Here is a 143,009-nt window from a genome sequence, read left to right as displayed (position 1 = left end):
CTTTCCAAATATACACATTTCAGTGACCATCACACTTATTATTATTATTATTAATTGAGATGGAGTCTCGCTCTGTCGCCCAGGCAGGAGTGCAGTGGCACGATCTTGGCTCACTGCAAGCTCCTCCTCCCGGGTTCACACCATTCTCCTACCTCAGCCTCCCGAGTAGCTGGGACTACAGCACCCACCACCACACCTGGCTAATTTTTTTTTTTTTTTTTGTATTTTTAGTACAGATGGGGTTTCACCGTGTTAGCCAGGATGGTCTCGATCTCCTGACCTCGTGATCCACCTGCCTCGGCCTCCCAAAGTGCCGGGATTACAGGCGTGAGCCACCGTGCCCGGCCACACTTATTATTATTAATGACTGCATATCATCTTGTTGTATCGGTATATCATTGTTTACACAATTATTTTATTGTGAGAGCTTTTGGGGTTGTCTTTGAATTATTTGAAACATCATAAGTAATATTATGAATGCATCATTGTGCAAAATATTCTTTTTCCTTTTGAATTCTTTGAGTCCCATTGATGCTGGCTTTTATTATTATACACTTTGCTCGCGTGTAATAATAAAAGGCAGATAACAGAACCGCTAAGCTGTTTGTGTTTGTCTAATTTCTATGAATGGTTTAGGTTATGGCTTCTATTTTCCTGTGTATAAAATTGTCTATTCTTATTCTTTTACACTCTGGCTATTTGCCAAGTAGAAGAAGCTAAGGATTAACCGTATACATTTTTATTAAATCTAGATTTTTTAAAGAATTTAAGCTGTTTTTTTTTTTTTTTTTGAGATGGAGTCTTGTTCTGTGGCCCAGGCTGGAGTGCAGTTGCATGATCTCCGCTCACTGCAACCTCCACCTCCAGGGTTCAAGCATTCTCTGCCTCAGCCTCCGGAGTAGCTGGGATTACATGTACTCACCATCATGTCCGCCTAATTTTTTTTGTATTTTTTTGTAGAGATGGGGTTTCACCGTCTTGGCCAGGCAGGCCTTGAACTCCTGACCTCGTGATCCACCCGCCTTGGACTTCCAAAGTGCTGGGATTACAGGCGTGAGCCACCGTACCTAGCCTGTGCCCTTCTCTTTAAACTTGGTTCCATTGCATTATTTTGTATGATGTAGCTTTAGATGTTATAAAGGGAGTGTAACAGGACTCACTCATGGACTCTTTTCCAAGAATTTCTGCAGCCCTTGGAAACTCCCACATCACCAATGCAAAAACCTAGTACCTGAACCCTCTGGTCTCAGCAAAAGAAAATAGCCTTGGCTTATGGTTGAAATGGGGCCTGGGATATCCTAGGAAATGGCCTCCTTTGTGGGAGTGTGGCGAGAGCTGAGTTGTCAGTCTCCAGGGACACTGCTATCAGTATCCTTTTCCACTTTATTCTTTGTTCCAAAATAATAATTGTAATATCTCAGAATTAAATCTCTGGCTGTCCTTTCAACAGTGTGGTTAGGGCCAGACTGATTATTCCCAGAGCTGCCCATGGGTCATGGCGAAGGCAAGGACCGCGTGTTTCCTTGACTTAAACATGTTTGCTCTGGGCCACTGTGATCACACGGTTGTCTTTCTTCCATTATCCTGGGCCTGAATGCATCACACGTTTTCCTGGCTTGAGGCAAGAGGTGCAAGATAACTGAAGGTTATCTTCATGGTCATCTCGAGTATGAGCATTTGGGGCAGGGGTTGTTTGTGCACGTGCACGTCTGTGCATGTGTGCACGCTGCTTGTCTCTCTAGGTATCTGTTGGGCTACACTTGCTATGCTTGTGCAGCAGCCCCTCTTCTACAGTCCTGGCTGGAGGATGGAGGCGAGATGGCTGGATGATCAACATGGCTGCTGAGCTACGTTCGCAGGCTCAGGCCATTCTGCTCAGCTGTGCACAGTTGGAATACAGTAGGCTATTGTTACTGGAACTGAGCTCCCTGTTCTAAATTCCACCAAAGTGTAAGTAACATGACCCAGGATGAGAAGTCATCATGATTTGGCCAGGCGCGGTGGCTCACACCTGTAATCCCAGCACTTTGGGAGGCCAAGGCCAGAGGATCACTTGAGGCCAGGAATTCAAGACCAGTCTGACCAACATGGTGAAACACTGTCTCCACTAAAAATACAAAAATTAGTCAGGTGTGGTGGTGCATGCCTGTAATCCCAGCTACTTGGGAGGCTGAGGCAGGAGAATTGCTTGAACCTGGAAGGCAAAGGTTGCAGTGAGCCAAGATTACGCTACTGCACTCCAGCCTGGACAACAGAGTGAGACTCTGTCTCAAAAAAGAAAAGAAAGAAAAGAAAATGCCACTAGGATCTCTGAAACTCCTATTACACAGAAGACTGCAAAAGCCAGTATTGAGGAGATGGTGAGAGAAAGCTGTTCATGTGTAGGCAGAGTGAGAAAATTCAAAAACGAGACAAAGAAGGAAAAGAGTGCAGCAAACATGGTGTAAAGAAAGGGCTGAAGAGGAGAGGGTAAAAGGAAGGAGAGGGTCTGTTGTTACCAGCAGGGCTAATCCCAGGCAGTGCTGTGTGCCCGGCAATCTTCTAGCCCAGCTTCCTACTGGTAAGTCTCTAAGTACAATGCCACCAGTATATAATGTGCTAAATATTTTTAATCAACTTTCTTTTCAAAACAAGTATCTAATTAATCTTAAATAATACCATGTGGGAAACAATAAGTTTGATATCTAGTTATATGTTTTCCAATACATGTTAGGATAAACACACAATTAGTAACAGTATCTGTCCATCTATCCACATATGAAGCGCCAAAAACAATCCCAGTTGCTGCGCAGTGGTGTGCACACAATCCCATGGAAAGTCCATTCCCTCCTCACCCCATAACCCATCCCTTAGCCATCATCATCTCTTACTGGAATTATCCAAACAGCCGTCTCATAGATGTCCCAGCCTTCAGTATTGGCCCCACTCCAATCCTGACTGTGACCACAAACTAAAGCCAGGGTGATAAATTCTTAGGTGAAAATTATATTATAATTAAAGATGGTTGATGAAATGCATATATTGAGCACTGTTCTCTTCTAATACTGTTAAAACCACAATAAAGAATTTTATTGAGGTGTGAAGTTGCAAGAACAAAGAGAACAGGGGAAGCTACCAGAACCCACTTGGAAGAAGCCAGCAATCAGATGCCGAAGTGGTCCTAGAGAACGTGGGCCTCAGAAATAAGAAGTACACCAAGATGGGAAGAAGATGTGGGACTCAGGAAACAAGAATCCAACCCATGAGACAGCATGATGGGCAAGGGAGATGCCAAGATCACAGCTGCCGGTCCAGACTGGAGCAGGTGAGCAGGTTCAGGAGAGATTCCAACACAACAGGAAACTGAGAGAATCCCTGAGGTGTCTGAAGACATTGAGAGACCTGGAAGTGGTGGTTCACACCTGTAATCCCAACACTTTGGGAGGCCAAAGTGGGAGGAGTTCAAGACCAACTTGGGCAATATAGTGAGATCCCATCTCTACAAAACATTTTATTTTATTTTATTTTATTTTATTTTTTATTTTTTATTTTTATTTTTGAGATGGAGTCTCGCTCTGTCACCCAGGCTGGAGTGCAGTGGCCGGATCTCAGCTCACTGCAAGCTCCGCCTCCCGGGTTCACGCCATTCTCCGGCCTCAGCCTCCCGAGTAGCTGGGACTACAGGCGCCCGCCACCTCGCCCGGCTAGTTTTTTGTATTTCTTAATAGAGACGGGGTTTCACCGTGTTAGCCAGGATGGTTTCGATCTCCTGACCTCGTGATCCGCCCGTCTCGGCCTCCCAAAGTGCTGGGATTACAGGCTTGAGCCACCGCGCCCGGCCTATTTTATTTTATTTTATTTTATGAGACAGAGCCTCTCTTTGTCACCTAGCCTGGAGTGCAGTGGTGCGATCTCCACTCACTGCAGCCTCTGCCTCCTGGTTTCAAGTGATTCTCCTGCCTCAGCCTCCTGAGCAGCTGGAACTATGGGTTCGCGCCACCATGCCCGGCTAATTTTTTTGTATTTTTAATAGAGACGGGGTTTCACCATGTTGGCCAGGCTGGTCTCAAACTCCTGACCTCAAGTGATTACCCTGCCTTGGCCTCCCAAAGTGCTGGAATTACAGGCATGAGCCACCATACCCGGCCTCTACTAAACATTTAAAAAAAATTAGCCAGGCATGGGCGTGCATACCTGTGGTCCCAGCTACTCAGGAGGCTAAGGTAGGAGGACCACTTGAACCCAGGAGGTCGAGGCTCCAGTAAGCTGTGATCGCACCACCGCACTCTAGCCTGGGCGACAGAGTGAGACCTTGTCTCAAAACAAACCGAACACACATTGAGAGGAGCTTTACACAACTAGAGGGGACTCAAATTTGTGATAACACACAGAAAAGTGGACAACCAATAAAACAACAGTCATTAACTCTAGACAGAATGCTGTATAGGAAACGTGATTCCAATGCATGACACGGCTCCACTGTGAATAGGTCCCGGAGGATGTGGGACTGACTGTAGTTCTATAGACCAGCATGTGAAGAGAAGGGGATAGCAAGTGAGAACAGGACAGAGGCAGTAAGGGGCCAGTGCTCATCCTCCATGGCAGGAGTGGATGGATAATGAGGAAACTGGAAAACCACGTTTGAGATACCTGAAACTGAAAAGCTGAAGTATTTGAAAGTGGCTGGCTGTGGGGAGGAAGTAAGGATATGAAACAATTTGCCTCTTTTTTTTTTTTTTTTTTTTAAATGAGATGGAGTCTTACTCTGTCACCCAGGCTGGAGTGCAGTGGTGCAATCTCAGCTCACTACAACCTTTGCCTCCCAGGTTCAAGTGATTCTCCTGCATCAACCCACAGCCCACCCACACACCCCCCACCCATCTCCAACACTCACCCCCGGCCCCCACCTCCAGTAGAGGCTAATTTTTGTATTTTTAGTGGAGATGGGATTTCACCATGTTGGCCAGGCTGGACTCAAACTCACTGACTCAAGTGATCTGCCCGCCTTAGCCTCCCAGAGTGCTGGGATTATAGGCAGGAGCCACTGGCCACAATTTGTCCCTTGAAACTGTAAACAGTGCATAAATTTGAATTTAAAACACCATATCATGTTACCTCCCTGCTTAAAACCTTGTAAGCAATCCTTGACTTACAATGGTTGGACTTAGGACTTTTCAACTTTACGATGGTGCAAAAGTGATATACACTCCATTGTATTACACATTCCGGAAATTCCTCTACACATTCAGTAGAAACCGTTCTTTGAATTTTGATCTTTTCCTCCTGGCAAAATGTGGTATGATGAGATTCTGGGAAGAATGGTGAGCGATTCTGGTTTTTACTTTCAGTGCAATATTTGATAAATTACATGAGACATGCAACACTTTATTGTAAAGTCGGCTTTGTGCTAAATGGTTTTGCCTAACTGTAGGCTACTGTAAGGGTTCTGATGTTAGGAGTACTAAATGCATTTTCAACTTAATGATATTCACAACTTACAATGAGTTTATCAGAATGCAACCCTTTCATAAGTCAAGGAACATCTGTAATAGCCTCTGTAAAATTGCTTTCGAGGCCTCTTCTGGGTAAGTCCTTCCTACTGCCAGGGCCTCACCTTTCCCTGGTCCATATTGCACACTTCATGTCAAGATACGCTTTGCCCCTAGAGCCAGCCATATCCTCTCATCTCGCATATCTAGAATTTTGAACATATGCCCCCAGACCCTCCCCCTCCTCTCCATTCCCTTCTCTGGGCAAACTCTGATTTCACTTCAAGTTTCCATTTGGCCTTCACTTTTGAAGGAAATGCACCTCCACCCCCTAAACTCCCACCCTGCTACACTGGGGAAGATTTCCCTCCCATCTGATTCTGTAATTCCCCTTCTTTCCTTATTCACTTCCCAAACTTACTGCTATTGCTTCCTTAATTATTTTCAACCCTCCACTGCAGAACTCTGCCAGGGCAAAGAAAAGAGTCTTTTTCATCATTATATTATCAGGGTCTAGCACTATACCAAGGACATTGTCAAACTCGACATATAGTTGTTGAATGAATGAATCCCACTGTCTAGACTCTGGGGCAATTTTTTATCAAAATCTCTGTTATAAAAATGTTTTCTCAGCTGACTTTTTTTTTTTTTTTTTTTGAGACTGAATCTCAGTCTGTCACCCAGGGTGGAGTGCAGTGGCACGATCTTGGCTCACTGTAACCTCTGCCTCCCAGGTTCAAGCAATTCTCCTGCTTTAGCCTCCCGAGTAGCTGGGATTACAGATGTGTGCCACCATGCCCAGCTAATTTTTGTATTTTTGGTAGAGAGGGCGTTCCACCATGTTGACCAGGCTGGTCTCGAACTCTTAACCTCAGGTAATCTGCCTGCCTCAGCCTCCCAAAGTGCTGGGATTACAGGCGTGAGCCGCCACGCCTGTACTGACTTTCAATTAGAAGAGTATTAGGCATCTAGATATGAATGAACCATATAAAGCCAAATGCATAATTGTCCTGTTTGTATGGTCCAGCTAGCCAGTGAGATATTTCTCTGTAGAGCATCCTTTCAGAGTCCCTCAAATCACACTCAGGTGGTGAAGTCACTGTTTGGCTTCATATTACTCAGACAAGCAATGTTGTGTGGTGGTTGACCAGGTAGTCGGTAGGACTTTCTTATCCCAGCTTTCTTACTTATACCTTAGCAAGTGATTTAGCTTCCCGTGACTCAAGTTCTCTATCTGTAAAATTGGTATAAAATAAATAATGCTTACTTCATAGTTTTTGTTCCTTTTTGTGTTTTTTTGTTTGTTTGTTTGTTTGTTTGAGACAAAGTGTTGATCTGTCGCCCTGGCTGGAGTGCAGCGGTGTGATCTCGGCTCACTGCAATCTCTGCCTCCTGGATTCAAGAGATTCTCCTGCCTCAGCCTCCTGAGTAGCTGGGATTACAGGCACGCGCCACCAAACCCAGCTAATTTTTGTATTTTCAGTAGAGACAGGATTTCTCCCTGTTGGCCAGGCTGGTCTTGAATTCCTGACACCAGTTGATCCGCCCACCTTGGCCTCCCAAAGTGCTGGGATTACAGGTGTGAGCCACCGCACCCGGCCCTTCATAGGTGTTTTTACAGTGTTTTCAGCATGGTGCCTGGCACATAGTGAGCACTCAGTATATTATCGTTATAGCTTCCAGATACCTTTCTCTATATGCACTCCAGTTTGTTAATTTTTTTTTTTTAAGTGTAACTGGTCAAAATTAAACCCAAAACTGTTTTGTCTGACCGGGGCAAAAGGTACAGGGTGCTAGCACTGTCCTAGATCTACACATTTTACTTCTTTTAGTGCAGCCTAAAATTATACTAGCTTTTTTTTTTCTAAGCAGCCATATCATACTGTGGAGTCATATCACCCTTGCATTTAATAAACCTCTCAGACCTTTTAGTGTGAATCTCTCTGTCCAAATAGCACTTACCCTTCCTGTATCTGGGTAATCAATTTTAAAAAATATTTTAATTTTATTTCTTAAGATGGAGTCTCCCTTTGTGGCCCAGGCTGGAGTGCAGTGGTGTGATCTCGGCTCACTGGAACCTCTGCCTCCTGGGTTCAAGTGATTCTCCTGCCTCAGCCTCCCAAGTACCTGGCATTACAGGCACCCACCACCAAGCCCGGCTAATTTTTGTATTTTTAGTAGAGACGGGGTTTTACGATGTTGGCCAGGCTGGTCTTGAACTCCTGACCTCAAATGATCTACCCGCTTCGGCCTCCCAAAGTGCTGGGATTACAGGTGTAAACCACCACACCCGGCCTAACTCATCCATAAAGTTGCTGGACAGGAGGCCAAGGGCAAAATCAGCGTAACTCTAGCAAAGCTCTTCAAGTCAACAGCAGTCAATAGTCCAGCAACATTCTTCACATGCAGTCTTTCAGCCTGCAATTCCTCATCTCCGTCTGTAAGGATGTCATGACGAACGTCCCAAATGACCATTTCTTAAAGATGTCTGCAAAATATGGGCTCTGAGGGTGTTTGTTTATAACAGCAAAAAACAGAAAACAACCTTAATGTCCAACAAGAAGAGATGGATTGCATCCACGTTTGTACCTATTTTCAGTGGACAGCTTTTGCATTACAAAAAATTTAAAATTCTGCGCATTCATGTGGCCTAAACTTATTTTTAACCGTAGATAGTTGTGGCTATTTGGGGTTTAGCTCCTCCCTAGTTTTCTTTCCCTCTTCTGGTAGTATCACTCTGACTTTCTTCGGGTGGAGGGAATTTCCCTTTCCCACTGGGTTCCTTTTAGTGAAACTGTCTAATAAAGCAACTCTTGCTTCCCTAACCAGAGGGAGGATACCTGACCCAAGCTAGGACATTGAACTGGAACTGTCTCTTCAAGGACTTTAGGGACTAAGAAAAATTGGAACTGATGTGTCACAGCAATTGTGCCGTGATCCAACTGGCTATTAATTCCTACTGCCAGAAGCCCAGAGCTGCCCCGGCTCCTGTTCTTTCTGATTCTGATTTTCTATCTCTCTCTTTGATGTGGTGAACTCCCCATAACTCCCAACGAATGGCATTTTGCTTAAATTGTCCAGTGTTAGTTTCTGTTGCTTACGATAACAAACTTTAATTGGTTCTGTCAAGTCCCTTAAAATATTTTAGAACTGTTTTTAAAATCCCAGTATATAAAACAGAGTGCAGGCTGAGTGCAATGGCTCACATCTGGAATCCCCAGCATTTTGGGGGACTGAGACAGGTGGATTGCTTGAGACTGAGGCAGGCGGATTGCCTGGGCAACACAGTGAGACCTCATATCTACCAAAAAAAAAAAAAAATACACACAAACAAAAATTAGCCAGGTGTGATGGCACATGCCTGTAGTCCCAGTTACTCCGGAGAATGAGGTGGGAGAGTCGCTTGAGCCCGGGAGGCAGAGGTTGCACTGAGCCAAGATCATGCCACTGCACTCCAGCCCGGGTGACAGTGAGACCCTGACTCCAAAAACAATCATACAGGCCAGGCGCGGCGGCTCACACCTGTAATCCCAGCCCTTTGGGAGGTCAAAGTGGGCAGATCACGAGGTCAGGAGTTCGAGACCAGCTTGGCCAACACGCTGAAACCCCGTTGCTACTAAAAAGACAAAAATTAGCTGGGTGTGGTGGTGCGCACCTGTAATCCCAGCTACTCAGCAGGCTGAGGCAGAGGAATTGGTTGAACCCGGGAGGCAGAAGTTGCAGTGAGCTGAGACCATGCCACTCTAGCCTGGGTGACAGAGTAAGACTCTGTCTTGAGAAAACAAACAAAACAAAACAAAAACATACAAACAAAAAACCCAAACAGAAAAACAAGAAAAAACCAGAGGGCTCTTGGACGTGGGTGGTCTGTCCATTTGGCTAATTCTTACCTGTACAGTAAACTCCCAGAGCTCTACGAATGCAGTGTAAAGTAGAAGTCATCTTTTGAGAATGGAGTGTCTCCTCTTCTCTCTGTGGTGATATTAAAGGTATTCACTTGTTATTTCCTACAAATCTTAATGTTGGTTTTGTGTGTTGTCCTGTCTTTCATGTTAGAAGCTTTTCCCAAATGTCTGATGATTTTTGGCTGTCAGTTTCTATTTAAAACCAACCCAGTAAAATGATGACCAGAAATGTACAGGGGCAGGGCTTGTACCCAATTCTCCTGTTTTCAACTCCACTCCTTGCTTCTGAGGTCCTCGGTGCTTCGGATTCCTAAGACTTCCTGGTGTTCTGTTGCCCAAATTGTCTTCCTTCGTTGGCGTCTCCTTTTGGAGTCATTTGCTTCCAGCTTTCTCTGTTCTGCCAAGTCAGTTACCACTCATCCATTTATTTTCCACCTTCCAAAAATGCGTTGTCATTGCTGGTCCTGTCGTTTCCTCTCCTAATCTCTTTATCTGTGGATTTTTATCTTTCTTATTCCTTTCATATAATTTTAGTGTTTTTTAGTGAGAAGGAAGTAGAGATAATTTCATTATTGGGTTCATTATTTCAGTAGAAATCTCTACCTTTTCTGAAGTTATCCATTTTATTTTTATACTAAATACAAACAAGAGTATTTTTAACTTTATAAAGACATAGTCCTATAACATTTGTTTGTTGTCTACCAGTAGTCTACAAATCTATTAGTCAAATCAAAAAGGAAATAAAGACAGTTACCATGATTTGTCCTTAATAAATTCATTGTGGCTCCAAGTATTGACTTAATTATTTTCTGAGTGTTCACAACAAGCAACCCTGTTTAACCAGGTGATCCTATTAATTGTCAATATTCAACACCAAGGTGGTGATTAGCAGAACCCACTATTTTCCTACTCAATTGCAATTCCTTTCTAGTTTCTCATGAAATTTTAAAGCTTATTGATACTTTACTTTGCAATCCCTTTCCCAAGTCCCCTTAGCGTGTTATAAATAAATGTGTCTAGACATGAAGTTTTTATTTATTAAAATAATTACTTTAAATAAATTACTTCAACTACCGTAGACTTTAATCCTCTTTTTGCAATGTTTGCCTTAAATCTTTTTAGTTTGAGGGCTGTACTCCATTTTTTCTGGGAGAAGTGGGACTGCCTAGCATCTAAACGCCCTTCTTATCTGGGGGAATCCAAATGTGTGGAGAAAGGGATCCACTGTGAAAACCAAAGGGGTAGAAATTCTCTCTCTTGTCCTCTAGCACGAGAGCATGTGATCTAGACTCAGTGAATCAGGATTTTGAATACTGGGGGAACGATGTAAAGACACAGAAGGTGGGAGTTTTTTCGCTGCAGTGGTAGAGGAGTGAAGAGTAGGCATGTGTGGGAGTGGGCACCCTTTGCCAGTGATGCCTAGAGTGGAAGCACCAAGTAGCCACTGGTGGCAGTTCCAGCCATGGTGGTCCTATTCTGGTGGCAGGACCTCGATAGAATTTGGCTGCCCAACCTCTCTTTGTCTCTGGATGGGTTTTTTTGTTTTGTTTTGTTTTGTTTTTGAGAAAGAGTTTCACTCTGTTGCCTAGGCTGGAGTACAATGGTGCGATCTTGGCTCACTACAACCTCCACCCCCTGGGTTCGAGTGATTCTCCTGCCTCAGCCTCCCAAGTAGGTAGAATTATAGGCCCCCGCCACCACACTCAGCTAATTTTTGTATTTTTAGTAGAGACTGGTTTCACCACGTTGATCAGGCTGGTCTTGAACTCTTGATCTCAGGTGATCTGCCCGCCTTGGCTTCCCAAGTGCTGGGATTACAGGCATGAGCCTCCGCGCCCGGCCTCTGGCTGGGTTTTGATCTTGGTGTTGTGGACTTCCCCTTGATTCTGTGAACTGTCTTACACCATTCCAGCAAATTTCTTCTCTGCAGAAGTTAGCAAGAGTCAGTTTCTGATATCTGGACGAAGAACCTTGACTGGTACAGAGAAATTGCTACAAGGAGATGGTTGCAGATGACAGAACCCTGGAGAAATGGATGAGGGAGGGAATATGAGCTGTCTACCTAGTTACTTAGGACTGAGAGCAGTAAAAATTCCGTTAGTATGTAGGGATAATATGTGCTTAATATTGTATAGTGGCAGAAAAAATTAAAAGATAAATATTTTCCAGATCACTACTTATTAGCAATTATTTGCCCCTGCAAACTATAGGAAAGTCAAAAGAAATTCAAGGACTCGAGAGTGGTGTTCACTTCTTTTCTTGGCTCTAGTCTGCTTCAACAAAAACAGATGACAAGCTCAGCTCCTTAAATTCTCAGATCGTAACACAGATTGACACACAGGCACTTTCTAAGACCGTACTAAAAAGGATCTCATTTATCACAATCATAGGACAGAGGTAACTGAAAGCCAAACTCCAGGAATTACCAAACTACAAAGTCAGTTGAATTTTTAGCCTCACTAGGACCCGTATGTGAAAGAGCATTGATCAGGACCATGTTGCCGCCAAAGAACTGGAATGAGAAAATATGGGGATATCTGAAAAACTCAGGGAACTCTGTACCTCCAAGCCTCACTAAACCTTCATCACCAGCCAAAACAGAGCCTGCGCCTATGTGTAATGAGGCTATTATTGCTTTACATGAAGACGCACCTAAGAGAGTTATCTTGTAAAAGGAAGCCAATTATTTTCCTGTTCTACTCCCCTCACTCCTCATTATCTCCAAACATATAACTAGAACTAGGTACCAGCATGTCCAAGAGGGCCAATTATAAAGTACAACCGGAGAGTTAATGATTAGCAGACACTGGACAAGACGCGCGCGCACACACACACCCACACACACACCCCCCAAGATTTGCTAATTTACAGTAATGTGGAGGAACATACATAAGAATGGATTTTCTGAGGAGGAAAAAAAATTTTTTTGATTCTGGCTGAATTTATCAATGCAGATATACTTTCTAGAAATTCAGATTTAGTAGATTGACTCGAGTAGCTGGAAATGTTTCTAAGTATTTTCTTGGTTGGTTGCCTGAAACCTAGTCACCATGAAGGACAATGCCAAATGAAGTGGAGGCACAAAGTGCTGTCACGTTGAGGAAGGAATTCAGAAACGCTGGAAGACAGAAATACTGGAGGGCATTCATATGTCCTCTTTTTATGTCCCCAAGGTGGCCCAGAAAGCCAGTGAAGAAAATATCTGCATCTTTGAGAATGCTTTAGTGACTGTCTAAGTAGGCCAGGAATGCCTATGGGAGAAGCTGCAGCTGCCGTGGCTTCCCTTATTTTAATGGCAATGGATAGATCCCGGGTCAGCAGAAGCCAAATGGTGGCACTTAACTGCCAGTGGTATGGGGACATGACTTTCATCTTAGGCAGCAAGGCCAGCGTGATGATCAGAAGCTTCAGACCTTCAAAACTCTTTGTTTTTTGTTTTTGGGGTTTTTTTTTTTGGTTGGTTGGTTGGTTTTTGAGACAGGATCTTGCCATGTTGCCCAGGCTAGAGTGCAGTGGCACAGTCATGGCTCACTGCAGCTTCCACCTCTCAGGCTCAAGCAATCCTCTTACCTCAGCCTCCAGAGAGTAGCTGGGACTACAGGCTCAAGCCACCATGCCTGGCTAATTTTCATATTTTTTGGTGGAGACGGGGCTTTGGCCTGTTGCCCAGGCTGTCTCAAGCTCCTGGGCTCAAGCACTCCACCCACCTCAGTCTCCCAAAGTGCTGGGATTACAGGCATGAACCAGCATGCCCAGCCCCTTCAAGGCTTTTTGATCATAGGTCCTCAGTACTAAAACAAGTGATTAGCCGTTAGACATCCTCAGATTCACAGAAATGGCCTCCTGACCTGTGGAATAAGGCCTATATGTAAACAGGGTCATTTGGAAGTACCTGCACTTCCCCTTACCCATCCAAAATCAGTCAAAATCAAAACAACCCTACATCCCCAGGGAAGTCATCACCAGGATCTCGTTAGGCACAAGGTGCAGTTATATTACATTTCCATTAACGATTTAGTTTAGTACAGAAACTGGCTGGATCTTGAAAAATCACATGGGTCCTCAGTGCTCTTGTATCTGCTGTTCCAGATGGGGTCTCCTAATATAGCAGTGGCACCTGGAAGACTGCAATGATCCCTAATGCCTTTGTTCGCTATCCCAGGAATTAGAAAACACCAGGAAAAGGGTTGTTTCCACCTGGAAGAGAAATGCTAGAGCAACACGCCATCTTCCTCCGCATTATCATCTGTCTCTGGACAACAATGAAATTCACAGGACACTGATTGTCTTTTTATCCCATTGGACATCATGCTAGTCTACAATACTGATAACGCCACGATGATAGGATCTGAAGACCTGGAAGCTGCAGGTACCCAAAGTACCTTGATAAAACACATGCCAGAGTATGGGAAGGAGAATGGGAAGGAGAGAGATTCTAAGAAGATGCAAGAGTTGGCCGGGCACTATGGCTCATGCCTATAATCCCAGCACTTTGGGAGGCTGAGGTGGGTGGATCACCTGGGTCAGGAGTTCGAGACCAGCCTGGCCAACATGGTGAAACTCCGTCTCTATTAAAAATACAAAGATTAGCTGGGCGTGGTGGCAGGTGCCTGTAATCCCAGCTACTCAGGAGGCTGAGGCCGGAGAATCACTTGAAACTGGGAGGCGGAGGTTGCAGTGAGCCAAGATCATGCCACTGCACTCCAGCCTGGGCGACAGAGCAAGACTCCATCTCAAAAAAAAAAAAAAAAAAAGACAACGCAGGAGTCTGTCACCTCAGCGACGTTTCTAGAGGTTGGTGGGGGGTCTAATTCCCATCAGAATAGCCCATACAAAATGAAGACTAGGTTGAGCACCTTTTACTCTCATCACTAAGAAAGAGGCACTAGTGGCCAGGTGCAGTGGTTCACGTCCATAATCCTAGCACTTTGGGAGGCCGAGGTGAGTGGATTACCTGGGGTCAGGAGTTTGAGACCAGTCTGACCAACATAGTAAAACCTTGTCTCTACTAGAAATACAAAAAAAATTTAGTCAGGCATGGTGGCACGTGCCTATAACCCCAGCTACTCAGGAGGCTGAGGCAGGGAGAATTGCTTTGACCTGGAAGGCAGAGGTTGTAGCCAAGATCATGCCACTGCACTCCCGCCTGGGCGACAGAGCAAAACTCCATCTCCAAAAAAATAAATTAATTAATTAAATAAAGAGGCACAAGCTTTGCTGCTTTGCTGGCCTTTTTAGACTTTTTTTTTTTTCTTTCCCGAGACAAGGTCTCCCTCTGTCACCCAGTCTGGAGGGCCGTGGTGTGATCTCGGCTCACTGTAGCCTCAACCTCCCAGGCTCAGGCAATTCTCCCACCTCACCTCCCAAATAGCTGGAACCACAGGCATGTGCCACCATGTCTGGCTAATTTTTGTATTTTTTGTAGAGACAGGGTTTCACCATGTTGCCCAGACTGGTCTCGAACTGGGCTCAAGCAATCCTTCTGCCTTGGCCTGCCAAAGAGCTGGGATTACTGGCATGAGTCATGGAGTCCCGCCCTATTTATTTATTTATTTTGGAATTCTCTTGCCCAGACTGGAGTGAAGTGGCACCATCTCGGCTCACTGCAACCCCCACCTCCCAGGCTCAAGCAATTCTCCTGCCTCAGCCTCCCAATTAGCTGGCATTACAGGCACGTGCCACTACTACTCAGCTAATTTTTGTATTTTTAGTAGAGATGGGGTTTCACTTTGTTGACCAGGCTGGTCTCGAACTCCTGACCTGAAATGATCCACTGCCTTGGCCTCCCAAAGTTTTGGGATTGCAGGTGTGAGCCACCGCACCCGGCCCGGCCTTTTAGACTGTCCAGGTAACACATACCACAGTTTGCTGTGCATCTCCAGTCCCTTTACCAAGTGACTTGAAAGGCTTCCCAGTGTTCAGCAGGGGCCAGGTTGCAGCATGTGTGATTTGGCCACTTAACCTTAACAACCCAGTGGATCTAAATGGTGCTTGAATTATCAGTGGCAAACTGGGTTGCAGCATGTAGCTTGTGGCAAGCCTGATTAAGAGAATCACTGTAGAGACCTTTATTGTTCTGCATCAATCCGTGACCTCTTCAGTAAGTGGCTGTTCCCTTTGTAAGAGATACTCTTGGCCTGCTACTGAGCCTTAAAAAAGACAGAATGTTGCCCATGGAACATTGCCCATGGAACAGTGAGATCTTGAGTTATCCATCGTGAATTTGGTAATGTCTGAGCCACAGTGCCATAAAGTTGGGTGTGGTTAGCAGCTTACTAGAAAGTAGTGAGAACAGGTTCAAGTGGGTCCTGGAGGCACAATAAAAGAGAATTTGTTCACACATCTAGTACACCAACTCCTGACACATTGCTGCCCCTTCCTCAGCCCACATCTGTGGTCTCATGTGGAGCACCCTACCAGCCGTATCTACTAACAACCTCTAAAAGGACATGAGAGAAAGGACATCCTCTCAGTAGGCAGAACATATAGCATATCTCACTGTCCATTTTGTCTTGAAGAATTGATAACTTGAGGTAAGAGTTTACAATGAGTGTCTGGCAACGTCTGGTGTTTTGGTTGTATAACAAGGCACTTGGAACAAGATTGCAGAATAGTTTTAGGGAAGAAGTACTTTTAATGACCTGTTGGTCAGAAATGATGTTGTCGTTTCAGAGCAAGACATTTGGGGAAGGAGAAAGTGAAATGAGCCAGGCACAGTGGCTCACACCTGCAATCCTAGCACTTTGGGAGGCCGAGATGGGCAGACGACCTGAGGTTAGGAGATAGAGACCAGCCTGGCCAACATGGTGAAACCCCATTGCTACTAAAAATGCAAAAATTAGCCGGATGTGATGGCTCTCGCCTATAATCCCAGCTACTTGGAGGTTGAGGCAGGAGAATCACTTGAACCTGAGATGTGGAGGTTACAGTGAGCCAAGATCATTCTACTGCACTCCAGCCTGGGCAACAGAGTGACTCTGTCTCCAAAAACAAAAAGAAAAGAAAAGAAAAATGAAATGACCCAGTAGAATGAACCCAGTTAATCAGATGAACAGATGGTTACCTACTCTGCCATTCAACTTCCTTCCCAAACTACCCTAATGTTTGTCCAATGGGATGAAGCAAAATAGAAGCTCTGCATTAACACAACTACAGGGAAATTCCTGCTACTGAGTCCATTTTATCTGTGTTTCCTTTCTTGGTATGCTAAATACTTTTATATTTCTACTTTAAAAAGAAAAGAATTGTAGGCTGGGGGCAGTGGCTCACACCTGTAATCCCAGCACTTTGGGAGGCCAAGGTGGTTGGATCACCTGAGGTCAGGAATTCAAGACCAGCCTGACCAACATGGTGAAACCCTGTCTCTTCTAAAAATACAAAAATTAGCTGGGCGTGGTGGCGTGCACATGTAATCCCAGCTACTTGAGAGGCTGAGGCAGGAGAATCAATTGAATCCGGGGATGGAGGTTGCAATGAGCCGAGATTATGCCACTGCACTCCAGCCTGGGCAACAGAGCAAGACTCCATCTCCAAAAAAAAAAAAAAAAAAAAAAGACTACATTCCTTTGCTTCTTCTACTTTTTGAAGAGTTTACATCATAAGGCAAGTAAGGAATCCCTCATATGATTTGCTTTAAGTTGAATTACACTCATATCTCAAGATCCCTTTTTGAAATTATTGCTTCTCTACAGAGAGAGAAACAGGAAATAGAGGAAATAGAGTTGAATATTTGAAAGGCAGGACATCCTCAGGGGGTAGGCCTCAGTAAAGTCAGCAATGGACAGATGTGACTATGCTCTTGGGGATATATCATGCTAAGCAGATTCATAAGAAATGGATGTTTCCAGAGTGCCCACTTACGGTTAGAAATGTAAGTACATAGAGGACTGAAATGTTCAAATCGGCTGATTTGCCAGCCTCAGAGATAAGCTAAAATATAACCAGAAGATCGTGGTGAACCAGGGAAAAGAACAAAGGGAATCAGCACGGTATTAAGCTTGATCATCGGATGCATCCATCTTCCCTATGGGAATATACCTGCCAATGGACCTGAAATATCTGGGTCTGCTGGTCAGGGATGCCCATCCCCCAGAGAGGCATTTGCTTCAGGTCCACTGCCAAAGTCAGGCTCCCTGAGCACGCCTTTCCCAGGCTTCCGTCTGATCGTCTGCATTATTTTCATACACATCTGCTTTTAGGGTACAGGTCTGGCACAGTGGCTCAAACCTACAATCTTTGCACTTTGGGAGGCCAAGGCAGGAGGATCACTTAAGCCCAGGAGTTCAAGACCAGCATGGGCAACATAGTGAGACCTCATGTCTACAAAATAAAAAATAAAAAAGATTAGCTGGGAGTGGTGGTGTGTGCCTGTAGTCCCAGCTACTCGGGAGGCTGAGGCATAAGAATCACTTGAATCTGGGAGGTGGACGTTGCAGTGAGACAAGATTGTGCCACTGGACTGCAGCCTGGGTGACAGAGCAACACCCTGCCTCAAAAAAACACAACAACAACAACAAAGCAAAAAAGAGGGAGTACAACATAGTAGATGAGGGCAGAGCCTGAGATATGTTAATACTGTCCTCTGAAAGTGTGACAACACCCACACACTCTGTCCCTGGTATTCCCCAATGCCTGGGACTCCCATTGTGAATAGTTACCTCCCCCATTGGCTTCTCTCATTGACAGTTACTGTGTTAATTGAAGTTGTGAATTACTTTGCCCTTACACACACCCACCATTATATTCAGTTGTACTGCTAGTTCCATCTCTTTATTACAAAACCAGCTCCTTTTCTAGAGTTTCATGTTGCACGCATTTCTGTTTCCCCTTAGCGGTGTCCCCTTATCACCACCACTAAAGGAAACTCCACATCTTTATCCTGTGACAGCCTCCTCCTTGCTCTATGATCTGGGGCTCTTACGCTGCCTGCTGTCAACTCCTTGCAGTCACGTCCACCAGTTCCCGCTACCTGTGGAACCCAGGCTTCTTGCATGAGTCTGGAGTGGAGCTCAAGAATCTGCCTTGTAGAAAGCTCCCCAGGGGCTGCTGGTGCAAGCTGAAGGGAAGCCTGCTGTGAATCACCTCCTTCAGTTCCCCAGCGAGCTTCCTAGAAGAGTGACATTGGCCAGACCCATCTGCTACCTCATCTGTTGCCACATCACAAACCTGCGGCTTAGCTACTTGCAATCTGGTGAGAAACAGAAGATAACAGAGCTTGGAGAAAGGCAGACCGAGACTGGAATCCTGCTTGTACCATTTATTCTTTTTGTTGTTGTTGTTGTTGTTGTTGTTGTTGTTGAGATGAAGTCTTGCTCTGTTGCCCAAGCTAGAGTGCAATGGCATGATCTCGGCTCACTGCAACCTCCGCCTCTCGGGTTCAAGTGATTCTCCTGGCTCAGCCTCCCAAGTAGCTGGGATTACAGGCACCTGCCACCACACCCAGCTAATTTTTGTATTTTTTGTAGAGACGGGTTTTCACCATGTTGGCCAGGCTAGTGTCGAACTCCTGACCTCCAGTGATCCACTCGCCTTGGCCTCCCAAATGCTGGGATTACAGGCGTGAGCCACCATGCCTGGCTGCTTCTACCATTCATTGTGTGACTCTGGGAATGGCTCTTTTAAAAATGCGTTTCCTAATTCTAATCTAGTTCCCAGGGTTGTTGTGAGGCTTAGAGGGAGAAAGATGCTTCCTTCAATGAGTATGTGTTGAGCCCCTCCTACGCGCCAGGCATTGGGTACTGAGCTAGGTGTGGTGCCTAACACCGAGCAGGAGCTTGGCAAATACTCATTCCTTGCTTCTTCCGTCTCCTTCTCATTGCCCTGAAACCTGAAGGTCACCACTGGAGTTCTCCCCTCTCTTGGCTGGCCTTGTATCTCGTCCAGCTGCCTCCTGCCACGCTTACATTCCTGAGAGGTGACACAGGGCACATTGCTGATGAATTCCTTGTCTTGATTCCTGATCAAGGCATCTCTGTCTCCAGTCTCTGGATGGGAAACCCAGTATGCCAAGCTAGGCAATGTGGAAACCAGTATAGACCCATTTCCCCCTTACCAATGCAGTTGAGAGCCAGAAGAATCTTCCTCACTGAATAGAGGCCAAAGTCCTTAGGTACTCAAGGCCTTTTGTGACTGTGCCAAAGCCCGCCTTTCTTACTGCATGTCTCCCCGTATCCCTTCAGTTAGCATATGTTCCTCTCAAATGTGCCGTTTGCTTTTCTTTATACATAGCTGTGACTTCCCAACACCTGCCTTTGCTCAAGTTACGTTCTCTCTCCATGTCTGGCTCCTTCCCTAACTCCCTCCCAGTCCACCCAGGTGGAGCCTCTCTCCTAGGCTTCTGCCAGGACTCCATTTTTCTCTCTCTCTGAGACGTCTCTCTATCCTGACTTGTCTTCTCGACTGGACCATGAGTTTTCTGGATGGCAGGGACTTTTTACTCTCTCCCCACCGTGTCTTGCATGTAGTAGGCTCTCAATAAACGCATGTGCCATAATTTAGAACATGAGTGAGTCCTAACCTACCAGACATCAGATACAGACTCAAACTTCAACTCGACTTTGTCTGCCACCTGCATGTTGGCGTGTAGACGTCTGAGCTTCTCTATCACGTTCACTGAGGAGAGTTAATGAACATCCTCTTCCTTGGGCCATCGTCATGAGACTGAAGTCAGCTGTCATCCTTGAGCCAGAAAAGTGGGGGTTGGGCTAGAGATTTGGAAGCTGAGGATTGGGGCTGAGTATCAAAGAGGAGTCCTGTAGCCAAGAAGAGTCCAGAAAAGGGAAAGCGGGCATGGCCAGGGATCCTTAACTGCAGAGCTGCCGAACCCTGAGGGGGCTCGGGTGAACGTAAAAAGCAGCATGCTTTATTGGGAAAGCGGTGATTTCAGGGTCCAAAGCCCATATAAGGCAGTGGCTCTACAAGGCCTGGAGGGCAGGGTTTGGCTTAGGTGGGCGAGGGTGACTTCCCCAGAGAGGTTCCATCTGGCCCTATGGAAGAGCTCGGGCTCTTCCCACACCAGTAACAATTTTCAGGTCTTAGGGGTTCAGCATCTCACATGTTCTTTTTGTATTCTTATCTATTCGCCAGGTTTACAATTTCCTGGAGGCATTTTTCTTTTTACATATTTAGTTTTTTGAGACAGGGTTTTACTCTGTTGCCCAGGTTGAAGTACGGTGGCGCAACCATGAGTCACTGCAGCCTCAACCTCCCAGGCTCAAGTGATTCCCCTAACCTCAGTCTCCCCAATAGCTGGGACTATAGGCATGTGATACCACGCTTGGTTAATCTTTTATTTTTTATTTTTTGCAGAGACAGGGTCTTACTGTGTTTCCAGGGCTGGTCACGAACTCCTGGGCTCACGCAATCCTCCTGTCTCGGTTTCCCAAAGTGCTGGGATTACAGGTGTGAGCCACCACGTCTGGCCCTGGAGGCATTTTTCTCCCTGTCCTTTCATTTTGTTTAAACCATTCTTTGATTGGGCTGGCCAGTTTCTGGGCAAGCCTATTTCTTGGCTGTGGTGAGATGCAGGTTTCCTCAGCTATGGCGAGGAGAGCCACATCTGACTTTTTGAGATCACCGGTGTGACCAGCTATTCATTTCCTATCTCTCCTTTTCTCTCGCGTGTCATGTAGATCAGCAGGAAGAAGAGATGGAAGCAACGCCATGGACTTTCGTGTTCTTCAGAGTGTGGGTGGGCTTGGGCCTTGCAGTGAGAACAAGTATCACCCAGGATGGAGATGGGAGATAATGGGTGGGCGACAGGTGCCTCCTACTGCTGGCAGCAAGGAGAGAGTGAAGAAGCAGAATTTCCCTGGTCTAGACTAGAGTCTGGGTCATGGGCATGGCAGTGCTTGAGCTTTTGACCAGAAGCAAGTGGACATGGATTTGAGCTTCGGGTAAGAAAGGAGACTTCTCTCCAGGGGCCATAGGGGCTGGCAGCTGAAGAAGGTGACTTGGCCCCTGTCTAGAGGGTGAATATAGGGTCAACCCAAGGCCATGAACTAGATGGAGCTGGGAGAGCCTGCTTGGTACTTTCAAATCTCAACATGTCAACCACAAATACCTCAAACACTGCTCACACCGTCATAAAATCTAGTTGCGAAATTTGTCCTGCGGCAGCCTTCTCCATCCCAGGCGCCCAGGCCCCATCTCCTGGCAGCAGGCAGCTCTCCCCATCCCCCGTCATGTCCCTCCTACAGCCCAAGGCAACAAGGCAACTCCCAGCAACCTTGGTGAACGAAGCACATCCTGCTGCCTGGGCTCCTGAGCTGTTTGCCGTGCTGTGGAGATGCAGCCTTCAGCCTTGGATACCCACCCACTCCTCTACTTGGGCGTTGTTTTCACAGGCTGCTCTTCCCTGTAGCTTCAGAGAAGTAGGTCAAGTAGGTTAACTTGCTTTGAGGGAGAAGTGCCAGGGGTTCAAGTCACCTAGCCTGGAGGCAGGAATCCTGGGTTCTATTTCTGACTTCACAGCTAATCCTCCGTGTGACAATCGTTAGGGGCCCATTCTCCCCTCTGGGTCTCCCTGGGCCCTTCTCTAGGTCCCACAATTTTTTTTTTTTTTTTTTTTTCCTGAAACTGTATTCCCTGGACTGTCATCTTCTTCCCTCTTCCCTCCCTCTGGGAGTTGCTCTAAAGCCGTTGGCTGCTCAAGGCTGGCGCCCTGGGCAAGAGGGGCTGCAGTTGTTGTAGTTGATGAGGAGGAGATAAGAGGTTTTTGTGTAGACACAGTTGAGCTGATGGGGCCGTGTGAGGCTGGAGTGTCAGGAAGCCAGACTCCTATAACTACAGGACAGGCCCTGGTGATGTGATCACGAGGATGTGACGGGCATGCTGAAGCCCGGAATGCGAATGAGAGTTCCTGGGTTTTATGCAATGGATGTAGATTCCCTCCCACTTCTAAGCCTCCCTTTCTGTGTCACGCAGGGAAATTCAGTCTCTGGTTCATATGGAAACTTGGGACCTCACTGTGCTGCTTGCTCTTGGCAGAGGATATCATTTGAGCTGTCACAGCAGAGGACCACGTTTACCAGGGTGCACTTTGGCCAAAGAATAATAACCTTTCTAAGGTTTAGTTCCTCTGGCCTGACCAAACCAGTCCCAGGAGGCCCCTGGGTTCCAGTCAAAGTCACGAGGGAGGCCCACCATGGATAAGGCCTGGGGGAGCAGGGTGGAAATTAAGTGTCCAGGTGTGGTATGGATAGCCTGCAGCCCTCTCCAATCCCTACCCTCCAAACCCAGTGATGGGGGACATGAAACAGGTGAGGCAGAGGAGCAAATGCGGGTCAAGGGCGGGAAGGGGCATGAGGCTTTAGACTGCCAGGAACTCCGAACTGTACTTGACTTACAGCGCAGTTGTGATGGGCACATCAGTGTGTGCCACAAGACAGCATGGTGTGCTGGAAAGAAAATGGATTTTGGACGGAGCGTCCTGGGTTTGAATCTCTGCTTGCCCATGTACTAGAGAGTTGTCTAACCTCTCTGGGCTTCACTTTCCCAGATGTAAAATGGGAATGATAGTACTTACCTTGCACAGGTGCTGAGAGAATTCCATGAGACAGACAACCTGTGTAAAGTGCCTGGCATAGACCTACCATATTAGGACACTCAGTAAATGTGATGTCCTTTCTACTTGCCTGCCTGTCATACCCATCACCATGTTTTGGATTTCTGCAGCTAAAGTTAAGACCCTTTTTAAGATAGGAATCCCAATTCTCACTTTGCCTCCTTTTCATAGTTCACCTAAATGGCTGACTTTTGTTCAGTGCCTCTTCATGGGCGCACTACTCTGGAGAGCGGGACCCTAGAGTTTCGCCCTTCGGGTTTTTTTTTTTTGTTTTTTGTTTTTGGTTTGTTTGTTTTTGAGACAGAGTCTCGCTCTGTCACCCAGGCTGGATTGCAATGGTGTGATCATGGTTCACTGCAACCTCCGCCTCCCAGTTTCAAGCGATTCTCCTGCCTCAGCCTCCCGAGTAGCTGGGACTATGGGCGCCCGCCACCACACCCAGCTAATTTTTGTATTTTTAGTAGAGAAGGGGTTTCATCATATTAGCCAAGCTGGTCTTGAACTCCTGACCTTGTGATCCACCCACGTCGGCCTCCCAAAGTGCTGGGATTACAGGCGTGAGCCACCGTGCCTGGCCAGCCCTTCTGTTTTAGACTGTGAGCCCGAAGACTGTGCTCTTTCCCAGGCTCAGTTTCCTCATATACATAAAGCCACCATCGTCAACTTCTACAGCACTATTTCCTGCAAATATTTTGTCTAAACACCTTGACTGCACCTCAGAGAAGCTGGGTATGGGCCGGATTCCTTTGCCACTGAATACGTACAGCCCAGAAAACAATGTTGGCTGCTGAGCCCCGGGGGGAGAACAGAGAATCAGAGCCTCTTTTCATGGTTCTCACAGGCCATATGACACACAGATGGGAGAAGCTGGCATCTGCAGGGCCAAAGGCCTCTGGCCAAGGCACCCATACCAAAGGGGACAGACTGGCCAAAGTGGCCTTATCCCTGTCTCCTTAGGAGCCACATTCTAGTGGGATCTGTTTGGTGGCACAGGTTGGGAGCATGGATGTGGAGGCCTGCTCCAGGCCTGGTTCAGTCATGAGGATCCGGGAGCACCCTCCAATGGCTGCTCCCGGATCCTCCAACTACAGTTGCCAGATAAAACACAGGTGGAATCTGAGTTTCAGAAAACAAACAAAAAATGTTTTCAGTATGTCTCACATACTGCCTGGGGCATACATTAGAAATCAGTCCTTATATATTTGAAATTCAAATTACATTGGGCATCTTGTATTTTTATTTTTTTGAGACAGAGTCTTACACTGTTGCCCCAGCTGGAGTGCAGTGGCGCGATCTTGGCTCACTGCAACCTCTGCCTCCTGGGTTCAAGTGATTCTCCTACCTCAGCCTCCTGAGTAGCTGGGATTACAGGCACCTGCCATCATGCCTGGTTAATTTTGTATTTTTAGTAGAGACGCGGTTTTGCCATGTTGGCTAAGCTCATCCGCCAACCCTAGAGCTGACAGGAAGGCTTTTGGGTTGGGCGGTTTTACAGGGAAAATTTTCTCTAACAGCATTTTTCCTTTACTCTCACATCACAACAATCAACGCAGAAGAGTTGTGACCAAATGTGTGGGGGGTTTCTCCACACACGAAGCAGCTGGGTGTCCTCTAATGCCGTTCTGACACTGAAAGATACTGTCAGATCCCACAGTTGAGGGCTCCGTCCCCAAGACTGTTCCCCCTAACACCAGTTGTAAGTCCACACCTCCAGAACTTCTGACAAACTGGCTTCAAGTTGGGGTTCCCGTGATCCCCTCTTCGGGTTCAATTAATTTGCTGAAGGGGTTCGGAGGGACTGAAATTTGCAAAGGTCAGAGATGGTAGAGGAAAGAGTATGGTAAGTGTGGTGTGCAAGCCCATCTGGTGGGAGCACAGTTGAGGAGGGAACGGGAGGTGGAAGCCAGGTAGGAAAGGAAGTCTGGGGCCCTGTTGGGAGGACCTTGAGTGCTGTGCTGTTATGATAGACAGTTTTCCTCCACGATTCCTGGCTCATAACTCCCATAGACCTTGTTACAGTCTTTTGTTGTAATATTGAGTGTGTTAGGCCACAGGAAACAAAATCTCTCCTTCTCCTGCCCTCCCTTCAACTGCCCCAAGGCAGGACTCTGATCTTTCCTGGACTTTCCAATGGTCGTTCTTAAGATAATTCCCGGCCGGGCGCGGTGGCTCACGTCTGTAATCCCAGCACTTTGGGAGGCCGAGGCGGGCGGATCACAAGGTCAGGAGATCGAGACCACGGTGAAACCCCGTCTCTACTAAAAATACAAAAAATTAGCCGGGCGCGGTGGCGGGCGCCTGTAGTCCCAGCTACTCAGGAGGCTGAGGCGGGAGAATGGCGTAAACCCAGGAGGCGGAGCTTGCAGTGAGCTGAGATCGTGCCACTGCACTCCAGCCTGGGCGACAGAGCGAGACTCCGTCTCAAAAAAAAAAAAAAAAAAAAAAAGATAATTCCCAGAGAGGTTCCCACCCTATACCCTGGGGGAAGGAATGTTGACGTTATGAAGCTTTCATAATAACCCAAGAGGACAGGGTTCAGGGAGCTTTTGGATACCTGAACATATCGAGGTTCCTGGACGGTGGCGCCTGGGGGAGGGCCTGGAAGCCCTGTGCCCCTCCCCCCACACCTGAATGGTTGTTTTTTCTCTTTCCCTTCACGAAACTCTTCCCTGCTCCTTATATGAGCCTCCATAGTCATTATAAGATTTTATGATAATTTTGACATGTCTCCCCGCTCCTAAGTACCTTCTACAGTGTCTAGCACATCATAGGGAGTGATCGGTAAATGACTGATAGAAAGAACAAATTAAACCATCAGCCTTATAAGTCATCTAAACAGAGATCTATACTTCTCATGCAGAATTGACCATGTTTTTTTCTTGCCCAGTTATTTTTCTTTTTTTCTTTTCTTTTTTTTTTTGAGTCGGTGTCTCGCTTTGTCACCCAGGCTGGAGTGCAGAGGCACAATCTCAGCTCACTGAAATCTCTGCCTCCCAGGCTCAAGGGTTTCCCCTGCCTCAGGTTCCCAAGCTGCTGGGACTACAGGCATGCACCACCATGCCCGACTAATTTTTGTATTTTTAGTAGAGATAGGGTTTCACCATGTTGGCCAGGCTGGTCTTGAACTCCTGATCGCAGGTGATCCTGCCTTGACCTCCCAAAGTGCTCAGATTACAGGTGTGAGCCACCACGTCTGGCCTCAAGTAATGTTTTTATCAGTATTCATCTGGAATTCCTTGCTAGACCTTTCATTCTTTGAAGACAGACACTGCATTTCCTTCTGTACTGCAGACACCAATGTTTCATGAGTATATTTTGTGTTGAGCAGAATTGTGGGAAGGGAGTGTCTCTGGGTGATCATATCAAGTTAGAGCCGAGATTATTCTTCCTACTCCGGTTCAAGTCTGACTCTCAGTCAACCTCAAAGCCACCTGGCCTGGTCCTGGAACTGAAGAACAGAGACAGAGCTTATTTGTGAGATGCAGTGAGTGTGTGCCCAGGGGCGGGGGTCTAGACTAAATGTGTGTTCCAGGAACCATCCCAGGGTTTCCCTTGGGGCTGGCATGCTGCTAAGAGAGTCAAAGAGGTCAAGGAACAAGAAGAAAACCTGGAAGCAGCAAGAGAGTGGGGCACGGGCAGGAGGCGGAGGCCCAGACCAGAGAAAAATAGGAAACATAAGTTTTGAGGGCAACAGACTGAGCACTGTTTCAAGAGTCTAGCAACCTGGATTCTTTCTCTGGCTCTGTCCCTGCCTTGAGCCATGAAGGAAGGAAAAAAATATTCATGAGTGCCCACTGTATCATTTCATGTAGATTTTATTCCAGTTTCCCAACAGTCCTGCAGGAAGCTGGGGTTGAGAGAGTAGATCACTGGCCTACAGACACACAGCCCAGCATAACAACATAAATTAACCTCTCAACATTAAAAGAAGTAAAATGAAGTTAAGTTCAGTTCTTAAATATCTTTAAGTTCCTTTCTTCTCTAACTTCTACTAGTATAATATTTCTACCAGTAGAAAAAACAAAACCAAACCCAAACAACTCTCAACCATGGGGCAAGAAGAACTAAGAAATCGATGTTGAAAGGCCAGGAGGGTCAGGAGAAGTGTCTCAGGCCTGTAATCCCAGCACTTTGGGAGGACGAGGCGGGCGGATCACTTGAGGTCAGGAGTTCCAGACCAGCCTGACCAACATGTTGAAATCCCTTCTCTACCAAAAAATACAAAAATTAACTGGGCGTGGTGGCATGCACCTGTAGTCCCAGCTACTCTGGAGGCTGAGGTGGAAGAATCGCTTGAACCCGGGAGGCGGAGGTTGCAGGGAGCCGAGATCGCTCCACTGTACTCCACCCTGGGCGAGAGTGAGACTCTAGGTCGAAAAAAAAAAAAAAAAGACAGGGGAACGTGTTCAATGTAGAGAAGGCCGGATGAGAAGCCCAGGAAAGTCCTGAGCTAGCTTAGGAGAGATCTTCAGGTGTGGGGCGTAAGCATGAGCCCCTGCCTCTCTGTGCCTCTTCCTCACAGGGTCACGGCAGGTGCAGAGCTGGAATTCAAGTCGGCCCTGGGGCTCAGCTAGAGAGGATCCTGGCGGCAAAGCTTGCGAATTACACATATAAATCGGGGAGAGGAAAAGCAAGCGGACTTCCTGCAGCCCTTGGGGGTTGGGAGTGGGGTGCGTTTCCTGCGTCCCTGACCCAGGAAGGACGCTGTTTGGTGGTAGCAAGCACCTAGCCAGAGTGGCTGGGCACCTAGCAAGAGAGTAGCTCGTAGGGCGCAGCTGAGGGCTGGAGGGCTTCATCAGAGAATGGCGCTCAGCTAAGGTAGCCAGGAGAGGGTGGAGGTTATCCCCCAATTCCCATCCTTGCACCCCCGGCTTAGCCCACGCAGCCTGGACAGAACTGGAGGAGGGGTGCACCTGCAGCTCCCAGCGCCCCGGCTGACCTCGAGGACCCCAGGTTAGGGAGAGCTTCCGAGCGCTCCGACAGGAGCAGGGAGTTGGGATGCGTAGCTCCGCAGGTGCACGCCGCAGCCCTTAGGGCGACAGCCTCGGAAAACGCGCATCTCAGGCTGTGGGTTTCTCGGGGGCGGGGCGCAGGGGCGGGGCGGGGCGAGGGGCTCGCAGCGGCAGCGGGTTGGCCGAGCCGGGAGGGAGGGGAATGACATTAGCATAGCCCCCGCCCCCTGCGCGCAGCCGGGCCCAGCAACCCGAGCGGAGGCGGCCGCGGCCAGCCCGGCGCTGAATGGGCTGGCTGTGCCCGGCTCCGTCCCGCCCGCGGCCGGCCCCCGCGTCTGCTCCCTCCCCTCCCGGGCTCCTGTCGGCCGCCGCCAGCCCCCGCCCCGACTGTGAATGAAAGGCGGGCGCCGCAGAGGGCTGGCTGGGAACGCCGCTGCGACGCCGGCCTCCCGGGAGGCGCGCGCCCCGCCGAGATGTACGGTAAGGAGGGCTCCGCGCCCGGGCCCGAGCCCGCGGGGGCGACTCCGCAAACTTCCCGGGCGCGAACCATTGTCCCCCTGCGCGGCCCCGGCGCGGGGCCAGGCCGCCGACCCGGTGCCCGGCGGGGCTGTTGCGGTTGCTCTCTGCGCGCGCGTCTGCGCTGCGAGGACAAAGATGCCTCGGGCCGGGGACCCTGGGGTCTTCTCCAGGCCCGGCGCGTGTTGGTGCTGGGCGGTGGTCCTTCGGGGGGCGGAGGCTCAGGGGAAAGCGGGTCTCCCGAGCCGAGCAGACCGGGAGTGCTGGAGGAGGTGGTCGTGTGGCAGCATTTGCGAAATTAACAAAAGCGGTTTGTGCCTGGTAGTTTTCTGCGGGAAGCCGGTCCAGGGCTGAGGGAGACGCCCGCGGCCGGTCGTCTGCGCGGCTCAGAGAAGGCGGGAGGCGGCGCCGAGGCCCGGGAAGCAGTCAGTGGCCGAGTCTCGTCTCGCCGGCCTGAATGGACTCGGCCTCTGCCTGCCCCTGCCGCCCTGCGGGATCCAGGTTCCCCAACTTCCAGATTTGTCCTCCGCAGTGATGAAGGGAGGAGACGCTGCTGAGAGTGCAGCACAGCCCTGACCTCTCCCCGCCTCCACCGCCATCCCCTCAACTGCCGTGCAACAGTTAGCCAGACCCTCACGATGCACGGCTCTGCTTGATCATTTGCCAGGAATCCTTCTGGTTTTGCAGGCAGTGTGGGTGAAGAAGAGAGAGCGCGTTGGGTCCCACAGTGCAGCTCTGATGAATGGAGCACTGGAGACCTAGACCAGTCTCAGAATGGACTGCATTCCCGAACCTGCAGCCCATCAAGGGCTGTGCGTGTGTGTGTGATCCCAGTAGACGTAAGTCCATGAAAACCCAGGTCTCTGGCAGCTCTTCTAGGGCCAGCAAAAGAATTGAAGCTGTGCTCACCTCCCACCCCCACTGCAAGGTATGGGCTCAGGCTGCACTTGAGGGGTCAGTGTTTGGAGAAGATTGCTTTCCCAATTTAACCCATCATTGAGGCTGCTCGGCTGCTCAGCTGCCTCGCTCCTGGAACAGACTGTGAGTCACAAAGTTTGTTAGAGGCAGAGGAAACTGAGAGCCTGGTGGAAAGGCTCAGCAATTGGTGGGCCCCCCTACTGAGAGAGAGAGAGAGAGAGAGAGAGAGAGAGAGAGAGAGAGAGAGAGAAAGAGACTGACTCAACTTTTTCATCAGTCTCCTTCCCTGCCCAGTTGCTCAAAAATACATTTGCATTTCTGATCCAGGGTGAGACATCAGCAGGTCCCCTCAGCAAGTACCATTTCTCTTGGACCAAGTGGGGGGAGGGGGAGGTTGGCCTGAGAGGCTGTGCTGCTGACCACTGGGGACTCTGGGGAAAGGTAACAAGGCGGTTGTGCTTTATAAGCCAGAGGTTGTGAGCTATATATATATATAGATATAGATATATAGATATATTTTTTTTTACTCTCTCTGTTTTACCCCTATTCTTTTCTGCAGAGGGAGCAGCCTGAAGCTGCAGATCATTTGACAAAAGCATGTGACTGCAGGGGCACCTGCAGTGGGGAAGGAGTTAGGACAGGCTCATCAGAATGGGTCAGAATTAGGAACTGGGTTCTGCTGGACTGCCTCATTGTACTTAGCCCCAGATAATTTGAGATATCTGAAGGTGGGGGTCCCAGGCTGCCTCTGTTGTATGAAGCAAGACAAGGAAGAGCTGGATAGTCAGAAAGGTGAACTGGGGAGCCAATGCATCTGGGTGCTATTTTCAGACACATCACAGATTTTCATTTTTCTTTTATATTTTTATTTCCCCAGATGCAAACAGAGATGGTATTTACCCTGAATGATTCATAGAAAGATTGTAATGGAGGAATCCTCTGGGCAGTTGCCTGCAGCAAAGGAAAGTCACACCAAGCTTGGGTGGGAAATTATTACTGAGTTGCTGGGTGCAGAGTCTGATCTTAGGAGGTGTGGGAGGGAGCCCACTCCCCCGGTGAGGACTCAGCTGCCTGGATTTTAACATATTCCTGACTTTCATGAAAAGAAAGGGTTTGTGTGATATTTAAAGTCATTTTCTCACCAGAAATCAATAGTGATGAAAAAAAGTGAGTAAGGAGGTCGAGGGGGAGCATGGAATTACGGACTTCTTATAATTGCTATTTTCTTCTTGTTTTACAAGTTATTTTTCCAGAGTGACACAGATGGAACAGGGCAGAATGAAAACAGGGGCCTCCTGGCACTGTGCTTCTCCCCCTCCCACCTCCTAGCCTCCCCCATGTGTCCTATAAAGGCTCATTAGAAAACTACCACCAGGGGTTTTATTAACTGATGGGCAGAGAGGCCCCCCGTGGAGCCAAAAGTCACCTAAGAGCTTTAGGTAAAGGTGTCCCTTGTCCACCCACCTTGGTGACTTGTGCCACTATAAATTTGTCTTCCCATCTTTCCAGCTCTGGAGGATCTCCCATCCTTCCTCCTCCTCACCCTGCCTCTGCCCTCCACAGCTCAGCCTTCTTCATTCTGCTTATGGGAGACTGGGAGCCCCATGTCTTTGCTGAAGGACACAGTGCTATCCAGGATAGAAGGAATCCTTGTTCTGGGGTCATCCCATCTTAATCCAGGAGCCCTTTGATGGCTGGGTGACTTTAGGCAAGTGGGATTGTCATTCAGAATTAAATCCCTGTATACAAACGTGAAATGCATGTCTGTCTACCTTCCAGGTCCGTTGTGAGCACCACAAGAGGTTCCGAGCTCCTGAAACTGGTTGCTCAAGAGCCTGTCCCCTTTGGGCCCCCTTGGACCTGTTCCCTCCTCTCTTCTCTGCCAACTCGGGCACAGGCCTGTTTGTATCACCTGCCACCCCCGCTTACACTCGCACATCACCTCGACTGTGCCAGTGCCAGGCCGCTGAGCCACTTCTCTTTCTCAGACTCACCCCAGCTGTCTCCTCACCACTCAGTCATCCCTAAACCCATTGCTTTCTGGAAATGGCTCTCCAAAAGGACACAGTGACTGCCCACAGTTTTGTGTGGGAATCCTATGAAGGCAGATTGACAAGGGACATGAAAAAATGAAAGCATTTTTACTGGGGTGGGAAGATCATTAGCAAATTCTCTGCAAAAATGGATTCCCATGAGTTTTCCTTTTGTTAGTATTATACAGCTAAGGCTGGGCGCAGTGGCTCACGCCCGTTATCCCAGCACTTTGGAAGGCTGAGGTGGGCAGATCACCTGAGGTCAGGAGGTCAAGACCAGTCTGGCCAACATGGCGAAACCACGTCTCTACCAAAAGTACAGAAATTAGCCGGGCATGGTGGCAGGCACCTATAATCCCAGCTACTCAGGAGGCTGAGGCAGGAGAATCCCTTGAACCCGGGAGGCGGAGGTTGCAGTGAGCTGAGATTAGCGCCATTGCACTCCAGCCTGGGAGACAAGAGCGAGACTCTGTCTCAAAAAAAAAAAAAAAAATTATGCAGCTAAGAGTTTCCCTGTTGCTCTCATGTGGGCTGGAGAATCCCATTTCCCCACTGAGGTGAGACAGAGCTCTGAGAAATGCCACCCTCTGAATTAGGGCAGCCAGCTAGGAGGGACATTTGGAAAGGATTTCCCCAACCACAGTCTGCGCACCCCGATCCCACTAACACCAAAGCTGCCCTAATTCTTCCTCACCGCTGAGTGCTGCCTCATCCTCAGCAAATGCCTCTCGTCCCGCTTAGTGGTTGAGAATGCTGACTGTAAGGAAATAGCAACAGCAAACAACTTTTTGAAAATGTGCTTGGGCTGGGCACAGTGGATCAGGCCTGTAATCCCAGCACTTTGGGAGGCCAGGGTGGGTGGATCACCTGAGGTCAGGAATTTGAGACCAGCCTGGCCAACATGGTGAAACCCCATCCCTACTAAAAACACAAAGTTAGTCAGGCATGGTGGCACACACCTGTAATTCCAGCTACTGGGGAGGCTGAGGCAGGAAAATTGCTTGAACCTGGGAGGCGGAGGTTGCAGTGAGCAGAGATAGCATCACTGCCCTCCAGCCTGGTCAACAGAGCAAGACTCCATATCAAAACAAAACAAAACAAAACAAAACAAAAAACCACACCAAAAATGTGCTTGACGGAATCCTGTTTGGTGAGTGAGACTGATGCCAGAAGGGTGGAGAAACTACAGGGCAAGGCAGGCTCCCCCTGAGGGGCAAAGTCTTACCTCTGCAGAAATCTCCATGGATGCCCTGCTCCTCCTCACGGGCGATCCCACAGCACATGTGCGCATGTGCACACACATGCATCAGCCTCCTCCCCCAGATCCTGAGGTTTCTGCAGCCCCAAGATGCCAGGTATGGTCTGTGCATGTGGGAGCTGTGTGCCCTTCCCCCTCCTACCCACCACTCCAACTCTTTTATTCCCCGTGAGAAGGGGGCCAGGTGAGCCTGTTTTCTCTCTTGCTGCTCACAGTTCAGTGAATACAAGTGGTCACAGTTTTTTCTTGTACATAAATAAAAATAAAAAAGGTAATATTATATTACAGAAAATCTGGAAAAGAGTGGAGAAAAAAAATCATCCACAATTTACCCATTTAAAGCAAACTTCTATATATGACATCAATTACCGCTCTGGTTTTGTGTTCACCTCCTCCAGCCCTTTCCTTGCTATTTCTTTTTGATCCTGGCTTCAAGGAGCACCAAGAACCCCACAGCCTAGGTCTGAACCCTAGCTCCGACCCTCGGGTAATCTTGAACTCGAGCATTTCTGAGCCTCTTTCCTGCCTCTGGAAAGATGACAGCAGTGTTTATCTCATGGCAGAGATGAATTAGGATAAGAGAGCTGCCCCCACTTTCCCTGCCCCTTTTCTTAACTCTCCTTTCTCTGTTTCCTAGTTAGTTTTTTTTAAATTTTTTAATTATTTATTTATTTGAGACAGTCTTGCTCTGTTGCCCAGGCTGGAGTGCAGTGGCGTGGTCTTGACTCACTGCAACCTCCACCTCCCAGGTTCAAGCAGTTCTCCTGCCTCAGCCTCCCGAGTAGCTGGGATTACAGGCACATGCCACCACGCCTGGCTAATTTTTGTATTTTTAGTAGAGATGGGGTTTCACCACATTGGCCAGGCTGGTCTCGAACTCCTGACCTCACACTGATACGCTCACCTTGGCCTCCCAAAGTGCTGGGATTACAGGTGTGAGCCACCATGCCTGGCCCTTAATTTTTCTTTTAAAGGCAAAAATAAAACAAATAAGAATTTTTGTTCCATAAGATTAAGAACAGTACTGTGATACCGTTCCTTGTATCAAACAAAGGAAAAATGTAAACAATCATCTAATCCCTCCAGAAAATCTAGAAAATACAGTAAACTATAAACATAACATTTACTCTTCTAGTATCTTTCTTTCCATGCGTTTGTTTAGGTGGTTGGAACCATTCATTATTTTAGAGACAGGATCTTACTCTCCCCCAGGCTGGAGTACAGTGACACTATCATGGCTTACTATAGCCTTAACCTCCTGAGCTTAAGTGATCCTCCTGCTTCAGCCTCCTGAGTAGCTGGGACTACTCAGGAGCATGTTCAACCATGCCCAGCTAATTTTTTGTTTTTTGTAGAGATGGGGTCCCACTATATTGCCCAGGCTGGTCTTGATCTCCTGGCCTTAAGCATTTCTCCCACCTCAGCCTCCCAAAGTGCTGGAATTACAGGCATGAACCACCACACCTGGCCTGAAATCATTCATTTTAAAACGTTTCGTATCCTTTTTTTTTTTTTTCCACTTGGCACTAGAATATAAGCATGCCCCACAAGTTAGTATGCTCGTTGGCTATCATTTTTAATGTCTATGTAATGGTGCACTGAAAGGATGTATAATTTTGTTATTGTACATTTAGGGGTGTTTCTGTATTACTGCCCCTGGAGAAGTACTTGGTACTCAAAGCTTTCTGTGAACTTTGGAATTTTTCCCTAGACTGTAGCCCTTCTAATGGATTGGTCAAGGTATATAAACATTTTAAGACTAGTTACATATTGTCCAATTATTTTCACTTTGTATCCATTATACTTCTCCTAGCAGTTATAAAATCACCTATCTCCCTGTACTCTCAAGAGCATTCAAGATTAAGATTTTTTTTCCCCAGTACTTGCTAATTTGATAGAAAATGTATATCACTTTAACTTGCATTCTTTATTATTAGTGAAACACTTCTTTATCTTCTAACTATTTGCGTGTTAGTGAATTGTCATGGGAGTATGAGTTATTAACTACTTGCCTGTCTTTTGCTGTCTGCTCTGTGTTTGGAAAGGATATAGACTAGGGATATAAGCTATCAAGTATTTATGGAATAGCAGCTATGTATGATACTACAGAGGCCATCATGAGGGATGGAAGAATATGCAAAAGTAGTTTCTGTCAAGAACATTAGAATTTAACTGGGCAAACAAGTTATAAAACATGCAAACAATTAAATGATACAAAGTTCGGTAAAATTGCACTGTTCTGCAAAGCGGAATGGAGTTACTCATCAGGTGTTCAGCCAGCAGTATCTTGAAGTGGAAGAGACCCGTGCTAGGTGGAGTCATCTGGGCAGGCTTCAGAAGCAACAGCCATTTCTCCTCTACCGAGGAGTAGAGGATAAGGGAGGTGGGTGTGGCTGGTGGAGGCACCAATGTGAGGAAGTGTGTGTGGAGGTGGGGATGGAGAAGACCTGTCCAGGGAGAGTCGGGGGGCTCGCTGGGTTTGAGCAGAGTTTAAGGGGAGAATTATGTGATAGATGAAGAGATAGGCCAGTTGCGGTGGGTCACACCTGCAATCCCAGCACTTTGGGAGGCCAAGGCAGACAGATTACCTGAGGCCAGGAGTTCGAGACCAGTCTGACCAACATTGTGAAACCACATCTCTACTAAAAAAAAAAATACAAAATTAGCGGGGTGTGGTGGTGCATGCCTGTAATCCCAGCTACTTGGGAGGCTGAGGTAGGAGAATCACTTCAACCCGGGAGGTGGAGGTTACTGTGAGCCGAGATTGTGCCACTGCATTCCAGCCTGGGCAACAAGAGTGAAACTCTGTCTCAAAAAAAAAAAAAAAAAAAGATAAGGCGATAATGTCAAGATAAGGAGTTTGCACTTATTCCTGTGAGCAGTGGGGGCCATTGATGGTTTGAAACTGTCGAAGGACTGATTTGCTCAAGTGATGTGAAGTGAAATCAAGCTGGGGGCAGCTGTGCAGGGTGGTGGGAGGTGATATGAAAATGAAGAGAAGCAGAGGAGGAGACAGTTATTGCAGCCACAGGTGGTGGCCTAAGGAGCAAGAAAGCTTTGGACCACAAGTTTCTGTGCATATGCAAAGGATGATGTTGGCTCCTTTAAAAAAAAAGCTCTTTGTGGGGGTGCAGGGGTAAGGGTGAGGAAAAGGTGAACTGAAACTTAAAAAAATTTTTTTCCATGGTACCTAAAATGGGGGTTATATAAGCAGTTATTTTTAAAAAGTTGATTTTAAAATAGAAAATAAATTACCTAGAGTTATACATTTATTCTGAAGAAGATTTGGGGCATATGTTTTACACACACATGACAATACATAAAGAGATCAAAGCAAAGAAAATCTTAGACCAAAAAAAAAGCCAGGAATAAAGTCATTTCAGAGAAAAAAATGCATATAAGCAGGCCATGTTGCAAATTCCATTTTGAGCTTACTGTAGGCCAAAATTAAGAGGGGGAAAGTCATTTACAAGATTCATTAGCATTGTAAAATTAATGAGATTGCCTAGGACGAATACAGCTTTTTTGGGATGCTAAGATTTGAGAGGAATTCATCCTAGAAGAGGAGATACTGCCTAAACCTTGGTCTAAATTAGATATTTCTTTTGAAAATATAGTCATCTTAATCTGCTCTTTATCTATTTGCATGGTATTAGGATTGGTCCAAATGCGAGTTTGTGGAGAGGTTGAGTGACTGATTTCCCTCGGTGGAATTGCCACTGACCCTGCTCTCGGCTGCCTCCTGGTTTGCTCACAGAGGCTCCAGCCCCTTTGCAATTGTGGATATGATTTCTCTTTTTTTCCTTCTTTTTTTTTTGAGACCGAGTCTCACTCTGTTGCCCAGGCTGGAGTGCAGTGGCGCGATCTCAGCTCACTGCAACCTCCGCCTCCTGGGTTCAAACGATTCTCATGCCTCAGCCTCCCAAGTAGCTAGGACTACAGGCGTGAGCCGGCATGCCTGGCTGATTTTTTTGTATTTTTAGTAGAGACAGGGTTTCACCTGTTGGTCAGGCTGGTCTTGAACTCCCGACCTTAGGTGATCCACCCACCTCAGCCTCCCAAAGTACTGGGATTACAGGCGTGAGCCACCGTGCCTGGCCTGATTTTTCTTTTGATGGATGATGTGATCTTCTGAGATCTCTCACTGAGAAGCTGTTCTTGCTTTCACCATCTCAGGAGGCCATCTGGTCACACTCCTTTGCATACCATATTTTAATTCACCGTATGGCCATTCATCACTAATATTTCTCTTGTTTGTTTCCCCTAGTAAACTGTAAGCTCCATGAAAGCAGAGAATACATTTCTCTTTTGTGGTTTTTTTTGAGACACAGTCTCGCTGTGTCACCCAGGCTGGAGTGCAGTGGCGCAATCTCAGCTCACTGCAACCTCTGCCGCCCGGGTTCAAGTGATTCTCCTGCCTCAGCCTCCCAAGTAGCTGGGATTACAGGCGCGCACCACCACACCTGGCTAGTTTTTGTATTTTTAGTGGAGACGGAGTTTCACCATGTTGGCCAGGCTGGTCTTGAACTCCTGACCTCAGGTCATCCGCCCACCTCGGCCTCCCAAAGTGCTGGGATTGGCTGGGTTTGGCGGCTCATTCCTGTAATCCCAGCCCTTTGGGAGGCTGAGGTGGGTGGATCACCTGAGGTCAGGAGTTCGGGACCAACCTGGCCAACATGGTGAAACCCTGTCTCCACTAAAAATACAAAAATTAGCTGGGTGCGGTGGCACATATCTGTAATCCCAGCTACTCAGAAGGCTGAGGCAGGAGAATCGCTTGAACCTGGGAGGCAGAGGTTGCAGTGAGCCAAGATCATACCACTGCACTCCAGCCAGGGCAACAAGAGTGAAACTTAGTCTCCAAAAAAAAAAAAGAAAAGAAAAGAAAAGAAAGTGCTGGGATTATAGGCATGAGCCACTGCACCTGGCAGAGAACACATTTCTCTTGTTCTCTACTGCATCTTTAGGGCACAGAACACTGCCTGGTCCTCAAAAACCGTGTTGAATGGTCCTCAAAAACCATGTTGAATGAATGCATTCTGAGCGAGGCATCATCGTTTTCATTTGCTTCTTTGTAACTTCTGACTCACTGTATATATTTCAGCCTCAGGTGGGTTCTGAATAACAGCACAGTTTCTGTTAATGTGGCTTCCATTCATTGGGCACCACTGTGTGCCAGGCAGAGTTCTTTTTTTTTTTTTTTTGAGACGGAGTCTCGCTCTGTCACCCAGGCTGAAGTGCAGTGGTGTGATCTCTGCTCACCACAACCCCTGCCTCCTGGGTTCAAGCGATTCTCCTGCCTCAGCCTCCTGAGTAGCTGGGATTAACAGGTGCACGCCACCCTGCCCGGCTAACGTTTTTGTAGTTTTAGTCGAGACAGGGTTTCACCATGTTGGTCAGGCTAGTCTTGAATTCTTGACCTCATGATCTGCCCGCCTTGGCCTCCCAAAGTGCTGGGATTACAGGCATGAGCCACTTTGCCCGGCCTGTGCCAGGCAGAATTCTAAGCACTTTTTTATGGGGATAAACTTGTCTGTACTAAGCAGTTTTTATGTCTTATATAATCTTCCCCAAACTCTATGATGAAGGATTAGTATTCCCATTTTAGAAATGAGAAAACTGAGGTGTTGAGAGGTTTAATCACTTCTCCATGGCCACCCAGTTATGTGAAAAGTCTGGGATTTGGACCTCAGCATTCCAGCTCCGGAGTGTGGACTCAGCCTCCTGTCACACTGTCCCTAGAACATTCTGAATAGTCCAGAGAACACAGGTCTTTCCTCTGTGGAGCTCACTGTACTTCAGACTCATGCATTATTAATAATTTGGGAAGGGCAAGAGAATGTAAGACGCAGGGCTGAAGGTCCCAGGCCAGTCAACAGCGAGGCTGCGAGCTCTCACTTCTGGATCACTTCTCTCACTTCTCACTCTTGGCACCTTTCCCACCTCCCTTTACTTTGTCAAAGAGAAAGAAGGGCCCCAGGAAGAGCTTTGGGGACCATAGTGAGGATAGGTCCTGAGAGACAGGCCAGAGAGCAGGCTGAGGAGGGCGGAAGACAACGCAAGCACCGACAATGGCCTGGAAAGAAGGCGTGGGCATGCCTTTCAGAGACAGGCAGACTGCAGAATGGGGTGTCACCACCAAGGCTGGGTCACACACACCTGATGGGCAGTGTTCTTAGAGATGGGTTCCATGGTCAGTCAGTGCTTGGCCTGGAGAAGAGCAGAAACCGGGAACCTGGCATTGCAGGAGGAGCTTCTGCTCTTCTGATGGTTTGGGTGTGAATTAAAACTCCTTCCCTGGCCAGGCGCAGTGGCTCACGCCTATAATCCCAGCACTTTGGGAGGCTGAGGTGGGCAGATCATGAGGTCAAGAGATTGAGACCATCCTGGCCAACATGGTGAAACCCCATCTCTACTAAAAATACAAAAATTAGCTGGGCATGGTGGTGTGTGCCTGTAGTCCCAGCTATTCAGGAGGCTAAGGCAGGAGAATCGCTTGAATCCGGGAGACAGAGGTTGCAGTGAGCTGAGATTGCACACTGCACTCTAGCCTGGTGACAGAGCGAGACTCTGTCTCCAAAAAAAAAAAAAAAAAAAAAAAAAGAACCAAAAAACACACAAACGAAAAATTCCTTCCCTTCATCTTCAGGTCCAGGCAGCAACTGGTGCTTCTAAGAGGTGGAGCTGGGACCGGGCTGTGTGGTGCAGGCCCAGTCCTGTGCAGATCCCTTATCCCTAGACAGCAAAGCTGTGCAGTCCATGGGTTAGGCTGGAATTGATGGACACATGGTGGTCCAAGTCCCAGATGACCATCTTCCAGCCAGAGGGCCCTGGACATTTAGTTCGTCTTTGTCTGAGCTCATTCTTCCCCCTGGAGAGGTGGGATAATTAGTCTGCCCCACTCGTGAGGGTGTATGAGGGGGATCAAATGAGATAATGTCTATGTACATGGACTTATATTGCAGGACACCATACCTGTGAAAGGTGACATTATTACCATGCAAGTAATTCTTTTTTTTTTTTTTGGAGATGGAGTCTCCCTCTGTCACTCAGGCTGGAGTACAGTAGTGTGATCTCGCCTCACTGCAACCTCTGCCTCCGAGGTTCAAGCGATTCTCCTGCCCCAGCCTCCCAAGTAGCTGAGATTACAGGTGGCTGCCACCATGCCTGGCTAGTTTTTTGTATTTTTAGTAGAGACGGGGTTTCGCCATGTTGGCCAGGCTGGTCTCAAACACCTGATCTCAGGTGATCCGCCTGCCTCGGCCTCTCAAAGTGTTGGGATTACAGGCATGAGCCACTGCACCTGACCCATGCAGGTAATTTTTATGGATGCTTCTGGAATATAGCCATACCCTTTCCAGAAAGTGACAGTCCCTGCATACAAGGATGAGTGTGTCATATATAGGCTGTATTTGTTAATGAAAATCCTTAGAAGGGTCTGGGGGTAGTAAGAACATAGAAACAGGGCTCCTGAGATACTAAGGAGCCTGCCTCAGTGCTGTCTATCCACCCTGAGAGGGGACAACCATGAACTGATTACCTTGAATACGTCCTCATCCTCTAGAGGGCTGCCCGCAGGTCAGCAGTCCATGACTGTGTCCCTCTCATCTCTGCACTGGAAAGACAAGAAAATCTCTTAAGCCACAAAGAGGACAGAGGTGACATCTTTATCTAAATCCTTATGCAATTCTAAATTCGTATGCATGACTAAAATTTTGCAATGTTTATTCCATGCCATTCTATTCATTATCTCAATTCAGAAGAACTCTCTGGAGGTGGATGTCATCATCATTTCTGTGGTTGGGTGGAGAATGCTGAGATTCAGGAGTTCAATAACTTGCCCAAGGTCATGCAGCTGGTTCAAGTCTGTTCACTCCATTGCCTCCTAAGCAAGCATTCACAGAGCTTCACGTGACATTAAAACACTGCTTTGTGCCTGACGGCAACTGCACATGTCTTATGCCAAACAGCAAATTTTACTATTAGAGAACTCCAAATTGAATATTTTCATAGATTTTACATAGATAACTTATGGCCTTACGTCTAGGACTTGGGTTATACAAGTCCCTCATTGGGGACCCACAGGGCCTTTTAAGCTCGGTGCTCTATAGTACGTCCTTTATCCTGACAGAGTGGTTTGTCTATAATCTGAGAATTAGGGTTCCTAGATTCAAATGCTAACTGTCTTATTACCACGCAGAAGGTCCCAGATAAACTCAAGCATTCAGAAGCCACGAGTCTTGAATCTTAGCTTGGCCGAGCTCCCATCCCACCCTTGTCATAGCTATTCATAAAGACTTCTTTCCATTTCCTCACTTTCTTTTTAGCTGGGTAAAAAGAAATACTGTTTGTGCATTGCATGAAGGATAATCCCTAAATTACGAGAACATTTATGAAGACCTTGCCTGAAGATCTCGTAGAAATGAACGACTTACAGTGAAGGGATGCATCCCTAGCACCGTATAGCTGCTCACAGCGTGTGCAGGAGGGATGCTTCTAGAGCAGAAGCATACAGGGTGGATGCTGGGAAAATCTGGAGCTCTGCAGGCTCCCTCCAGGTCTCCTCTACTGTATCTTAGAGTTTACTATTGTCATTTATTTCTTTACACAACAGATCAGTGAACCTCTTGAGGACACTATCTTAATCAGCTTTGTTTTTCCTAGCATCTGACAGGGAACTTTGGTATGTAGTAGTAAGAGTCCAAATGTTTGCATCTGACTATAAAATAATGATACATATCATCCATTAGTCTACACCTACATAGCAGCCGGTGTTTCCAGGGTATCAATGAACATGGGCTGGGGATTTCTCTAAGGTCAGAGAGAGTCCTGTAGTGACAGCAATCATATTTTGTCATCTCAACATGTCTTTTCATGGATTTTTGTTCCAAATAAATAAAGAATGTATTAGAATACAGCCGTTTGAGTTTTCCTCCATACTTGGAGGTGTTGGTTGCCGACACAGCCCCTCGGCCTTCCTGCTGAAACGGTTAAGGCTGTTAGAAGGACTTCTCATGGATTTCCTCCTTGGTTTGTGGCACTCAGGATAAATGTCACAGTCTTTTCTTCTGAAAGGAAGGTCATTTAATGGTATAATTATGGGTAAGTCTCTATTTTGATTTCCATTCATATTACTTGTGCTTTTTTTTCTTTACAAAACAAGAATGATGAAAAGGCCCTTTGAGGCAGAGGCAGTAAATGTCTGTATCTCGTTGCCTGGAAGCAGCCAGCTGGAGTGTTCCTGATAAACCACTAAGCAGCCTTGTGCACCTTCAGCTTGTGTGCAGTAGCAGGTCTTCAGGTCATATACAGACAAAGCAGAAGAGGGAAAAACAGCAGGGTCTTCCCATTGCTGTCATCCAGCTCCTAAAAGTGCGTGATCCTACAGGCAGGCCTGGGCCCAGCAGCTGGCAAATACAGTAAGCACGTCTGACTGTCCAAAAGCTTTTCCACAGGGCTGCTCAAAACGTCCTCCTCTCCCCCAGACAGCACTCTCAGAGAGTGGGCTGAGCGTTCTGGAGAGGCATGGGTGGCACTGGGAGGCGCCAGCACCGTCATTCTATTTTATCAAGGACATTTCTGGACAAGGGGGAGAGTTGGCCATTAGAGGTGATTGCTGTGTAAATTTGGGCAAGATTCTCAACCTCTTTCAGCTTCAGTTTCATCATCCGTAAACTCAGAGAGCTGGAATGAACGGGCTGGAAGGGTTTTCCAGCTCTTCTGTTCTGCAGCTGAGGCACCCGGGGCTGGTGGTACAGCCAGAGTAGAAGTTTTCAGAAGATCCCAGAGGGAATGTAGGTGCTGCCATCTCAGGTTCTTTATGTAACCTGGCTATGCGTAAATTTCCTCATTGGTAAGACAGGGATAATGCTCCCTTTGTGAATTCAGTGTCTGTCTGTCTAATGGCATGACCCCCACTGGTGTAGCGGTAGGTAGGAGCCGTGTCCCTTCCAAGTGCTGGTGCTACAATTCTTGCTCTGCATGCATTCTGGTTTCACAAAACTTCTGCATGGTGGGTATGCCTTTCCCTGCTTCCTCTGCCATTTTCAGATAAGTTAAATGCCTTGTGCAAGTCACCCAGATCGTTAAGTGGCATGGCTAAGAAAAAAAAAAAAACAGGTCTGTTTTATTCCAACGCTCTTCTCTTATATCCCACATAGATTCTTATTGAAAACACCATTATCAGGCTAGACGTGGTGGCTCACGCCTATAATCCCAGCACTTTGGGAGGCTGAGGCAGGTGGGCCACCTGAGGTCGGGAGTTTGAAACCAGCCTGACCAACATGGAGAAACCCCATCTCTACTAAAAATACAAAAATTAGCTGGGCACGGTGGCACATGCCTGTAATCCCAGCTACTCAGGAGGCTGAGGCAGGAGAATCACTTGAACCCGGGAGGTAGAGGTTGTAGTGAGCCGAGATTGCACCATTGCACTCCAGCCTGAGCAACAAGAGCGAAACTCCGTTTATTTAAAAAAAAAAAAAAAAGAGAGACCATTATCAATTGAGCTACAGTAAAATTAAAAACTTTTGTGCATCAAATGATGCTTTTCAACAGTGAAAGGCAACCTACAGAATGGGAGAAAATATTTACAAATAAATATTTACAAATAATATCCTGGATAATAGGTTAACCTCCAGAATATATAAAGAAAAGAGCACCTAAAGCTCAACAAAAACAAGCAACTTTGATTAAAAATGAGCAAAGGATTTGACTAGGCATTTCTTCATAAAAGATCTATAGCTGGGCATGGTGACATGTGCCTGTAGTCCCAGCTACTCCAGATGCTGAGGCGGGAGGATCACTGGAGCCCAGGAGTTCTGGGCTGTAGTTTACTATACCAGTCTGGTGTCTGCATTAAGTTTGGCATCAATATGGTAACCTCCAGAGAGCAGGGGACCACCAGGTTACCTAAGGAGGAGTAAGCCAGCCCAGGATGAAAACGGAACAGGTCAAAACTCTCATGCTGATTAGTAGCGAGCTTGAGCCTGTGAATAGCCACTGCACTCCAGCCTGGGCAACAGCGTGAGACCCTGTCTCTTTTAAAAAAGAAGTGGCCGAGAAGCATATGAAAGACTCCCAACATCACTCATCATTAGGGAAATAGGAATCAAAACCACAGTGAGATACTACTTCACACCCATTAGGATGGCTATTATCAAAAAAAGCAGAAAATAAGCAAGTGTTGGCCAGGCGTGGTGGCTCACGCCTGTAATCTCAGCACTTTGAGAGGCCGAGGCAAGCAGATCACCTGAGGTCAGGAGTTCGAGACAAGCCTGGCCAACATTATAAAACCTCGTCTCTTCTAAAAATATAAAAATTAGCCAGGCATGGTGGTAAGTGCCTGTAGTTCCAGCTACTTAGTAGGGTGAGGCACAATAATTGCTTGAACCCTGGAGGCGGAGGTTGCATTGAGCCGAAATTGCGCCACTGCACCCCAGCCTAGGCGACAGAGTGAGACTCTGTCTCAAAAACAAAACAAAACAAAACAAAAAAAACAATAACCAAGTGTTGGTGAGGATGTGGGGAAATTGGAACCATCACTGTGTACGGGTAGTGGGAAAAAATGGTGCAACCACTATGGGAAAACAGTATGGTGACTCCTCAAAGAGTGAAAAATATAATTACCATATGATCCAGCAATCCCACCAATTGACATAAACCCCAAAGAAATGAAAGCAGAGATTTAAGACATCTTTACACCCATGTTCACAGCAGCATTATTCACAATGGCCTAACCATAGAAGCAACCCGGGTGTCCATCGACAGACGAACGGATAAACAAAAATGCAGTATCTACGTATTATTCAGTGTCTTTTTTTTTTTTTGAGATGGAATCTTGCTGTGTCTCCCAGGCTGGAATGCAATGGCGCGATCTCGGCTCACTGCAGCCTCCGCCTCCTGGGGCCAAGCCATTCTCTTGCCTCAGCCTCCCGAGTAGATGGGATTATAAGCATGCTAATTTTGTATTTTTAGTAGAGACGGGGTTTCACCATGTTGGTCAGGCTGGTCTCAATCTCCTGACCTCAGGTGATCCACCTGCCTGGGCTTCCCAAAGTGCTGGGATTACAGGCATGAACCACCACACCCGGCCAACATTCAGTCTTAAAAAAGAAGAAAATCTTGACACATGGTACAACATGGCTGAACCTTGAAGATATTATGGTGAGGGAAATAAGCCAGTCACTCAAGGACAAGTAGTGTATGATTCCACTAGTATGAGGAAGCTAGAGTAGTCAAATTCATAGAGACAGAAAGTAGAATAGAGGTTACCAGGAAATGGGGGGAGGGAGAATGGGGAATTGTTGTTTACTGGTTAGAGTTTCAGTTTTGCAAGATGAAAAGAATTTTGGAGATAGATGATGGTGATGGTTGTGCAACAGTGTGAATGGACTTCATGCCACTGAACTGTAATTTAAAAATGGCTAAAATGCCAGGCGTGGTGGCACATTCCTGTAATCCCAGCTACTTGGGAGACTGAGGCAGGAGAATCGCTTGAACCCAGGAGGTGGAGGTTGTGGTGAGCTAAGATCGCGCCATTGTGCTCCAGCCTGGGCAAGAAGAGTGAAACTCTGTCTCAAAAAAAAAAAAAAAAAAAAAAAGACTAAAATGGGCCAGGTGCAATGGCTCATGCCTGTAATCCCAGCACTTTAAGAGGCCGAGATGGGCAGATCACAAGGTCAGAAGTTCGATACCAGCCTGGCCAACATGGCGAAACCCCATCTCTACTAAAAATACAAAAATTAGCCAGGCATGGTGGCGCGCGCCTATAGTCCCAACTACTCAGGAGGCTGAGGCAGGAGAATTGCTTGAACCTGGGAAACGGAAGTTGCAGTGAACTGAGATCACACAATTGCACTCCAACCTAGGTTACAGAGCGAGACTCTGTCTCAAAATAAATAAATAAATAAAAAAGGCTAAAATGGCAAATTGTATATTGTGTATATTTTACCACAATTTTTTTAAAAAAGGTTTTCATACACACGTTATCAGAGTTCATCATACCCTTTGCCAATGGCATGGATCAGACCATGTTGATGGCTTTGTGTAGTCACCTTATTGCTCAGGGATGTCTATAAAAGGAGACTCAGAAGCTGGCATCTTCATATTCTTTGGATCTCTGGAAAACTCTTCCAACTCAAATTAAGACTATCATTAAAGTGCCATTTTTTTTTCAGTAAAGAAAGTTTAAATAAAATTAAGAGAATGTCTGCTACTGTGTTTTGTGAAAGTGGCTGGAGGAATAATTGTCAAAATTGGAGTACCTGTTAGGGGTGGTCTGAGTTAATGGCAAATGGGCTATTCACCTTGGGGAGGGGGCAATATCAAAAAACTAGCTGCTGTCTGCTGGGCGCAGTGGCTCACGCCTGTAATCCCAGCACTTTGGGAGGCCAAGGTGGGCAGATCATGAGGTCAAGAGATCAAGACCATTCTGGCTAACACGGTGAAACCCCATCACTACTAAAGATACAAAAAATTAGCCCAGTGTGGTGGTGGGCGCCTGTAGTCCCAGCCACCCAGGAGGCTGAGGGAGGAGAATAGCGTGAACCCAGAAAGCGGAGCTTGCAGTGAGCTGAGATCATGCCACCGCACTCCCGCCTGGGTGACAGAGCGAGACTCTGTCTCAAAAACCAAACAAACAACAACAAAAAACCCCAAAAATCTAGCCACTCTCCTTCTGAGTGACAAAACCGAGGTACTGCGAGAGACCCATGGTGACTGCTGATGGAAAGAAGAGAGCCAAGCATATTCCACAGAAGAGAATAAATGTGAATTCCGATGTTGGCTCCAACTCAGCCACAGGGGTTGACACCTTGAATTGGAGGATGATTTTTTTTTTTTTTTTTTTTGAGATAGTCTGACAGTCTCACTTTGTTGCCCAGGCTGGAATGCAATGGTGCAATCTTGGCTCACTGCAACCTCTGCCTCCTGGGTTCAAGTGATTCTCATGCCTCAGCCTCCCGAGTAGCTGGGACTACAGGCGTGTGCCACCACACCCAGCTAATTTCTGTATTTTTGGTAGAGACAGAGTTTCACCATATTGGCCAGGCTGGTCTTGAACTCCTGAGCTCAAGTGATCCCCTTGCCTCAGCCTTCCAAAGTGCTGGGATTACAGGTGGGACACACTGTGCCCAACCTGGAGGTTGATTTTTGCTCAAGCTGCCTCTCACACGGGCAATGTAGATGGCCTACTCAGAAGTGAACAGCAACGAGCTTTATTTACTTATTTATTTATTTATTTATTTATTTATTTATTTATTCTTGAGACAGAGTCTTGCTCTGTCCCCCAGGCTAGAGTGCAGTGGTGTGATCTCAGCTCACTGCAAGCTCTGCCTCCTGGGTTCATGCCATTCTTCTGCCTCAGCCTCCTGAGTAGCTGGGACTACAGGCACCTGCCACCACGACCGGCTAATTTTTTTGTATTTTTAGTAGAGATGGGGTTTCACCATGTTAGCCAGGATGGTCTCAATCTTCTGACCTCGTGATCCACCCATCTTGGCCTCCCAAAGTGCTGGGATTACAGGCTTGAGCCACCGCACCTGGCCCTTACTTTTTTTTTTTTTTTTTTTGGAGACGGAGTCTTGCTCTGTTGCCCAGGCTGGAGTGTTGTGGTGTGATCTGGGCTCACTGCAGCCTCCACCTCCCAGGTTCAAGCGATTCTCCTGCCTCAGCATCCCAAGTAGCTGGGATTACAGGTGCGCACCACCACGCCTGGCTAGTTTTTTTGTATTTTTAGTAGAGACGGGGTTTCACCATGTTGGCCAGGCTGTTCTCAAACTCCTGACCTCAGGTGATCCACCCGCCTTGGCCTCCAACTGCTGGGATTATAGGCATGAGCCATCCTGCCCAGCCTACTTATTTTTTTTAAAAAAAATCTAATGCCACACCGAGGAGCCACCCTGTAATAATTGCAGATGTACTGGCCCTGAAAGAAACCCACTAGAACACAAACAGTGGTTATTTCTAGGTGGAAGGATCATGGGTGATTTAAATTTTCTTTTAATTTTTTTTTCTTTTTTCTTTCTTTCTTTCTTTTTTTTTTTTTTTTTTTTTTTACTGTTCCTTGAGGAGCAGGGCCACCTCATAGGCCATAGGCAGTGTATGCAATGGTTTCAACTTTCTTTTAAAACGTATTTTGTATTTTCTACACTTCATGTAGTGAGTGCGTATTTTTAATTTTTAATTTTTTTCCCTACAACTTAATGCTCAGAAGTGAGCATGTATTTTTAATGGCAGAACGTAAATATAATTAAAAGTGTTCTTCATCACCAAGGGCCTTGTGGGTAGCTGTCTAGACTCTTCTAATTACGTTTCAGAAATCATTATGTAAGAATATATGCAAAAACAAATCTATGATAATAGAAATCAGATAGTTGGGCCAGTGGGTTGACTGGAAAGGGGGACTTTGTGAGGGGATTAGCAATGTCCCACCTCTTGTTTGGGCGATGGTTACACAACTGTAAAAGCAGTTGTCGAAACTCAAGGTACTGAATGCTTAAATGTGTGCATCTTACTGCATGTTAATTATATTGCAGTAAAACAGGAAACCCTGAAAGAGAAGAAAACATCCGTGCAAACAATCCCAGGGCTGTTTTGCAGTGCTGGCAGTGGGTATACTAGGAGACGGATGGTCAAGGGCCTGTGCCAGCCCGCACCAGGACTCTTACCAGCAGCCCAGCACCAGTGAAAGGGCTTATTGAGAACTGCTGGTCGGGGCTGCAGGCTGGGGCCGCAGGCTACAAGACAACTTACGTGCAGAGTAGCAAGCAGTGGAAGCTGACCCGGGAAGTCCATCCAGTTGGCAGCTGGGAGGCTGATGGTGCCGGCAGGGCAGTGGGTGGAGGCCTTTACAGCAGGACCATCTGGGTGTCAGACCTGCCTTTTGGACACTGCCATTAGCATTGCTGACTCTCAGGGGACCTTCAATGACAAAACCTGACTCTCCTAGGCCTCTGGCACTGTCTCAGCACAATCACAGACATAGCTGAGCAGATCTGGGTATGGATTGATTTTTCTTTTTTTCTTTCTTTCTTTTTTTTTTTTTTGAGACAAATCTTGCCCTATCGCCCAAGCTGGCATGTAGTGGCATGACCTCGGCTCACGTAACCTCTGCTTCCCATGTTCAAGTGATTCTCCTGCCTCCGCCTCCCGAGTAGCTGGGATTACAGGTGCCCCCCAACCTGCCCCACCCACCAGCCCCGGCTAATTTTTTTGTATTTTTAGTAGAGATGGGGTTTCACTGTGTTGGCCAGGCTGGTTTTGAACTCCTGACCTCAAGTGATCCACCCGCCTCAGCCTCCCGAAGTGCTGGGATTACAGGCGTGAGCCACCACGCCTGGCTGAAGGATTGATTTTTCCATTTCCTCCTTGGGGCTTTTGTGACCTCACAGCTCACAGTAATGCCATTCTCCTAAGAACACAGAGGCTTTAATGACCTTATTCACCTGTTCCTTAATGTGCTGGCTTGTGACACCTCTGTGTAAGGACCTATACTCCCTGGCTAGGAATAGTATATTTTTTTCTAATGGCACACTGAAATGGATTAATCTCAGTGTGTCCTTTGCAGGCTGGGGGTTAAGTGTGAAGACCCTGCAGTCAGACAGCCCTGGGTTTGAATCCAGCTACCCCGTGTAGCAGTTAATGTGACTTTGGAGATGTTACTTAACTGCCCTAAGCCTCATTCTGCTCATCTGTAAAATGGAGATAGACCCCACCTCAGTGTTGTTGGGAGGATTAGGTAAAAAATGCATTCAAACCTCCTAACAGTTCCTGACCGATTGTGAGAGCTTTATAGATGTTAGCTGATGCTCTGATGCTGATGTTAATTACAGAGCTTGTAATACATATTTTACCATCAACCGATCCTTTTAATGACAGTGTGGCAGTAACAGGGTCACCCTCTCCAGGGGCCTGAGGGTCTGCATTGGAGGAAGGGTTTTCCACTCCTCATTTAGAGCTTTTCAGGAGCTGTCTCTTTCCAGCTGCGTTCTCACTCTGTCTGCTCCTGGCTTCTTGCGGTGGGCAGAATCTGCTTGAGGGACTTCCTTCCTCATGCAGGTGTTCCCAGAAGGCCCATGCGCGTTAGAGCTGCTTCATTAAAAATGGGTCTTGGCTCTGCTTGGCCTGCTGCTTACTTGGCATTTTTAGTAGGGCTCAACCTAGTACTTGTTTTGCATTTTTGCAGAATTCTGGTGCTTGCTTCTGATTCTGTTTTGCATTTCAAAAGTGTTGCTTCTGAAATTTCTCTTTGGCACCATGACCACCCTGGCCCTGGCTCTACGTTTCGGAGGCTCTGGGCATGGCGCCTGTCTTGTGTTCTGGCACTACGTGCATGCTGCAACAATCTCTCTGATGATATATTTGGGCGTTTGAATGATTGATCTTGGATCTTTAGCTTTTTCAGAATCTGCGTCTTAAATCTGTGAGTTCGTCTGTATATTTAAAGCACTTACACTTGATCTCAATCAGTTTGGCTCCATAACAATAAAGCTTCCTCTGTTTCTATATTTGACACTGTGTGTTCATTGAGAAAGCTGAAGGTGAGTAACCCTGCTTTTTATAGGCTGCCTGCTGACCACAATAGGAAACTGGGCATATTTTGGGAAAGGGGAAAGCATAAATGTGTTGTAAAGCCCAAATCCTGATTTCTAACACTATTGTCTTCATGTGATAGATTCTACTCGCTATGATGCAAGCTCTTTGAGAGTACGAGTTATTTATTGGAATGCTTCTTACCCCCAGAGTCCACATGCACTTGAAAAAATCAAATGCCTCAAGGTGCCAAATAGTAGGTATTCAGATGAATGAATTTCCATGAGGAGCTTAGATCACCTTAAAGAAAGCTGTATACGGAAGCATTAACTTTTTTCCCTTTGCTCCCATTTATTGGGATTGCTGGAGCTTAAAAGGCTTACAAAGCACTTCCTTCCAAAAATGTAACCAATACATTACTTACACTGATAAATAACATTTTTAAAGTGAATACCAATCAAGTTATAAAATACCAACAATAAATTAACAGTAATTTTATCATCAAAGCTACAAAACACATTTTGGATTCTAAGGACACAACTGGAGCCAGGTGTCAGGACCACCTTAGCAGTTCACCCCTAGCCTGGGGTCACTGGTTCCCAAAGACCTGCACTGCTGGTGTTAGAAGCAGCCTGCATCCCTCAATTGTTCCCATCTAGGGGTTGGGGGGGCACACCAAGGTGGCACATCTGCCCCGATCTATTCAGAGACAAAGCAACAACAGCTCCCGTTGTTATTGTTGTTAAATAAATTATTCCTATAACATTTATTTATTTATTTTGAGACAAGGTCTTGCTCTGTCACCCCAGTTGGAATTCAGTGGCACAATCATAGCTCATTGCAGCCTCGAACTCCCTGGCTCAAATGATCCTCCCGCTTCAGCCTCCCAAGCAGCTGGGACAACAGGTGTGCATCACCATACCCAGCTATTTTTTTTTTTTTGGTTCAGATGAGGTCTCACTGTGTTGCCCAGGCTGATCTCAAACTCCTGTGCTCAAGCCAGCCTCCTACCTCGGCCTCCCAAAGTGCTGAGATTACAGGTGTCAGCCACCGTGCTCAGCTGATTATATAATATTTTACAGTGCTCTTGAGCCAGCAGTCATTGAAGCTGAGATTGTACCTTTCCCCCTTTCATAGTCATTATTCACTTCATGCTATTTGAAATTCGAATGTCACCTCCCCACTGACAACCTCTCGGGAAGGTCACCAGTGCCAGGCCCTGTGCCTTCACCTGCTTCTCAGTTCTCACTGCTTCTTCCTCTCTCAGCCATTTTTTCTTCTCGAAATTCACCTCCCCTAAGCTGTCAGGACCCAGTGCCCTGGGGTCCTTGTCTCCTTTTGTGATGATGGCCTCTGCTCTGGGCTGTTCCCAGCCCACCCATGTCACACACTCACCCGGTGTGAACGGGCAGGTGCTGGGAGGCTCTTCCTGAAGCCCTCTGCTGTCCTCTGCCTCTGAATGTCTCCTTGGAAACCCCTCCCACATGAAGGGAGGGAGAGCAGCAGATGTAGCCTGTGTTCCACCCACCTCATCTCTGGTCCTCTACTCCGATCCCACATGTAACCATTTGGCTATGGGGCAGGTGGACGCCAGTCAGAAGCCTCTGCTTTCTTTCTGACTTTCTTTTATAATTCCCTAGCACTTCACTGCAGGCTGGAGACCAGATATCCCCCGACCTCCCCACGTCACACACTAGCCCAGTATGACGCCCCCAAGTTTGTCACACTTCCAGCTGGACATTTATAGTTCAGGGCCTTGTCTTGCTCTTCTTCCAGGAGAGAGACATTCTTAGTGGCCTCCTGGGAGGTTCAGAGCTTGCTCCATTTGTTTATCCACTGGAAGTAGATTCCTTACGCATTCTAAGAGCACCATAGAAGGTGATAGTGGCTGTTATTTAGTCATAATGACAGCACTCCCCTCTTGGCCTGGCATTTAAGGGCCTTTCACCATCAGTCCCCTCCCTGACACCTGCAGCTTCACCAGTGCTACTCTAGACAGGCTGGCTAGCTGATATCTCTCAGAACATTCCCTTGTGCTTGGCACCCCCACACTTTTACTGATGCTGTTCCCCCTGCCTGGAATGCCTTCCTTTCTTGTCTTTGTCCACCTGTTACTGATACTTCATCTCCATGGGGAGGCATCTAAACCAAAACAATGTCTCCACCCTCTGAAGGAAGTCCTAGCACGCTGGCTGTCTGACCTCAGTGACGCTTGTGCTTCCTTTCATTATGGCCTCATGCTGTCACTCTAAGGGGACAGGGACTTGTGCATTCTATTTCTTTTCACCTTCTATGTCTAAAGGACTTGATGCATTTTGTGTTGCATGCCATGTGTGCATGAATAAGCAAAATGACTTCTAGATCTTCAATCAGCTCCTTTGGTTCAAAATTCCAGCAAGAACAGAGCCGAGCAAGTTTAGAAAACAGTTCCTGTATGTATACATGTGTGCATACGTGCTTTAACTCCAAGATTCCAAATCTTTAAAAGACAACTTTTGCTCATCAGATTTGTAAGGAGTTTTATCCTGAAGAGAAAATGGGAGAAATAGTAAAAATTACATTTATTTTAAATTACATGAGTAATACTCCTGCAATGATGTCAGTGCTCTGTGTCTCCACTGTCCAGTGTGGTAGCCATTAGCCACAGGTGGCTAGTAAGCACATAAAATGTGGCTAGTTTGCTGGAGGAACTGAATTTTTTAATTTAATTTAATTTAAGTAGCCACAAGTGACTAGTGGCTACCATATTGGGTAGTGCAGTTTAACTCGTTCCTCACCCCTCCATCCCTAGGCGCCCCCACCCAGCTCTACGCGGTAATCAGCGTTAACACTGTGCTGTATATCTATTACAGATCTTTCTTTGTTCATAACAGCATATTTCACGCACATAGTTACATACACACCCCGTTGGTTTGGCCTGTGAGGGTGCACACAAATGGAATCATATCATAGGTGTTTTACAGCCTCCTTTTTAGTTTTTGTTTTTTTGTTGTTTTTTGTTTGTTTTTTTGTTTTGTTTTTGAGATAGACTCTCGCTCTGTCACCCAGGCTGGAGTGCAGTGGCATGATCTTAGCTTACTGCAACCTCCGCCTCCTGGGTTCAAGCAATTCTCCTGCCTCAGCCTCCCGAGTGGCTGGGACTACAGGAGCCCGCCACCATGCCTGGCTAATTTTTTTGTATTTTTAGTAGAAACGGGGTTTCACCGTGTTAACTAGGATGGTCTTGATGTCCTGACCTCGTGATCAGCCTGCCTCGGCCTCCCAAAGTGCTGGGATTACAGGCGTGAGCCACCGCGTCCAGCCGCAGCCTCCTTTTGAATTAACAGTATGTTTGAGAGCTGTCTGGGGCGGTGCTCAGAGCTCTGCTTCATTCAGTTCAGCTGCTGCCTAGTGTGCATTGCATGACTGTTTCCTTCCTTATTTAGTCAGGCCTCTGTCTTCTTTTTAATATTAAAACATTTTTTTTTCTTTTGGAAAAACAATAGAGATGGAGATATTGCCATGTTGCTCAGGCTGGTCTCAAACTCCTGGGCTTAAATGATCCACCCACCTTGGCCCCCAAAGTGCTGGGATTACAGGTGTGAGCCACTGCACCTGGCCTATCCAGTCCTCTATTGATGAGCATTGTAGGTTGTTTCCAAACAAAGGCACCAGATCCATCTCTTACCTGCTTCTCTGTGCATACAAGCAGGTGCAGATACCCAGACACGGGCTTTCTGAGCCAAGGGGAGGAAAAGCGTCCATATTTCTCCTGTGGTGCTCTCACCCCTGGTTCTCCTGGACCGTGTATGCAGGGTCAGGGCTGATGTGTGTATGAGCCGTAAGTCTGAGATGCGGCTGGGGAGCCGTTATTTATTTAGTTTTTTTAAGGAAACTGACAGTTGTGTCCTACTCTGATCTGTTTCCACTCCCCACACTGAGGAGCTGAAACTTAGATTTTATCAAACAGGCTGTGATGGGCCCTAAAAATACTGAGACATTAATAACAATTTGAAGCTGACAGACACAGACAGCAGGCATCTGCAAGCTGAGTCAGTGCAGACTTGAGCAAGATCAGGAAGGCTCCACGCCTCGTTTTCTAAGTTACATTTCTCAAGCCTCGTTCATTAAGCTTATCCTGGGGCACAAGCGTAAGATAACTGGGTTTAAGGACCTATGTGTTGGCTAGCATTTGAATATTAGGTGTCGAGCAATGAATAAGACAAAGATTCACCATATGATCTGTACCAGAATCACTTTTCCTTTTTTTTTGAGACGGAGTCTCGCTCTGTCGCCCTGGCTGGAGTGCAGTGGCATGATCTCGGCTCACTGCAAGCTCCGCCTCCCGGGTTCACACCATTTTTCTGCCTCAGCCTCCCAAGTAGCTGGGACTACAGGCGCCCGCCACCGCGCCCAGCTAATTTTTTGTATTTTTAGTAGAGACAGGGTTTCACCGTGTTAGCCAGGATGGTCTCGATCTCCTGACCTCGTGATCTGCCTGCCTCGGCCTCCTAAAGTGCTGGGATTAGGGATGAGCCACCGTGCCCAGCCTCTTTTTTTTTTTCCTTTTTGAGACAGAGTCTCACTCTGTCACTCAGGCTGGAGTGCAGTGGCATGTTCTCGGCTCACTGCAACCTCCGCCTCCCGGATTCAAGTGATTCTCCTGCCTCAGCCTTGCCACCCCACCCAGCTAATTTTTGTATTTTTAGTAGAGATGGGGTTTCACCATGTTGGCCAGGCTTGTCTTGAACTCCTGACCTCAGGTGATCCGCCCGCTTCGGCCTCCCAAAGTGTTAGAATTACAGGCGTGAGTCACTGTGCCTGGCCTGTACTGGAGTCACTTTCTAAGTAAGCAAAGGAGGCCAGACCTTGGGCACAGCAGAAAAGCCAGGGTCAATTAAAGCGAGGTGAGAAGCCATCACTTGTCTCTGGTGGCCACAATGTATCTTGTCTGATGCTTTTTTTCCCCCTCTTCCTGATTTCAAACCATGCTAAAAAGAAGATTATTAAAGATTCAATACTAATGTAGGCTAGGCGAGCCCCAAAGTGAGGCTTAGTCTGTGAGGGTTCTTGGCTTTGCCCAGGAAAGAATTCAGGGGCAAGCTAGTGATAGAGTAGAAGAAAACAGCTTTATTGAAGTGGCAGCATTACAGCTCCAGTGGTGTTCCAGCTCCATGACTGCTCCTGCAAGGCAGGGCTACCGCGTAGACAATCTGTCTGAGAATGGTGGCTCAGGGCAGCTTTGCAGCGGTATTTATACCTACTTTTAATTATATGCAGATTAAGGGGCAATATGTGCAGAAATCTCTAAGGAAGGGGTAGTAACTTTTGATTCATCAGGTCATTGCTGTGGAAAGGGACAGTGACTCCTGGCTGTTGCCATGGCAGTAGTAAACTGACATAGCACACTGGTGGGTGTGGCTTATGAAAAGATGCTTCTGCCTTACCTTGTTTTAGCTAGTCCTCAATTTGGTCCGGTGTTCAAGGCCCCCCCACCCCCAGAGTCAAGTCCTGCCTCCTACCTCGTTACACAATATTTTCCCTGTGATTATTGGGGGCTTCTAATGAATTTATTTATTTATTTATTTTGAGACTCTGTCACCCAGGCTGGACTGCAGTGGTGCAATCTTGGCTCACTGCAACCTCTTCCTCCCGGGTTCAAGCAATTCTCCTATCTCAACCTCCTGAGTAGCTGGGATTACAGGCACCCGCCACCATGCCTGGCTAATATTTATATTTTTAGTAGAGATGGGGGTTTCACCATGTTGGCCAGGCTAGTCTCGAACTCCTGGCCTCAAGTGATCCGCCTGCCTCAGTCTCCCAAAGTGCTGGGATTACAGGCGTGAGCTACCGCATCCAGCCGGCTTCTGATGATTTTAAAATTCCACTCTGGAGGAGCTAGTGATGGCTGATAAGAAAATGAAGGAGGAAAGCAGTACACAGCAAGTGACAGCCTTTCCATTTGAAACGTCCCTCCAGCAGTCGGGAGTGGGAGATATTTGGCAGGAGTGGGCCACTGTCAATGAAGAGCTGAGGAAGGGAGAAAGGTGGAGTGGACGTGGGAAGAGATGGAGGGCGCAGAGGCTCAGAGGGACAGACTCTGTTCATCTGCTCATCTGACAAGCTGTGAAGGCACACACACAACATTGGAAGGGTGAAGATATCCATTCGGATTAAGGCAGAGATCCACACGTGTTAATGGAAATGAAAACAAAGGAGAAAATTCACTGATGTTTAATCCTCCACAGGCCAAGCTTTTTTTTTCTTTCTTTTTTTTTTTTTTCTGAGACAGTCTCGCTCTGTCGCCCAGGCTAGAGTGCAGTGGCGTGATCTCGGCCCACTGCAACGTCCGCCTCCTGGATTCAAGCGATTCTCTTGCCTCAGCCTCCTGAGTAGCTGGGATTACAGGTGCATACAACCACACCTGGCTATTTTTTGTATTTTTAGTAGAGACGGGGTTTCACTATGTTGGCCAGGCTGGTCTTGAACTCCTGACCTCGCGATCCACCCATCTCGGCCTCCAAAAGTGCTGGGATTACAGGTGTGAGCCTCCACGCCCGGCCAGCCAAGCTCTTTTCTTTTCTGCACATCCCCTGTCCTAATGTAGTCGTAACTTTCATAGTTTTGGTCCTACTTTGGATGCAGTTGAGTATATATCTTCTTCATTAAATGCTCTAGCCTAGGAATGTTTCCATGTGGTTGCCTAAATTATGTCTTGTTTATTGCTGAAATTATTTTGTTGTCTTCCAAATTATGTCATGGAGGTTTGTACTTACTTAATCGATACCTTTCAGCCAGCTGGCTAAGCTCCCCTCAGAGTTCCTTTGTTTACAAACATCCTGGTGAAGTATGTCATGTGCCTGTGATTGGCAGGTGTGAGAGAAATAGATGCTGGTTCTGGAAGGCTCCTGCCTGTGGCTTTCCCCCGTGAGTTTTCATCAGCTTTTCAATGTATCTGTTTTACTGGGCAGTCTTCAGACTCTGGCCCCAGTTCCTCTTGTTTCTTATGGCTGGTATCAAACCTCGCACATCACCCTGGTGGTGTGGTTTTATTGGTGCCAACCTTCCTTAGTGGTGGGATGAGTTTCTAATCCAGTTTGCATTGCCAGTGTGGCTATGAAGCTCCGGGGGTGGGGTCCCCGCTTTCGTCATCAGTTCCAGGTGCTCAGCTTCTCCCTCTGGGTGCTGGCAGTTGTGGATGTGGGTGGCTGTTACTCAGTGCTTGGGCCATCTGGCCCTTCCTTTCTGTTCTCTTTTCCCCACCACCCAGGCTCCGGCCGTTATTTTCTCTTCTTATCTTTATTTTTTTTGAGACAGGGTTTTGCTCTGACACCCAGGCTGGAGTGCAGTGGTGTGATCTCGGCTCACTGCAACCTCCGCCTCCCGAGTTCAAATAATTCTTCCACCTCAGCCTTCTGAATAGCTGGAATTAAGGCACATGCCACTGCACTGGGCTAATTTTTGCATTTTTTGGTAGAGACGCAGTTTTGCTATGTTGCCTGGACTGGTCTTGAACTCCTGGGTCCAAGCGATCCTCCCACCTCAGCCTCCCAAAGTGCTAGGATTACAGGCGTGAGCCCCTGCACCCGGCATCCTTATTTTCTTATGCCTTGACTTCTGCTTCTTCTCTAGATGTTCTCCCTTCTTCTGAGCTCTTTAAACTCAAATTCAACCATAGCCAGACCCATGGCTACCCATCCTAATACACCATTCTCATCCTCCAGTACCTCCTCTTCAGAAAGACATCAAATGACTCCCCGCAGCTGCAGAATGCCACCGAGTTCCTCACCTGGGCAGTCAGAGCTTCTTGCAGCCTTGGGGCCCACAGGACTGCTGCTTGAAATCTGCCCTCTAGCTACTCAGGCCTTTCCTGCTCCCGAAGAGACCATTGAAATTCTTGAGTCTTAAAAATATGTGTACCTTTTGACTCCATTGCTGGAAATCCAGTCTAAGGAAATAATCCACAAAATGGAAACAGCTATAATGTTTACACACTCTTTCCAGCATTGTTTTAAATAGCATGAAAGTGTAAACAAGATATACGTCAAACAATATGGAAAAGATTTGATGCATTATTGTGGATCTTCTCACTGGAATTTGAAGCACACATTCAAAATGATAATTATGATGACAATTCAACACCAGGATAAACACTTAAGAAACAGAATGAAGAGGACTAGGGAGCTGCCAGCTACAGAGCCCAGTGTGTGTCCCAGCACATATTCGGTGTTTTGCTCACCTCCCACAGACAAGGAAACCCACAGAGGGTGTGGCACACCTGCCTGAGGTCACATAGCTCATGGTCCCAGTTTTGCTGAATTCCAAGGCATGTTCTTCTTATGCTATAAAATACAAAACTGTGTATGTAATTTAAGCTATTTAATACTTTATTTTTAGACAGAGTCTCGCTCTGCTTCCCAGTCTGGAGTACAGTGGTGCAATCTCAGCTCACTGCAACCTCCACCTCCCAGGCTCAAGTGATCCTCCCACCTCAGCCTCCCAAATAGCTGGACTACAGGTGTGTGACACCGTGCCTGGCTAATTTTTGTACTTTTTGTAGAGGTGGAGTTTTGCCATGTTTCCCAGGCTGGTCTCGGACTCCTAAGCTCAAGTAATCCACCTGCCTCAGTCTTTATTGTGCCTTTTGTCTCCAACTAGACTGTAAGAGCCTCCAAACCAGTCCTGTCTTGGCAATGTCTCATATTGCCAGGTAGCTCTTGGCACAGTGGGAGGACCCGTAATGGATACTCAATATATGAGTCAGCAAATCTTATTCTCCCTCCAGTTGTGACCAACCTGGTGTGGGGCTGGTTGGTCACTCTAGGGGGTGGCAGGAGAGGCTCTGGCATGATGCTGGGATGCTCTTGTGCTCCCATGGCTCATCAGGCTCCTGAGCCAGAATCCTCCACCAGTTACCACCTCTACTCAAAGGAAGCATCTTTGGCTGAGCACAGTGGCTCATGCCTGTAAACCCAGCACTTTGGGAGGCCGAGGAGGGTGGATCACTTGAGGTCAGGAGTTCAAGACCAGCCTGACCAACATGGCGAAATCCCATCTCTACTAAAATACAAAAGTTAGCCAGGCATGGTGGCGGGTGCCTGTAATCGCAGCTACTCAGGAGGCTGAGGCAGGAGAATTGCTTGAACCCGGGAGGCAGAGGTTGCAGTGAGCCAAGTTCGCACCACTACACTCCAGTCTGGTTGACAGAGTGAGACTCCATCTCAAAAAAAAAAAGAAAGAAGCATCTTTGCCTTCACTATCTGCCAACTTTTTTTTTTTGAGACAGAATCTTTCTGTGTCGCCCAGGCTGGAGTACCATGGCACGATCTAGGCTCACTGCAACCTCCATCTCCCAGGTTCAAGTGATTCTCCTGCCTCAGCCTCTTGAGTAGCTGGGACTACAGGCGTATGTGCCACATTAGGCTAATTCTTGTATTTTTAGTAGAGATGGAGTTTTACCATGTTGGCCAGGCTGGTCTCGAACTCCTGACCTCAAGTGATCCTCCTGTCTCCACCTCCTAAAGTGCTGGAATTACAGGCATGAGCCACCATGCCTGGCCTATCTGCCAATTTTTAAAAAACTTTTTATTTTGAAATATGGATTCATGGGCAGTTGCAAAAAAAGGCACAGAGAGGTCCTGTGTACCCTTCACCCAGCCTCCCCCAGTGTGAACATCTGCATAACTATAGTTCAGTATCCACACTAGGAACTTGATGGTGGTACCATCCACAGAGCCCATTCAGATTACATCAGTTACACATGACTTTTCAAGAATAATCTGTTCTGGAAATTGTCCTTTCCTACTTGAGCACATTTTCTTCATATCCCCACCTGGAATATTTACTCTTAGTTCAAATCTCCCACATCTCCGAAGTCAGAGGGCCTCCCTGGCTCTGTTCCTGACTCTGTTCCTCACTTCCTGTGTGATCGTGGGTGAATCAGGCAACCTCTCTGAGCCCTGGTTTTCTCTTCTGAAGACAGACAATACTAACCTCATGGTATTTTATTTTTTTAACAAAGTGCTCAAGTTAGGCAGTTAAAATAATAGGCAGTCAGGAAATGTCTGTTTTCTTTACACCCTTTCTGACATGGAAAACCCTCTTTCTCACCAAACAATGGAATCCTTCTCTTTTAAATAATGTTCAAAATTAGTCTCCTCTGACACCTTCTATCCCATCTCTAGTTTCCTCAGCAACCCTGCTCTGTGTGTGTGTGACAGTTAATTCGTATGATCCTGATTATATGTTCCATGTTCCTGGTGAATGTATTTTCAATTCTATTTTTTACCTACCAATAATACAAGGTATTTGCAGGCAAAGACCTCAGTTCTTTAATTTTACAAGTCAACATATGAGATAAGAGCCTAGGTTTAGTGCCATCTGTAAAACAAGGATAACTGTATCAACCTCATAGGCTTTTTGTAAAGATTAAAATGAAAGAATGCATAATGCCTGGAACAGACAAGCTCAAAACACGTTAGCTGTTGCTGACGGTCATCATGACGCCCTTTCACTTGTGTTTCCTCATGGAGCTTTGTCCTTGGGCAGGGTCTCATTCTGTCACTCAGGCTAGAGTGTAGTGGTATGCAGTGCAGTGGTATGATCACGGCTCACTGCAGCCTTGACCTCCTAGTCTCAAGCAATCCTCCCACCTCAGCCTCCCAAGTAGCTGGGACTACAGGCATGCGCCACCATGCCTGGCTGATTTTATTTTTATTTTTAGAGATGAGGTCTCACTTTGTTGCCCTGGCTGGTCTCAAACTCCTGGGCTCAAGTGATCCTCCCACCTTGACCTCCCAAAGTATTGAGATTACAGATGTGAGCCACCATGCCTGGCCTTGGATTTAGATGTCTTAACCGTGATTGGTACTTCACATCCAAGAATAAAATAAAGATAAAGGACATTAAGGGCTATCGTTGCTCCAACATTCCATTTTTTTCTACCCTGCCTTTTTTCTCCTAAGTTGGGAAAAAGATTTTAATAATAATTATCATAGTAATACTGATGATGATGATGATGATGAAAGCTAACAATTACTGAGTTCTTATTGTGTGCCAGGAATAGTTGTAAGAACTTCACCGTGTTAACTTATCTAGTCTTCACCACAACCCTATTAAGTAGATTCCCTTCCTCCCATTTTGCAGATAAGTAGACCAAGGCACACAAGATTGTACAGCTTGCCAAAGCTGGAACTGTATTTGAAACCAGGCTTTCTATTTCCCCAAAATGGTTGGGATAAAATTTTCCTGCTGTTAGTGGTCCCGAGAGACAGAGAATGGAAAAACATTCTGTTTATTTTCATCTATTCTTTGCTTGAAGAGCATATCGAAGCCGAAAGAAGCCTGTAGTTCGTGAAGAATTGAAGCCCTGACATTAAATCAATCAGACACTTTTCTCTCCTTTTAAATTCCCATCCTCAATTAAGGTGGCAATCAGATTAACCAAGATTGGCCGGAAACGGGTGAGCATCTCGGAAGCTCCAGAGCTCCAAAAGGTCAGGCCACTGACAGCTACTGATTTGTCTGTTACTTCAGGCAAGTCTCACCCACACTGTCTCCCCAGGGAGAATTCAGCTGCTGTTTAATTCTACTCCCAGTAAGATCTGTTTGGAAACTCAAATCCTGCCTCCTTCCCCAAATTCATTTTCATGAGCATTTCTTCTTGATCTCTTCAATCCTGAATCTTTCCCAGACGAGATATAGGTCCCGGCCCCTGCAGATGTGCCCCTCTGCTGCACACCAGTCCTGCAGCCACGTGGTGCTGTTCGATTTCCTTATCACCAATAAAACAAAACCAGGCTCTGCCTGTATGATTCCTGGCTTTAATAACCAAAGGCAAATTGCTGCGTCACTCAGAATAATGAAAAACTGGAAACAACAGAGAATGATTAAATAAATCAGGATCCAGTCAAAAGATGAAATAATAAGTAGCCATTAAAATTAAGTTTTGAAACATTTTCTTTTCTTTTCTTTTTTTTTTTGAGATGGAGTCTTGCTGTTGTCGCCTAGGCTGGAGTGCAATGGCACGATCTCGGCTCGTTGCAACCTCTGCCTCCTGGGTTCAAGCGATTCTCCTGCCTCAGCCTCCTGAGTAGCTGGGATTATAGGCGCCCGCCACCATGCCCAGCTAATTTTTTTGTGTATTTTTAGTAGAGACAGGGTTTTGCCATGTTGGCCAGGCTAGTCTTGAACTCCTGACCTCCTGATCCACCTGCCTTGGCCTCCCAAAGTGTTGGAATTACAGGCATGAGCCACCATGCCTGGCCAAAAAATCTTCAGTAAGAAAGTAAGTGCTCACAATATAAGAAGAAATTAGGTTTTAACACTATCCTGTAGGATCCCTATTTTATGCATATATATTTAAAAATATACATAAACATGGACACAAAAACTAGAACAAATACACTGAAATTCTAATAGTTATCTTTGAATTACATGATTCTAAGTGATGTTCATTTTCTTTTTTCCCCCGTTTTATAAATTTATACCTGTGAGCATCTATTCCTTTTAAATTCAGAAGCAAGGAAAAAGGGAAAAGAAAAGAGGGAACATTTTTGTTTTTCTTAAAATTGTCCCTATTGGAGGGTTATTGATTTTTTGTTTCATGGATTCACCAGTACTTACCAGCTGTCTCCACCCCTCACATCTCACATGTCACCTCTTCCAGGAAGCCTTCCTAGATTCATTAAACTCAGAGATTTCTTCAGTTTTATGGACTCCTTAGTCTCATTGTGACATATCCTTGACCTTAAATGTGTGCAGGTTTTGTGTCCCCAGCTAGAGAGTAAGTTCCTCGATGGCAGAACCTGTCTATTTTAAACTTCCTTCTCTTCCCCACGCTACCCAGCAAGTGCCCTGCAAACTGCTGGGGTCCATTAATGTCAGTGAACACAAGTGCCTCGTGGAAGGCACTTGAATGAGACGCACCTCTCTCTCTGAGCTTTGTTCCATTTCCTCCAATTCATTTGAAGGGGGTGTCCATGCCATTAGCCCTGGGTCAGATTTTATTGTAAATTGTTTAAAAAGAATTCCATTTGCTTTGGTAGGAATGATCAAGTCCAGCCCTTGTCTTTACAAGAAGATTATAAAGCTGAGAAAATAAATACAAACTATATTGAGCAAAAAGGCATTTTTCTTGGTGAATGGGGATGAGGGAGTTGATGTTTATAAGAAGGAAAGGAAAGGCCAGGAGGGGAGGTGACTTCCCCGAGTCTCACGCTGATCAAAGGCAGGTGAAGTCACACATCACGCCAGCTTTCCTCCAGCCCTGCTGGGCTCAGGATACTGTATTGAGGTCAGAAGAAAATGAGACCTAGGAATTTACAGTTTATCTTGGGAGAAGAAACGATGAGTCACTGAAATAACTTCGCCTGAACAAGCAGTGGGAGAAGATTATATAAGGTGATACAGTGCGAAGGATGCACAGAGGTTGAGCTGGCAGAGAGCACGCTGTGCCTGTGGTCGGAGGGTGTTCTTCATGGAAGGCTTCCAGGGAGCTCAGCAGGTGTCAGGATCCGCCAGGTGTCAGGTCCGTGGCGCTGACTCTCCTGCTCTTTCAACATCTCCAGCTTGTGACCGGTCCCCGTCACCCAAACATCCTCTCATTCACAGCTACGGGGCTCCCCCAATCTGCTTCTCTTCCAGCCTCCCAGACCTTCTCACTGTGGATTCTGGCTGCTGGACACAGAGTATTCCAGGAGGCAGGGCATGGGTGAGAGGACCCCCTACAGTGGAGGAAGGACTTGAAGATGAAGCAACTGTCCCCACCTCTATTGGGGCATCCCTTGTTAAATCCTAAGTTGAAGGGTTGACATTTAATGCAGCACAGGCCATGCTACCTGCTTGACCATGAAGCAAACTAAATTAAATATTTGCCTTAGAGCTACATAAAGAATGAATTGAAGCGATGAGACTGGCCAGGTGCCCGGGACTGAGTGGCAGGTGTTAAGGAGGCTTCCAGCAAGGTGGCTGTGGCAAAGGAGAGCACAAGATAAACTTGGGAAATTGTTAGAGATATGTTTTTTCGAAAGTGATGGAAGAATTAGGGAAGTTTCATGGCAGAGAAGAACATGCTATGTGACCTTGGGCAGGGCACTTAACCTCTCTGATCCTGCCTTTTTATGTGTAAAATGAGAATAATAGTATCTACTTTATGGGGTTGTTACAAGTCTTATATAAAATATTTGTAAAGTGCTTGTCCTAGTGCTTAGTGCAGAGCTGGTGGTAAACCCTGGAATTTTTTAAAATTTATTTTATTTGTAGGACTCTTATCAATGAAGAACTTTGTATCCAACAATAATAAACAGACATATTGCAAGTTACATTTTGTAGAAGAAGCAAATAAGACTGGCTGCAACAAAAGAAATTAGATACCTGCATTCTAGATTCTTTATACAAACAGTCCGTTCTATAAATAGTAGAATTAAATGCAAACCAAATGCTTTTAAAAGTTTGTATACCTACATGGCAATTACAATCTCCACATGCTAAAAAGAACAATAACACAGAACACAGCATTCTTAATGATTATAGCACATTTAACACCTTCAGCCATCCTCTGGGTTTTCAGATCATATTGGCAACTGAAATTTCACATCCACATGCGCTTGCTTGGCTAAGGTCACTGTTTCAGAGAGCCTTCTGACCATTCTAGCAGCTTCCTCCAAGTGGTCACAAGCAAGAATTTTAAGCCCACTGTCTACTCTCGGTGCCTTAGCATCATCAACTCGTGTACCTTGTAACCCCCACAACAGGTATTTTAATTTCCACATCTTTTACTGCCGTGACTGTACCCTGTGCAAAAACACCACACTGCATGATTCCTCCAAAAATGTTGACCAGAATAGCCAGTACCTTTTTATCTGAAGTGATATGCTTAAGTGCTTTTGTTACTTGATGGACTGTAGCACCACCACCACCATCAAGGAAGTTGGCTGGAGTCTCTCCCCAAAGCTTTTTTTTTTTTTTTTTTTTTTTTTTGAGACGGAGTTTTGTTCTTGTTGTCCAGGCTGGAGTGCAGTGGCACCATCTTGGCTCACTGCAACCTCCGCCTCCCGGGTTCAAGCGATTCTGCTGCCTCAGCCTCCTGAGTAGCTGGGATTACAGGTGCCCGCCATCACACCTGGCTAACTTTTGTATTTTTTGTAGATACGGGTTCACCATGTTGGCCAGGCTGTTCTCGACCTCCTGACCTCAGGTGATGTGCCCACTTCGGCCTCCTAAAGTGCTGGGATTACAGGCATGAGCCACCACGCCCAGCCCCTGAAGTTTTATTACATCCATTGTGGCCATGGCCAAACCAGCACCATTTGCTAGACAGTCTATATTTCCACTGAGGTCAATGTAGTTGAGATCTGCCTTAGCAGCATCTTTGTCACTTTCATCTTCCTGGGTTCAGTTCTATAAATCAAAGATTTTCTTTTGGTGATAGGCTGAATTAGAGTCAAAATCGATCTTTGCATCCATCACAGCACAACTCCATCTGAATCTTCCACTGTTGGATTTATTTCTTATCATGGTTGCATCATATTTCAGAAAAAGGCTGTAAAGCTTGACCGTGTTTTCTGCTGCAGAATCCACAGTATTAGGTGGAAATCCCATCTTCTGTTCAAGCCGGAGAGCTTGTTCCTTTTTGATGCCTTCTACGATATCAACACGTTCTTTAATTGCATCAGGAGTCTCAGCAGCAACATCTGCAATGTTGACATCACCATGTGAATTTCCTATTAATACAGGACCTTGAAATGACCTTTCCATCACTATTGCAGAGTAGTCTTCTCCCCTGGGGTACTTTCGCTCCAATGCTTGATTGCATATTCTGCCCTTTTCTCCCATTTGCTTTTTGAACAACTTTTTCCCAATCATTTGTGAGGAAACATCTTTTGCTTCTTCTGGAGAGAAAACTGTCTTCACTCCTCCTTTGAGGCCACTTTCAAATGTTCCTTTTCCTCTACCATCCACTAAAACCTGCGCCTTCATCTCAACATCTTTTGAACCTGCTTCTTACTACTTGTGAGTCCCAGAGAACTTGCCAGCAGTACTCATAGTTACAGTTTATCCTGCACATGTTATTTCTTTCTTCTGTACCTACTTTTTTGGCAATTGCATAAGCTTCATCTGGTGACTTTGCCACACATATCCTTTGGGAACAGAGATGCCAGCTTCTTGCAATAATTCCATACTCATGTATTCATGTAGTGAGAGATTCCTGTGCTGTTTTTGCTGTACTTGGAGTCCATGGTTATTCAACAATCCAGAACCTCCTAGAGCTTGAGCAGTGGCCCACAGGGCCATCCAGAGCAGGTGGCTCCGAAGGGTGGCTGTAGCCAACAGCCGCCTGTAGAACATGGAGGCTGCCATTTCTGAGTCAGACCCATCCCTTCGGTGCCTTCTGCAGCCATACAGGCCCCTGGAATTTTTTTAGATTTTAAAATCAGCATGAGAGAGACCAGAGTGGCAATGAAGAAGAGGAAATAAATCAAAGGAAATAATGTATCTCAGTGGGCCTGGCAGGTGATGCTGGGTTACTAGTAGGGAGTTTGGGGGAAGGGACCTAGATTTTGAAAAGTATGATGTAGTGTTTGAGACTTTGTTTGTTTCAAACCACCAATCGCCCTGAGTAGGGGGTGGCTGTGATCAAGGGGACAGCTCAGTCAGGCAAACAGGATCCAGCAAGCAGGCCAAAGAAGAAACAGGGCTGCGACACCTAGGGGTCATGGGGACCCAGATGCTGCTGGTGGCCCAGGTGAGGGTCCTGCGTCCTCTGTGGTGAGGCTGCCAGCAGCTGCAGGATCTGCTCTCACATGTTGGACAGACAAGGAGCTGGTGGCATCTCACCCTGGCTGTGTGCCGGAATTGTGTTGGAGCATTTTAAACACCTCTGGGTCCTCTTCACAGCACAGGGGTCATTCTGATGAGCAGCCAGGATTACCGCCACAGGCCAAGCCAGGAGCCAGCTAAGGGGGTTGGGGGAGTGAGGACAAAGCAGTCTAGAGGCCTTGGGCGGACAGGAGGAACTCTGACCCAGGCTCCCTGATGTCCAGCATGTCTGCCTGGAGAGAGACTGGTCCCAGTGAGCCAGGCCTCAGGAGCTACAGGTGTTGGCAGCCCTAGAAGATGGGCTGGGCACCAAGTTCAGGAACAGGAGCCAACTGTTCTATAACAGGAACTTTTCCCCAGAGCTACCCTGGGAGCACTATCTTGCAAGCACCCGGAGATCCTTTGCTAAGTGCCTCATAGACTTTGACTTACTGACTTTGAAATTACTGACCTTGAAATTCATCATTGCTTTTCTGCTCAATCACACCGTCGTCCCTTCATTTGACAAACCTGTATGAGCACCCCCTGCCACCACCACCCGTGGGTTGGACCCTATTCCAGCCCTGGGACACAGTGGGGACAAATGGACGAAGGTCCCATACTTGAGGAGCTTACCTTCTAGTGGGGAGATGGAGTGTAGACACGATGAACTGTGTCCATTGGTAAAAAGCACTATGAAAAGGAATAAATCAGGACAGAAAATTAAAGTGGAATGCTGGTCAGGGAAGCTCTTTCCAGCTCGGTGACATTTGGGCAGAGACCTTAGGGACATGAGAGTGGGAGGCCAGAGGACATGGGAAAGAACATTCCAGACAGGGGGTTTGGGGCAAAATGAGCCATTGAGGGAGGTCTCACCATTCTTATGGTTTTAAAGGAGGAAGCTGCCAAAATCATGTCATTGAACATTTGGTTTATTCCTACCAATTTGCCTTTTCAGTGGCAGTGCAGCTACATACTAGGGAATTGGCCATATCACGTTTCCCTCTCTTCCTTAAAATAGGTATGAAAATATCAGGTAAGACAGCTCCTAGTGACAGAAGAGGATCCTTCATAAATTTACCTTCGGCTACTATGGTTGGATCTGCCAGACACTATCCCCAGAGAGTGAAAGACGACCCGTTGGAAAGTGCTTCTGTCTTAGAAATAAAATGGCTCAGAATTAAATGATTCTTTTATAAGCATATAGTTGTGAGTTAAACTCCACAATTTGTATTATGAATACTAACATTAAGAATAAATACCTTGGCCGGGCACGGTGGCTCACGCCTGTAATCCCAGCACTTTGGGAGGCCGAGGCGGGCGGATCACAAGGTCAGGAGATCGAGACCACGGTGAAACCCTGTCTCTACTAAAAATACAAAAAATTAGCCGGGCGCGGTTGTGGGCGCCTGTAGTCCCAGCTACTCGGGAGGCTGAGGCAGGAGAATGGCGTGAACCCGGGAGGCGGAGCTTGCAGTGAGCTGAGATCGCGCCACTGCACTCCAGCCTGGGCGACAGAGCGAGACTCCGTCTCAAAAAAAAAAAAAAGAATAAATACCATCAGAGTAAGATTGAAGAAATATATAAAAACATATTACTTAGTGTCTAGTTACAATGAACTGTTTTTAGTTTCTTTTTAATGTCTATTATTTGTTTCTTTCCTAGCTGGGTTTTGTGGCTACTTAGAATTCACCATTGTTGGGTTGGAAGCTTTCTAGGGGTGCTTGTGCTTGTGGGTTCCCAGCACCCCCAAGCTGCTTTGGGACCCAGAGGCTGGGCGCTCCTGACCAAAGCTCCCCCAGCTGTCCTCTTGGAGAGGAGAACTGGGAATCTCCTGCCGTCAGCTTCGATTACCTATCCAGGAAGTGTGGACTATTGCACAGGGCCAGAGAGTAAGAAATGAGAAGAGCTAGGATTTCATCCTAAGCCTGTCTGACCTCCAAGCCCAGATTCTTAACCACCATGCTCTGGTGGTTTGCAAACTCAAAGAGTGGTCCTAGGACCAGGGGCATCAGCATCCCCTGGGAACCTCAAAGAAATGCAGAGTCTCAGGCCTCACCCCAGAGTCTAATCGGAGCTTGCATTTTAACCAGATCCCCAAGGGACTCGTGCACTCTACAGCCTGAGATGCACTGGCCTAGTGGTTCTCTTTCCACATAGGCCTCAGTTTCCCTAGCTCTGTGACAATGGTAACGCATCGCTTCCCTGTTTTATATTTCAGAACATGGACTCTGAAGGTAGATTTTTGGGGTTCAGATTCTAGTCTGCCATTTATTAGCTGTGTGGCTCTAGGCAGGTAACTTAACCACTTAATGACTCAGTTTTCTCATCTATAAAATGGTGATAAAAATAGTACCTATGCTGGGGCTGGGCGCGGTGGCTCACGCCTGTAATCCCAGCACTTTGGGAGGCCGAAGCGGATGGATCACGAGGTCAGGAGATCGAGACCATCCTGGCTAACACGGTGAAACCCCGTCTCTACTAAAAATACAAAAAAATTAGCCGGGCGTGGTGGCGGGTGCCTGTAGTCCCAGCTACTCTGGAGGCTGAGGCAGGAGAGTAGCATGAATCCGGGAGGCAGAACTTGCAGTGAGCAGAGATTGTGCCACTGCACTCCAGGCTGGGCGACAAAGCAAGACTCTGTCTAAAAAAAACAAATAGTACCTATGCCCTGGGTTTGTGAACCCAGAACATCTGAGACAGGTCTCAGTAAATTAATTAATTTATTTATTTTTACTTTTTATTTATTTATCTTTTTGAGAAGGAGTCTCACTCTGTCATCCAGGCTGGAGTGCAGTGGCGTGATTTCAGCTCACTGCAACCTCTGCCTCCCAGATTCAAGCGATTCTTGTGCCTCCGCCTCCTGAATAGCTGGGATTACAGGAGCACGCTGCCATGCCATTCTACTTTTTTTGTATTTTTACTAGAGACGGGGTTTCACCATGTTGGCCAGGCTGATCTCGAACTCCTGACCTCAAGTGATCCACCTGTCTTGACCTCCCAAAGTGTTGGGATTACAGGCGTGAGCCACCATGCCTGGCCAGTCTCAGTGAATTTAGAAAGTTTATTTTGCCAGGCTGAGGACGCTCTCATGACACAGCCTCAGGAGGTCCTGACGACATGTGCCCAAGGTGGTCAGGGTACAGCTTGGTTTTATCCATTTTAGGGAGATATGAGACATCAATCAATATATGTAAGATGTACATTGGTTCAGTTCAGAAAGGTGGGACAACTTGAGGCGAAGCCAGGACAACTCAAAGTGGAGAGGGGGCTTCCAGGCCATAGGTAGATAAAAGAGAAATGGTTGCATTTTTTTGAGTTTCTGATTAGCCTCTTCAAATGAGGCCATCAGATATACATTTATCTCAGTGAGTGGAGGGGTGACTTAGAATAGAATGGGAGGCAGGTTGGCCCTAAGCAGTTCCCAGCTTGACTTTTCCCTTCAGCTTAGTGATTTGGGGGCCCCAAGATTTATTTTCCTTTTACAGGTTGTTGTAAGGATTACAAAAGTTGGTGCTTGTGAAGTATTTTAGAGCTGTGCCTGACTCACAAGGAATAGGACCCACTGTCTTTTTCACTGCCATGAACCCTACCCCCTGTCTTCTTGTACCTCTCTTCTGAGAAGCCTTCCCCAACCATCAGAGCTCAAGATAAGTTCTCTCTTTTTAGATTCTATGGCAAATGATCTGGGATTTCCATCATAAAACTGTAACTTAGGGAAAATCTGTTATTGTATTAATAAGGAAACTTAAGGTCGAATGACGGAATTGGGCCTGGAACTCAAAGGTCGAGTGACTGAAGCAGGACTTAAACACCACTACGCTTTAAACTCTAAAATTAGGGCTGTTCCTAATGTGATACATTTATGGTATTATATTCCTTACTATTTCCCACCTGTTTTTAAAGTAGGTAATAAATGTCTTGAAAAAAGCATAATAAAAATATTCATCACAATGATTGATTGATTGATTGATTGATTGATTGAGACGGAATCTCCTTCTGTTGCCTAGGCTGGAGTGCAGTAGCACAATCTCAGCTCACTCCGTCCTCCACCTCCCCGGCTCAAGCGATTCTCCTGCCTGTCTTCCGAGTAGCTGGGACTACAGGCCTGTGCCACCACACCTGACTAATTATTATATTTTTAGCAGAAACAGGATTTCACCATGTTGACCAGGCTGGTCTAGAACTTGTGACCTCAAGTAATTCGCCTGCCTCAGCCTCCCAAAGTGCTGGGATTACAGGCATGAGTCACTGCACTTGGCCAAAAGGAGGATGCTGGTGGCTGTTGACTTTTCAGAATATATTTATTTGTGCTATGAATCTGGTATAGGGGGATTTAGTATGCCTGGCTTCATATATTTATTTGTCCTTGGAGCCTTTTTCTGGGAAATGCTTGTTAGCATCACACAGCTAGTGTTTCATGGAACACAGTTTGGGGACTGTGGCTCTGCTCTCCAGAGCATCTGCTCTCCTACCCCATGTACTTTTTCTTTTTTCTTTGAAGACTCTATTTTTTAGAGTATACAGTATGTAGCTTTTTCAGATTGGCTTCTTTCCCTTAGTAATATACATTTAAGTTTCCTCCATGTCTTTTCATGGCTTGATAGCTCATTTCTTTTTAGTGCTAGATAATATTCCATTGTCTGGATGTACCACAGTTTATTCACCCACTGCAGGACATCTTGGTTGCTTCCAAGTTTTGGCAATTCTAAATAAAGCTGCGGTAAACATCCATGTGCAGGTTTTTGTGTAGACATAGTTTTCATTTCCTTTGGGTAAATACCAAGGGGTGCGATTGCTGGATCGTATGGAAAGAGTTTATTTAATTTTGTAGGAAGCTGCCAAACTGTCTTCCAAAGTGGCTGTACCAGTTTGTATTCCCACCAGCAATGAATGAGGGTTCCTGCTGCTCCACATCCCTGCCAGCATGCACTGTTGTCAGTGTTCTGGATCTGGGCCATTCTAATAGGTGTGGAGTGGTATCTCATTGTTCTAATTTACATTTCCTGGATGATATATGATATGGAGCATCTTTTCATAGGCTTATTTGCCATCTGCATATCTCCTTTGGTGTGATGTCTATTAAGGTTTCAGGCCATTGACGGATGGATTGATTGATTGATTGAGACAGAGTCTTGCTCTGTCTCCCAGGCTGGAGTGCAATGACGTGATCTTGGCTCACTGCAACCTCTGCCTCCTGGGTTCAAGTGATTCTGCTACCTCAGCCTCCCGAGTAGCTGGGATTACAAGCATACACCACCACACCTGGCTAATTTTTGTATCTTTAGTAGAGACAGGGTTTTGCCATGTTGGCCAGGCTGGTCTCGAACTCCTGACCTCAAGTGATCCGCCTGCCTCAGCCTCCCAAAGTGCTGAGATTACAGGCATGAGCCACCCTGCCTGGTCCCATTTTTAATTGGGTTATTTTCTTATTGTTTAGTTTTAAGTGTTTGTATTAGTCCATTTTCATGCTGTTAAGGAAGACATACCTGAGACTGGGTAATTTATAAAGGAAAGAGCTTTAATTGACTCACAGTTCAGCATGGCTGGGGAGGCCTCAGGAAACTTACAATTATGGCAGAAGGGGAAGCAAACACGTCCTTCTTCACATGGCAGCAGCAAGGAGAAGTGCAGAGTGAAGCGGGGAAAAGCCCCTCATAAAACCCTCAGATCTCACGAGAACTCACTCACTATCACAAGAATAGCATGAGGGTAACTGTCCCCATGATTAAATTACCTCCCCCCAGGTCCCTCCCATGACATGTGGGGATTATGGGAACTACAAGATGAGATTTGGGTAGAGACACAGCCAAACCATGTCCAGAGTTCCTTATGTTTTGAAGACCACACACACACACACACACACACACACATTCTTTATTAGCTGTCTTCTACAAATACTTTCTCCCAGTCTATGACTTTTTATTCTCTTGATAGCACCTTTTGAAGAACAGGAATTTTTTTTTTTTTTTTTGAGATGGAGTCTCGCTCTGTTGCCCAGGCTGGAGTGCAGTGGCGTGATCTCAGCTCACTGCAACCTCCGTCTCCCGGGTTCAAGTGATTCTCCTGCCTCAGCCTCCCAAGTAGCTGGGACTACAGGCGCCCACCACCACGCCCAGCTAGTTTTTGTATTTTTAGTAGAGATGGGGTTTCACCGTGTTGGCCAGGCTGGTCTCGAACTCCTGACCTCAAGTGATCCACCTACATCCACCTCCCAAAGTGCTGGAATTACAGACTTGAGCCACCACACCCAGCCAAAGAGCAGGAATTTTTAATCTTCATGAATTCCATTTTATCAGTTCTTTCTGTCATGGATTGTGCCCTTGGTTTTTTATCTAAGAAGTCATCGGAGAAAGCAAAGGTCATCTAGGCTTTTTCCTATGTTATCTTCAAGAAGTTTGATAGCTTTGTGTTTGACATTCAGGTGAATGATCCATTTTGAGTAAGCTTCTGTGCAGGGTGTAAGGGCTGTGTCTACATTCATTTTTTTGCATGTGGATGTCCAACTGATCCACCTGTCAGTTCTTTCACTAGAAGCACGCTGCCTTGATTGCTGTAGCTTCCTCATGCACTCGTCAGTCCCTTAAGGTTCACTTCCTCTTCCCCTACCATACAGCAGCCACTCCACTAGTGGCCTTCCAATGGCAAGTCCCATGGATTCTCTGCAGCATGCCTCTTGTTTGTGACTCCATTCTGTTGTGTGACCTCATGTTGTGTCACCTTTGCATTGGGGTTTGTAGAGTTGGTGCTGAGGTTCTGGCTTTGGGAAGGTGGCCAGACAGGAATGCAGGTTGGGGTCAAGGTATCATTACTTGCAAGTGCACAGGGCTGCCTTGGGGAAGTGGCACGTGTTTCAGACCCACAGTATTCTGAAGGGGTGTACTGTGATTCTCACTTCTTACGCCTTTGGATGGGCCTTGGTCACTGTGGCCAAGCAAGTGGTCAATGGGATAGCCCTGCTAAGATGTACCAAGCCTGCATGGACCAGCTGGCATGGATGGAAGGGCTCAATGGCACTGGGCCTGGGGGAAAGCAGAAAGGGGTGGGCAGCTTCCAGAACCTTCCTGAGGCCTGACAGTCCTGGCCCTGCTGTAAGTGCTTTGTAGCCCTGGACTGGCTCTGGACTCCTACCAGCCCTGTGGGATAGCCCTAGCCCTGTTATAGAGATAGGACACCCATGCACAGACAATGTCGTTACCTGCTCCAAGTCACAGTTTAGGAAGTGGCAGTGCCAGGATGTGACCTGAGAGCCCATGCTGTTGGCCACACTGCCTCCCTAGCCCCTACCCTCAGAGGGTCTGACGAGGTTAGGAAGAAAGGAAAGACAAGAAGGAGGTGTTGGGGAGTAAGCCGGGAAGATCTCACCTTCCCCTCTTGTTCTTTAGGCCTTCTTACCTCCTCTCTACTGGTCCAGAAGGGCCCTGGGACTGGTTCCCACCATGGGCCCTGTGTGGTGGCAGCTCCTGGAGGCCTCTGTGCTGGAAAAGGTGCCTTCCCTGGAGGGCCTGTGGACCAGAGAGGAAGGATGTAGCAAGGAGGGGCCTGAGGAGCTCCCCTTCTGGAATACAAGAGAGCAGGAGGCAGCAGCCTATCTGGTCTTCATTTGAGAAGAACAGAGTTGCTGTCCCCAGACCAGGACTGTCCTGGCCTGATGCCTCAGGGAACCCTGTCCAGCTGGACTAGCTGCACTGACAACCCCACAGCCCCCTTGGGGCGCTATGTGGAAGTTTCTATTGTGAGAACCCAGGATGGTATTGAGCTTTCTCCTTGACAAGCCTGGGTTCTAGAAGCTGTGAGCTTGGCCTCTGTCCAGTGCAGGCCTTGGCTCACAGGCCCTTCAGAAAGTTTCAAGGGAGGAACTAACACTACAATTTTTTTAGTCCTAACTTCCCCATGTTCCTATTTCCTCACCCCTTGAAAATGCAAAGGGCCAGTGTTCCTGGTTTAGGGACTGTGACAAGGGAGGCTGCTGGGAAAGCGTGGAGCATGTGCTACCTGGGCACCTTGGAAAGACGCATCCTGGCAACTGCGCCAGGCAGAAGACTGGGCAGCTGCAGGTTTAAACCCTGGGCTTCCAGGCCCGAGAAGGGGGACTGGGCCCCGGGGAGCTGTCCCATCACAAGAAATAACCCTGGATGCCAACCACCCAGAACCCTAACACCTTTTCTCAGGCAGGGGCAGGGAGGGGTGAGGAGATGCCAGGAATGAGGTCAGGCAAGGAGGCTAAGCCTGGTCCCTTCCATGCTGGGGTGGGCGGAGGCTGAGGGTGGTGGAGGGGATCACAAATAAGTTATCTGCCCCTGGGCTCTTGCCATCCTCTTGGTGCCCCATGGCTACTCCAAGGACGTGCCCATCCCCAAACCCAAATCACCCCAGAGCGGAAACTGCTGCTCTTTCCTCCTGAGTGGCACCCACCCCACTCCCTCCCAATCAAAACTCCCAAAGAACTCTTTTCTCTGCCCTGTGTAAACCTCTTTTGTGATTAAAGTAATTCCCAATGAAGGAACACATTCTTTTCTGAATGATCTGTAGGCTTAATCTTCCCAGGGCGTATTTGCATTTCAAGTGGTGTGCTTGTACAGATAGAATTCATCTGTAATTGGCAGAATGAAGGGGTGCTTACTGCGGGGGAGGGAGGAGGTGGACTTTCCCAGGCCCCCAGGCCCCTCCCTGAAGTCCTCCTCTCTCCTCCTCCACGCCCGCCCCCTCAGTGAGGGGTGGAGCTGGGTGGATTTGGAGGTTGACTGAAGAAGCGCAATGGCTATTATTCCTTTACTAATTGAAACTTTTTATGGTGAGACCTAGAGTTGCCAACTTCTAATTTTGCGGGTTTGTTTTTATCACTGGTTTCCTAACACCATCACTTCACAGCAGCAAAACATGAAGGAGGAGGTCACTTCAGTCTTCTCAATGGAGTAAATTTAGCTTTACACAAATATACCACAGGGTTGTCAGATTTTTCATGTTGCTACAGATTGGTGCAAACCTCACTGGGGTCCGGCATTTGAGAACCACAAACTGGATGGCCCTCAAGGCCCTGCCCAACTCTAAAAGGCCGCAGTTTTCAAATTCCACCGTCACACTGCGTTAAAGATGCATCGTCAAATGTGAATCATTGATAATGATGTCAATTTATCATAGTTGCACATAACTTTCTATAATGGAAATGGCTCCAGGAGATAGGACAATAGAGGGAGACTGAAGAGCAGGGAATAAAGAAAGTTAGGAGCAAACGAGGGGGCAGATAGGAAAGAACACCTGTCCCCCAAACCTGTGTCCATCTTCCCAGGATGCTCTGTTAGATTCTTGAGCTGCAGAAGGCACTTTCATATTCCTGTCCCGGAAACGTGTGTGTGTGTGTGTGTGTGTGTGTGTGTGTGTGTCTGTGTGTGTGTGTGTAACAGCACAGTAGGTGGGCACAGCACCTGACCTTTATGTAATTTCCCACCCACGAAGCCTCACCCCTGAAAATGCTCCCTGTGGCCTGGCCTTGCATTTGACACTGTGCCCAACCCCCAAGCAAAAGACATGAAGATGCCAGAATGGCACATGGCAGATGTCTTAGAATGTGGGGACGGGGGACAATGAGAGATGCCAACTCTGAGAGGACAAGGTCCCGAGCCCTCCAAGGAAGGGGCCTGTTTCCAGCCTTGGTTTGTTTCCTCACAGGCCACCCTGGCCCTGGCTCCCAGCTTTTCTGGACCTGACCAGGAGGCTTTGCTCACAGTTTTTCCTGTTCTCATTCCAGGTGTGTGTGGCTGCTGCGGTGCCCTACGCCCCAGGTACAAAAGGCTGGTTGACAACATCTTCCCTGAGGATCCCGAGGTGGGTCACGTCTCTGGCAGGCGTCGTGGCTCTCACGGTCCAGGCAGGGCCTCTGACGGGGGCAGCTTGGAAGCCAGGCCTCCTGCCGGGGGGGAAGGCAGGCCCTCTCAGGGTCCCCGGGCGCTGAGCCTTCCCAGAGAAACTGGAACCTGGGCCACACCACCTGGGCAGTGGTGAGAGGCTGCTAGGGACATGAAGGATGAGGGCATTTGGATCCACGGAAGGCAGCTGAAAGTGCATCTCGGTATGCTTGTGGCCATCACTGTCCAACCCAGACATCTTTCTCCTGCATGTCTCTGCGTGATTGCCCCTGGAGCTGCTAACTCTGAGTGATCGTAGCTCCCTGCTGCTCAGTGTGAGGACTCCCCTGTCTTGGGTTGGGCTCAGGAGCCCAGGTCTTTCCCCCTGGCTGCCACCCTCTGTGTCTGCTAGGTGTCTAGGGGCGTACACACACAGGGCCTGGCCTCCAAGCCACCTCTCCACCTGTCAGGCTGCTTTGTGAATTATGGTCTGGGAAACATTGGGATCTGATGTACTTGACTTGCTCTCTGGGAACCAATGGCCTGTCTTGATGGGAGCATCCTCTGTAGAGTTCCCTAAGAGCTGCAGAGCTGCCTTCGTCCTGTGTGTGCCTTGGTGCCGGCTCTCCAACATGTTTTAATTTGGGGTGTTTTTTGTTTGTTTGTTTGTTTGTTTTTTGGGGGGAAGGAGTCTTGCTCTGTCACCAGGCTGGAGTGCAGTAGCACGATCTTGGCTCACTGCAATCTCTGACTCCCTGGTTTAAGAGATTCTCCTGCCTCAGCCTCCTAAGTAGCTGGGATTACAGGCACGTGTCACCATGCCCAGCTAATTTTTTGTACTTTAAGTAGAGATGGGATTTCACCATGTTGGCCAGGATGGTCTCGATCTCGTGACCTTGTGATCCGCCTGCCTTAGGCTCCCAAAGTGCTGGGATTACAGGCGTGAGCCACCGCGCCCGGCTTGGATGGCTTTTAATGACGCTGTATCATCCATTCCTAGACACATACACACACGGTGTATATATATATACACCCCCATACGCACATACACATATGCATTCATGTATATATATCCATACACATGCACACACATATATACATTTTATACATTTGTATCACTTGCTATTCTTTTTCTCCCCACCTCTGAGGTGGAGTCTCGCTCTGTCGCCCAGGCTAGAATGCAATGGCGCAATCTCAGCTCACTGTAACCTCCACTCCCCGGGTTCAAGCAATTCTCCTGCCTCAGCCTCCTGAGTAGCTGAGATTACAGGCACTCGCCACCATGCCTGGCTGATTTTCATATTTTTAGTAAAGACAGGGTTTCACCATGTTGGCCAGGCTGGTCTCAAACTCATGATCTGCCCACCTCAGCCTCCCAAAGTGCTGGGATTGTAGGCGTGAGCCTATAACTAAAACTATGTTTTAATCATCTGCCTGTCACTGAAACCCACATGTGGCCCGGCACATCCATAAAGGGCACTCTGTAAATGCTGATTCAGTCGAATGATTATTTTTCTCTAGACTCGAACTCGTCTAGCCGTAGTGAGCACAAGTTGTTTTCTCCTGCAGGATGGGCTGGTGAAGACCAACATGGAGAAGCTGACCTTCTATGCCCTCTCAGCTCCAGAAAAGCTTGATCGTATTGGCGCCTACCTCTCTGAGAGGCTCATCCGTGACGTGGGTCGCCATCGATATGGGTAAGTAGTTTGGAAGGGAGAGAGGGAGAATGTCAGGAACTATATTGTTAGGCTAAATATAGGGTCCTTTTAAGAAAATGATGGCCAGGCAGAGTGGCTCACACCTGTAATCCCAGCACTTCGGGAGGTCAAGGTGGGAGGATCACTAAGTTCAAGACTAGCCTGGGCAACATAGCGAGATTCCATCTCTACAAAAAAATTAAAAATTAGCCAGGTGTGGTGGTGCACACCTGTAGTGCCAGCTACTTGGGAGGCTGAGGCAGAAGGATCACTTGAGCTCAGAAGGTCGAGGCTGCAGGGAACCATGATTGTGCCACTGCATTCCAACCTGGGTGACTCTCAGAGTAAGGCTTTGTCTCAAAAAAAGAAAAAAAAAAAAAGAAATAGATTATCAAACAGACCAAGAAAACTGGGGACTGGGGCTAAGGAGTGTATCCCATGTGATCTTCCAAAGGCAGGTGATGCTGCTGCCGAGGTTTGGGAAGAAGAAGGTGCTGGCTTCCTACAGCACCTCTTCCAGCATCCATTCTCTCTTGTGTTTCCATACAGAAGCCCTCATACAGTCTGGGGCCTTAATAAAAATTGAGGCTATGATTGCACCACAATCCTCATCCAACCTATCCTACCTTATCCCACTTACTGTCCTGAAAACTAAGGAGGAGTCATCTACATTCTAATAAGAAGACAGAGTTAAGGGCAATTTGTCCATTAAAAATACACTTAGGTGAAATATTTATCAACCCTCTGAAAGAGAAGGGCTTTCTATTTGTAAAGAGAGAAGAACTCTTAAAGCAAGTGACTGATCAATAGACTTAACTGTTGAAAAATTTAAATATTTTGATGTCAATAAAGAAACACTCAGACCAGGCACGGTGGCTCACGCCTATAATCCCAGCACTTTGGGAGGCCGAGGGGGGAGGATCACTGAGTCCAGGAGTTCAAAACCAGCCTGGGCAACATACTGCCCATCTCTACAAAAAATAAACAAAAATGAGCTGGGCGTGGTGGTATGCACCTGTAGTCCCAGCTACTCGGAAAGCTGAGATGGGAGGATGGCTTGAGCCTGGAGGTCAAGGCTGCCGTGAGCTGTGTGTGCGCCACTGCACTTTAGCCTGGGCGACAGATAGAGACTCTGTCTCAAAAAATAAAAAAGAAAGAAAAGAAAAAAGAAACACTCAAAGTTTAAGAGACAAACAACAAAAAAGTATATTTGAAAATTAAGACAGGCCGGGCGCGGTGGCTCAAGCCTGTAATCCCAGCACTTTGGGAGGCCGAGACCGGCGGATCACAAGGTCAGAAGATCGAGACCATCCTGGCTAACACGGTGAAACCCCGTCTCTACTAAAAAATACAAAAAACTAGCCGGGCGAGGTGGCGGGCGCCTGTAGTCCCAGCTACTCGGGAGGCTGAGGTAGGAGAATGGCGTGAACCCGGGAGGCGGAGCTTGCAGTGAGCTGAGATCCGGCCACTGCACTCCAGCCTGGGTGACAGAGCAAGACTCCGTCTCAAAAAAAAAAAAAAAAAAAAAAAAAAAAAGAAAATTAAGACAAAGGATTCAAACTTATATATTAGTAGCTCATACCAAATAGTGGGTGGAGTGGAGAAACTGAGACACTAAGAGATTTGAGGCAAGGGCCACAGACAAGCGACTTACAGGAAAGGAGAGAGAGCTTGCCACACATGTGGGATGACATCCAACAGACTTGTGATCAAAGGTGCATAATGAAATACTAAGATGCTAACTTATTAAATTCATCACAAAGGAAATATAATTACCAGTATTAAGCAATAGATGGCAAAACGGGAGGCATTTTCATTCTTTTCTAGAAAGAGTACAAATTGGTTGAAACTCTCTAGAAAGTAATTTTGAAATAATGTGTCAAGAGCTTTAAAAACACTTAGGCCCTTTGACTCAGTAATTCCATTTCTATTTGTTGATCCCAAATAATCCTTTTTTTTTTTTTTTGAGACAAGGTCTTGCTGTGTCACCCAGACTGGAGTGCAGTGGCATGATCTTGGCTCACTGCAACCTCAGCCTCCTGGGCTCAAGCCATCCTCCCACCTCAGCCTCCCACATAGCTGGGACCACAGGCGAATGCTACTATGCCCGGCTCATTTTTGTATTTTTTGTAGAAATCGGGTTTTACCATGTTGCCCAGGCTGGTCTGGAACTCCCAAGCTCAAGCAATCCTCCCGCCTCGGCCTCCCAAAGTGTTGGCATTACAGGCATGAGCTACTGCGCCAGGCCCCAAGGAATCAATCTTAAATACAGTCTACCTTCACACACAGAGATGTTCGTTATCTTGTTATTTATAAAAATGAAAAAGTGGAAATGAAATGTCCAGCCGGAGGAGAATAGTTCAGTGAATCATGGTGTGTGTCATTTGATAAAATGTTATCTAGTCAATAAAATTGGTGTTTATAAAGATGCTTTCCATATAATTTGGAAAATGCTTTAAGTAAATGAAAACCAGAATCCATAATTATGTAGACAGTATCTGCAATCAAGTTAAAAAATCAACAACAACAACAACAACAAATCTAAATGGCTAGAAAATATAGTAAAAACGAACATACTGGCCAGGTGCGGTGGCTCATGCCTGTAGTCCCAGCACTTTTGGAGGGCTGAGGCAGGTGGATCACTTGAGGTCAGGAATTCAAGACCAGCCTGGTCAATATGGTGAAACCTCATCTCTATCAAAAATACAAAAATTAGCTGGGTGTGGGGGCATGTACCTATAGTCCCAGCTACTCAGGAGGCTAAGATGGGATAATCGCTTGAACCCAGGAGGCAGAGTTTGCAGTGAGCTGAGATCACACCACTGCACTCCAGCCTGGGTGACAGAGCAAGCCCCTATCTCAACAACAACAACAACAACAACAACAACAAAGAACATACCAATATGTTAGGAGTATTCATTTTATGAACAGTGTGACTGGGGATTTTTGGTTTGTTTTGTTTTGTATCTATTTTTTCTACGTTTTTCCTAAATATTCTTTATGTGGATGTGTTACTTCTACAATAAAAAACATGAATTGCAGGGCACATTGTGTTGCTGCCCAGACATCATGCCACAATTCAGAGACTGAATGTCAGGAGAACGCTCAGATATTCCTGGTGGCGTTGCTCATGGGGCTGAGGGTTGGGTGGATTCAGGATTCAGGCCGTGGTTCTCAGTCCTGTTGGTTCCATTCTCCACTGAGTCTTTTTTTTTTTTTTTTTTTTTTTTTTGAGATGGAGTCTCACTCTGTCGCCCAGGCTGGAGTGCATTGGCGTGATCTTGGCTCACTGCAACCTCTGCCTCCTGGGTTCAAGCGATTCTCCTGCCTCAGCCTCCTGAATAGCTGGGACTACAGGTTCGTGCCACCATGCCCGGCTAATTTTTGTGTTTTTAGTAGAGACGGTGTTGCACCATGTTGGTTAGGCTGGTCTCGAACTCCTGACCTCGTGATCCACCTGCTTCAGCCTCCCAAAGTGCTGGGATTACAGATGCAAGCCACCACACCTGGCCTCCACGGAGTCTTTTATAGCCATCCTCTACTTTCATCGACTCTAGCCTTTCTCCTGGTCCAGGCTCTTCTCTTTTCATTCAGATGATGGCAGTAGCCTTGGACATAGTCTCCCTGCTCCCCATCCTGCTCTTGTCCTTCCGGGTTAATACTGCTATGTATGATCTTCAACACGCAGACCCCAAGCTGTGCTTTCCTAGCTCTTTGAGAAAAAAATCCAGCATCCTCAGCTTGACTTCTGGGGTCTTCCACAACCTGCCTGTAACCCAGCCAAGCCCACCACCCCCGCCACACCTGCTGTAGACCCACTCCACATGGACTGGCTGACCACCCGGCTGGCTCTGTGGGTCTTTCTGGTGCTCTCCCTCACTTTGATCTCTTTGATGGGCCTCCCCCTGCAGCTGCCCATCAGCCCCACTGCCATCCAAGGCCCCTTCCTCCTGGCAGGAGAAGACAGAGCCAGTCTTGAACTACAGTGAAATGTGCATGGTGCTGATGGGGTGGAGAAGTCTAGAAAGCACAGGCCTCGCCAGCGAATCTTAAATCAAGCCACCCTTGGTGTAAAAAGCAGGATCCAAATCAATATGTTTCTGTAATCATTTTATATAATAAAATGAGGTTACATCCTGAATAAGAGCAAATCTACCGTACATGCTGATTATATTAAGGGCCTTGACATATTGTAAATTATACTCAAGCAAGTAAAAATGACTTTATCCTAGGTTGAACCTAAACCTAATATGCTAGCTCTAACATTAAACACTTAATACTAATTTCACCGGCTCTCTCTTCAGTGATGGTTCTCTCAGTAAAAAATGTCCTAGAGCCAGCAGAGCCACTTAGAATCATTCTGCTGCCCTTACAACTGCAATTCAAATTTAGTACCATTCTGTTAAAAATAGCCATTGTAGCCTCTAAGTATTTAAAACCTGAAGGCCTCACTGAGGGCTTTGTTCATAAACATTTGGAGAAGAAAAATCTGTTAGATTTGATCTCTTATTCTGTCTCTCTTTGCCCTCCCCATCTTTTTGTACCCAATGCCACATACATCATCATTATCTTCCTCATCACTGATGGCAGCTTTGGAAGAGTAAAATATTCCCATGCAGACAGGGTGAGGGGCTGTGTCTTCCTGCCGTGATGCAGGTGTCTGTATTTGGCGTTTGACCATACGGACATGAACCTTGGATGCTGGACTCAGGGGCAGAACCACCCTCATCTGCCCCACTGCCTCCCCACATTGTCACCCCATTTCAGTTGTGTGTGGACTCTGGCTCATAGGTGTTCAGCATAGGGATGGTGGTGGGCAGCCAAATGTGAACAGAGAGAGGATGAGATGTGAATTTCAAGGCATTGTTCATGGGCATGCAGTATGATGGGCAGTGATGTGCAGAGCAGCGAAAACCGAGCAGTCCTTCTATTTTCCCTTCTCTTTACATTTCCCTTCCAGTTCAACTCCAATGTCAGCACATCCCCTAGAAACTAAGGGAGAGCAGGGGAGGGAACAGCAGTGCTGGGTAAGACTCACTCAGTCGACAGTGACCCCTGAGCATTGACAGATACAGAATGCCATGTGAGACACCGTCAGGATCCCCAGTGCCTGGAGCTCTCACCCAGCCAGGACCAAGCCCTGGTGGATGGAGATGGCCACGCCAGAGGGTTGGGCTTCTCTAATCTGAGGACCCTGCCCCTGGAGCTGACCCGGAGGCACTCCTAAGAGATACACATTCACCAGGAGGACCCTGAACCTGGTTGGAGGATGGCTGACCTTGAGATAGGGATACCGCAGACCCTTACTAGATGAGGAGGGTCATCCCTCCCTTCCTTAGCTGAGGTCAGCCCTCTCTCCCTACTTCTGGACTCCTAAAACCCAGAAGGTTCTGTCTAGGAGTGGGCTGACCAAATGCACTCAAACCACCTGGAACAAGAGGTTCTTTGTCCAGGCCACTGCTCTTGAGCAATTCTTGCACAATGTCTGGCCCTACTAAAGCTCATCCTGCCTGCTGACCCTAATCCCTGACCCTGGATCTGCCTTTCCTCGCCAACTAACCCTGGTTCCCAGACTTTACTCCCCACTCCTCCTTTCTTAGGCCAGTTCAGATTCTCAGACCTGTTTTGACTTTGGACCCCTTCAAGGACACCCACCCCAGATCAGATCTCTGCTGGTAGTAACCTTCTGACCTGGGGATCCCAGGTTCTGTTCCTTTTGAGTGTGTAACAGATTAGACACACTCGAGACGTTTACAATAAAATAGCACAAACACGGAGAGCATTGGACTCGGGGCTTCCAAGGTCCCATTGACTTTGAATTATCTAAGATGCTTTGAAAAGCTCCAGTTCATAATTATAAACATTCCATCCTTACTATTGGATCAGAGATGAGGAACAAAGGATCATGTGTTCAGAGAACTGGGCCTTGTACTCCTTTACTTTTCAGTTTCACTTCTACCATAATTTTCGCCTTCTACCAAAATGGAAATTTTCCACTTTCCACTGTTGGTAAGTAGCCAATTTATTTATTTATTTATTTATTTTTTTTCATAGCAGATGGTTTTTCCATATCAGGAATTTCTGGAATTTTTTGCAGGAAGAGGAAAAGCAGTAATCTAAGCCCTGGGGCTCGCGAGGCCTTGAGTTTCTTCTCTTGCCCAACCCCACCCCTTCCTTTATATCATTTAAACACCATAATAATGGTGAAATGCCGCAGATCCCTTCATACAGAAGGATGCTGGGATGATTCATAAGGGAAGAGATTCCCAAGCTGACTGCCCTCATTTCCTACCCGCCATGCTTGGCTGCCTGACGGTGTCCAGGTCTCTCTGCAGGGAAAGCCTGTCCCCTTTGGAAGGGCTCCAGCCCAGTCTGCTTCCCCAACCCTGTGCAGAATTGAGTCTCTACACAGTGGACCTGAAACATACTGGGACTGGGTCTGCAAGGCACGGCAGGTTTCCTGGATGGTGATTGTGATGGCCTCTGAAGGGTGAGGCTGCAGAGCCAGGAATGGCTGTCCCGGGAGCAAGGAGGAATGGTAGGCGTGGCTCCCGCTCACCAGAGGAGCTCAAAGAGCCAAGGCTGCCTTTGTATTTGAAAAACACTCTGTGGATAGAGCATGCCTTGATCCCTTTGTGAGTGGACCCAGAAAACTATTCAATAATACTTTTATTTAATATCATTAAAGAATCATTTAATAATAGTTGACTCAGCTATTCTAGATAAAAGAAATAAACATTTTGTAAAAGTGGAAAAGAACATTTCAGCATTTAAAGGCTGTTTGATTTTCTGGTTGCTTGGTATAGAAGTTAGCTCAAGGGTACGTAAGAAGTAGCTGATGTCTTTTTAAAAATTTAGAAGTCATGACTGCTGTTAATTTTTTTTTTTATGTTTGAATTTGCAAAGCTAGCTTAAGTATGAGGCAGTCTGACTGCAATATCTGAAACTGGGTAGCTGTCCCAGGAGGTATTGTGGAGCCTTGTGTTGTAGCCTTGAAACAGCTCCTGAAATTGTCCTATTGTCATTCTCCCTATGCTTTTTGTTCACCCAAACTCTGTTAAAAAAAAAAACTAGCTAATCAAGAATTTTTAAATAGGCCAGGTGTGGTGGCTCACACCTGTAATCCCAGCACTTTGGGAGGCCGAGGCGGGAGGATCATCTGAGGTCAGGAGTTAAAGACCAGCCTGGCCAACATGGTGAAACCCCATCTCTACAAAAAACACAAAAAAATTAGCCAGGCATGGTGGTGGGCACCTGTAATCCCAGCTACCTAGAAGGCTAAGGCAGGAGAATCGTTTGAACCTGGGAGGCAGAGGTTTCAGTGAGCCAAGATTGCGCCATTGCACTGCAGCCTAAGCAGCAAGAGCAAAACTCCATCTCAAAAAAAAGAAATTTTTTGTTTTTAAATATCTGCCTAACATTCAATGATGGATATGATTTGGGTCAAGACATAAAGAAGAACGAATCTTTTAATTCATCCTTTATTACATTTATAGCATGTGAACCTGACTTTAGAGTTTCAGGCACCTTTAACATTTTAAAGTCCTGTGGTGGCAGCTTTGCTGCGATCTTGCAGGAGAAGCCTTTTGCTACTTTATTTTGACTTAGGGAACATCAACCTGATTCCTGGGCACCTCAAGTAGGCTTTACAGTTTTCTGCTTACTTTACCTCCCCTGTATTTTCTTTGTATCAGGAGGTACTTTTCTATTCCACATGATTTGACATTACAAGTAGAAGGATCACCATCCTGTAATGGGCACATGAGCCCAAACTCTGAGTTCATGAAGCCTTGCAATGGTCTCCCATTTAGCAGGATAGGAAACATTTCTAGCTCTTGCTTCCCTTTCCAATGAGGCCAGTCATTTGGTTTGCTTTGGATTGCTCAGAATTCACCTTTATTGGTGCCATTCGGTTTCTAAAGCACTCCCAAACCTGATTATTAGGTGCCTGTGCTATTTAGAGTATAAAGAAACTCAAAAGACAGTGGCTCCAGCAATATGGAAGTGCTTTTCCTCTCTCTCACATCAGTCTGGAGTGGGCCAGTGGGCTCTGCTCCATGAGGTCATTCAGAGATCTTCAACACATGGCTTTCCTCTCTGGGTCTCCAGTTGTTTCCACTTCCCAGCTGGTAGGAAGAGGGAGAGAGAGAGGACACAGAGGGCAATCGTGTCTTATAATCAACAGATGCTGATGTTGTTCACATCACTTTCTCTTAATTAATTAATTAGTTTGTTTATTTTTGAGACAGGATCTCACCCTGTCCCCCAGGCTGGAGTGCAGTGGCTTAATCATGGCTCACTGCAGCCTCGACCTCTCAGGCTCAAGTGATCCTCCCACTTCAGCCTTTGAGTAGCTGGGATTACAGGCATACACCACCACGCCTGGCTAATTTTTGTATTTATCGTAAAGAAGGGGTCTCGCCATGTTGCCCAGGCTCTCTTGAACCCCTGGCTCAAGCAGTCTACCCACCTCAGCTTCCCAAAGTGTTGGGATTCCAGGTGTGAGCCACCATACCCTGGCCACTTCCCCTCATTTTAATGGCAGTGTTTTAGTCATGTGGTCTCACCTCATAGCAAGAGAGACTGGGAAATGGAGTCCCAAGTGAACAGCCACATGCACAGCTAAAATTCTGAATTTCTAGGGAAAGGCAAAGGGACATATTTTAGGGGAGACATCTAGCATTCTGCCTGGGAAATTTAACTCCAAAAATGTAAAGGTTTTAACCAGAATAATTTCTGAAAGGTTTGCAGCAGCTTCCTTGTTAGAAGTTCAAAACAAAACAAAACAAAAGCAAAAACAAAAAACAAAACCTCTCTTTCTTTAGAATGCAAATGCTTTGTAAGTGAAGGATGTATGTTTTATGATGTAGACATTACTAGTTATGTGACACTCTTGGAACAAATATGGAGTTTGAGCTTAGAGGTGCCATTCTCCTTCTCATTAGGAATTTGATTCTTGGCATTTTTCTTGGGATTTATGAGAAGCATTGAAGAAGACGACTAAGATAATCGGGGGTTGTCCTGTGAAGGCTAGTTTGGGAGAGCTTGGGTATATTTAGCACAGAGGAGAGAACAGCAAGAATAACAAATGAGACTGTTATTTTCAGGGGTTGAGGAGCTGGAGGTAGGAGATGGCATGTCCCTCTTTTTTGCTTCTTCTGAGAGTAGAATTGTGAATAGAGAGTAGAGGATATTAGGCTTTAGGCTGACATTTTATTTTGTTACATTAGTCCATTCTCAGGCTGCTATAAAGAAATACCCAAGATTGGGTAATTTATAAAGAGTTTTAATTGACACACACAGTTCTGGAGGGCTGGGGAGGCCTCAGGAAACTTACAATCATGGCAGACGTCACCTCTTCACATGGCGGCAGGGGAGAGAATGAGAGCCGAGCAAAGAGGAAGCCCCTTATAAAACCATCAGATCTCATGAGAACACACTCACTATCACAAGAACAGTATGGGGAAAACCGCCCCCATGATTCAATTCTCTCCACTTGGTGCCCCTCTCAACACGTGGGGATTACTACAATTCAAGGTGAGATTCAGGTGGGGACGTGGAGCCAAACCATACTAGTTGTCAGTCATCTAGTGAGAGGACTTGGCTTTTTGCCATTGGATGTTGCGTATTCCTGGTTTCTGACGTTGTTCACTCAGTCTTTAGACTTCAGAGGAATTGTTTAAGTAGTTTAAAGACTGAGTTGACATAGGGAACATTCCTCATGAGAAAAAAGTTTATTCTGTGTCCATTTTGTCTGTCTTATTCCCTAGGTAGGGAGTATCATCCAAACATAGTAATGCTGCTAACCATATTGCTTGCATAGTACTTTATCATGGAACTTCTGAGGCTTCCAGACACAACACCTACAAATTTTCTATTCCATAAAGCTGGTCCTCAGGCCTGTCTTAGATTCTTCATAAAGATCTTGACTTCTTCCCCACTCGAGCCATCTCTCTCCATCCTTGGAAACCTCATGGGACATCATGCATGATTTTCTTGTAGGATTTATTTTCCCTTTAAAGGAATATCTGTGTATTTATCTCAGCTCGTTAAGTTGAAGGACTGCCTTCTTCATCCTTATGCCCCCTGCACTGTCTAGGACAGAGCCTTTCCACAGTGGGCACTCAATAAACACTTCTTGACTTCGATTGGATAATTCCCCAACCTCACAGAGTTTAGACTTAGAGTTTGCTATTGGGAGCATCAATCTTGCTCTTTGTGTTGACTCATGAAATGCTCTATCTCATCTGTCCTCCTGTTCTTAATCTGTAAAATGAGGGGCTGGATGAGTTGGTCCCTAGGCTTCCTTCCAGCCCTGATTCATTCTGACTCAGTTCTGGGCTGGAGCAGACACTTGTTGGAAAGGCTATCCAGACGTTGGCAGCCTGTGGGGGAGCCTCATAACCCAGATGCTGCATTGCCCAGGTCGCTGCACTGACACCTTTCATGCCCCGGTCGGGCCATGGGGTGGCAGGGCCACAGCCGGTGACGGCGTGTGCTGCCCTTCCCAGGTACGTGTGCATTGCCATGGAGGCTTTGGACCAGCTGCTCATGGCCTGCCACTGCCAGAGCATCAACCTCTTCGTGGAGAGCTTCCTCAAGATGGTGGCCAAGCTGCTGGAGTCGGAGAAGCCCAACCTGCAGATCCTCGGCACCAACTCGGTAAGGAGCGGCCCAGGGGGCTCCAGGTCTCCCAGCTGCATCCTGGGGATTGGCAGGGGAGAGGGAGACCTTGGGGTCGTCACTGTCATGTTCTGTTTCTATTTGGTTCCCAACCCTAAGTGTGACACACTGCTTGTTTTAGGGTCTCCCTTTGTGTGAACAAAGGGCCCTTTCATTTTTTAATTTAAACAAGTATATAATTTATATAGATATATAATAAAATAATTTTTAAAAATAAAATTCACCACTTTCAAGCATCCTATTTTAAACCCTGTGGTGGCCGGGCGCAGTGGCTCACACCTGTAATACCAGCACTTTGGGAGGCCAAGGCAGGTGGATCACTTGAGGTAAGGAGTTTGAGACCAGCCTGACCAACATGGCAAAACCCCCATCTCTACTAAAAATACAAAAAAAAAAAAAATTAGCTGGGTGTCATGGTGCACACCTGTAATCCGATCCCAGCTACTTGGGAGGCTGAGGCAGGAAAATCACTTGAACCCGGAAGCAGAGACTGCAGTGAGTCGAGATCGCGCCACTGCCCTCCAACCTGGGCAACAGAGACTCCATCTCAAAAAACAAACAACAACAACAACAAAAATGTGGTTTTAGTGTATTCACAAAGTTGTGCAACCATTATCTCCATCTAATGTGTTTAGCGCTAGATTGATGATCTCCAAACTTTTTACTAATAGAATTTTTTCCCCTCAAATAATTTTAAGTGGGGCCCCAAATGGATATAAAAATCGATGGAAACAGAGGCTTTCTTTGGAGGGCAGGAAGAGCCCAGGGCCCCCACCACTCAGCACTCTATGGGGGCATATCTTGAAAGCTATCCAGGTTATGCCTCTTTCAAAGATAGAGCAAAGTGATGTCCCCAGGACAAAGGTACCAGATCAGTGGAAAGACCACGGGGAAGCAGGACACAGGGCTTCTGGCTTAGTTTTGCCCTTTCCTCACTGTGAAGCGTCGAGGTTACCTTTTATAGGCCTCAGTCTTTTCATCAGTACCATGAGCAGCTTCAGCTTGGTCTCTGTTAGTCCTCCAAGCTAATGCTGGTCTCAGTGGAAGTGGCTGCGGTCGTGGGAGAGTATGATATTGTTAGAGAAGAGCTATCAGATATGTCAGAAACTCCCTGCTTCATGTGTGCGTTTAAACATACTCCCACACCCTGGTTGTCTTTAATATCTTGCCATCTTTCTCATTCCTTCCCCTTCAGGACATACTTTAAGCTCCAGGTCTTCATGCAGCTTAGATATGACTATTTTACAGATCTTAAGTGAAGCCTTTATCTATCTGCAGATATCACAAAAGTTTAAGGTTTGCCCCTTAGCCTCCCAACCTGAATTTTTATTTTTTTATTTTATTTTATATTTTTAGACTGAGCCTCTTTCTGTCACCCAGGCTGGAGTGCAGTGGCACGATCTTGGCTCACTGCAACCTCTGCCTCCTGGGTTCAAGTGATTCTCCTGCCTCAGCCTCCTGAGTAGCTGGGACTACAGGTGCGAGCTACCACACTCAGCTAATTTTTCTTTTTCTTTTTTTTATGTTTTTAGTAGAGATGGGGGTTTTGCCATGTTGGCCAGGCTGGTCTTGAACGCCTGACCTTAACTGATCCACCCACCCCAGCCTCCCAAAGTGCTGGAGTGCAGTGGCACGATGTCGGCAAAACCCCATCTCTACTAAAAATACAGAAACCCTGTCTCTTGTAAAAACACAAGTATTAGCCAGGTGTGGTGGCACATGCGCCATGTTGTCCAGGCTGGTCTCAAACTCCTGGGCTCAAGTGATTCACCCACCTCAGCCTCCCAAAGTGCTGGGATTACAGGCGTAAGCCACCACGCCCTGCCCCCAGCCTGAATTTTTATGGCATGGGTGAGAGCTGCTTTCCTGTTCTATATAAGTTGATTTAACCAGAAGAGAGTCTTCCAGCTTTCCTTCCAAGGACCAAGAGTGGCAACCTATACAGATTCCCTTCTCTTTCCTCTCCCTGGGAGCCAGCTGCCTTCGACACATTACACATATTATAGCTGAGGGGAAAGTCCTTTGTCAAGTTGCCCTGGCAACGGCTTCAGATACTGTTTTAGTTGTCCTGTTTAAGATAACTCCAGAGAACATCTGAATGGAAAATGAACCAGCCACCATGCATCTGTGGGGGCCACTGGAAGCAGGTGGCCGCCAGCTCTAGCTTTGCCCACAGGAAATCCTAGCCCAGGGTAGGTGTTTTGTTGGCTACGGCCTGGAAAATTCAGTGTCCTGCAAATTCCCCATCGCAGTGAATCATCGCATCAGCCAGAGCAAGTTAACTAATGATTGCTGTACTGCAGACAATGATGATGATATAAGGACAAGCTCTTGTCAGTGAGTTAAGTCAAATATTTGCAGTAGTTCCAGAGTGCAACTTGGAAGGCAGCCTTTTCTCTTGCTGTCCCTGTCTGATGCTCTTTCTGGCTCTCCGAGCCCAGACCTTCTTGAACCTTCCTGAGAAGAGTGTTCTTTTGCTCCTCATCATTTTAGACCTGCCAGCGTGCTAGTGTGTGACATTATCTTAGAGTCTAGCCCAGGAGTTCCAAACAGGTCTTCACAGGGATTCAGGGCTTTGTCGGGGGAAAGGGGAACTGAGGGAGGAGGAACAGAGTCTCTAAGCCCTTTACTGCTACTTCATCCAGTAGCCACCTCTGGGGTTTTGTTTGTTTGTTTGTGTTTTGTTTTACTGAGGCAGAGCCTTGCTCTGTCACCCAGGCTGGAGTGCACTGGCGTGACCTCGGCTCACTGCAACCTCTACCTCTGAGGTTCAAGTGATTCTCCTACTTCAGCCTCTCCAGTAGCTAGGATTAGCTGGCCAAATGCCCAGCTAATTTTCTTTTTCTTTTCTGAGATGGAGTCTCGCTCTGTTGCCCAGGCTGGAGTGCACTGGCATGACCTCAGCTCACTGAAACCTCTACCTCCGAGGTTCAAGTGATTCTCCTACTTCAGCCTCTCCAGTAGCTAGGATTAGCTGGCCACATGCCCAGCTAATTTTCTTTTTCTTTTCTGAGATGGAGTCTCGCTCTGTTGCCCAGGCAGGAATGCAGTGGCACGATCTCGGCTCACTGCAACCTCTGTCTCCTGGATTCAAGTGATTCTCCTGCCAAAGCCTTCCAAGTAGCTGGAGCTACAGGCACCGGCCACCATGCCCAACTAATTTTTAGTAGAGATAGGGTTTCACCATGTTGGCCAGGCTGGTCTCAAACTCCTGATGTCAAGTGATCCGCCCGCCTCGGCCTCCCAAAGTGCTGGGATTACAGGCGTGAGCTACAGCGTCTGGCTCCAGTTAATGTTTGTATTTTTGGTAGAGACAGGGTTTTGCTGTGTTGGCCAGGCTGGTCTCAAACTCCTGACCTCAAGTGATCCACCTGCCTTGGCCTCCCAAAGTGCTGAGATTACAGGTGTGAGCTACCACGCCCAGACCTTTTCATTGTTTGTATGGAAGTTTGCAGCATTTTATTTGGATAAAAGGTTTTGCTGCCAGGAAATCAAAAGAAAGGGAAGGAGAGAAAGAAGGAGAAAAGGAAAAGAAAGCAAAATGAATCAAGCTCATCTAACCCCTCATTTTGTTGGATTTCTCAGTGTAGAGATGGGATCCCAAGAAGTGAGATGGTTTGTCTGTGCTCACACAGCTAGAGTGCTGGCTTTAGACAGTGATTCTTTTGGCCCCTGTGCATGTATTAATATTCTCCCTAGAATCTGAGGGGTAGCAAGGTCAAAAGCCCCTCACTGAGCCCTAGATTCCAAAGCGTGGCACCCAGCCTCTGTGCAGATGCCCCCCATGACCAGACTTAGTCTAGCACAAGGCAGCCCCTGGCCTTGTGGGTGAGAAGCCAAGAAAAAAACTTAACCTGAGCCCACTCTTCCTCCCTGTAGCTTTTCCCTCAGACCTGGTTTTGCTCCCTGAATCGGCATAGCACAAATCTCCCCTCTGTAGAGTGTCTCTTCGGAAACCATATGCCCTTCAAGGTTCCCAACTCAGACCAATGAGCTTTGGAAACCTACCGATTCCCAGGGCTCAACCAGACCCACATCTCTGGAGAGGAGACCTGGGAGTCTGTATATTTTTGCTTCCCATATGATGCCATTTAGGTCTGGGAACCACTGACCCATTCTAGTCTTAAGCCTGTGTAGGATTCCTTCCCTCCTTTCCTTCTTTTATTCTTTCTTCTCTCCCTCTCCATGTCCCTCCCTTGCTTCCCTCATCCCAGGTAGATATTCATACAGCTTGTGCTTGATCACCCCAAGGATGAAATTGTCCAGAGACTTGTCACAAAATCCAAATTTGCTAATACCACTCCTGTACATTACATCCAGTAAAGTACAATTTAAAAAATGTAAGTGATGCTTTTTTTTTTTTTTTTTTTTTTTGAGACAGGGTCTCCCTCTGTTGCCCAGTCAGGAGTGCAGTGGTGTGATCTTGGCTCGCTGCAACCTCCGCCTCCTGGGTTCAAGCGATTCTCCTGCCTCAGCCTCCCAAGTAGCTGGGATTACAGGCACCTGCCACCATGCCCGGCTAATTTTTGTATTTTTAGTAGAGACGGGGTTTCACCATGTTGGCCAGGCTCTTCTCAAACTCCTGACCTCAAGTGATCCACCTGCCTCTGCCTCCCAAAGTGCTGGGATTACAGGTGTGAGCCACCGTGCCCAGCGAAAATTTAAATGATGCTTTCCAGCCCTTAATGAGAATACCTGGGCTTTGGATCATGATGAGGGACTGGAAAAGCCAGGAGAAGGTGGGGAGGCAGGGCCAGCTAAGCTCCTTACTCGCTGGGAATTCACTTCTGCACACCTGCCTCATTGCATGATGGGTGCAGATGCATGTCTTGGGGACAGTGTTAATCACTACATGTCCTGACTTTTTAAGGGCACTTACTAATGATAAACTAAAAATATTAAATCTGATGATGCCGAGATCCTCTACATAAACAATCTAATATATTAGCCTAGTGTATACAAATGGTAAAATATTATGAAGATTCATAGATTGAAAGTTTATACTTTCACTTCTATCTCACACCACACACAAAAATTAACTCAAAATAGATCAAAGCCTTAAATGTAAGAGCTAAAACTATAAGACTCTTAGAAGAAACTATAGGGATAAGTCTTTATGGTCTTGGACTTGGCAATGGATTCTTAGATATGATATCAAAAGCAAAAGCAACTATAGAAACAACATAGATAAATTGGACTTCATCAAAATTTAAAACTTTGTCTGGGCACAGTGGCTTACACTTATAATCCCAGCACTTTGGGAGGCCAGGATGGGTGGATCACTTGAGGTCAAGAGTTCCAGACCAGCCTGGCCAACATTATGAAACGCCATCTCTACTAAAAATACAAAATTCAGCTGAGGTGTGGTGGTGCATGCCTATAATCCCAGCTACTTGGGAGGCTGAGGTGAGAGAATTGCTTGAACCGAGGAGGCAAAGGTTGCAGTGAGCCAAGATCACTCCACTGCACTCCAGCCTGGATGACAAAGTGAGACTTTGTCTCAAAAAAAAGAAATTAAAACTTATATGCACCAAAGGACACAATCAAGACAGTAAAAAGATAACCCACAGAATGGGAGAAAATATTTACCAATCATATATTTAATAAGGGTTCAATAACCAGAATATACAAATAATTATTAAGACTTAACAACAACAACAACAAAAAAAACAATTAAAAATGGACAAAGAACTCTCATAGACATTTTCCCAAAAAAAGATATACAAATGGCAAGAAGCACATGAAAAGATGCTTAACATCACTAATCATTAAGGAAATACAAATCAAAACCGCAACAAGACACCACTTCACACCCACTAAGATGGCGATTAAAAACACAGTCCCACACACAAAAGATGGCAAATGTTGGCAAGGATGTGTGGAAACCGGAACCCTCAATGCACTGCTGGTAGAAATGTAAAATGGTGCAGCACCTATGGAAAATAGTTTGGTGCTTCCTCAAAAAGTTAAACATATGGAATTATATGGCCCAGCAATTCCGCCGGGTATATACCCAAAATAATTAACAACAGGTTCTCAAACAAATAGTTGTACACAATTGTTCATAGCAACACTATTCACAAGAGCTGAAAGGTAGAAACAACCAAAAGGTCACATATTTATCATCCCACTTACATGAGATATTCAATTAGGTAAATCCGTAGAGACAGGAAGTAGACGTGTGTTTGCCAGGTGAAGGGGGAGAGAGGAATGGAGAGGGACTGCTGAATGGATATAGGATTTCCTTTTGGGTTGAGGAAAATGTTTTGGTTGCAAAACATTGTGAATGACTTAAATGCCGCTGAATTGGGTGCTTTAAAATGGCTAATTTTATGATATGTGAATTTTACCTCAATTTTTAAAATGTTGGACTCTGAGTAACCCAGAGTCAATGGCACACAGGCATTTATGCTTTTACTGTGCCACAACCTCAAACCAAGCCCACTCGGAGGCTGGTGCAAAGCGAGTCACCCAGCAGGTGAGGGGGAGAGCGGCTCCCCTGCAGCAGGCCAGGGTTATGGGGATCCTGGAGACGTCCCTCCTTGTGGCTCAGGCTGTGCAGCACCCTGTTCCCCCTACCCTAATGCCCCCACCTCAGAAAACCACACGGCCTGTGGGTTGGGGCCTCTACGCATATGTGCATTAGGAGTTTACTGGGCTTTCAAGCAGCCTCCTCTCACGTCCTCCAAGTGGTCCTTACAAACCTTCCATTTCCCCCTAAACTCCCCTCCGAAATCAGCTTCTTCAGTCTCAAATTGCCTTTGCCTTCTTCTCCCACTCAGGAAATGGGGGCTGTCCCAGGGCGCTTCTTCCACTTCCTATGCCCATCTTGTTCCTCTCCAAAGGGTCCCCAGCCCCTCCGGAGCCTCCCTGGATCCATTCTTTCTGCCCCCTCCCCATCTCCACTCTTTGCCTTGCTTTGATTTCTTCCCTCAATCTAAACACAAGTTCAAGTCTCTTGCAGCGTAGTAATAAATTAAATTAATAAACAAGAGAAAAACAAAAAAAAAATTACATTCTCCTGCATAACTACAAAATGCCATTAGCTTGCCTGACAAAATCAACCATCATTCCTGATCTTATTTTAATATGTCGTCCAAATCCAGATTTCCCTAATTGTCCCCCGTTGTCTACATTGCTATCCTTTTTCAAATCAGAACTTAGTAAAGACTATTTCTTTGTTTTCTACATCCCTTACCTCTCTTAGCAGCTTCCCAACCTCTCTCTGCCCCTCTTTTATTCGTGATGTTGACGTTTTGGAGGGCAGGTCAGTTGCTTTGTAGAATGCTCCCCATTCTGGATTTGTCTGGTTCTTTGCTGTGGTGCCACTTATCTGGCTCTCCTGTCTCTTGTATTTCCTGCAAACTGGAATTAGATCTGAAGGTTTGATTGGATGCAGGTAACTACTTTTGGCTATAATACTTCATGGGGGTTTTGGGTTGCTATACCGGGTATCACAGCAGGATGCACAAATGTCTGTGTCCCACCTTTACAGATGCCCAGTGTGATCCCGGTCTAGGGTGTGGGAGCCACTCCTCTCCACTGTAAGATTACATTTTTATCTTTGCAATTAGAATCTGTGGAAACCATGAAAATAACCCACTCCCCACCCACCTTGCCCCTCATGTTTTTATATTTTGGTGGCATTTCTCCCTGGGGTTGCACCCATTTCTCCCTGAATCCACGCCCATTTCTCCCTGGGATCGCACCCATTTCTCCCTGGGGATCACGCCCATTTCTCCCTGGGATTGTGCCCCTTTCTCCCTGAATTCACACCCATTTCTCCCTGGGATCGCGCCCATTTCTTCCTGGGGATCGCGCCCATTTCTCCCTGGGGATCACGCCCGTTTCTCCCTGGGGATCGCGCCCATTTCTCCCTGGGATCACACTCATTCCTCCCTGGGATCACACTCATTCCTCCCTGGGGATCGTGCCCATTTCTCCCTGGGATCACACTCATTCCTCCCTGGGATCACACCCATTCCTCCCTGGGGATCGCGCCCATTTCTCCCTGGGGATCGCGCCCATTTCTCCCTGGGGATCGCGCCCGTTTCTCCCTGGGATCGCGCCCATTTCTCCCTGGGGATCGCGCCCATTTCCCCCTGGGATCACACCCATTCCTCCCTGGGATCACACCCATTCCTCCCTGGGGATCGCGCCCATTTCTCCCTGGGATCACACTCATTCCTCCCTGGGATCACACCCATTCCTCCCTGGGGATCGCGCCCATTTCTCCCTGGGATCACACCCATTCCTCCCTGGGGATCACACCCATTCCTCCCTGGGGATCGCGCCCACCTCTCCCTGGGATCGCGCCCATTCCTCCCTGGGATCACACCCATTCCTCCCTGGGGATCGTGCCCATTGCTCCCTGGGGATCGCGCCCGTTTCTCCCTGGGATCACGCCCATTCCTCCCTGGGATCGCACCTATTTCTCCCTGGGATCGTGCCCATTGCTCCCTGGGGATCGTGCCCATTTCTCCCTGGGGATCGTGCCCATTGCTCCCTGGGGATTGTGCCCATTGCTCCCTGGGGATCACTCCCATTTCTCTCTGGGGATTGTGCCCGTTTCTCCCTGGGATCACGCCCATTCCTCCCTGGGATCGCACCCATTCCTCCCTGGGATCGTGCCCATTTCTCCCTGGGATCGTGCCCATTCCTCCCTGGGGATTGTGCCCGTTTCTCCCTGGGATCGCACCCATTTCTCCCTGTGGATCTCACCCATTTCTCCCTGGGATCTCACCCTTCTTCACACTCCCTGGGCTTCTTCAGGCCTGTCACTCCAACTGTTCCCACTGGACTTGCCCTGCTTAGTTTCTGTGGTAGGCTGAATGATGCCCCCACCCCACCGTTGCCTATGTCCTAATCCCTGGAACCTGTGAATGCCACCTTATATGACAAAAGGGACTTCGCAGATGTGATCAATTTAAGAATCTTGAGCTGGGGGAGATTATCCTGGATAATCCAGGTGTGCCTGATGTAATCTCAAGGGTCATTATAAGAGGGACACAGGAGGATCAGAGTTGGACCGAAGGGGACGTGATGATGGAAGCGGAGGGACAGAGACAAAGAGATCTGAAGATGCCCTGCTGCTGGCTTTGAAGATGGAGAAGGGGGCACAAGCCAAAGGATGTAGGTGGCTTCTGGAAGCTGGAAAGCCTGAGAAAATGGATGCTCCCTGGAGCCCCCAGAAGGAATGCAGCCATGCAGACCTATTGTAGACTTCTGAGCTCCAGAACTCAGATAATAAGTGTGTGCTGTTTTAAGTCACTAAATTGTGGTAACTTGTTACAGCAGCCACAGGAAGCCAAGACAGTGTCCTTCAAATAATTCTCTTTTTCCTCATCCCCCTGAGTGTCTGTGGTCTCCAAGGCTCTGTGCTCTACCCTCTTCTCGCTGGATATACTGCTCCTGGACAATTTCATCAACTCTTGTGGTTTTAGCTGTCATCTGTGGACTAGATATGCCCCAATCTTCAGCACTTTGGTTCAAAACTCAGCACTGCTGGAGACCAGCAGGCTGGAGGTGGGTTCTGTGAAGTCAGGTGAGGTCAGAACTGCAAGGCCAGTGGAATGGCCCAAGGCATGGGCTCAGCCCCAGCTAGGGACAGGCTCTGAGAGCAGAGGCAGCAGCTGGTGCTCCCCAAGGTCTGTGTTTCCTGAGTGCAGGCCTTGGAGTCCAGCAGATGGGGCTACCCAGGGCCAGCAGGGATGGTGTCCTGGGGCCAGCAAGGACTAGACTTTCCCAGGAGTCCTTCAAACCACAGCCAGTTTTGCAAAGAGTCTTGAAGGAGGGACTGTGTAATGTGGATGGACAGGAGAGTATGTCATAGATCTGGGGAGTTACTATGCTTTGGCTGGTAGTCAGGAGGTTGGCAGGACATGATCAAGTTAAGATGGGATAGACTGTGCCTCTGGCTACAGTGAAAACTGCCCCAGGGAATTGCTATAAACAAGGGCAGTGGCAAGAAAGGGACAGGCAATGGTAAACTCAAAACCATGTTTTGATTTGCTTTCCAGCTAGGACTTATCTTAAATTTGGGCAACGTTTTTTGGTGCTGATTTTTCTACCCAGGTTAAGTCTAGTGAAGCAAAGAAGCAGTTCTCCTTTCTCTTTGTGTAGGTAAATGCAGCAAAAAGGCCTTCAGTCCTTGAGCTGTGAGAGAGTTGGGTTTTATATATGCCCGTATTTTTAACTATAGTTCTGTCACTGACAGCAGGAAGTTAGTTGGTTCAGAAGGCCCACCTATGGAAGAGGGAATGGCTATGTTCTGTTTGGAGAGACTTGGCCTGTGATAAGACCAGGGGAGAGCTATTCCTGCAAGGCCAGTCTTTGGAGCTTTCGCTCTCTATTGACCCTTAGTAACCCTCAGTTTTCACACCATTTTACCTCCTGGGTGCCTGTACCACAGGGTGGGTGATCACTCCAGCAAGCTTGGCGCCCTTTGTTGTATATGAAGAGCCGAAACTTTGATCTTGAAAGGGTGGCCCTAGCAGTGCCCCTGGCTTTTGAAATGTCACATGTTCAAAATCTTCAGTTTGTTGCTATGGCGACTTTCCTCATCATTGCTGTATCTTAAAACAAACAAAAAACCATGATCTTTCATGATCTCATGCATTAGAACTCACATTTTAATAAAAGTCATCTGTAAAGTATGAATTCACAATTGTAGGGGTGAAACATTTAGGAAGTTCTCGCTGTAGTATGCATTTAAAGAAATAGTGACCAGTCACGCAGGTAAACGAGCCCAGTGGAAACTCATGGAGTGTTGATGACGGGCCAAAAATGCACTGGGGGAGAAAATGAGGAGGCAGTGCATAACTGTGACAGGCGAGGCAGGTAGAGTTCTGGTCAAACCAAGTCTACAAGGCAGGTGCTTGGGTTACCCCTACTTGATAGGGAAACTGAGGCACAGGGAGCTTCAAGTAAGCTGGGACAAGTAAGCTTGTCCCAGATCACCCTACTAATAATTAGGATTCAAATATGTGGTCTGGCTCCAAACCCCTTCTTGTAGTCATAGCACTACACTGCCTGTTTAAGAGGGAAAAGGCCTTACTCACTCTAAAACCTGAGAGTCCCAACCTCATCTCAGCCAGACACTGGCACATTCTGAGGTGGACTTCCGCAATAGGTGTGGTCCTTTGACCAGGGTCCCCGGGAAAAACCCCATCAGACCCTCTGAATCACTGTCACCAAAATTTCCAGCTTGGCCCCCTCATGTCAACACCTGGAAGATTCAGGAGCCACATAGGGAGCTGCCCCTACAGGGACCCATGACCAGCGCTCCCTGACCAGGTGACCTAGCTGGGCTGCTGGGACTGTGCTTTCATACTTCCAGCCTCAGGGAAGGGAAGCGCCTCCCCACAAGCTATCACACCAAGGGATCCTAAGGAGGCTCAAGATCCTGGTACCAAAAAGGTGCTTTTTTTCTTAGATAGCCCTGTTGCACACACCTTCTCCATGGGAGATCAGGGACTGGCATTAAGTGCAGTCTCACTAGAATATCTAACAGAGCAAGAGTCCTGGCAGCCCGAGGGAATGGAATGGTCAACAGCCCGAGACTCAAGGCTACAGCCTCCTAGGCAGTCCTGGGCCCCGGAGGGCAAACTGTGCTCCAGAGATGGAGCCATGCTACCCTTGGTTCAAGCCCGAAACACCCCAGTTCTCCCCTTCAAAGGAAGTGGCTGTCCATCCATCCAGCCTTGATGGACCTCCATGACCAAGAACATACTTCCCTAGCTTTTCTCAAGGTTCTGTGAGAGCTTTCTTCCCCCCACCCTGCCTCAGAACATTCCTATAGTTGTGGGACGAGTTTTCCCTGGGCCAAGTACATGTGACCTGTAGACCCCCTGCCCTAGAATAGGGGGAGCGGGCACTTAAGGATGCAGATACCTGGCCAGGCGCAGTGGCTCACGCCTGTAATCCCAGCACTTTGGGAAGCCAAGGTGGGTGGATCACTTGAGCCCAGGAATATGAGACCAGCCTGGGCAACACTGAAACCCCATCTGTACAAAATAAAAAATTAGCCAGGCATTGTGGCACACACCTGTAGTTCCAGCTACTCGGGAGGCAGAGGTGGGAGAATCGCCTGAGCCCAGAAAGTCAAGCCTGCAGTGAGCCGTGATCACGCCTCTGCACTCCAGCCTGGGTGGCAGGAGTGAGATACTGTCTCAAAAAAAAAAAATAAATAAAATAAAATAAAATGAGATGCAGATACTTAAGCCCTACCCCTAGAGAGTCTGTTCAGTAGGATAGCAGTAGGCTGGAGTGGCTCAGAAATCTGTATTTTAAACAACCTCCCTAGGTAGTTCTGATACACATTAAAATGTAAAGAGCTAAGATCATGGGACCCAGTGTGAGAATTCCCAAGCCTGAGGCTCAGCTCCACCTGTCACAAGTGGGCTGAGCTGAAATAATTCACTTGCTCCCTTAATAAGCCTCAGTTTTTTCATCTCTCTAATGGGAGCAACACATGTTCTGCTAAACTCACAAGACTGCTGAAAATTGTATCAGATAAAGGATGTTGTGATCAGCTGGAAAATGATGCATCAATAGATGGCTCCATCTTAATCCCTGGAACCTCTGCATGTGACCTTATATGGAAACAGGGTCTTAGCAGCTGTGATTAAATTAAGGACTATCTTAATTTGAGATTGGGAGATGATCGTGGATTTTCCAGGTGGGTCTAAATGCAATCACAAGCATTTTATTAGAGAGAAGCAGAGGGAGATTTGACACACAGGGGATAAGACGGTCAAGACTGAGGTAGAGACAACACAGTCACAGACAGTTAACACTGATATGTTAAGCAATGAGTGCCACAGAAATATTTACTGTTGTTATTACTTAGACTGTAGGTGTTAACTGGGCCTGGCCTGGCCATTCCTGATGAAAACTCCTATGTCTATGAATAGCCTCTTCTAGAACTTGGGCTTTGTGATGTCTTTTAGATATTTTGAAGGCTTCCAACAGAACAAGGCATGGGTTAAATGAAAGCAAATAAGCTTTACTACAACCATATCTGAAATTTGTTTTTCTGATCAAGTGGGATGGGAAAGAACAGTGGGTGGAGTCCCGGGCATGTTAAGAATGGCGTGTTGTTTTTTAAGTGGTGAGTGGAATGTATTTGTTCATTGCCCCAGCAAACACTGCTATTCAATGATTGTGTGGTGTTGAATCCTGTAGGGTCATAAAAAGTCTAAGCCTCTTAGAATAAGAACCTTACTAATAATATGCCTTGAGTTCACACAGTTCCTGTTACTCCAGGAGCTCAGGGAGCTTTTCTGAATCTTCTCTACTTTATTCATGTTCCTAGGAGGTGATAGATACATTTTAAAGAAAAGAAAACAGGCCAGGTGCTGTGGCTCACGCCTGTAATCCCAGCACTTTGGGAGGCCGAGGCAGGCAGATTGCTTGAGACCAAGAGTTCAAGACCAGCCTGGCCAACATGGCAAAACACAATCTACTAAAAATACAAAAATTAGCCAGGAGTGGTGGTGGGTGCCTGTAATCCTAGCTTTTGGGAGGCTGAGGCACAGGTTACTTGAACCTGGGAGGCAGAGGTTGTAGCGAGCCAAGATGGTGCCACTGTACTCCCTCCTGGGCAACAGGGCGAGACTATTTCAAAAAAAAAAGAAAAAAAAAATTTTTTTTTTTAAGACTCAAAACTAATATGTCAGGGAAGAAGAGCACCGAAGAACACACATCCAGGGACTCACGGAGCCGCAGAAGGAGGAACAAGGGAGTTTTCCAGTGAGGTTAGCAGCTATGGCTGACCCGCTTGGGACAGATTCAGGAGAAACTGCTGACCTGGTCTGGAATGAGGCCTTCTGTGGTTTTAGGAAAGGGAGTCCCACTTACGTTTTCTACCTCGCACCACCTCAGGGGTAACTGCAGAACTTTCATTTTTAAAAAAATTGATTTTAATGTCAATTCTGACCTTACAGCCAGGGATAATGATTGAAATATTTAACAGCATAGACAGCAGGGATAATGAGGACAGATGCTGGCCGTGAGCAGCTGTGTGGCCTGACTGGCCTCAGTCCTATGGCGCCACGGCTCCCTGAGAAAGAGGAGAGTCAAAGTTGAACGTGGAGGGGTCTTGGTGTCCCAGTTCCACCAGGATCAGGAATGGGTTCCCAGGGGCATGGGTGTGGGGAGGGGAGAGGAGGAGAGAAGGCGGGACTGCCCGTCAGCCCCTGCCTGCGGCTCCCAGGCGTGGCTTCCCAGGTGTAGGCCTCAGACTGGCCCACTGAGATTCCCGGGCCTCTTCCAGGACAGAGTCAGCATGTCTCGGCGGGGGGTGGGGGGCAGAAACCAGTGTGGTCAGCAGTGCCCCATGGCTCTGCTGTCTGGCAGTGTTTGAAAAGCCGAGTCCTCCCACCTCCAGCCCTACCCTACCTGTCCCCCACCCTCTTAATAAAACAATACTAAGGTGCCTGTTGCCCACTTTCTCATCCACCTCTTGTTCTTCCCTAACAATATCATCCCCCCTCCCCAGCAGCAATGTTCCTCTGTCATCTGGCCTGAGGCCGGAGGAAGCAGAAGGCAGGAATAAAAACTGGAGAAAGTTTGTACCCTTTGACCAACGTCTCCCTATTTCCACTACCCCAGCCCCTGGCAATCACCCTTCTACTCTGCTTCTGTGAACTTGACATTTTATTTTATTTCACATTTAATTTAAATTTAATTTTATTTTGAGATGGAGTCTTGCTCTGTCGCCCGGGCTAGAGTGCAGTGGTGTGATCTTGGCTTACTACAACCTCTGCCTCCCGGGTTCAAGCAATTCTCCTGCCTCAGCCTCCCAAGTAACTGGGATTACAGGCATACACCACCATGCCTGGCAAATTTTTTGTATTTTTAGTAGAGACGGGGTTTCACCATGTTGGCCAGGCTGATCTCAAACTCCTGACCTCAAGTGATCTGCCCGCCTCGGCCTCCCAAAGTGCTGGGATTAGAGGCGGGAGCCACTGCGCCCGGCTGAGATTAACCATTTTAGATTCCACATATGAGTGAGATCAGGCAGCGTTTGTCTTTCTGTGTCTGATTTGTTTTACCAAGCATAATGTCTTCCAGGTTCATCCATTTTGTTGCAGCCGGCAGGATTCCCTTCTTTAAGGCTGAATAATATTCCACTGTGTGTGTGTGTGTATACACAGATGACACAAATGGATACGCAAATGGATTTTCGATATCCATTTATTTGTCAGACATTTAGGTTGTTTCCACATCTTACCTATCTTAAATGTTCTTACCACAGAAAGGAAGGAGGGAAGAGGAAAGAAAATGGCAGTTATATGAGGTGATATGTTAACTGGCTTAACCATGGTGACTATTTCACAGTGTATGTCAGAAACATCAAGTTGGAGGCCTAGGAGGGAGGGTTACTTGATCCCAGGAGTTTGAGACCAGCCTGGGCAACATAATGAGACCCTGTCTCTACAAAAAAAAAAAAGCCAGGTGTGGTGACTCACGCCTGTAATCCCAGCACTTTGGGAGGCCGAGGTGGGCAGATCACGAGGTCAGGAGCTCAAGACCATCCTGGCTAACATGGTGAAACCCCGTCTCTACTAAAAATACAAAAAAATTAGCTGGTTGTGATGGTGGGTGCCTGTAGTCCCAGCTACTCAGGAGGCTGAGGCAGGAGAATTGCTTGAACCCAGGAGGCGGCGCTTGCAATAAGCCAAGATCGCGCCAGTGCACTCCAGCCTGGGCGATAGAGTGAGACTCCGTCTAAAAAATAAAACAATTAAAAAAAAAAAATTAGCCAGGCATGGTGGTGCACACCTGTAGTCCTAGCTACTCAGGAAGCAGGAGGATCACTTGAGCCCAGGAGTTCCAGGCTGCGGTGAGCCATGATTACACCACTGCACTCCAGCCTGGGTGACAGAGTAAGACTCTGTCTCTATAAATGAGTGAATAAATAACTAAAACATCAAGTTGTACACCTTAAATATATAGATATGATTTCTATTTGTCCATTATACCTAAATAAAGCTGAAAAATAAAAATAAAACAAAACAACCAAAAAGCCAACGTTTTCAGTGAGGAAGTCCTGCTGGAGACAGGCAGCAGGATGTGGGGGACCGGGCACCTCCTGCAGGGCCTTGGGCAAGTTGCCTAACTGTTGTGGATGTCAGTCTCTTTGTCTATAAAATGAGAATAGAAACCACTCTAACTTAGAATCATTTTAAGAAATAAAAGAGATGACGTGTGTACAAGTCTTAGGGTAGTACCAGACATTATATAAGCTTCTAGGCCAGGCGGGGTGGCTCACGACTGTAATCCCAGCACTTTGGGAGGCCAAGGCAAGAGGATCACTTGAGGTCAGGAGTTCAAGACCAGCCTGGCCAGCATGGCAAAACCCCGTCTCTACTAAAAATACAAAATTAGTCAGGCATCGTGGCTGTAGTCCCAGCTATTAGGGAGGCTGAGTGGGGAGAACCACTTGAACCCAGGAGGCAGAGGTTGCAGTGAGCCAAGATCACACCACTGCACTCCAGCCTGGGTAACAGAGCGAGACCCTGTCTCAAAAAAAAAAAAAAAAAAAAAAAAAAATTGCTTCTAAAATGTTCATAGCCATTAGCTCACAAACTCCCAAACCAGTGAACATAAAGTTTGGCCATTCATTCTCCTGAGGTACATCTGAGTCTACACAGTCACTACATCCTGGGGACAAAGTCTGTGTTTGTTTCTTTCTCTTTGTTATTGGCTTCTTTTTTTCACTGTTTCTTTTATTCTAAAATGCAGGCACTCTTACACACACGGGGAGTCTTAATCTGCCTCATCATATTCGAAGTAGACATAGTACAGATTTTTGAAACTTTAAAAGAACCTTAGTGACAACCGGGCTGCTTACTTTGCACATGGGAAAACCAAAACATAAAAAGAAGTTAAATGTCTCATTCAAAATCCACACCTCCAGTTAAGAGCTAGATCTGCATTTAGAACCTGCTACAGCTGTGTGTCTCCTCTGAGTGGACAGACATCCTGACTGGACCAGACTTTGCCTGTGTCGGTGGCTAAGGGCAGTGATGCACCCAACCTTAACTTCGGCCAAACCTGGTTCATGGCTTCAGCACCTCAAGTCTGTGTTCCAGCCTTGGGGGCTTATGAAGGCCAGGCAGCCGAAGGCCGACTTCAGCCTTCTTTCTGGAACTCTCCTGAATTTGCACGTAATCGATGATCTTCTGATCGCATGGATTACCATTGGATCCACCATTGTGTCTCTTCTGCATCACCACATCAGGCATGCCAGCAATGTCACTTAGATTTATTGCTGATATCAGAATATTCTCTCCCAAATATATGAATCCATTTTAGATGTAGCTTGGAAGGAAGGATCTCCTTATTTGCTTATATGTTGGGATTCTCTCAGTCAACAGAAAATAGCTGTTTTATTTATTATTGTAAGAATAAAACACTACAATAATTAATGATGTTTGTGGAAGCTGCTAATTTTCATTCAGAAAAAGTTATTGACAACTTTTAAGTCGTTAAATACAGATACAAATTGACAATACTAAATATTATGAGAGTCCACTAACTAGATACTTTTGGGAAGAATACCATATCCTTTTTGATGCAACACATGTTTATAAAAATTAAATAATAATACAGGGCAGAATAATGGAGAATATATTGTATAGTAAATCTAACCTTTTTAGTTGTTTGGGGGTACTAGATTAATAACAGTAAACAAAACAACCTATACAGGCTGGGCGCGATGGCTGATGCCTATAATCCTAGCACTATGGGAGGCCAAGGTGGGTGGATCACCTGAGGGCAGGAGTTCAAGACCAGCCTGACCAACATAGTGAAACCCCATCTCTACAAAAAATAAAAATTAGCTGGGCATGATGGCAGGTGCCTGTAATCCTAGCTAGTTAGGAGGCTGAGGCAGGAGAATCGCTTGAAACCGAGAGGAGGAAGTTGCAGTGAGCCGAGATTGTGCCATTGCATGCCAGCCTGGGCAACAGAGTAAGACTTCATCTCAAAAAAAAAAAAAAAAAAAAAAAAAAGCCCTGGCCGGGCACAGTGGCTCACACCTGTAATCCCAGCACTTTGGGAGGCTGAGGTGGGCAGATCACGAGGTTAAGAGATCGAGACCATCCTGGCCAACATGGTGAAACCCCATCTCTACGAAAAATACAAAAATTAGCTGGGCGTGGTGGCGCACTCCTGTAGACCCAGCTACCCGGGAGACTGAGGCAAGAGAATCGCTTGAACCCGGGAGGTAGAGGTTGTAGTGAGCCAAGATCGCGCCACAGCATTCCAGTCTGGCGACAGAGCAAGACTCCATCTCAAAAACAGCAACAACAACAACAACAAAAACCCCATAAGAATCATATTAAATATTTAGTAATTTAACTTCATTTAGTTCATGATTGTTGTTTCTCTGCAGGACTCAGTTGAAATTAAGTCCCTATTTAGAATTGCAAATGTGCAGCATCCTGGTGCAGAAGGAATCTAGCTGCCCAGGATGCCTATCAAGACCTACTGAACTGAAATGGCAAACTCAAAAAATGGACTCCATTTTTGTTGTTATTGTTGTTTTTGTTTGTTTTTGTCTGAGATGGAGTCTCGCTCTATCGCCCAGGCTGGGGTGCAGTGGTGCAATCTCGGCTCACTACAACCTCCACCTCCCAGGTTCAAGTGATTCTCTTGCCTCAGCCTCCCAAAGTAGCTGGGACTACAGGCACCTGCCACCGTGCCTGGGTAATTTTGTATTTTTAGTAGAGACAGGGTCTCACCATGTTGGCCAGGTGGTCTTGAACTCCTGACCTCAAATGATCCACCCACCTCAGCCTCCCAAAGTGCTGGGATTACAGACATGAGCCACTGTACCTGACCAAATTCCAGTTTCTAACAATAAAGTGTAATTACATTTTTAAGTCAAATTTTAGATTTGTTCTTGTGTCCTCGAATTCATTGAGGGTGGTGCTGCTGCTTCATCGCTGGCTTTCACTCAGGTTCCGTGTTATTCCTAACAGCCTCCCTACCCCGTTGTGTTTGCACAGTTCTGGATGGAGGGGTGAGGGCAGGTGCTTCCGTGAACCCCTTCATGTTCCCTTCTCTTCCATCCTCTGCTCCCACAGCAGGGTAGGCCTGAGAAGGGCCAAGGTTTCCAATTTTGTTGTGCAACGGGAGAGGTGAGCAGGATTGGGAACTTATTTCCCCAGCGTGCTCTGCGAGGCTGGCCAAGCTGGCTCCAGGATGCGTGGTTCCCATGGCTTGACCATGGCAGGGGGTCTGGGGATGCCCAGCAGTGAGGAGCACAGTGGGTCACCTCTCTCGTGTTTTTATCTGCTTCCTCCCTGATAGTTTGTGAAGTTTGCCAACATCGAGGAGGACACCCCATCCTATCACCGGAGCTATGACTTCTTTGTGTCCCGATTCAGTGAAATGTGCCACTCAAGCCACGATGACTTAGAAATCAAGACTAAGTGAGTAGGGGAAGGCAAGGGTGGGTGGTTCAGCTCACAGCAGAAGCAAAGGTGGGTCCTGTAGATAACTTCCAACCTGCTATTGTGTGTCTGCTTTTGTTAGTGTCTGTGTCTGCTCTGATGTTGCTGGGCAGACAGGCAGCACCCAGCTCCCTACATGTGGTTTCTCCTTTTTTTTTTTTAAGACCGAGTTTCACTCTGTTGCCCAGGCTGGAGTGCAGTGGCGCAGTCTTGGCTAACTGCAACCTCCGCCTCCCAGGTTCAAGTGATTCAGAGACTTCATGGGGCTCTTGGTCATGGGTAGATCTCCACTGTGCCCATTAAGAGGAGTAGTAAGGGCCAGGTGTGGTGGCTCATGCCTGTATTCCCAGCACTTTGGGAGACTGAGGCAGGTGGATTACTTGAGGTCAGGAGTTCAAGACCAGCCTGGCCAACATGGCGAAACCCCATCTCTATTAAAAATACAAAAAATTAGCCAGGCATGGTGGCACGCAACTGTCATCCCAGCTACTCGGGTGGCTGAGGCACAAGAATTGCTTGAATCCGGGAGGTGGAAGTTGCAGTGAGCTGAGATTGCGCCACTGCACTCCAGCCTGGGCAACAGAGTGAGACTCTGTCTCGAAAAATAAGTAAATAAATAAATAGGAAGAGTAAGAAGTTCCTCCTCCCCCAGGCCTGATCTTTCTGAACTTCTTTTGAAAGGCATGGTCAGCTCTGGGTGTCACAGAATGAATCATGTGCATTTGTGGAAGGGATTCTGAGGAGACTGAAAGAGTGCAAAGTAGGAAAAGAAGAAAAATTAATTCACATGTACACATAAGGGAGCCCTGGGTAGAATTTTTTCTGCCAACCAGGCCTTGTTTCCTGCCAGCCAGGCCCCCTTGGGTGGGACAAACGAGTCCAGCACGCCGGGGATATGTTGTCCTTTGGGGAGTGCCTTTTTAAACTGAAACCAAGAAAAGTCAGCAAGACAGTATTCCTGGTCGTTCATTCCCAAGTCCAGACAGCTGCCAGCTCAGGGTCTTGAACGTGGTCAGGGTCAGGTCAGCGTGGCCAGGTACTTCCGGGGAATCCTTGCCCATTGCCAGTGGCCCTAAAGGCTTCTGGGCCAGGGTATCCTGGTGTTCGTAGGCTCCTGCCACCTCCAGTCACAGTTCCTTGGTAAGGCCCAGGGTAGCACCCTGGCAACCCCAGTTAAAACTGAAGTTAAAAATGCAACTGGCAACTCAACCTTGAGAAAAACTGCTCATCTCCAAAAATCACAAAAGGATGTGAATTGAAATAGCTACAAAATGTGAGGATTTTTTGGACTCATAAAATTAGAACAGATGTTTAAAATAAGATCCTCAATACCGCCGCAGGCACCGTGAGAGTGGCATTCTCCTGCGGCTTGCGCATGGGCAGGGGGTGGGGCAGTTTTTTTGGCAAATCGGGAGCCTTTTGTTTCTTTTTTTGAGACAGAGTCTCACTCTTTCATCCAGGCTGGAGTGCGGTGGCATGATCTCACATAATCTCAGCTCACTGCAACCTTCGCCTCCCAGGCTCAATCTGTCCTTCCACCCCAGCCTCCTAAGTATCTGTGACTACAGGTGCACACCACCACACCTGGCTAATTTCTTTCTTTTTTTTTTCCCCTCTTTTTTTTTTTTTTTTTGAGACAGGATCTTACTCTGTCGCCTAGGCAGGAGTGCAGTGGCACGATCTCAGCTCCTGCAACCTCTGCCTCCTGGGTTCAAGTGATTCTCTCATCTCAACCTCTCGAGTAAATGGGATTACAGGGGCCTGCCACCATGCCCGGCCAATTTTGTATTTTTAGTATAGATGGGGTTTCACCATGTTGACCAGGCTGGTCTCGAACTCCTGACCTCAGGTGATCCACCCGCCTCAGCCTCCCAAAGTGCTGGGATTACAGGTGTGAACCACCGCGCCCGGCCTAATGTTTTAATTTTTTGTAGAGATGAGGTTTTGCCATGTTGCCCACGCTGGTCTCGAACTCCTGAGCTCAAGCTATATACACTGGCCTCGGCCTCCCAAAGTGCTGGGGTTACAGGTGTGAGCCACTGTATCTGGCTGCCTTTTATTTCTTACCTTTTGACTCAGTGATTCCAGTCATGGCAATGACTTGAAATGTAGTAAAATATTTTATACAATGATGTCCATCACAGCATTATTATAAAAGTGAAACGTTTGGCCAGGCACGGTGACTCATGCCTGTAATCCTAGCATTTTGGGAGGCCGAGGCGGGTGGATCACGAGGTAAGGAGTTCGAGACCAACCTGATCAACATGGTGAAACCCTGTGTCTACTAGAAATACAAAAATTAGCCAGGCGTGGTGGCACATGCCTGTAATCCCAGCTACTCAGGAGGCCGAGGCAGAAGAATCCATTGAAACTGAGAGGCAGAGGTTGCAGTGAGCCGAGATCGCGCCACTGCACTCCAGCCTGAGACAGAGCCAGACTCCATCTCAAAAAAAAAAAAAAAAAGCAAAACGTTTGGAAACAACTTAAATGACTACTAGTCACTAGTTGAGAAAGGCCTTATGATAGTGTATCAGGCAACCATTCGACATGTTTATGAAGAGTTAATGACACAGGAAAATGCACAGAATGTATGTAAAAAAAGCCGTTTGTTACAGATCAAATATGCAATAGGTTCTTAATTCTGTTATCTATTATGCACAGAAGAAAGGAATTACATCAAAATGCCAGTAACAGTTATCTCTGATAACAAAGATAACAGTGGTAGTGGTGGTGGAAGTGGTAAATCTTCTCTTCTCTCTACTTTTCTATGATTAGCATGTATTATTTTATAACCAGAAAAAAGGCTTTATAAAAAAGAAAGGAAGAAAGAAACTTCAGGCTGAAATAAATGGCCAGTAAAGAGGGCTCCCTCCCACAGGGCTGTGCTGACCCTGGGTTAGCGTAGCAGAGACTGGGGGTGTACAAAAGGGGCTCCTGCTGTGCTGTTACTCAGTTTCCCCTCTGGTTAAGCCCCAAGCTGAAACCCCTTTGTGCCCCAGAGAGCCTGCAGCTCTGTGCCTCGCCTTCTGGATCCGCCTCCCACTGCCCCCGCAAATTGCTCACAGTCTTGGATTCTGCTTCATCAGTTCTTGGTAGCATTTTGAGTTTCACATCTTGGGCCCAAGCTGGAACAACCCCAGCTAAGTACTAAAGACGGGGAGCTGGAGCACCCAGCACCCTAGGGCTGGAGCCCAGATGGTACCAAGGCAAGGGCAGCCTGGGAGTCTCCAAGATGAATCAAAAGACATGGCTTCCTGGGCTCACGTCTGCCAGCACCAGGAGGTCCCATGAGAGTAGCAGGTGATCTCCATTCTGCCTTCTGATGGACAAATGTATCCCTGACCCCCAAGCTGCGCTCCTCTCTTAACCACCGAAGCTGGACTTCTCAGGACTGGAGGACTTCCGAGTCCCACTTCACCCTTTTCCTTACAGAATTCGAATGTCAGGCATCAAAGGCCTACAAGGGGTGGTGAGGAAGACGGTGAATGATGAACTGCAGGCCAATATCTGGGACCCACAGCACATGGACAAGATCGTCCCATCGCTGCTTTTCAATCTGCAGCATGTAGAGGAGGCAGAGAGGTAAGCAGGCCAGGGTGGGGCAGGACAGTTGGATATGATCAGCCCTTCAAGGGCTGCTTGGGAACCACATGGTTTGGGTTGGTCAGTAAAACTCAGCTACAAGGCCAGGGACATGGCTTTGTGGCTTGTTCTGCAGTGAGTCCAAAGCTGACTCCCTAGGAGCCATGGGTCTGGCTTTGTGCCAGCCCACAGCATCCCTTAACATCTGCATTACCGAAGGAGGACAGTGTTGGTGCTGGGCTCCCTGGGGGTAAGTCTGTTGGTAGTAACACACAGAACCAAGAGTCTAGTTACCTTTGTCTCCCTGGAAACAGGGCCAAGGAGGCTTTAAGGTGCCTTTCGTGGGCCAGGTGCGGTGGCTCATGCCTGTAATCCCAGCACTTTGGGAAGCTGAGGCAGGCGGATCATGAGGTCAGGAGATTGAGACCGTCCTGGCTAACACGGGGAAACCGTGTCTCTACTAACAAAAAAATACAAAAAAATTAGCCGGGCGTGGTGGCAGGCGCCTGTAGTCCCAGCTACTTGGGAGGCTGAGGCAGGAGAATGGGAGCCCGGGAGGCGGAGCTTGCAGTGAGCTGAGATCGTGCCACTGCACTTATACAGCCTGGGTGACAGAGCCAGACTCTGTCTAAAAAAAAAAAAAAAGAAAGATGCCTTTCGTGGCTTCAATCACTGTGGACTTTCCATCTGGACCTTCCTTCCTCTGTTGCTTCCTGATGCTATTTCAGGCCCTGAAAACGTGCATGCTTGACCAGCCCATAGCCACTCAGCAAGAGCTTGCAGACACTGGGTTTTAATCCTGGATCCCCTAAGCATGGGATTCATCCCTGTCCCTGCCCCCTCATTTTTCCCCTTGGTGAAATGGAATGGGGAGAAAGGTCCACGTTGCTGTCCCACCTGGGCTATCTGTTCACTAGGCTGGTTAAGTCTGTTGAGCCCAGGCTACTAGAGCTAGACTTGGGTGGACGGGGGCAGGGGCGGGGGGTGGGGTGGGGGTGGGATTCGTATGCCCTCTGGTGGCTATTTCTGGAATAGCGTCTCACTGACAATACGGTCTCTGGTGGTCTCTGGGCTGGGAGTCCTCGGGCTCCTCTTCTGTCCAGATGTGGGCCGACTCCCTATGACTTGAGGATCATTGACTCTTGCCTGAGCCAACCACTGTGGCTTTCCTTTTCCCTCCCTCTCTCTCCTCTCCTTTCTTCCACTTCTGTTTTGTTTTTTGCCTCCCTTCCCTATCTTCATCTCCCATCTCCTCTTCCTTCTGAAGCCTTAGGTGCATCAAGACACACATGTTCTACAGCTCACCTGGCCCATGGTGCTCAGAGCCTCCTTCACACAGTGGCACATCTGGAAATCTTTAAGGATTTCCAGAAAAAGAACTTTATCTTTTCTTCCCCAATCTTCCCTCACTTCCCCCAGTGGGGGCTTTTTTACCCCCATTTAATTTCTGACAGCTGTGACACCTCCCCTATTGCCTAGTGCAACCCATGCCAAATTCCTGTGTGTCCTGCGTGGATGAAGAACAGAAAGGCAGGACTGCACAGAGCCTGACCCCAGCCTGCATGCCACCCTCTACCCGTGTGCCTCTGTCTCCCCAGCCGGTCTCCCTCACCCCTCCAAGCACCTGAGAAGGAGAAAGAGAGCCCTGCGGAGCTGGCTGAGAGGTGCCTTCGGGAGCTGCTGGGCCGGGCTGCCTTTGGCAACATCAAAAACGCCATCAAGCCTGTTCTCATGTGAGTGCCCCCACCCACTGCCTTGGCCCCAGCCTTCAGCCTGGACATGTTTCGGGTCCCTGGCATCTCCTGGCTGGCTGGGGGGAAGGGGATATTACAGTGGTAGTGCCGCAGCCAAGTCGATCCCTTCCCTCTGCCTGTGTTCCCTGCACTGTGACAGCAAAAGCTGCCACAGGGTGGCCAAGTGCTGCGCAGTAGGAAGGCACCCAATGCTAAAGGAAGGTGCCCAGCTTCACACCACTGCAGAGCGCTGTCCTTGGCCTCTCTCCAGCGCTGGACTGGGACTACCCCAAGGCCCTTCAGGCTTCACTTCTTCACCCAGGAACTGTGCGAGGGGCTCTGAGGAGGTGTCCCTCTCCCTCCAAGCTAATCTCTTCTCCCTGACACCGCCGGGAGTTTCACAGTTGTTCCCCCACGTTTTCTCCCTCACAGACATCTGGATAACCATTCTCTTTGGGAACCCAAGGTGTTCGCCATCCGTTGCTTTAAAATCATCATGTACTCAATTCAGGTATGGTGGCTCCCCTGGGCCAGCATGATCCCGGGACAAAGGCCCCTCTGGGAGCCGGACAGGCACTAAAGTGGAAAGCCAGAAGTCCCCTGTGACTCCTCCGAAGCCCCCGGTTGCCTAAACCAGTGCTGCTTAAGCTAGCTGTGGAGAAGGGCCGGCTGCTTTTATTTCCAGTACATCACAGACCAACACTTTTATAAAATACAATTAAAACAAATAATTTCTAGAAAAATAAAATGAAAAACTCATGCAAAATGCAAGCCTACAGATCACACCCTTGGCTGCTACAGCATTGACAAATTGTTTACTAAACAATTTGTGACTAAACAATTACTGACTCTCCATCCCGTCCTTATCTCAGTGTAAACCAGTATCAGAGCCATCTTGAATGGGCACCGGCCCAGGGGCCCCACTTTAGGCAGCACTGGACTAAGCCATGTGACCTCCCGTGGCCCTTGCGGAAAGACCTGAGGCACCGGAAGTGAAAGGAAGACCCTATTTAAAAATGGTCTTTTGACCCATTTTGAAGTAAAAGGGCCCTGGAACACTGTCAGCCGAAGCCTCCACTGGGATTTGGCTCTTTGTTGGAGGGAGGAGGGAAGGATGCAGGAAAGGGCACAAGGTGTCAGTGCCACCTGCAGTGCCCGGGGCCCTGGGACGTCCCTTTAGTTTACCCCCGCCTTTGGGTGCCAGGAGAGGGCTGCGGCCCCGTGGAGTTACTGTCCAGGCCCAGCTCATCTTCCTCCCGCAGCCGCAGCACTCCCACCTGGTCATCCAGCAGCTCCTGGGCCACCTGGACGCCAACAGCCGCAGCGCTGCGACGGTGCGCGCAGGCATCGTGGAGGTCCTGTCGGAAGCGGCGGTCATCGCCGCCACGGGCTCTGTGGGTAAGGGGCATGGCGAGGGCCTGAGGGCCGGGGACCCCGCGGAGGCTGCCGCCTCTTCCAGAGAGATGCAAGGGGCAACAGGGAGGGGTCGTTTTCCTCGGGAGAAGTCCGCCGAGAAGTTGGAGGCGCAGAGGAAGCCCAGGCCGGAAGGGTGCGTGGGCCTGCCCTGCCTGCTCGCGGTGCAGGGAGGAGGAGGGTGCCAGCCCTAATCTCGGGCGCCCCGCCCCGCCCCTCTCAGGGCCCACGGTGCTGGAGATGTTCAACACGCTGCTGAGGCAGCTGCGGCTCAGCATCGACTACGCGCTGACCGGGAGCTACGACGGGGCGGTCAGCCTCGGCACCAAGATCATCAAGGAGCACGAGGAGCGCATGTTCCAGGAGGCCGTTATCAAGACCGTCGGTGCGGCTCGGGGTCGAGGCTCGGGGAGGGTTGGGGCGGGGCGGGGCCAGGGGCGGGGCGGGGCCGAGGGGAGGAAAGAGGGACCCTGGAAAGGGGCGGGGCCCCGGGGGCGGCCTGGGGATGTGATTGGAGAGGGAGGGACCGCACTGGGGCGAAGGGCATCCATTGGGGCTCTGTAGGATCGTCCAGCACCCACATGCTATTCGCGGACCTCGGAGAAAATGAAGTCGGTCATGGTGCGCTGGCTGGGCAGGGCCCGAGCGACAGCGCCAAACAGTGGGATGGGTTTCCCAGATCTGAAGTCTCAGGCGAACCTTCCTTAGTCCCAGTCTCCATCAGACCTGCCTGATGCTTCCAGGTTAGGGCTTCCAGGAGGGAGAGGTGGGGACTAAGAGGAAAGAATGAGGAAGGGGGCAGGCCGTGGAGAAAATGGGTGTGCTTCTGGGAGCGGAGATGATAAAGCCGCTTTCACAGCCTGCCTGCCCTAGCCATGCGAGCTTCGCCTCAGCCTGGAGTAGGCAGGTTAGGAATCCAGAAGCATCTTTTTCTCTTAGTTCGTGGGAGGAGGATTTACCCTAGGACAGCCCAACGAGAACTTGGGCTCCCTCCGCCCTGGTCCCAGGGCCCAGCATTCACCATCCCCACCCCCTAGCCAAGGAGCCAAGACCTTAACCACAGCCTCAGGAACAAGTGAAAACACGGAGCCTGGAAGAGTCCTCCAGAACCGCCTGATGCCTCCCCTTCCTGGAGAGGAAGAATCACACACGGGCTATCCTGAGTTCCTTTCTCTGGTCCTGGATTGACTCTGGAGAGCGGCAACCCTCGCTCTCTGCAGGGGTTTGTGCAGCTGAGAGGCTGAACCAGGAGGGGCCCTGCAGCCTGTGCCTCACTGGGCACCCTCTCCGCCACCTCCTGCAGGCTCTTTTGCCAGCACGCTGCCCACCTACCAGCGCTCCGAGGTGATCCTCTTCATCATGAGCAAGGTGCCGCGGCCATCCTTGCACCAGGCGGTGGACACGGGCAGGACGGGGTGAGCCACCAATCTCCCCCAGCCTGGAGTCCTCCTCTCCCCTAGCTGCATTTTCTGACTCCCTCCTTTATCCCTCTTAACTTTCTTGGCTCTGCCCTCTCCTCTCTTTTTACTCCCAAATCCCGCAGCAGCCTTTAGTGGGGCTCTTGGATCCCACAACAGTTTCTCAGGCTGCCCCATCAATAACCACCTCCCAACGTGGGGGGAGCCAGTCACCCCTTGGTCAGCTTCCTGGGTCCGGAAGCCACTGTCCTGGGTAACTCAACACCATAAGCCTCATGGAGAAACGAATCAGGGGTAGAACTAAGCTGGCAAGTGTGTGATCTCCGCCCCATTACCATCCTGGTGAGTATTTGTGTCTCTGGTCTACAGGGAGAATAGGAACCGTCTGACCCAGATTATGCTGCTAAAATCCCTCCTGCAGGTGAGCCCCATCTATCCCTATTCCTGCTCTTCCTCTGCAGGAGACAGCTCCTTCCAAGGGACCAAGTGAAGGCCTCCACATACAGTCGTGCACATTGCATACTGCACAAATACACCCAGCCAGTTGAGTCGGGGCTGAAATCTAGCCTGTGTTCCACTCACTAGCCAGGCTGGGCACCCACAGAGCTGGGTCAGCCACAGCAAATGGGGAACCTGTTTCTAATTTTCACAAAGGTTCCTTATTGGCTACTGATAGCCTTGTCACTTAGACATGATCTGTCTCAAGATGGAATCTGTTGGTTCCCACCCTGGTTCCCTCCAGGTACCCCCTATTTCCCTTTCCCCTCTGTTTCCCCTGTTTTGCCAGCACATGTTCTTGGCCCATGTACCCACCTCAGTCTCCCAGCCCCCATCCTTCCCATTCTGTAACTCTTATATGTAACTCTTCTTTACATCTTTGCAGCCATCACTGGAGTCTAGATCCATTGCTCTCAAATACCATTCTGATGACAATCTTGTGATAAATATATGATTCCCAGAGGTTTTGAGCTGTTAGCCTGAGTGAGGTCCTGGAATCTGTATTTGTAACACATTCCCCAGGTATTCTGAAGTACAACCCTGGGCCTAAACCTGACATCTCACAACCACCTCTCCCCACCTGTCAGGAACTCAGCTATAAGAATAATTGTCTAGAAATGCTGTTCTCTACCAGGTGCCTCTTATTTCAGAGTAGGTCTCATATTATAATTTTTTTTTTTTTTTTTTTTTTGCTCTTGTTGCTCAGGCTGGAGTGCAGTGGTGCAATCTTGGCTCACTGCAACCTTCGCCTCCCAGGTTCAAGCGATTCTCCTGCCTCAGCCTCCCGAGTAGCTGGGATTACAGGCATGTGCCATCAGCTAATTTTTTTTTGTAGTTTTAGTAGAGATGGGGTTTTACCAGGTTGGTCAGGCTGGTCTTGAACTCCTGACCTCAAGTGATCCACCTGCCTTGGCCTCCCAAAGCGCTGGGATTATAGGCGTGAGCCACTGTGCCCGGCCTCAGTTTATAATTGATGTACAACCAGATTTCAAACTTCTCAGACTGTTGGGAGGTCCCCAGGCCCCTCTCCCTCCCTAGACCTCCCATCTCGTCTCTCAGTCTCTGTCTCCGTTCCAGTCATGCCAGTCTAAACAGATCCCCCCACCCCCGCCGCCACCTCACGCCTTCCCTCCCCTCCTCTCCAGTCCATACTCTTCATGGCACTAGGTTTTTATAAACCCTTTGTGCTCCAACACTGCCCTCGTATAGTTATCACCTTGGTCTCCATATTCCTGCCATTTCTTTGCTGAGTTTACCCTCATTAATTTGTACCCAGCATCTTCTTAAGATGACAGTTTGGGGTACATCCTCAGGGACCTTCTGAATCATCAAAGGCATTGTTTTGCAATATGGATTTAACAGTAAAGGTGCTTTGCTGCAGTTGAATGCTCTGACAACAGCATATATGGCATGTCTATTTATGCCAAACTGGCTTTAGTCACAAAGCGCCATTATTGCCAGGCTAACAGACCTGTTACCAAATGCTTCCTATGTGTGCTATTTGGTGGTTGCCATGTATGTGAGTTCTGATCCTTCAGCCCAGCTGTGAGTTCTTCCACTGTCTCGTTCTTTGTGATGATCATTCTCTTAATAAGGCATTATGTTCCCTGTGGCTATTCATCAGTTGTGCCCTAACTGGCTGGAATGTTAGGCTCAGAGATTGCCTGGCTCCCGCCTCCCTCCAGGGCTCATCCCTTGCTTGCTTTTTAACACCCGAATGTCCCTGCATGCTGTCCGCATCCATTCACATGTCTACTGAGCTCGCTGTCATCTAGGTGGATGTTGGAGTGTTCAAAAAGTTGCCTGGGCTGCAGGGTAGGGGAGGCTGGATTGGGTAATGTCTGGAGAGCATGTGTACATCAGACGTCACTTCCGCTGGCTGCTCCTCCGCCGCCTCCTGCACCTGAGAGGGACAGCATTCCTAGGCATACTTGTCCATACCTCCCTTGCAGGTATCCACAGGTTTCCAGTGCAACAACATGATGTCAGCCCTGCCCAGCAACTTCCTGGACCGCCTTCTCTCCACTGCCCTCATGGAGGATGCAGAAATTCGACTCTTTGTTCTAGAGATTCTCATCAGTTTCATTGATCGTCATGGCAACCGCCACAAGTTCTCTACGATCAGGTGAACTTGGGGTGTTTCCTCCAGGTGATGCAAGATGGGGAAAGGACTCGCCTTTAGGTCCTGTCCTTTGGTCCTGTCCTCACACCCAGGTGGGAGGACAATTCAGATACTCAGTGAGACTCGCCAGAGAGCTGATCACCAACATTGACCCTGGGTTCCTGCAAGAGGAGGCGAGACCAAAGGGCACTTGTGTCTGAGAGAGGAGGAGGGTGAACTGAAGATCTGGAAGATAGAGAGTAGGCATTAAAGGGAGTTGCAAGTGTGAGAAGGAAGGGGATGCAGGTTATCAGACTGAAGGGGATGCAGGTTATCAGACTGAAGGGATTTGTGGGGAATAAGAGGAGGAAGAATATAATCAGGATGAAGATTTAAGACAAAAGGGGTCAGGGGTGGTGGCTCACGCCTATAATCTCAGCACTTTGAGAGGCCAAGGTGGGAGGATCACTTGAGCCCAAGAGTTCAAGACTGGCCAGGGCAACATAGTGAGACCCCCATCTCTACAAGAAAATTTAAAAATTAGCCGAGCGTGGTGGCTCACACCTGTGGTCCCAGCTCCTTGGGAGGCTGAGTTGGGAGGATTGCTTGAGCCCTGGATGTTGAAGCTGTAGAGAGCTGTGATCACTGAGCCACTGCACTCCAGCCTAGGTGACAGAATGAGAGCCTGTCTCAAAAAGGAAACAAAGAGAGAGAAAAGGACAAATTCTTGAGAACTTGGGAGAAGAAGGTAATTGGGCTAAGAACCAGGGCCAGGGGAGCACTGGAGGCTTTCTACCAACTAACAATGTTGGGGTAAAGCCCAGTGACCCGTGTGAGCTCAGGCTGGCCTCATATAAGGGCTAAGGAGGCCCTTTGCATCCTTTCCCAGTACGCTCAGTGACATCTCTGTCCTGAAGCTGAAAGTGGACAAGTGCTCCCGACAGGACACTGTCTTCATGAAGAAGGTAAGCAAGCATGACCTCCAGACACAGTGAAGAGCGGGCGCGATGGCTCATGCCTGCAATCCCAGCACTTTGGGAGGCCGAGGGGGGTGGATAGATCACGTGAGGTGGGACCTCGAGACCAGCCTGACCAACATGGTAAAATCCCGTCTTTACTAAAACTACAAAAATTAGCCAGGCGTGGTGGTGGGCACCTGTAATCTCAGCTACTCGGGAGGCTGAGGCCAGAAAATCGCTTGAACCCAGGAGGAGGAGGTTGCAGTAAACTGAGATTGCACCAATGTACTCCAGCCTGGGTGACAGAGCAAAAGTCACTGCTGACCTCTGCCTTGGTCAGAGGCCTGCCTCCTCCCTCTGCGGCTATGCGTCAAGCTGACTTCTCTGAGGAGTCAAGCCCAGAGTGATGAGCCAGTCCAGGGCCAGTGACTGTGTTCTGCTCCTATACCTGGATTTGGGCAGCAGCCTCTGGTGCTGGTTTCACTGGAGCCCATCCCTCTCTATGCGAGCCTACCTGTCTGTGTCCGCTTCTGCCAGAGCCTGCTTTAAAGGCATCCCCTCCGCAACAGAGGAGGGGGCACACACAGCCATCCTGTCCCCCTTCAGATTGGTCTTCCTGCCTGTTTTCCTTGCCCCTCCTGTCCCCACCCTACTGACCCTGGCCTTCTCCTGCCCGCTCCTGTCCCCAGCACTCGCAGCAGCTCTACAGACACATCTACCTGAGCTGCAAGGAGGAAACAAACGTGCAGAAACACTACGAGGCGCTCTATGGCTTGTTGGCTCTCATCAGCATCGAGCTGGCTAACGAGGAGGTGGTGGTGGACCTCATCCGTCTGGTGCTGGCTGTTCAGGTGGGGCCTGGTGTGCTCAGGGCATGGGGCTTGGGATCGGGGAGAGACCTGTTTTGGGCAAGCCCTGATAAGAATATTGAGTAGCAACTGCTTAACACTGTTTTGGAGCCCAGGAATATTGCACGCGTGGTTGGCCACTCCTCCCTGAAGACCCCAAACCATGGTCCTGTTTGGGGAACCCCAAAGAACGCTTCATTCATGGCCTTGCCCCATCCTCAAGCTAAAGAAGACCCAGAGAACGGGGTCATTCAGAAACATCCCTTAGCTACTATATATCAAATCTCTCGCAGAGTCTGAGTGAGACTCCAGGGATTCCTAAGAGGATGCTCTTAAGCCCTGAGTGATCCCAGACAAACTCGTTTGTCCAGAGAATCTCTGGTTCCCTTGGCCAGGCGTGGTGGCTCACGCCTGTAATCCCAGCACTTTGGGAGGCTGAGGTGGGTGGACCACTTGAGGTCAGGAGTTCAAGACCAGCCTAGCCAACATGGTGAAACCCCGTCTCCACTAAAAATACAAAAATTAGCCAGACATGGTGGTGCACACCTGTAGTCTCAGCTACTTGGGAGACTGAGGTAGGAGAAGCACTTGAACCCAGGAGGTGGAGGTTGCAGTGAGCCAAGATCTTCCCACGGCATGCCAGTCTGGGCAACAGAGCAAGACTCCATCTAAAAATTTTTAAAAATTAAAAATTTAAAAAAAAAAAGATTCTCTGGTTCCCAAACAGAGCTGTGCTTCAGAATTGCTTTGAGTACTTGTTTAAAATATATATTTCCTGGAAAGGTAAGTCAGAGTCTCAAAGTCTGGGGACCGGTCTACCAAGCCTCCTTTGTGATGCATAGACAGCCAGTGTGGCACCGGACAGGGCTTGAGACTTTCATGGTGTTCCTGGGTGCGTGTGTGCACCCAAGGCTACTGGGAGTCAGGGTGGGTCCTTTGGACCTCAAAGGCTGGGTCTCCAGGGTCCTGAAGCCAGGCAGGCATCATATTCCTGAATCAGGGCAAACCTGGGAGTTCAGTCACAGAGTCTCACCTGTCTAATGGTGCTAAATCCTGCAGGACCAGCCTAGATGCTACAATTTTAAAATTCTATTTACCCTCAAGAGCTAGAACTTGGGGTTCCTTTATATCCCAATCCCCTGGTAACTCCCACAGCTCATTTAGCTTAACATATGAACCCAGTGTAGCAAGCCAATCCAGTCCTCTAAGGATCCGCTAGAGTGAAGGAGACAGTGCCCTGGCAGTGGGATTAATGATAAGGGTTTGGGCAGTGAAGGTTGCCACAGCTGGAACTGCAGAGTGGGGAGTTGAGGTCATTGCCTCTCTAGTCTGTGAATACTCAAGAGCCTCCTAGTTCATGGACTGTTCTACCCCTCCCTTCAGCTTTAATGAAGGTGACTTTTTTCCCCAGGAAGTTGTGGGTCAAATGCTGAGCAAGACTTAGTCTAGGAAAGCAAGCATTTCTGAAGAAGACCGGGAAGAGGTCGGATGGAGGGTTGGCACCCAGTGTAGTCTGTCAGTGAAAGACTCTGGAGGCCTTGTCTCTGTTGCTGCAGGACGTGGCCCAAGTCAATGAGGAGAACTTGCCTGTCTACAACCGCTGTGCCCTCTACGCTCTGGGCGCAGCTTACCTGAACCTCATCAGTCAGCTCACAACAGTGCCTGCCTTCTGCCAGCACATCCATGAGGTTGGTGTCCTCACGACCAAGAGCTCAGAGGCCCTCAACTTGGGGTTTCCTGGGAATGGCTTTTCCTTAATTGCATTAGTCCCGTACCTCCTCTTAGGCAGTGAAGACAGGGTTGAAGTAAGAGCCGCTAATAGTGAGAAGTTACTCACGGCATCTTTCCCTCCTGTATGACTTGACGGAGCAGGGTGGGGTTAGGCACAGGGGTTGGGGGGTCTTCTGTACCTGTTTCTAATACTGTCTGCCCCTCCACTTCCTGCCCCTCTGTCTTTCCCCTACTCATGGGAGCACATCTGCACACATGCCTCAGATCATGCAGACGACAGCTATGAAATACGGCAAAAGTGGCCTGAGTAGAATGGTGAACGAATGTCTGTTCACGCCCACTCAGAGGAAATGAAGAGCTACGAAAATTTCTCCCCATTTGCTTCATGTATCTCCCTTTCCTTTGCTGAAAAAATTTTAAATACTTTAAAACAAATCCCAGCTATCCTGTCCTTTCACTTTACATATATCCGTCTACATGCCTGAAACAGCATGAGCACCTCCCTACATGACTGCCACACCCTTAACACAGCTCATTAAGTGATCAGTAATTCCTTGGTATTATCTGACATCCATTCTGTAGTCAAATGTGTTCTCAATTGTTGCATAAAGATGTTTTAAAACACATGGAAGTGTTTGGAAGTTGAATGATACCAACATATAGGATTAACTTTAAAATATAGTAGCAGGCCGGGTGCGGTGGCTCATGCCTATAATCCCAGCACTTTGGGAGGCCGAGGTGAGTGGATCACTTGAGGTCAGAAGTTTGAGGCCAGCCTGGGCAACATGGTGAAACCCCATCTCTAATGAAAATACAAAAATTAGCGGGGCATTGGCGCACGCCTGTAATCCCAGCTACTCGGGAAGGTGAGGCAGGAGAATCGCTTGAACCTGGGAGATGGAGGTTGCAGTGAGCCAAGATTGTGCCACTACACTCCAGCTTGGGTGACAGAGCGAGACTCCATCTCAAAAGTAAAATAAAATAAAATATACTAGCAAAACAAAATAAAACAAAACAAGAAATTTTAGGTCTCAACTAGCCTGGGTTGACTGGGAATCACAGGGGAGGCTGCCATGACACTGTGACAGAGACCACCCCAAGGGAAGCAGGACTCTTCCAGCTTCTGGACTGATAAGGGAGTGCAAGAAAGGCAATGCCCAGACATCCTCCACCTGACAATTGTGGGACCTTTACCTCCTCACCCACCACACACACCTGTATGCTGACCATCCCTCCACTTCTCACCACTTAGTAACTTTCACTTTTCTTGTCAAAAATTTGCAAAGAATACTGAGTAAAGCTCAGGATGTCACTGTCCATCAGGGTGTTTTTGCAATGCACTTGGGTACTGCAGTACCGAGGTTTGGGACATGGTATTAGCTACATTCCTTTGTACCTGTTTAAATAAAAAACACAGAAATGAGGCCAGGTGCAGTGGTTCAGCCTTAATCCCAACACTTTGGGAGGCCAAGGCAGGTGGATCACTTGGGATCAGGAGTTCAAGACCAGCCTGGGCAACATGGTGAAACCCCGTCTCTACTAAAAATACAAAAATTTGCCAGGCGTGCTGGCATGCACCTGCAATCTCAGTTACTCTGGAGGCTGAGGCAGGAGAATTGCTTGAAACTGGCAGGTGGAGGCTGCCATGATCTAAGATTGTGCCACTCCTCTCCAGCCTAGAAAAGAGAGCAAGACTCTGTCTCTAAGAAAAAAAAAAAAAAAAAAAAGGGCATAGGAATGAGGAATGAGGCACCAGAGCCAGCAGCTGCAGTCTCTTAAGAGTTAAGTTCCCTGCACTGGAGGACACTTAGTGCACATGTGTCATTGATGGCCATGGCCTGAGCAGGCAGCTTGAGCTTCTCCAGCTGCCCTGAGGGTCCCTGTTGATGGGAGTTTCCACTGAAGAAGCTCAGCTGAGGACACTGTGCTGAGGAGGCTGCGGGAGGGAGGAAGTGCCAAGCCGGGAGCTCTTTCATTGCCTGTGAGCTCCCTCTCCCTGCTGAACCAGCTCTTATCATCTGATTCCTCCCAACCACCAGGTGATAGAGACCAGGAAGAAAGAGGCTCCATACATGCTCCCCGAGGATGTGTTTGTGGAGAGGCCCAGGTGAGGAGAGGACGGGGGATGTGGTCAGGGATCCCCAGGGCAGCTAAGTAAGCAGGCGGGTGGTCTGAGGTCAGGAGGGGTCAATGCCAGGAGGCTCGGGCATCTGTGGACTCAAGGGCAGAAGGTGGGCTCTGTCTGTGGTCCAGGAGTCCTGGGTAAAGTTAAACCCCATCACATTACTGCAGTCCATGCCTCGAGCATGCCATGCTGAGCCGTGTTTGCAGGTGAGACACAGCCTCCAGGGGCTTTGGCCAAGCGCATGCTAAATGCATCCTGGAGGAGTCATTCCTGACAAGACGTTCCTATCAATCCAAGTGATGTTTTCGAGTGTCATTTCAACATCAGAGGAACTCAAGGGAAATATGTTTTGCAAACCCAAAATGTCTAACAGTAGGGGATGACTTATAAAGTATGGCCCATCCATATAATAGACAATCATGACATTCATTTAGAAGAATATTTAATGTAAAATACCCACTACATAATAGGTCAATAAAATAGATCACAGAACAGCGGGTGTGGAAGGGGATATCTATGTGTATATGTAAAAATACGGGACTAAGCTGGGTGCGGTGGCTCACGCCTACAGGCCCAGCAACTCAGAAGACTGAGCAGGAGGATCTCTTGAGCCCATGGTTTCGAGACAACCATGGGCCACAAAGCAAGAACCCATCTACGAAAAATTTTTAAACAATTTGCCTGGGCTGGGCACAGTGGCTCATGCCTGTAATCCCAGCACTTTGGGAGGCTGAGGTGAGCAGATCACTTGAGGTCAGAAGTTCGAGACCATCCTGACCAACATGATAAAAACCTGTATCTTCTAAAAATACAAAAATTAGCCGGTTGTGGTGGTGCACACCTGTAGTCCCAGCTACTCTATTCGGGAGGCTTAGGCAGGAGAATCTACTTGAATCTGGGAGGCAAAGGTTGCAGTGAGCTGAGATCATGCTACTGCACTCCGGCCTGGGCGACAGGGAGAGACTTGGTCTAAGAAATAATAATAATTAAAAAATAAATAAAATTAGCTGGGTGTGGTGGAGCATACCTGTTGGAAGGCTGAGCAGGAAGATCACTTTAGCCCAGCGGGTCAAGGCTGTAGTGCGCTGTGATGGCACCTGTGAATAGCCACTGCACTCCAGCCTGGGCAACACAGTAAGGACCCTGTCTTAAAACAAAAAAAAAAAAAGTGACTGAGGGATGTGATTGCTGTACATAAGAATATATTATAACGTGAATAGTGGTTATCTCTGGAAATGGGACTGGGGGTGACCCTTTTCCTTTTGCTTCTCTGTCATCTTGCATAGTGAAGATGTTACTTTTGTAATAAGAAGTTGGCCGGGCATGGTGACTCACGCCTGTAATCCTAGCATTTTGGGAGGCTGAGGAGGGTGGATCACCTGAGGTCAGAAGTTCAAGACCAGCCTGGCCAACATGATGAAACCCCATCTCTACTAAAAATACAAAAAATTAGCTGGGCGTGGTGGTGGGCACCTTTACTCCCAGCTACTCGGGAGGCTGAGGCAGGAGAATCGCTTGAACCTGGAAGGCGGAGGTTGCAATGAGCCGAGATCGCTCCACCACACTCCAGCCTGGGCGACAAGAGCAAAACCCTGTCTAAAAAACAAAAACAAAAACACTTATTCAGAAGTCATTCTAGATACCGCGGTTCTAACGAGCTTCCTCCCTCCTTCATCTTCCAGGCTGTCTCAGAATCTTGATGGGGTGGTGATTGAGCTCCTCTTCCGCCAGAGCAAGATTAGTGAAGTCCTGGGAGGCAGCGGCTACAATTCAGACCGGCTTTGCCTGCCCTACATCCCTCAACTGACAGGTATGAGCTCTGTGCAGGGATGCCTGGGCCTGCCTCTGTCTTTCCTTGGCCAGGTAAGGGCCTGAGCGTAAGGGACTTAGGGCCCTTTGATTGCCTGTGAGGCACCTTGGATATCGTGAGAGCTGAAAGACACAGTGGAAATTTATGGTGAGGTCCTCTTGATTGCCCCATCTCTCCTCCTCAGGGCAGGGTCCTTGAAAGTACCCGGCCCATGAGATGGCCCGGCCTGAGGATGGGAGAGGCTCCATTGTGCTAGAAAAAGCATACATGGCTACAGAACCAGAGACCCAGTTCGAGTCCCCTGTGCAACTCACTGCCTGAAAGATCTTAGACAAGTGCTTTGCGTCCCTGAATTTCAGTTTCCTTGACTGTAAAACAGAATGTTAACAATAGCGGCCCGCTGGGGGCAGTGGCTCATGCCTGTAATCCTAGCACTTTGGGAGGCCGAGGCGGATGGACTGCCTGAGTTCCAGGGTTCAAGACCAGCCTGGGTAACACAGTGAAAGCCTGTCTCTACTAAAAATACAAAAAAAAGTTAGCTGGGCGTGGTGGTGTGTGCCTGTAGTCCTAGCTACTCTGGAGGCTGAAACAAGAGAATTGCTCGAACCCGGGAGGTGGAGATTGCAGTGAGCCAAGATCGCACCGTTGCACACCAGCCTGGGCAACAGAGCAAGACTGCGTCTCAAAAAAAAAAAAAAAAAAAATAGCTGCCTTAGAGGGCTGGCATGATAAGGTACCTGTATTAATGCAAATGCGCTTAGTAAATACTTCATGAAATGCTTCATGAAGAGCTACTGGTGCTCTTAGCAGATGATGCTTACACATAAGGTGAGATATGTATTCTGGTCATAAGCACCTTCTTTGTGTTCTCATTGACAATTTCAAAATTTTAGCCCCAAAGAGCAAAACTGACCAGCCTAAGATGGACAGAGAAGGCCCACAGCAATTGGAAGCTTCTGGAAACTCCAGGTGTAGCCTGAGTGTGCACTGAGCCTTAGAGGACTGTGGACCAAGCAGAGGCAGAGGGGTTGGGAGGTGGGACTAGCGGCTCAGTCCTGGATCTCCGAGGGCTGGGAACTAAAGCCTCCAGGCTGCTTCTTCCCCAGATGAGGATCGCTTATCCAAGAGGAGGAGCATTGGAGAGACCATCTCCCTGCAGGTGGAGGTAGAATCGAGGAACAGCCCAGAGAAGGAGGAGGTGAGTGTCTCTGCCACCGTCCTGGGGCAGCCCCACCTCCTGTAGATTGGATGCCGGATTCCAGGCTCCCCTGCCCACACAGTGTGCTTAAGGCTGCATGGAAAGCAAGTTTCTCGAGTAATTCCACACTCGCACTGACTCTCCCCATGTATGTGTCATAGATACTTCCCTTTGGAAAAATGTTTAGGGTCCTCCCTGCTCCCATGAGGATATCATAAAACTCACCCTTGAAAGGCCTGGCTGGGGATGGTGGCTCACACCTGTGATCCCAACATTTTGGAGGCTGAGGCAGGAGGATTGCTTGAGCCCAGGAGTTCGAGATGATCTGGGGCAACATAAGGAGACCCCATCTCTACAAAAAATAATTTGAAAAATCAGCCAGGCATGGTGACATGCACCTGTGGTCCCAGGTACTCAGGATGCTGAGGTGGGAGAATCACCTGAGCCTGGGAGGTGGAGGCTGCAGTAAGCCATCATGGCACCACGGCACTTCAGCCTAGGTGACAGAGTGAGACCTTGTCTCAAAAAATTAAAAAGAGGCCGGGCGCGGTGGCTCAAGCCTGTAATCCCAGCACTTTGGGAGGCCGAGACGGGCGGATCACGAGGTCAGGAGATCGAGACCATCCTGGCTAACACAGTGAAACCCCGTCTCTACTAAAAAATACAAAAAACTAGCCGGGCGCGGTGGCAGGCGCCTGTAGTCCCAACTACTCGGGAGGCTGAGGCAGGAGAATGGCGTGAACCCGGGAGGCGGAGCTTGCAGTGATCTGAGATCCGGCCACTGCACTCCAGCCTGGGCGGCAGAGCAAGACTCCGTCTCAAAAAAAAAAAAAAAAAAATTAAAAAGAAAGGTGTGCTGGTCATCATTCCCCACTCACAGGGGGACCGACATGCTCTGGGTTGGAAACTCGAAGACTTAACTGGAGAGATAAGGGTGAGAACAGCTTTCATAGTGTTGCTTCCGTATGTATCAATAAAGAATCTTTTTTTCTTTTTTTAAATTTAGACTATTTTTAAAGCAATTTTAGGTTATAGCAAAATTGAGAGGAAGGTACAGAGATCGCCCTTTGCCCCCTCCCCTCCCCCGACACATGCACAGCCTCCCCTCCTAGCCACATCCCCCAGCAGAGTGGTACATTTCTTACAGTTCCGCCTGCCTTAATGCAACGTTATCATCTGAAGTCCATCGTTTACACTGGGGTTCACTCTCAGCGTTGTACATTCTGTGGGTTTGGACAAATGCATAATGGCATGCATCCCCCACTAGAGTACCATGCAGAGTCGTTTCCTGCCCTAAAACCCCTCTGTGTTCCACCTCTTCATCTCTCCCCTAACCACTGACAGCCAAGATTTTTTTTTTTTTTTTTTGAGATGGAGTCTCGCTCTGTTGCCCAGGCTGGAGTGCAGTGGCATGATCTCAGCTCACTGCAAACTCTACCTCCCGGTTTCAAGCAATTCTCCTGCCTGAGTCTCCCGAGTAGCTGGGACTACAGACATATGCCACCATGCCTGGCTAGTTTTTGTATTTTTAGTAGAGATGGGGTTTCACCGTGTTAGCCAGGATGACCTCTATCTCCTGACCTTGTGATCCGCCAGCCTCGGCCTCCCAAAGTGCTGGGATTACAGGCGTGAGCCACCATGCCTGACCCCAAGATTCTTTTTTTTAAGAGAAAGCTGCCACAGTGCCTTAAAGACCTCTCTTCCTTCTCTCCTCTCTTGAGGACTGTAAACATTGAATTTTTGTTCGAATTTACATGTGATATCTCCCCTGCCATTATCTCATTTCTTCCACCTCAGTGAATGAAGCAGATGTACCCATGAGTAGGGAAGAATAAGGAATCATAGTGGAAATACAAAGCTTACTCTCCCAAATGAGAAAGAAATGGAGGTGGAGGGCAGAGAGGAGGAGGAAGGAGACATGAGGGAACTGAAGCCACAGATGCAATATGCCTTTTTTTTTTTTTTTTTTGAGACAGGGTCTCACTCTGTCACCTTGGCTGGGGTGCATTGGCTTGACCTCAGTTCACTGCAACCTCCACCTCCTCAAGCGATCCTCCCACCTGAACCTCCCGAGTAGCTGGGACTACAGACACGCACCACCATGCCCAGCTAATGTTTGTATTTTTTGTAGAGATGGGGTTTCGCCATGTTGCTCAGGCTGGTCTCAAACTCCTGGGCTCAAGTGATCTGCCCACCTCAGCCACCTCATAGTGCTGGGATTACAGCCGTGAGCCACCACACCCCGCCTTTTTTTTTTTTTTTTTTTTTTAATGCTGACTGTCCCAGTTCACAAGGAGTATAGAGGACACACATCTGGATGGGACCGGGACAGAAAGACTTACATGGTCCTTGGGCATGGACAGGCTGTCATTCCCGAGCTTCTATGCCCATTAGGGCTAATATAGACATGGAGGACAGCTTTGACATCAAGCCTTTCCCCAGATGCAATCAGAGGTAGGAGAAGTCTCAAGGGGTCAGGATCAAGCCTCCCCCTAACGGTGCCCTTGACCACTTCATTTATTAGGGCAGATCTCCACATCAGGGCCCTCAAAGCTTGTCTAGAACCTTCCCACAGAAGGAAGCTGTGACTTGGGCTAATTAGACAAGTAAAATGAGGTTGAATGAGGCATCCTCCATGGCCCTTCCAGCTCCAAGGACTGGGAACCTCCAATGCATTAGGCATCGGGATGAGCTGGCTGCTCTCTCCGCATAGTGGCGATTCTCCCTTCCCAAGAGGTAAGAGACTCTCGGGAATTGAGGAGTGAACTGACACAGAATTGGGAGGCAAAATGCTTACGCAGCTACAGAGCCACCTCCACTCGTGGCCTCCTGGGCCACCAGTATCAGTTCCTTCCTCCCTTCGAGAGTCAGCTTAGCCCAGAGGTGGCTTGGTGGCAAAGCAGGTGTGCAGGGGCCTTCATCCTGTGCCCTTCTGCCATGCCACAGCTCTCTCCACTCTCAGCCATCAGTGCTAGTCCAGAGTCCCATGGTGGTTCCTAGGACTGTACTGCCCAGGCTTGCTGCAGGGGTGAATAAATGCTGGTTTGGTCAAATCTGAATCCTGGTGCCTGGCATTCCCAGCCCTGCATAGTCTGGGCTCTGCCATTTCATTTTCCCCCACCTGCTCTGGCCTGTATCCACTGTCCCACTCTGGCAGGGCTGCTCTCGGTCTCTCCCGTGCTGTGCTCAGCCATCTGCAGGCCTTTGTTAGTGTAGAATGCCACATCTAAACCTTCCCCTCCACACTGGTGCAGCTGAGGACCTGTGAACTGTCTGTTCTCTGGTGCCCGGCCCCTGTTCGGTTTCCTCCATAAACTTCTCTCCCCCTGCTCTTGCCCAGGGAGTATCCCTTCTCTCTTGCCCAGAGAGCGGCCTTTTCTTTGACTGTTGCCACCACACAGTTCCCTAGCACCCTGCAGGTGAATATCCAGTGTTGCTCAGTGCTGACAGTGGATGAATGGATGGACGTACAGAGCATAAGTCCTCAGAGCGAGTTAAAGCCGAGCATAGCTCTCTCTTGCATGTAATTCCTATGCTAACAAATTGTGCAGTTTCTATGGACTCACCTACAGTCCTGTATGTAGTTGGTACTCACTTAATGTTTGTTAAATGACTTTATAGCATACCTATTCTTCCGTCCTCTCCTACTCAAACAAAAATGCCAAACAAATCAAAAAGTGCACAACTCAGTGAATTTTCGTAAAGTGTATATGCCCATGCAATCACTCCTGGATGAGAGAGTGGAACACTGTCATTGCCCAGGGGCCCTGCCCCGTGTCCCCTCCCCTAAGGGAGCTCCTAGCCTGAGTTGCGTTACTTCTGGAACTTTATATCATTGAAATCATTCTGTGTCTGCGCTTTTGCTTAAGATTAAGTTTAAATGATAGAGCATCAGGCAGGGCGTGGTGGCTCACGCCTGTAATCTCAGAACTTTGGGAGGCTGAGGCAGGAGGATCACCTGAGGTCAGGAGTTCGAGACCAGCCTGATCAACATGGTGAAACCCCGTCTTTACTAAAAATACAAAAACTTGGCCGGGCCTGGTGGCGGCCACCTGTAACCCAGCTACTGGGGAGGCTGAGGCAGGAAAATCACTTGAAACCAACTGGGAGGTGGAGGTTGTAGTGAGCAAAGATCGTGCCATTACACTCCAGCCTGGGTGATGAGAGCAAAACTCCATCTCAAAAAAAAAAAAGATAAAGCATGGGTAAATCATAGGTCTAATAGTTCATTGTCTACTGAGTAATTTCTGGAATTTAGTCCAAATTCCTTCACTATTTTCAGCATCTGTGGAGCTCCCTTCTTTGAGTGTTATTATTTTCCATCTCCTTTTACAGGCTTTGCAGACGACTGAGTGGGGCAACTCCTTGGAACCTCAGCAGTCTGTGGGGGCCCGGTCACCTTTTTTTTTTTTTTTTTTTAAGACAGAGTCTCCTTCTGTTGCCCAGGCTGGAGTGCAGTGGTGTGATCTCGGCTCACCGCTATCTCCACCTCCCAGTTTCAAGCGATTCTCTTGAGAATCGCTTACCAACATGGTAAAACCCGTCTCTACTAAAAATATAAAAATTAGCCAGGCGTGGTGGTGCACGCCTGTAATCCCAGCTACTTGGGAGGCTGAGGCAGGAGAATCACTTGAACCCAGGAGGCAGAGGTTGCAGTGAGCGGTGATTGCGCCACTACGCTCCAGCCTGGGCAACAGAGTAAGACTCTGTCTAAAATAAAATAAAATAAAATAAAATAAAATAAAATAAGATAGCAGTATTTTCCTCTTATGGTGCTTGATGGAGAGGCTTGGGGAGGAGGCAGGGGACAGTGCGTTCTTTTACATGAGACTCAGGACTCTGTTCTGAGTCTGAATCTGATGAGGAATGAGCTTCCCCGCTGCATGTCGCTGTCCTCTGTGCCAGCTTAGGGAGCTTCCGAGACCCTGATGGGGCTGGGGGTATCCTGAGGGACTTCCTGCCCATTGGGACTTTCTTCTAAGAAGCAAGGGGCTGCCAGAGAGCTGGGGGTGCCAGGGCTGCCTCCTTTCTCTGCCCCCTGACTTTCTGAGCACCTCTGTCCCTTCTCCTTCAGCGAGTGCCTGCCGAGGAGATCACCTATGAGACACTGAAGAAAGCCATTGGTAAGTCAGGCCAAGGGACTCTGGTTAGAAGGCAAAATGGGGTGGGGTCCTTGGGCCTGTTCCTACAGATGCAGCAGGACCTACCACCCTCCGCAGTGGGATCTAGCACCTACATGAAGGGAGAGGCTGGTGGCTTTTGACCAACTCATCACAGCCACCAAAGCTGCCACTGAATGTCCCTCCTCTCCTGACGGGGGTCAGTAGTGGGGCCCTGTGTGGCCCACAGTGGGCAACGCTTTTGCCACTAAGGACACCTGACTTTAAAAGTAATCAGTTGGCTGGGCGCAGTGGCTCACGCCAGCATATAATCCCAGCACTTTGGGAGGCCGAGGTGGGCAGATCTCAAAGTCAGGAGTTGGAGACCAGCCTGGCTAACATGGTAAAACCCTGTCTCTACTGAAAAAATGCAAAAATTAGCCAGGCATGGTGGCATGCACCTGTAATCACAGCTACTCGGGAGGCTGAGGCAGGAGAATTGCTTGAACCTAGGAGGCAGAGGTTGCAGTGAGCTGAGATTGCACCACTGCACTCCAGCCTAGGCGACAAAGCAAGACTCCATCTCAAAAAAAAAAAAAAAAAAAAAAAAAAAAAAAAGTCATCAGTTGACAGCTGTAGGTAGAAAGCAATTCAGAGTAAATTTTTTTTTTTTTTTTGGTGAATTGTGATACAAAAGAACAAGCTGGCCAATGGAAGATATTAAGAATGAATCATATGAATGTCTATTTAATAAGGGCAGATGATTTTAAAATGCATTGTTACCCCTCTATCTGGATCATTGGACAACAACAGATTTTTTCTAACTGTTGACAAATTATGCCGTAAATGCCAAACTTTTAACTTTTTGTCATCATTAATGGTAGTCTCTCTGAATGTACACATTTCTTGCCCTTTTTTTTTTTTTTTCTGAGACAGTCTTGCCCTGTCACCCAGGTTGGAGTGCAGTGACACCATCTTGGCTCACTACAACCTCTGCCTCCTGGGTTCAAGCAATTCTCCTGCCTCAGCCTCCCAAGTAACTGGGATTACAGGTGCCTGCCACCACACCTGGCTAATTTTTGTATTTTTAGTAGAAACAGGGTTTCACCATGTTGGCCAGGCTGGTCTCGAACTCCTGACCTTAGGTAGTCAGCCCTCCTTAGCCTCCCAAAGTGCTGGGATTACAGGCATAACCCACTGCACCTGGCCATTTCTTGCCTTCTTAAACTGAGTCTGGGCCAGGCATAGTGGCTCACACCTGTAATCCCAGCACTTTGGGAGGCCAAGATAGGAGGATCCTTTGAGCCCAGAAGTTTGAGACCAGCCTGGGCAACATAGTGAGACCTCATCTCTATTTTTAAAAACCCAACAGTATGATGGACATGTGTGACACACACCCCTTTTTCTTCTTGGTGCTAACTCGTCTTGGATACCAAGCAGCATGTGTAGAAGCCTTAAACTAAATGGCCTCGGGCTGCCCTGCCACAGGTGTTCCGTGTTGGCTTTCGTGGTCTGTGCGGCTTTACCATTGTCAATGTCCCTTTTCTTTTTTTGTTTATTTATTTTTGAGATAGAGTCTCGTTCTGTCACCAGGCTAGAGTACAATGGCGCAATCTTAGCTCACTGCAACTTCCACCTCCCTGGTTCAAGCAATCCTCCTGCCTCAGCCTCCCAAGTAGCTGAGACTACAGGCATGTGCCACCACGCCTGGCTAATTTTTATATTTTTATTAGAGAGGGGGTTTCACCATGATGGCCAGGCTGGTCTCAAACTCCTGATCTCAAGGTATCCTCCCACCTTGGCCTCCCAAAATGCTGGGATTACAAGTGTGAGCCACCACACCCAGCCTCGATGTCCCTTTACAAAATACCCACAGAGTACTCGAAGGACCAACTGTTCAGGACCTTCAATTTAAGAGTCCTGGTGGGAGAGCAGCTACTTGGGGCTATAAGAGCCCCGCTGAAATGTCCTCCCATATAGTTCTCAAATTCTTACATGAGGAAGAAGGCTGAGCCCTCAGACAGAATCAGGAAGTGGTCCTGCCTTCCAGGGCTGAGTGAGGGCACCACACCTCTACGCCACTGTCCCCTACTCTTCAGACGAGGGGAGAGCCCAAGCAATGCTCATGGACAGTGCTCCCCGGAGGAGTCCCTCCCCTTCCCCTCAGTGAGCAGGGCCTGGCACTAACCCAGCTCTCTGCGTCGCAGTGGACAGCGTAGCAGTGGAGGAGCAGGAGCGTGAGCGGCGGCGGCAGGTGGTGGAGAAGTTCCAGAAGGCACCCTTCGAGGAGATTGCCGCACACTGCGGGGCCCGGGTAAGTGAAGCGTGACATGGGCGAGTCCTAGGGAGCCGAGTCAAAACTGAATTTGGGTCCAGGACAGGATTAAGTTCCCAGGAGATCTTGGCTCTTTGACCACCCCACCTCCATCCCCTGGCAGACATTAGGGCTTGTATTCCAACGCAGGGAGCTCTGCTGTTGCCCCACCAGGCTTTCCCCAACGCCCCGATGCTGCATTGCTCCCCTATGAACGAAAAGACTTGGGTGTTTGTCTTGGGTCTCTCTGAGATCTCACACTTTTCACTTAAAGAAGAAGTCCTGAGCTGAGGCACCTGTCTGGCAGTCAGATCATGCTCACTGTGGTTCTGACAGCAGGCACACGAACAGCACTCACTGCGGACAACAGCTTCTTCTATTCATGAGCCACTTTCATTCTCATGATAACTCCATGAAGTTGGTGCCATTATGATCCCCACGTTATGGAGTGATGGGGGAGGGGTGTGTGGCAAAGGAAGATGGTCAATGTTGACAGCAGGACCCTCTTCCAACCAGGGTACCTTAGCAGGGGGATGGAACAGCCAGGCCTTGGCAAAGAGACCAGAGAGAGAGGCAGCTGGACACATAGAAACGAGGAGCCATGTCTAGACTGGAGGGAGGAGCTCAGACAGTTCTGAAATTGATTCTACGCCGGGATTTATTAGCCCCTAATGTCAAGCTTAGTAACAATGAAACTTAACTGTAAACATTCAAAATCTACAAATAACCTATTCTCCCAACAAAATATAATATGTATAATTTTCTGTTTTATATATTTCATATATAATATTCATATATAAGTACATATATAACATGTAGATTTTCACGGGCCTGTGTTGTCCTAACCTCTCGTCCCACTTTGAGAGGGATGCCCATTTCATGAGCTAGGAATTAGGGCCCAGTCACGGAACACGTGCAGTCCCACTCTGCATTCATTGACCTCATTACAGCCAGAAGTAATCAGAGATCATCTCTAAGCCACCAGTTTTGCAACGCTGCCCCTTGCAAGTTAGAAAAGAGCTGGCACAGGCTGGGCACAGTGGCCCATGCCTGTACTCCCAGCACTTTGGGAGGCTGAAGCAGACGGATCACCTGAGATCAGGAGTTCAAGACCGGCCTGGCCAACATAGCAAAACCCCATTTCTACTAAAAATACAAAAATTAGCTGGGCATGGTGGCAGGCGCCTGTAATCCCAGTCACTCAGGAGGAGTTGGGAGACTTGCTTGAACCCAGGAGGCAGAGGTTGCAGTGAGCTGAGGTCATGCCACTGCACTCCAGCCTGGGTGACAGAGCAAGACTCCTTCTCAATTAAAAAAAAAATTTAAATGAAATTTAAAAAAAGAAAGAAAAGAGCTGGCACTAGGGCAGTCTCCTGACTCCATGCCCAGCAGCCCTTACTGCCCCATCTTAAGGAGAAGGACCTTCCAGAGCTGCCTGCTGACATCCTCCCTGGTGATTCTGAGCCTCTGTCCTATCCCCAGCCAGCCTTCAGTAGGTGGCTTTCCCTGATCCGAATCTGCAGTCAGGGTCCAGTGGATAAGTGCTGGAGCGTGTTCACCTCTGCCTGCCTTCCTAAGGCTGTGGCTGCCCTGTACCTCCAGCGTATACTCTGGACACCCTGAGCCAGCTGGCAAAGGTTCTGAGCCCCCCACCCCTGCCAGCTCACTTCCCCCTGTTTGTGTCTAGGCATCGCTGCTCCAGAGCAAACTCAATCAGATCTTTGAAATCACCATCCGGTAAGTGGCAACCCTGGGCAGGGGACCTTGACCTCTGTGACCCAGTATTGGGGTTCCTCATCCTGAGTCCTTCTCTCACCCCTGTCTTCCCTCCTCCCCTCCCCCACTCCTCCTACCCCACCGCAATCTCTATCCCCTGGGCTGGAGGCGGCCACCAACTCTAACCCTCCCTATACAAGGAAATAGAGACCAGAGAGGGAAAGAGGCCGCCTCAATGAAACCTGGAAAGACCCAAGAGTCCTAGCGTCCCAGGCTGGCACTTTCTAAAGCAGCAGTGTCACTGCGGAGCCTGCAGAGAAGCTTGACTCCAAGCTGTAGATTCTAGTAAAATCTGGAATCCTGGGAACCTGTGGAATGAAGGGGTCACTGGTCCCTGTGCAAAAAGAAACCCAAGTCACCTACTCTGTTTGGTTGCACAAAGGTGGGATCCTGAAATTCTCTTTTCATGCCTTTCTCCCCATGTGTTCCTGCCGCCTAGGCCCCCACCAAGCCCATCGGGAACCATCACTGCAGCCTACGGTCAGCCGCAGAACCACTCCATCCCTGTCTACGAAATGAAGTTTCCCGATCTGTGTGTATACTGAATTCTAAGAGCCGGAGCCCCTCTAGGGGATGGGGTCTGAGGAGGGGCTCACTTCATGCCCACCCGACCACATGGAGATCTGGCTGGGATCTCTGAGAAAATGTCACCTTGGATGGCAGCGCCTCCCAGGCTAAGCCAAAGTGGAGACTCTCTGGTCCTTCTTGGCCCTCCTACCTCCTCCTCGTCTTCCCAGAGGGAGATCTCACCAATCAGCGTCTCACCTGCGCCCTCTTCGTCTTCTCTTATGTCAGCAGGGGCAGAGAATCGTGGGGTGTCTCTCGAGAGAAGCCGGCGGAAAGGGGCTTAGAAGCTCCTGCTTGGTGTTTTGAGTGAAGGGCTTCCACAGGGGGTGCATGTCCTCCCCAGAGGAGTGAGCTGGATGGAGACTTGGTTGGTGAGAGGAAGCTAAGGACTCTACTCCCCTGCGGAAGGAAGGCTGAGAGGGGGATGGCTCTCTCCTCGCCAGCACTGCCCCTGCTCCCCGCCTGTGTCCCTGCTGTGTCTCTCAGTCTCTTGCTCATCTCCCATTTGTCTGTGTTTCTACCATTAATGAATGCTGAGCCCTTGTAATGGAGCTGGGGTGGAGACAAAGGCAGCAAAGGGTAGGAAGCAGGATGCAAGGCTGGCAGGAGGCGGGCCTGTGGCATCAGCAGTCCCAGCGGGCAAGTGTGGTCCCTGTAGCAGCTTCTTACCTCCTTTGTTCTTGAGGAGCTTGTGTTGGGCTTCCACGGTCCTGTCTGCTGGATGTTTTCCAGAGTTGGCTTCTCTCTCTGTGATGTCTTTCTTCTGAGGGTCCCAAGGTGTTCCTGGCACCTCTGGGTTGAGGAAAGGCCGAACAAGATAATCTCGGAGGGGAACTGCAGGGTCCTCAAGATTTGCCCATATCACCTCCTATGGAAAAGGCTCCCAGCCTGACCTGGGTTGTAGGAGAGTGGGGAGGGTGGGATGAGTGGCATTTTGGGGCTCAAGGATATCAGAAGCCAACTCTTTAGATGTTCCGTTTGAAGAAAGAAGGATCTAACACCTAATATTAGGATGATTTCTTCACTCTCTGGACAAAGTCTGGGACATTGGCACCACCTGGCAACGCCTGTGGCTTGGGAGAGGCCATGGAGACCCCTTTGGGTTCCGGGTTCCTGTTTTCCTGGTGTGCCGTCTATGTCTGTGTAATGAGGGTGTGCGGAGAGGAGCTAACACGGAGCCGGGCGGAGCCGCCCAGGAGGCAGTTTGCTACCTTCTTTGCCAATTCCCCTTTCTGGCCCCTTCTCCAGGAGCCTTTGTGTCTCCCGGGGTGCCACTGACAGAACCTCACCTGGGGCTCCGCCCATGGCAGTGCCGTGTGGTCCAAAATCGTCCTTTCCTTCTCTGTTAGTCACATTTCCTGTAACTCCTCTGAGCCGACATAACCTACAGTAAGATGTGAGTGTCAGATGTTCTCTCCCTGGAGTCTGCTTTCTAAAGGAGGCAGGGTGAGTAGATTTCTTGATCCAAAGGAATCTATTTTTATTTTTTTTTCTAGAGATGGGGGTCTCACTATGTTGCCCAGGCTGGCCTCGAACTCCTGAGTTTAAGTGATTCTCCCGCCTCAGCCTCCTGAGTAGCTGGGAATCCCTTTTTAGGGTACAATTTCAGGCAGTGTGGCATGGAGTCAGAAGCAGGCCTAAGGGGAGGGCAGGCTTCTCAGGATGGCCTCAGCTCATAGCCCCATGCGTGGTGCACACGGATGCGCAGGGAGAGCCTGATTGTTAGGTGGATGTATTTTCCAGAATCGGGGAGAGACTGAACATGAGCATTTCCCATTAATATGTGCAATAAATGTCTTGGGGAAGGGGCTATTTGACCTTCATTCCCATAGTTTCGGCACTTCAGATGAAGCTCTTCCCTGTGGTCACCATCTCTGCTGTGGGCACGCAGCATCTTTTTCTTGTTTTTTGTTTTTGATTTTGTTTTTGTTTTTGTTTTTTTGAGACGGAGTCTCGCTCTGTCACCCAGGCTGGAGTGCAATGGCGCGACCTCGGCTTACTGTGACCTCCGCCTCCTGGGTTCAAGCGATTCTCCTGCCTCAGCCTCCTGAGTAGCTGGGATTACAGGCATATGCCACCATGCCTGGCGAATTTTGTGTTTTTAGTAGAAATGGGGTTTCACCGTGTTGGCCAGGCTGGTCTCGAACTCCTGACCTCGAGCGATCCGCCCGCCTCAGCCTCTCAAAGTGCTGGGATTACAGGCGTGAGCCACTGCGCCCGGCTTGGCACGCGGCTTCTGAATGGCCTGAGGGCAGGGCCCAGGCATGGAGGCTCCTGCACCCCCAAGGCTTTTTGGCTGTGTTTTGTGGTCTCTGGCTTATGCTCAACCCAATTTTACAAGCATGAACTTAAGACTTCTCTTTAATATTTCTGTATTTAAAAACCAGCTTTAAATTAACTCAAACTTGACAGCAACTAACCTTTGAAAGAAACTTTAAAGAAAATTGAAATCTTGATTCACAAACATGTTCTTTCCTCACTGGCTCCTCCCAGGTTTTATCCTGTGCCCAGCTTGGGTGAGAGACCCACTGTTTCTTGGGCCTACTTGACATTACGGTTCCCCAGTGGCAGCTTCATCCTGAGCACTGCCTGTGAACGCTGGTTCTGTGACTTGGCAGTCGCCTCCCTGGAGCATCTTTCCAGAGCCAGCATTAGAACCAGAGACCCCCAGGTCCACTCAGATGTTTCTGCCCCTCATCCCCATCCTGTGAATAGAGAGACAGAAAAGGCGCAGGTTCCTGCTGCTTAGACTCTGCTGTTACCTCTCCATCTGTCCCAGGCAGCTTTTCCTTTCCATCACTGCTGCTTGGCAAAAAAAGTGCTTCTTTTGAAGAACTGGTCATTTTTTGAGTGCCCTCTTCTCAGTTTCATTTAAACTTACACTCAGGAGAGTGTTGGGTTGTCTGCTGACATGGAGTAGAACCTGGATTCTGGCCAAATAGGCCAGAATCAGAAAGATGAAGGTGAGTGTGATCGTAGGTAATCTCCTCACCCTAGCACAGGCCCTGAGAGAGAGGCAAAGCAGTTTGACGGGATCCGGAGGGGAGGGAGGCACCCCGGCCCTTGGCCTGGCATCAGTGAGTCCTGCGTTCCAAGCCCCCGGAGGCTGGTGGCACTGCATTGTGCCCCTTTTTGCCACCCTTCTCTGCTGTGATTTTGAGCAAAGAGGAGTCAGTAAGCCCATTGAGACCAGCTGCTCCCAAAGCCCAAAGACTGTGGCTCTGTGGGGAAGGGCTAGCGTTGGTCAGGACTCTGCTGTGCACTGAGAAGGCAGGAATGTATTTGAGATTTGGAAGTTCTGTTAATTTGGTGGAGTCAGGTGAATGGATAAGAAGCAGATCAGCAGAAAGCACCAGTGTGGTCCCGAGGCTCCCTCTGTTTTCCTTGCCATGGAGTCCCCAGCGCCTTGTGCCTGTTTCCATTTCCCTCTTTGAAAAGTAGAAATCAGTGGTTTCTTAACTCCTGAACAGCCTTCTCACTGTAGAAGGAGCCTGAGCAGTCAGAAGACCTAGAAAAGTCCTCAGATACCCCACTCTGTCCAACCCACTTTCTCATGTACAAATATAAATGAATGAGCAGGAAAAGAGGAGGTCTGGACCCACTAAAGTACTTGAAGAAGCACAAGTGTCGTAGATATGCCGCCTTTTGCCCTGGGTGTTCTAGATCCCATAGAACACGTTTCAGCTGGACTAAGAATCAGACTAGCCAGGGGTTCTTCTGAACAGCTCAGGCCAGACCTCTGGGCTCCTCTGGGGACCCTGGGATGTGAGGCCTTGCAGTTTCCATTCCATTGTCCCCAGGCCTTCTGACCTGGTGACAGAGAATGTCTGGGAAATGTGAGTCTGTTTTTCCCAGTTCCTCTTCATGACCAGGAAATGGCAGCTGGCCGGTTGGGGTCCTGTGGGAAAGGGCTAACCTGGGCTGTTAGGTAGATACTAGGTTTAAAGGTAGACAGGGAGATGGCATCATCAGGGCAGACCAGGCCTACTTCCTGTGACCCCAGACCTTGGCAGGCAGGTCTTGCTGAAACCAGGCATCTCCCTCACACCTGGGGAAAGGTTTAGGGCAACGTGTTGCCTCTTCATCCCGTTAACCCTAGAAATCTTCTGGTTAGAGTGGCCCCTTACCCCAAATCTGGCCTAGGTCTGAAGACTGCAGAAGGATAGTCATGATGGGCCCATCCTAGAGCCTAGCTGGCTGGGTATGGCGGAGACAGGAGGGCGGGGGTACAGGAGGGCGGGGACAGGAGGGTGTCGGGAAGGGCCTGAGGCCAAAGCCAGTTTTCTGTGCTCCCTTTAGCCCCAGCCTGGTTGGCCAGATCTCCTCTCCTTCAGGGGACCGTGGGGCCACCCAAGCCAGTCACCTTCCTCTTCCAAGCTCTACCCCCATGACTGTTGATTTCTGGCACGTGGAGGCAGAGTTATGAATCCACAAATGCTGCAGCCCATACCTCGTAATGTGTCTGTGTCCACTTAGAGCCTCACAACCTGGCTGAGTGTGTGTGTGCATGTGTGTGTAGTATAGTTTGTAGTTGACAATATGTGTATATAATAGCTTGTGTATTTATATGTGAGTACAGAATTAGTGCCCGTGGCGGTTTTCTGTATTTTAAACCCATTGAATTGATTAGTTTTATTTTCGGGAAGTGGGAAAGGGGGAGTGGGGGGAAGTGTAGGAAGAAGGACTCTTAGCCAAATCATTCTCTAGGACTATTAGTCGCGATCTCCCAGTGAGCCATCATGATGCCCTTTTCAAATAAATGTTAATGTTGTCACCACATGGCTGTTTGATTTCTTTAAAGCAAATGGTTTTTTTTGAGAAGCAAATGCGATCTGAAAATACCAACAGTGTACTACTGACATTTAGCCACCTCCACTAACCATGACTTTACCTGTCTTAGAGGGAGAAGGTGCGGGGGAAAGGAGGCTACCAAGATGGAAACCTTAGGCCCAGCATGCCCAGCATGGGAGCATCCTGTTAGGAAGGCCTAGGCCATTATTCATTCTAGCACATTCCATGTAAGCCATATTGGGGAACACCTTGTCTTAAGAATCTGGCTTCCTGGCCAGGTGCAGTGGCTCATGCCTATAATCCCAGCACTTTGGAAGGCCAAAATGGGTGGATCACTTGAGGCCAGGAGTTCCAGACCAGCCTGGCCAACATGGTAAAACCCCGTCTCTACTAAAAATACAAAAATTAGCCAGGTGTGGTGGCGGACGCCTGT

The 143,009-nt window shown here is 47.9% G+C and overlaps 1 protein-coding gene, 1 long non-coding RNA gene and 1 pseudogene across 20 annotated transcripts; 1 reads left to right on the top strand and 2 right to left on the bottom strand.

The window, feature by feature from the left end:
• The first annotated feature begins 28,124 nt into the window (after window positions 1-28,124).
• EFR3B (EFR3 homolog B) lies at window positions 28,125-142,562 on the top strand. 19 transcript variants are annotated; one of them, XR_013402970.1, is made up of 24 exons: window positions 28,125-28,369; window positions 76,671-76,747; window positions 78,337-78,464; window positions 88,976-89,126; window positions 108,471-108,592; window positions 112,046-112,195; window positions 113,794-113,928; window positions 114,361-114,439; window positions 115,191-115,326; window positions 115,565-115,726; window positions 116,645-116,756; window positions 117,129-117,180; window positions 119,210-119,382; window positions 120,248-120,323; window positions 121,007-121,168; window positions 122,722-122,853; window positions 124,936-125,003; window positions 126,704-126,831; window positions 127,938-128,029; window positions 133,104-133,152; window positions 135,336-135,442; window positions 137,130-137,179; window positions 137,658-139,333; window positions 139,812-142,562. XR_013402970.1 is itself a non-coding variant. In XM_015111834.3 (23 exons), the coding sequence occupies exons 1-23, from the start codon at window positions 28,363-28,365 to the stop codon at window positions 137,761-137,763; spliced, it is 2,454 nt and encodes an 817-aa protein (XP_014967320.2). In that variant the 5' UTR covers window positions 28,125-28,362; the 3' UTR covers window positions 137,764-142,562. The 19 variants fall into 19 exon arrangements, 4 of the variants coding, with proteins under 4 accessions (XP_014967320.2, XP_077816136.1, XP_077816137.1 ...); XR_013402968.1 differs by having other exon boundaries at window positions 137,658-139,350; window positions 139,829-142,562; XR_013402967.1 differs by having other exon boundaries at window positions 137,658-139,359; window positions 139,838-142,562.
• LOC100427294 (succinate--CoA ligase [ADP-forming] subunit beta, mitochondrial-like) lies at window positions 64,587-66,493 on the bottom strand (annotated as a pseudogene).
• On the bottom strand, window positions 94,593-101,170 carry LOC144333882 (uncharacterized). The gene is made up of 2 exons (XR_013403014.1): window positions 99,548-101,170; window positions 94,593-95,049 (listed from the first exon to the last, which is right to left on the bottom strand). It is a non-coding gene; the product is annotated as an uncharacterized LOC144333882 (long non-coding RNA).
• Window positions 142,563-143,009: the final 447 nt, after the last annotated feature.

Source organism: Macaca mulatta, chromosome 13 (genome assembly GCF_049350105.2).
Source record: "Macaca mulatta isolate MMU2019108-1 chromosome 13, T2T-MMU8v2.0, whole genome shotgun sequence".
Lineage (NCBI taxonomy): Eukaryota > Metazoa > Chordata > Mammalia > Primates > Cercopithecidae > Macaca > Macaca mulatta.
This window is presented reverse-complemented; position numbering and strand designations above follow the sequence as displayed.

Excerpts from the sequence above, each read along its gene's own strand:
- EFR3B (XM_015111834.3), top strand. Across the intron at positions 108,593-112,045 it reads GACTTAGAAATCAAGACTAA|AATTCGAATGTCAGGCATCA; the intron begins GTGAGTAGGGGA and ends TTTTCCTTACAG. Across the intron at positions 112,196-113,793 it reads CATGTAGAGGAGGCAGAGAG|CCGGTCTCCCTCACCCCTCC; the intron begins GTAAGCAGGCCA and ends CTGTCTCCCCAG.